Here is a 129,746-nt window from a genome sequence, read left to right on the forward strand (position 1 = left end):
CTCCAACTGAGTACACATGATTTCTGACTATTCTACATATGCTTAAACTGAGAAGTAAACTTCAGTGAGGTCACTTATCTCTAGTAAATATGTATAAAAATTGGTGGCTCTGCAGCTTAATCCTACACAAGTTTACTTGGAATTATCGAGCAAATAGTTTGAGTCGAGATTGTCTGGAGATACATCCCTGACCAGGGATTGAAATGTTGGTTAAGGACAGGGGTGACCCAGGTTTGAATCTCCAGTCAGAATTTCACAGGGTTACCTTACGCCAGTCACTATTTCTCAGTCTCACCTGCCTTATGGAGTTGATACGAAGATAAAATGGGACCACAGAAGAATAGTGTAGGCTGCCCTGAGCTTTCTGGAGGAAAAGCAGGATAAAAATATGCTAAATAAATACAGCTCTCCAATATAATGCCATGGAATTTTTATTAGCTAATACCTCAGTATATTACAAAACGCGCAATTAAGCTCTATACAGAGTGAGAGTAAATAAGAGTTAACTGTGCTGATAATAGTTGCTTTGAGGCACTTGTAATGAATTTATTTTCTTTATATTCAGGGCTTTTTTTCTGGGAAAAGAGGTGGTGGAACTCAGTGGGTTGTCCTCGGAGAAAATGGTCACATGGCTGATGGCCCCGCCCCCTGATCTCCAGACAGATGGGAGTTTACATTGCCCTCTGCGACTCACCTCTGGAGATCAGGGGGCGGGGACACCAGCCATGTGACCATTTTCAAGAGGTTCCGGAACTCCCTTCCACCAGCTGAAAAAAAGCCCTGTTTATATCCCATTGTCCTAGCAATTGGGAAAAACAAAGCACCTGGAATAGATGGGATACCCATACCAAATCTGTAGCTATTTCAAGCTACAGAAACTGAGTCCATCAAAATCTTAACAAGAATCTGTTATGGAAAGGAAAACGATGGCCCATAGACTACAAATCCTCAATCTACATTCCAGTTCCAAAAAAGGGATACTAAAGAGTGCAGTAACTATACGACTATCACGTTAATTTCTCATGCAAGCAAAGTAATGCTCAAAATTCTACAGCAAAGACTCTTAGCATTTATAGAGCGAGAAATGCCAGATGTTCAAGCTGAATTCAGAAAAGGACAAGGCATTGTGGAGACACCATTGCAATTTTACAATGGCTAATAGAACATACCCAGGGATTTCAGAAGAAAGACTATGATTTATAGATTACAGCAAAGCTTTTCAGTTTATGGAGCATGAGAAGCTCTGGATAGCATTAAAAGAAATAGGATGCCGCAACGTCTGATTGTTTTGATGTACAACCTAATCTGGACAAGAGGCTACTGTTAGAACAGAATATGGGAAAACAGAATGGTTTCCAGTTGGCAAAGGTGTCAGACGATGCATATCATCTTCCCACCTGTTCAACTTCTATGCAGAGCATATCATAAGGAAAGCTGGATTAGACTTAGATGAAGGTGGAGCGAAAATTGGTGGAAGGAATATTAACAGTTTGAGATATGCAGATGATGCTACATTACTGGCAGAAAATAATGAAGACTTGAAATGACTACTGATGAAGGTTAAAGGAGAAAGCACCAAAGCAGGATTACAGTGGAACATCAAGAAGACAAAAGTAATGATTACTGAGGAATTACACAGTTTTAAAGTTGACAGTGAGGAAACTGACAATGCTGAAATTGTTCAGGATTTTCTATTCCTTGGCTAAATCACCAACCAAGGAATCAGAAGAAGATTGAGTAGTACAGAGCACTAATTATATTTCACTCCATACTTCTGGCATTTTATGGCTTCTTGACAGCACTGTTTTTCTTCATCATTTTACTTAAAATGTTTGCTAGTGAGGATGCAGACTCAGAGTTTAGCTGATGAAAAGGGTTCTAGGCTGCAAAATTTTATACTGGAATGAAAAAAAAAGTTAGACTTTAAGGTGCTGCAGAACTGCATTTATTTTTGTTAAGAATTATAATCCTGGTTCATCTGAACTGTAGAAAAATACAGACTATTGGTAGAATAAATCTGAGGCTATGAATTCACTTAACCCTATTACATTGTCATACATTGTGTCAGAACTGTGGCTAGATAAAATCCTTACTCCAGTCTGCCTTCTGCAATTAGACAAAAGTCCATTGTTTCCAAAAAGCATTTAATGAAGAAAAAGATTATTATAGTCCACTGGCCTGAATGCAATATCCAGGTTGGTACATATGCATTGTTACCAATGCCAGGCAAAGCAAGAGATACATATTAAATATCATAGCTGACCCATCCTCCCCCCACAGTTCTCATAATATTCCCTTTGAAGCTGCAAAAGCGAAAGCTTCCCCAAGGCCGGTTCTTGGTGGAACGTCGGTAGCCAAAACAATGTGGGTCTGTGAGATAGCTGCCTGGGAACCTCTGCACCTGGGAAAGAAAGCACTGAACACTGAAATGATTAAATATGGAGTCGGTTAAGCATAGGTATACAAAAGAGAGTTCTGATCCTGACATTCTGCCCCCCCTAAGAAGCCCCCCCCCCGGTTTATGTGGATAGCGAGAGTGGAATGCTTTTACTAGTCTAGGGGCATGAACATGTACAGCACTGACCCACTCATCAAACCCAGAATCAAAGTCCTTCCACCTAATTAGGTAAAACAGCTGGTTTCGTTTAATTTTTGAGTCCAGTATTTGTTGTACTTCATAGTGGGTCTGGTCATCGATTAACGTTGGAATAGGGGGGCCTTTGATGTGCCACTGGTTATCTGTTGGAGCCCTTTTTAGGAGGCTGACATGGAAAGTATCATGCACGTAGCGTAGGTTCTTTGGCAAATCTAAAGCAACAGTCACTTTGTTGATTACTTTACGCACTGGGAAAGGTCCTAAGAACTTCAGAGCTAGTTTTCTGCTGGTTTGGGATAATTTTAGGTTTTTTGTGGATAGATAGACAAGATCGCCAGGTTGTAAATCCCATTCCGCCGCACGGTGGCGGTCTGCATATTTCTTGTAGTCCTGTTTGGCTTTGTCGAGGTGTTTTTTGATTTGAGCCCATTGCTGAGCTGCTTCCCCCCACCACTCGGTAACGTCTTGAGAAGCTGTAATAGGAGGGGGAAGCGCTTCAAACGGGAACGGCTTGAAGTGGAAGCCATAAATTACTTTGAAAGGGGTTTCTCCGGTAGACGCGTGTACACTGTTATTATAGGAGAACTCTGCTAACGGGAGCAAATCAACCCAATTGTCTTGTTGGAAGTTGATGTAGCATCTTAGAAATTGTTCTAATATCTGGTTAGTTTTTTCGGATTGTCCGTCTGTTTCTGGGTGGTGGCTTGAGCTGAGCCCTTGTTCAATTCCCAGTAGTTGCAAAAGCTCCCGCCAGAAGTTGGCAACGAATTGCCCGCCGCGATCCGAAATCACCTTGGATGGAAAAGAATGTATTTTCACAATGTTTTTCATAAAGATATCAGCTAGTTTTCTAGCGGAGGGAATGGTGGTACACGGTATAAAGTGTGCTTGCTTGGAAAACAAATCGACCACGACCAAAATACAATTATGTCCTTTAGAGGGAGGTAGGTCAGTAATAAAGTCCATAGAAATAATCTCCCACGGTCGACTTGGCGTTTCTAAGGGTTGTAAAAGCCCCGGCGGTTTGCCTTTTCGGGATTTGGCGCTGAGACAGATGGGGCAAGAGGCTACGTATTGGGAAATGTCTTTGCGCATGCCTGGCCACCAGAATTGGCGTTGCACCAAGTGCAGCGTTTTTAGGTAACCGTAGTGTCCCGCTGTGGGGGCATCGTGACATCGTTGTAAAACATCCTTTCTCAGACATTTAGGCACATAAAAATGGTTTCCCCAAAGCCATTCCCCCGTGGCGGATTGTTGTAGTTTGTCTTTGGGCGCCTCCCCCCCCTCCTTCTCCACTTCGGCTTTCAGCTTTTCTCTCCACCCCTGATCGGGTGACGGGGAGGGCTTAGCACGGCTGCGCGTAGTCATCACACCCCCTAATTGCGTAGGCGAAAACACCGTGTCGACTGTCTCCTCCCTTTTGCTTTTATGTTGGGGCATGCGTGATAAAGCGTCAGCGAGGAAGTTAGTTTTGCCTGGTAGGAAGTTTAATGTAAAATTGAACTTCGAGAAGAATTCCGCCCATCGCAATTGTTTGGCGTTTAGTCTGCGAAGGCTGCGCAGGGCCTCTAAATTTTTGTGATCCGTCCAGACTTCGAACGGATGTCGGGCTCCTTCTAGCCAATGTCTCCAATTTGTGAGCGCCGCTTTAACAGCGAAGGCTTCCTTCTCCCACACATTCCAATTTCTCTCTGCTTCAGAAAACTTTCTAGAAAGGAAGGCGCAAGGTTTAAGATTCCCGTCCTCTCCTCGTTGCAATAACACACCCCCAATTGCCATATCGCTGGCATCGACCTGTACTATGAAGGGGCGGTTTTCATCGGGGTGTTGTAGGACGGGTTCTGAGACAAATTGCTCTTTTAACTGATTGAATGCTGCCTCGCATTCGGGTGTCCATGAAAGCTTTGCACCAGGTTTCTTTGCTTGCTCCCCCTTGTCTTTCGTTTTTAACAGTTCAGTTAAGGGGAGCGTGGTCTGGGCGAAATTAGCAATGAATTCTCTATAGAAATTGGCAAACCCTAGAAACGACTGCAATTCTTTTCTGGTGGAGGGGACTTGCCAATTTAATACCGCTTGTATTTTTTCTGGGTCCATTTTCAAGCCCTCTGACGATATACAATAGCCCAGATAATTGAGTTTTGTTTTGTGGAACTCACATTTGGAAAGTTTAATAGGCAGTTTGTTATTCATGAGTGTAGTTAGGACCTTTTGTACAAGTTCCACATGTTCCTCCTCCGTTTGCGAGTAAATCAACACATCATCAAGATACACCACTACACCCTGGTACAGAAATTCATGTAGGACTTCATTGATCATGGACATGAAAACTGACGGGGCGCCAGTCAAGCCGAAAGGCATTACTAAATATTCATATTGTCCGAGTGGGGTATTAAACGCGGTTTTCCATTCATCCCCTTCTCGGATACGGACATGGAAGTAAGCATCTTTTAAATCCAATTTAGTAAAGATCTTACCTTGGGCCACGACGTTGAGTAGATCTTTGATGAGTGGAATGGGGTAGGCGTTGCTAGCGGACACAGCGTTCAGTCCCCGAAAATCAGTACACAGTCTCAAGCCCCCATCCTTCTTTTTCACGAACAAAACTGGGGCTGCATGGGGACTATTAGCTGGGCGGATGAACCCCCTTTGCAAATTGAGATCAATGAACTTCCGAAGTTCGTCTCTTTCATTGGGGCTCATAGGGTATAACCGACCCTTTGGTAGTGAAGCCCCTGGTAAAATTTCCACAGCACAGTCTGTCCTCCTATGCGGAGGGAGAGTATTGGCCTCTTCTTCTGTGAAGGCTTGAGTGAATGCCCTATATTGTTTAGGTATTTGGTTAATTTCTTCTTGGGTGAGTAGAGCTGAATCAGATATAGTGGGATTCCTTCCCCAGTTTTGATCCCAACGATGATTTTTGCAAGATTCATGGGTGAAAGTAATACTCCCTTCTGCCCAATCGATGTGGGGGTTGTGATCACACAACCATCGGCTTCCCAGTATCAGGGGATATTTAGCTGTGGCACTAATGACAAAGGATCTGATTTCCCAATGTGATCCCATGCCGGTTATGATCGGAGCAGTCTCTGTGGTAACCGGATTCATGTTAGTGCCATCCATTTGTTCAAAAATGACAGGTATATCCAAATCTTTCACTGGAAGTACTAGTCCATTAACTAAGGCAGGTGCAATAATATCTCTAGAACAGCCCGAATCAATAAGGGCTTGCACACGGATGTGCATCTTCTTGTCCGCATTTACTAACGTTACAGGAATGAACAGTATGGACCCCGGGGGTCGGTTTAACACCGGACCAGACTTACGTGGGATCTGCCGTTTGGGTCCTTTTACGACAGATCCATTTCGTTTCCCGACTCCGGGCTCTCGGGATTTCCTTCCCCGATCAGGGCTGTTTGATCGTCTTCGGTGATCTCCTCCAACTCCAGTCCTCTATCTGGGAAACTTTTTCTGGGCGCTCCCCTACTCCTCGGGGCAGCTCTGGGTACCGGAGAAGGACGCGGCAGCGCCGGGCTGGTTAGGGCAGCTGGGCGTCGTAATTGGAGCGGAGGTCTTTGGACAGGCCGATATGGGCATTGCGCTGCGAAATGGCCACCCTGGCCGCACTGTAAGCACAATCCCTGTTGCCATCTAGCATCTCGCGCTCCCCGGGTGGCATATCCAGTTCCCCGGCTCCCTCTCAGAGACAAAGGTGTGGAGGAGCGTCTTTGACTCGGGGGTTGCTGATGTTGTTCCGCTAGGCGAACTTCCAAGAGTCTATTTTCCACTTCGCAAGTCAACTGTATCCATCCTAAGAGTGTAGGCGGATTGTCTTGCATGAGCACTCGGTCTAGTAATTTTGGATTCAATCCTTGTTTATACAAGATGATCTTGGTGGACTCCTCGCACCTCGGGCATTTGGCAGCGAGCTGTCGGAATTGTGTGGCATAGTCTCTAGCCGACATGCTGCCTTGCCTAATTGCTTGCAACTCCGTTCTAGCCCGAGTTTCCTCCAAGGGATCTTCATATTGCGCCCGAATAGCATCCACTAGCCCTTGGAGAGTTTCTAACTCGGGGGCCCCCACATTATATAGTCCCACATACCAGTCAGCCGCTTTACCTTGGAGACGCGATCCCAGATGCTCTATCTGGCTGGCTTCGCTTCCAAACAGGTGTCCCCAACGATTAAAAAATTGCACCACTTGTACCAGGAAAAATCCCAATTTGGAAGGGTCTCCATCAAAAGTAGCGTCCAGTTTGACCCATCCCATGGGTAAATCTTGTCTGGGGGTTTGGTCTGGCATGGGATAAACGTCCATTGGCCCCAGTTGCAGCGGAGGCTGGCGCGGGTGGGAATGCGGTTGAGGTTGGGGGACCGGTTGCCTTGGCGTTGGCTGCGGGTGCAGAGGTTGTAGAGGCGGAGGGGCCACCGGCCCCGTTAGCGGTATCGACCCCGGAGATGGCAGGGGTCCCCTGGGTGTCGGCTGGCGCGGCGTCGGTCGGGTTGGCGCTGGTCGGGTGGGGCGAGGTCCCCTCGGCGAGGTCTGTGTTCCTTGAACCACCTGCGGCGTAATCGGTTGACTTGCTTGAGTTGTCGGTGGGTAAACTATAGGGGAGGTCGGCCCGCGTGGTTGTGCCGGCAAAGTTCCTGGAACCACCGTCGGTGTGGTGGGCTGACTCGCTTGGGTGGTTGGTGGAGGAATTATAGGGGAAGCCGGTCTGCGCGGCGGTTCTTCCTCCTCCTCCTCCGTCTCCTCGCTGCTGCTGGTATCAGTGGTTGCGGGCTGGTCTGGGTACCGGTCGTCCGGACACGGTTCACCACCTTCTCCCGTCAAGAGGGATCCCCCTCCAGTGGCCCCAATCTCCTCACCCGTTTCCGACGGTTGCTGCGGCCATATCTGTTCTTGCAAGTTAGCCAGACTCTGGCTAATGCCAGACAGGCCCGTTGGCGGGGCCCGGTCTCTGTCTCCCGCCACTAAAACTGAAAGCAGATGTCCAGCGTTGGCTAGACTCTCTTCCATATTCTGTAGTCTATTCTCCAATCTCTGTACTCTGTCTGTGGACTGCTGCGGATCCCCCGTATCCCCAGTAGTTGGAGGGGTTGTCGGGTGGTCTGTGCTCAGCGTCTGTTGCCACGGCAGGGGTGCTTCCACCCCTTGTTCCTCCTGCGACCGCGCAGCAAGTACACCTTTGGTTAATCCAGTGATTGCTGAAATCCCAGAATCAATGGCAATGGTTCTACTCTGGAGCTGTGCCCATTGATGCTCTCCAACATCTGGCTCCCCCGCTCTCGGGGTGACTTCGGCATAGTCCCAGCTCAGAGCACTTCGTTGGGAAGTATCCCCTTCCGTTCGCTCGGCCGTCCGGTTCCAGAACAGCCATGGACGGCCCTCAGCTTGCTCCGGTATAGACCCCAGGCTACGCCGGCTATCCAACTGTATTTGGGTAAACATCGCGCTGATCCTCCGCTCCCTCGTCTCTCTGGGCCGGGCGCCCCACTGCGTCGGGGTCGGCACGCTGAACAATGGAACGGCTGATGCGCTGGGCCTCGTTCTCTCCGTACTGGGAGCGAGGGTAAAAATAGTTGTAACCGTGGACCCTTGTCTCCTTGGCACAACTTGAGAAGATTCCGAGCCTCGAGGACCGGGAGAGACATACGGATCGAACAAAGGGTCCCGAGGTGGGACAGCTTTGGAGTCCGTTTGATCCGGTTGAGGCATTGGAAAGAGGATTGGTAACAAAATGTCAGAACTGTGGCTAGATAAAATCCTTACTCCAGTCTGCCTTCTGCAATTAGACAAAAGTCCATTGTTTCCAAAAAGCATTTAATGAAGAAAAAGATTATTATAGTCCACTGGCCTGAATGCAATATCCAGGTTGGTACATATGCATTGTTACCAATGCCAGGCAAAGCAAGAGATACATATTAAATATCATAGCTGACCCATCCTCCCCCCACAGTTCTCATAATATTCCCTTTGAAGCTGCAAAAGCGAAAGCTTCCCCAAGGCCGGTTCTTGGTGGAACGTCGGTAGCCAAAACAATGCGGGTCTGTGAGATAGCTGCCTGGGAACCTCTGCACCTGGGGAAGAAAGCACTGAACGCTGAAAGGATTAAATATGGAGTCGGTTAAGCATAGGTATACAAAAGAGCGTTCTGATCCTGACACATTGTACCTACAGTAGATGTCTCTATCATTCTCCAGTCCAAACACAAACCTGATGCGGGAACAAAGAATGACATGTCATTCCTAAGAATTGTTGTCTGGGAATAAACCTCATTGAATAAATCTGAGTAGGATTCTGTTTAGGATTGCTCTCTTAGGTCTCTTTCACATAGGAATGGGATTTGGGGGTTTCTCCATTGCTGAATCAGCTGCAGATAAAGTGCAGCAGCAACAGGGCTTCTGCATGGCTGGTCTCCCTACAGTTTTCTTGCCCCCGTCTCCTGGGGGTGGCCACCCCTTTCTCCTGGGCCACCAGGTCTTTTGCAATTATTAAAAAGAGATTGGCACAAGTATATTGTTATATTGGTATGCCATTGTAACAATAGGTGTAGCATGTCACCTGAATTACCATCTTTCCTTTTTAATAGTAAGTCTCTAGGTCCTTCCCTTGCAAATTTATACCATTTTTGTAAGATTTCCCCAAAGGAAGGATCTAGAGATTTACTCTCTTTTAAAAACAAAATCTGGGAATTCAGAGAACACACTACGTCTTTTGTTAGAATGGCACATCAATATAATGATATTCTAGTGCTGATTTTAAAAAAAAAACAGACCCCGGGGGTAAGAAATGGCTGCCGCAGAGACAGGATCAGGGAAAATGGCTGTCATGTGGGCCAGAAGATCCAAATTTACTGACCTACACAGCAGCCTTCCAAGCTTTACTGCAACCTTTCCCAAAACTTCAGAGCAAAATAGGTGTGAGAAAGATCAGAGAAAGGCCAAGAAAACCCCAGAGGAGCATGAATGCACCACGATGTTGTGAGGAAACGGGTAGGAAAAACCACTTCCCCAAAATATTGAACTTTGGGCAGATAACCTGTGTCAAAGGGCCCTTGGTTTGCAACAGCCAAAATAACAACAGAGTTTTGTGCCTTCACGACTAACAATTTTATGGTGACATAAACTTTTGAAAGCCAGATCCCACTTTGTCAGAGGAACTTGACTGCCCACTTCATCCAGGCCCACCATACAGAAGTTGACATAAAATTTACTATACTAGAAGTGGTCAGAAATAGGGAAGGTATATTCACGGGGACTCAGTAGTTACAGAGAGAAATGTTTGGGATATTCCACCTGGACACTTTAATTCCAAAAGGCTTGAATAGTGAGCTTGATTTGTCTTGTTTCCTTTAAGACCAGAATTGTTAGCATATAATATGGTAATTAGCTGTGATATAAAGAGGAGAGGTACTATAGGGATGTACGGACATTGTAGCCGTCGCGTTCCTTCCATGCACGTCCAAAACCTAGATGTGTGAAATGGATTGTAAGTATACCTTATGCATTTGGTAATGAAGGAGAGTGGGGTTTTATAGAACAACTGAACAACTATGTATATTGTTTATTCATACAGAATTATGGCCCCTGAGAAAGCTTGGAATAAGGAAACAATTCCTGCTGGCGTTTTGTTGTGCTAATTAAACGTCTTGGATATGATATAAAGTAGGATATTTTCCACACCGACCTTATACAGCATCGTTGAATTGAGGATTACATTCTTTGAGACTTGGAAAACGTATCACTCATCTTACTGTGAACACCACGGACCTTGGAAAGGGACTTGCATTCTGCAGAGACTCACACAGCCTTATCCTTCCGGGCGTGTTATGATTAGATGATACTGGTTATGTGCAATTCTTTACTATAACAGCCGATGGGAGTATGTGTATATATTAATGCTTTGCATTATTTGTATGTAATTTGAGAAAATATATTTATTGCTACTTAGAATGTTAGCACTTTGCACTTTGCATGAAATTGATTTACAGCTTAATATATGTACTTGCTGAATTGTTGACTGTTGTTCATGTTTTGAGAAGAGGGACCTTTGTATTTAGTACGTGTGCCAGTCCTTCCTGTTGCCTTTTTGTTGTTGTTAGGTCTCCTTACCCTCCCAACGAGAGGGGGAGAACCCAGCAGTCACCTGGGTGGTGCGATGACATCACTTCCATTGTCACTGCTCAGGGGAGGTAGGCCAGGTCCATCAAGCTGCCTAGGGCTTCCCAGGGGCATGTCGGCAAGATGGGAGGCGCATGCACCCTTTAGGGCCTGTCTCAGACTTTGGAGCTCCTCTCTGAGTGTGTGGAGCAGTTCGGAGCCTCCGGGCCTGGTCTGGCAGCAGCTGCCCCAGCAAGCCCAGTTTCCTCATTCTGGGGATCCCCTTAAGGGATCTGAGGAGTGAGGCATGGCAGGTGTATGCTCAGCTCAGGTACTGTTGGGACATCCTCGCTTCCTGGTGGCAAGGGATTAACACAGAGGTGTGTGCCCATGTAGCATTCCACTGTCATCCCACAGTTCCCCCCTCAGCAGGCGGGCTGAAGGATGGGGGTTCATTGGCTGACAGGTGAGTCAATCAATGCTCATATCCATGCCCCATGCTGCACCAGTGATCTCTAAACTGTGAACCAATAAAGTTGTGGCCTTTCTTAACTCCAGCCTGATGTCTGGTGTTCTCTGTCATCTCTTCCCGCCTGTCCACTCTCACTGTCAGCTGGGTCCACAAAGTAACTATTACAATGACACAAATATACAAAAAGTTAAAGAGCTCTTATTGACACTAATTTATAAATCTAATATCTGTGAATTACTGTGATCCCTGCACATCTGTGTGAAGAATTTGGTCTCTACATGAGTGCTACAGCATGTTTGCAGCATATGATCAGGTAAGAGGCTCTAGATTATATATCCTCAGTCTCCACATAGCAGAGGCAAGAGAGATTTTTCTGCCTGAGAGCAGAATAAATATAAGGTAGGTTCCCAAATCAATTTTTCCCCTCTCTAAATAAAAATTCTAACAAATGCAAAATTATCAGAACGCAGACTCTTTTGCCAGGCTTTCAACTGTTTCTCAACCTCATTCTCCAGCGCACAGAGTTCAGAAAAAGATCCAGCTGAACCTACAAACGGCTCATTAAATCCTAGAAGAGCCCCACTAATCTTGGTCTCTGAACTGGTATAAGTCAATACCTGTATTATGGAGGCTGAGTGACAGTATTATTAATTCAACAACTAACTAGAATGGAGCTTTTCACAAATACGACATTTCAAGTTTGGCTCTACCCTGCAGTTTCTGGAAGGGATATTGTCAAGGTTGCTAGGAGAAAAATTAAGAAGCCATGAGTTGTGGAATAGAAGGAATCCTTCCCCTTGAGAGAAAGAAGGAATTTGCCCCCAAAGGAAAAGATAGTAAAGTTAAGTGGTTGACTTAACTTTAGATGTATGCAATATGCCAGCCAAGGTCCCTAGCGCCACAGTGCACCTTTTATAAATGAATCAGAGCAGTATTGTCTGATGGGGTATATTTCCAGTTCCTGGTTTCAAAACACCATTTCAGATTACTCTTGGGTACTGAATCACATTCCAAACAACAAAAAATTAAACACTTTTAAATAAAGCATCATTATGTAGTTAAAATCAGTAAGTGTAAGTTTGGCCCGTGAGACTCATGGGGGAGGGAAATCCCCCAATTCTGTTCCCAATTCTTTCCCCCATTTCTTTCTCCCATCCCCTTTCAACTTTCTCTTTCTAGCCCTTTCTTCTCTTTGTTTCCCTCTACCCCATTTTCCACTTTTTCTCCCCAGCCCTTTCTTCTCTTTCCTTCCCCATTGCAGTTGCTGCTTTTTCTCCCAAACCTGCTCTCAGGTCAGAATTGCCTAAACCCAGGCTCCACTACTTTGGTTGCTGAGCATCCCACAAATGCTGACTGTGGTCTTGTGAGATTTCTTGAGTTCTCAGTCAGCATTCTCCGTTGGGGGCAGGAGAATATAGTGGGGATAATAAAAACATACTTTGTAAACCTCTCTGAGTGGGCGTTAAGTTGTCCTGAAGGGCGGTATGTAAATCGAATGTTGTTATGTTGTTGTTATGAAATAAGCTAGGCAGATGTTCAACCAGAAAAAAATTTATTGAAGAGAAATAAAAAGGCAAAAGTAAAGAAATCACACACAGCACAATACAAGGCTAAGAAAATCAGAGAGGAAAGGAGGGAAAAGCAGTTTTGGGGAAGGCGATAGTTACCAGTCTTGAAGACAGAGGTTCACGAAGGCAGCAGCAAAATGACCAGCATTCCACGAGGAGAATAAGGCCCAAATGGATTTGGGGATGCGTAGATGAATCCAGAACACACACACACACATACTGGTAGCTAGGGAATCCAATTATAGGGCAAAATGCTCCCTAGGGCAAGCTGATGTCTTTGCCCCCCCAAAATGACTTGATGGCTGCTTCTAGAGGCAAACAAGAGAGCTGAGAGCCTTAATGGCAATTCCCGAGGAGGGCTATAGGTGTGAATGCTGCTTGATGACCCCTTGAGTACCGGATGGGAAAAGCTACCAGGTTTGTTAAATAGCTTTAATTAGGGTAGATGGGTGAGGGGAAGTCAGGTTGGGCATTGACGGGGTGAGTCAGGAGCTTCCTGAGAACCTCATTGTCCTAAGTCATGCAACTCTCCAGGACAAGGAGGGGGCTCCCGGTTAGTCAGCCGCTCTGACTCACATTCTGGTAATTTTCCAGACTCCTGCCCGGCTGGCACCTATTTTGTTTTACTTCAGGCCTGGCAGTGTGTTGCACTTACGCTATATGAAGAAGGGTGTTTTTAATTTCATATCCATAAACTGCCCTTGAGCAGGAGGAGGGGTCTGACTGCTAACAATAATAGTAATTGTTCTGCTATTGTTTTCTTCCCCCCCCCTTCCCTGGTAGCTGCAAAGGAGATTCACCTATGGCCACTCTGAAGATTCTCTTTTGAGCTGGATTAAAACAGGTTTATTTTAATCTGGTTTAAAAGGGGAAGTCACCAGAATGGCATGAGTTGTGCTTGTAATGAGCACAATGTTGTGGACACGCCCTTTAATGTGGGGGCTTCCTGCTTTCCATGCAAGGAAAATTCCCAAGTGGAAACAGTAATTTTTTTCCAGCATGCCCCAGACTGAAAGTTTCTCACACTGAAATGCCAAGACAGATAAAGCTGTATACCAACTGCACTGACTCCAGTACTTTTCATTAGACAAAGATTAGGCTGATCACAAGCCATTAAGGATAAATAAGAAAACTTCTATTGCTTATCATCAATTAACCAGCTATTCAAGAATCTAGGATGAACAGTAAACCATCTTTTCACTTGGCACAGGAATACCATGTTCCATATATTTTATTTTATTTTTTTAATTTTATTACACTTCTAGACCGCCCTTCCCATCAGACAGGCTCAGGGCGGTGTAACAACATACGATTTTTACATAAAGATTAAAAGCAATAAAAACATTATAAAAACATTAAAACATTATTCCATATACAATTAAAATTGGCGGATATAAATATTAAAATACAGCATTTTAGACGCAGGGCTTGGTTCTTGCATCATGCCCTGCGTCACACTTTATGAGCTCCTGCATGGGTGGTGGATGGTCTTCAGTGGTATGGCCGGCGAGAGGACAGCCTAGCCCCCACCAAATGCCTGGTGGAACATCTCCGTCTTGCAGGCCCGGCGGAAAGATAACAAATCCTGCTGGGCCCTAGTTTCCTCAGACAGAGAGTTCCACCAGGTCAGAGCCAGGACCAAAAAGGCCCTGGCTCTGTTAGAGGCCAGGCAGACCTCCCTGGGGCTTTAAAAAAAAACTGTTCATACAATTTAAGTGGAACATTTTCTGGAAAAACAAACTAGCGGCTTTGCGTGGCTGCCTGCATCTGGCAAGTAAAAGCAAAGGTGTGACTAACCTGACATAAACCTCGTTCCCTGCCCTCAAGTAAGGGTTGCGGTAATTCAGCAAACAAGTTGATTCAACTCAAAGCATGCTCTGACCAGAAAGGACTGGTAGTATCTCCTCATGAAGGATATCGGGTTTCTGAATGAACACGTGCCAAGAGGAAGGCCACTTTACAGCTCCAGTTTACTTTTTCCAGAGACATCACATAAAAGACCTTGGCTGCCTGTCTGTCGTGTACTGATAAGAAACTGGATAAAGCTGTGAATTTATAATCTGAGGAGTGCCATTTTTCTATTATCTTCAGTCCTCATCTGTGTAATTTCCCTTTTTTCCAATTAGCTTAAAGCAGCATATATGGTTCTCCCTGCCTTTATTTTCATAAGCCCGCTACGATGCAGGTTAGGCTGAGCAGAAACAAGTTCTACATTCTAGCAGACTAGTGATACTGGCAAGTCAAGAATCACTTTCTCTCTCCTCTTTAGCAGCTGGTATGTTCAGATCTAGGATTTCTTAGAACTTGCATCTTGCTGACTTCTAATACTAATATACAACTTCATCACATTTAAAATTTCATTATTTTATTATTTATTCCTCCCCCGTTATTACTATTAGGTTATTCACATTGTAGGTATTTGCACTTACATTCAATTCAATCTTATATTTAATATTGATCAATCGAAATTGTGACAAATCTATAGGGCTTGGTTTAACTCTTTAGCATAAAAAATAAGCCTTGGTGAGGAAGCATCTGTGTGGTGTTTATAGGCAAAGAGAAGTCCTACTTGCCAATCTTTTAGAGTGTGAATCACCATGTAAATTATCCAATAGACATTGTTGTCACATTGTCATTGTACATCACTGCAACTCGTGGCATTCTAGGGATGCTGTGGGCATAGCTATCGGTGTTACTACATTAGCTCATGATGACTATATTATGTTGGCTGCCTGATTCAACAGAACCATAAGAATATTCTATCAGGTAAATTTTTATACTACATACAATAATTTGATCATTCACAAATAATTTATGATGTACATTTAGATTTTGTTGGAACTCCAATTACCAAAACGGCAAAAGACAATCCCTATAGATGCTTATGAAACACCAACCTCAAAGCTGGTGACAATGAGGACCAAGGAGAACAGCTGAGGTTAGCTTCTGCTCCCTTTATTGTGATGCTACTGACCTCTGTATCCCACAATACTTTCATCCCTTGGCATTCAACCTGGACAATTACGTTATAGCAATAATTTGCCTACTCATCAGCTTAGGAAGTTGTCCATCCCTGTTTTAAACTTTATCACGAACATTTTTGCTAAAATGTCCTAAGATTTTTTCCATCAATTTATGCTACAAGATTATAATGTATACATCCTCCGGGAAATGAATTATAAGAGTTTAAACAATTTCTCTTAATACTTTTGTAGGAGAAATGTTAACATGCTCATCTATTGTAAGATAAAAATATCAGTAGACACTATCTGTATAATGACTCTGTAGTGATTTGTTTATAGATCCCCCCATTAAGTTCTCCTGATCCAAATGTTATTACTTTCCCACCAAGGAGAGGGTTGTAACATTTTTTTAGTTTCATTTTTCTTAAGGGCGACATTCCCATAGCCCTTCTTTTTTTTATATAACCCAGTTCCTCTCTCACTTTGTCACTATAATAAGAACTGATCTCATGTACAATATAATTTTAGCTAAATCAACATTCTGACCATCCTCCATTTCCTCCAAGCAGCAAAAACTTTTAAAAAGTATGCTAGCAATAGTCCTTACAAAGAACAAAAGCTTCTCTTTTAAGAAAGGCTTGTTATTTTTTTCCTCTGTAATAATTTTGGGTAGATTTTTTTTTACTGATCTTATTAAAAGATTTCATTATTTAGGGCTTTTGAGTAACCAACTTTCCATTGATCTTTTATTTGCTTTTTGTTGCATTAATACACAGTGCCAAGTCTTTTGTCTTCATAGGCTGCATCCTCAAGCAACAAAACTGATGTGGCATTAAACATTCATTGCAGCAGATATTATTATGACTAGTTAACTAACTACATATATTAGAAACATATTTGAAAATATATAAAAATTATTATTACAATGTTACTTACACATTAGCTCTTCACTTTACCTGTCTAGTTACATGACTTTTATGTACATGTAATGTGCTTTTATAAACCCATTCATTCTAATTAAATTCAATTAATTAAACCAGCATTTTTGGCAGAGCTTTCATATGCTAATTTAGGGCCAAACTAAACAAGACATTGGAGATCCAAAACTGGTTCTCTCTTTTCTTAAGCATCTGTAAATAGCAGTTGTGGTATGGAGGAAGAATAAATTGGCTTAGGACTACAGCATTGAGGGAAGGAGTGACAGTGTAATCCTAAATACAATTATACTTACGATTGCCACGTTGCCTAGCCTGGCAACCAGTAGGAGACTCGGGCGGATGGGGGACATGGAGGTATGGCTGACAGTGACGGCATGACATCACTTTTGGGGAAACATGAAAGTGATGTCATGCCCTTGCTGACAGCATTTTTCCCCACTTGCCACTGAAGTGCCAGTAGGCGTATGGCAACCCTAGTTACACCCGTTCTAAGTCCATTGGAATCAGTGGATTTAGAAAGGTGTAACTATATTTAGGAGACTGAAGCTTCTCCCTGCCCAATTTTTCCATTATAAATTGGCTCCTATAACAGCTATTGGCGCTAACAGGAAAAAATATAGGCACTGAACTCCTATGTCCCCTAGAGGGGATAGGTTTACTCCATTAACTGGCATGTGAAACAGAGCCAAACATTCCATTAGTTATGTTTGTAGATAATGAACTCTGAACATTTGGACTGTGCACTTTGTTGCGTCTCAAGAATCTACAGCCACTCTGCTGAACATAGAATTAGAAATTCCAGCAGATGCACAAGCCTCCATGGAAACAATTTATACAAACACTAATTATTGATACAGGTGTGTTTGGAATGGAGCATCTTGTGATAAATCATCTGATCCTGTCTATAAAATAGTTATAAAGAATGTCAACCTTTCCTTTTCAACACTCCTATGATCAAATGATCTTGAGCAATGACTAATAGAATAATAAATAGTGTCAATTAGCAAACTATAGGCTAATGGAAGCTGGCCAAAGTTTACCAGGATAAGGTTTTTTTGGAGGGTGGGGGGACTAGGAAAGATGAGACCCAATTCTTCCTCTTGCTCACATGCATGTCTCTTCCCCCTTGGAGCAGTAAAACAGAACTCCTCCAAGCCCTTTTGATTGACACACCCAAGGTTAAAAGAAACAAGGCTGTTTCCCTGGTACTCCTCCCAGTGGCTCCTGTGAGATATCCCAAAAGGGGAGGGGATGACAGCCCACTGCTGTGGCATCAGGTAGAGATTGGCAACAGTGTTCTCTTGGGGCCATGGCAGCTGGAAGATAATGTAAAACCTGACATGATCTCTGTATTTTACAGATTCATGTATGGATATTGTTCAACAAAGTGATTGGAAAAGAAAAGTTATAACTAGGTACTGAGGGGACATGTTACCTTGCCACAGAATTGTAGTACTAAAACAGAAAGCAGATAAGTAGAAGAGAATGTCAAAGATTGCAAATCCTGTATTTGCCAATTGCCATAATATATAAACATGCTTTCCTTCTCTTGGCATTATGGGCTCCTTCAGGAGGAGGTTGTTTTAAACATTGCAGGATATGGGTGGGGGTGACAATGTCTTCTCATGGAACTGGAATGTTCCCAAGAATATAATAAGTAAAAGACAGCCCTTACATCTCTTTTAAAGATACTATAGAAGAAATTAGTTTAGTGAATGAATGAATGAATGAATGAATGAATGAATGAATGAATGAATGAATGAATGAATGAATGTGCACAAACACAGATTTCTGAAATTATTAAAGCTTACCTTCCCCTCCTCCCACACAGTCATGAAGCATGAAGTCATAAGGCACTCCCATGCATACAAACTGAACTAACACTGTTATTCTGAAGACTAAAGAACAATCAAGAAGAAATCTATATGGCAAATCTGTTAAATGGTGAATGATAATATCTGTTTCTGGATTAACAACTGGACAGAAGCTATCTTTCAGTGTAAATTTAACAAATATGCAGTTTCCATTTCCATATTCCAGTTTTTCTCTGTATCTTGTTATGCTCTTACACCTCTAAATATAATTTTGGGAACAGAACATGGCTGAGGCTCTTCCTCTAAGTGTTTCAGTTAGACCAAATTGATATGGCTTTTACTGCTGTGTTAGAGAATGAAATCTCAAAAGTCTGTGGATAAAGGAATTTGGCTGAAGAATTTGGTTATAAAATTTTGATTCTTCAACCTTCTAATAATTATAGAGAGTTGACTGTTTCACAAAACATATTTTTTATGCTGATAAGTAACAGTTATAAAAATATCTCTTTAAATTGCAGCAGGGAGGTGAATCATCTTGTTTAAAAGCAAAGTTAACATCAGCCTTGACACAAAAATGTCCTGATGTGCTCTTATTACCAGAAACTCCTCTCGAATGCAATTTATCCAGTCTTGAAATCTAAAAGATTTGACAAGCAATTTTACAGCTCCAGGCTTATCAAAAGCTAGATGAATGGCATTCCACTAATCAGAGATAGAAAATTCTGACATAGAAGTTTAGCCTTTGGGCAGATATATCTTTATTAAAGGGGGAAAGGAATACAATTGTTATTAACAATTGTTACAATTATTGCCCCCCTGTATCGATTAGAACTCTCATCTATTGTACTAAAACTTCTGGATGACTTTTCAAAGGGGAAGGGTGGGGGGGGGTGATTTTAATAATCAGCCAAAGAAAATTCAAAATTATTCCCCTTACAAAAATTAGTGAAACAATCAGATCTCCAGGGTATTTTAAGAAATCTCCATCCTCACAAAAAAGATTATACCTATTGCTCACATGTACACAACAGCTATTCTTGTTGAGATTATATTCTAACTTCCTTAAACTAATCTTCAAATATTTCATAGGCAGAAATAGGTTTTTTGTCAGACCACACATGGAACTCTTTCTTGTTGAAATTCAAAGAGGATGACTGTTCAGGATCTAACTAGAAATCAGAATCATAGAATCATAGACCTGGAAGGTACCCCAAGGATCATCTAGTCCAGCCCCCTGCACAATGAAGGAAATTCACAGCAACCCCTCAGTCTCCCAGTGACCCCTGCTCAATGCCCAGAGAAAAGTAAAAAACTTTCAGGATCCTTGGTCAATCTGGAGTAAAATTCCTTCCTGACCCCAAAATGGTGATTGACATTACCCTGGGCACTGCTGTCAAATGGCCTCCAAAGAAGGAGGATAAAAACCTCCAAAGAAGGAGAATCTACCATCTCTGGAGGAAGATTGTTCCACTGAGAAACTGCTCTATCTGTCAGGAAGTCCTTCCTAATGTTTAGCTGGAAACTCTTTTGGTTTAATTTTAACCTCTTGGTTCTAGTCCAACCTTCTGGGGCAATGGAAAACAACTGTCCTCCATCCTCTGTGACAGCCCTTCAAATACTTGAAGATGGCTATCACATCATCTTTCAGTCGTCTTGTCTCCAGGCTAAACATACCCAACTCCTTCCAGACACCATCATTATCATTGTAGCCCTCCTTTGAACACATTCCAGCTTGCTAATATCCTTCTTAAATGGCAGTGACCAAAATGGAACACAGTACTCCAAATGAAGTCTAACCAGAGCAGAGCAAAGAGATACCATCACTTCATGTGATCTTCACTGTACTTTGGTTGATGCAGACCCAAATCACATTTTCCCTTTTCAGCTGTGGCTAAATAAAGTTGTTCACTGATGTAATATCTGATACACTTGCCATAGAATTTAAAGATTATTTTAAAGTACCAATAGTCTGGAATGCTGTTAAAAAAAAACAGGGAGGGGGATTCAATGCCCAGTAATTTTGCTCAGAGTGAAATACAAAACAATCAACAATTTTTAAAAATGCACTACAAAAAGAGAATGTAATAAGGCTACCGGGCTTATTGCATGCTCCCAGACCTGTGCAATGACATCAACCCAACCTGTGCCCCTCGTTGCTGCTATTTGGTACTGGTGCCCACTCACTGTTCTCAAAAATCCAAAAAGTCTCAACAAGGTTGGATCCCCAAAGGATGTTATACTGACCAATATACTTTAGAAAAAAAATTCTCAATACAAAATAAACAACAGCCCAAAGACAGATCTAATGATCCCTTTATAAATGTCAATCTCAAACTATGGGATAGATGGAGGGGGAAATTAGGCAATCCCCTACTCAAAGTTCCTTAGGTCAAGAATGTTTTCCTTCAGGCAGAGACTAAGGAACTTTTTCTATCTGAAATAAATATAACCTATAGAAAAAGATACGAAGTGGACCAAAAGGAGAGGTGGGGCAATAATGTCAAAGCAAACTTGCTGTAAAAATCTCCCCATTTCAGTTATCTTCAAATCTAACATTTTAAAAATACTCCAGATATTGAAAAACCCAAATATTTGAGAAAGTGAACACAATTTGAGCATATTGTTGGCACATAATGCACAACAATAAAGAGATTGGATCTCAAAATATGGTCCTATATAACCCACACATCGCCTCTGCTTCTATCAATATATGGTATTTTTATGTGATAATATTTGACTTCAGAAAGGCTGCAATGTATTCATAAAGGATATTAATCTCTGTGTTGAAGGAAATGCGCAAATACACTTTTAATCCTACCTGGTGGCTTTATCCTAAATGTTAGCCAGGAAGCATAGTTGAAAAAGACAGAGCCAAAGGCTCAATTTCACCTTTCTACTTGAGGGTAGCCTGCGGAGATCATTCCTCAGAGGGTTTGTTAATTTCATCTTCTCCTCCCCAAAGGCTCTGTCAATTTTACCTCCCCTTAGGGAGGCGAAGATGAAATTAACAAACATAGACTGTCTGTCTATGTACTTTAAGCAATAATCTTATTGATTATTAGATAATAATATTTACTATAATCACTTTATTCTTATAATTGTCTTTTATAAACTGTGAAACTCTATTTGGCCTCTTCTGTTCGGGGTAAAATCCAATCCATTTTTCCCAACTTGAAATGGCCATAACTGACAGGCTACATAAAAGTTTCCTCAAACTGAGATACGATACTAACAAAAATACACAAAAATATGTTGCATTTGCACATGCATTTATGATAGGGTGGGGATCAAATTCATATGTTAGCCAAGGCATGAAAAAGCATGTGCAGCTCTAATAACAGCTGCAATTATAGATTACTATTATTTCTGCATTCTAATTTGGGGCATTCCATCTCTGCTATGTGTTACTAAACTAATTAGAATGTTTAAAGCATGCCATGAAAGTATTCTTTGTTTTATTGATGGCTTGTAAACTGATCCTTTTTCACAATGTATGCAACATACACTTACAAACTATCATTACATTGAATGGTCAGCTGAATGAATAGCGTGTGAAGGTCACATCCTTGAAATAAAGGTTATTTTATAAGTAAATTACTTATATTTAGTTCACCTCCTCCCTTCAAACAGATGTTTTCTTTCTGTGTTTTCAGGGCCTATCTACATCACAGCTTATAGATCTGTCTCCTGTTTATCCCCGATCCTGTCAATCAAGATGTGCACTGGGAGTTTTGTGTGGAAAATTAATTTCCAGCCCCCTATGGGCCTCCCCTTCTGCCATTTTTTTGATCTGAAACAGCCCCAAGGAGCTACTACTGACCAGGGAAGAAACTTAATTGTAGCCCATCATTATTTTTAAGATTCCCCAACTGAATAAATAGTAGCTCCTCACAGCTGCGTCAGGTCACAAATATGGCACAGGGAAAAGAGGGCTGCAGCTTGAGCTACTGTCCTGATATGAATCAAGCTGCTGTGTGCCTAGAAATTGTTTCAACAGAGAACTCCCAGCACATATCTGGTTAGACGGAATCTGGAGTGGACTCATATAACATACAGTTAGACACTCCATTTTCCTTCGTGAGATGGTATGCCAATCTTATGGTCCAGCTATGCTGGCAGCTTCTATGCCTGATCTAATGCCCAAGTAATTTGGTCAGAATACTCTGCATTCCCAACAGACAAGTAGAGAGCACAAGAATATGATAGTACTGGGCAGGGCCGGATCTAGGGTTGATGGCACCCACGGCAACCCAAGTCCAGCCCCTCGTGCTGCGAGTTGGCAGAAGCAGCGCGGGGCTAGGCTTGGGCCAGCCACCCCCTGTCCTGCGGGCCAGGCGAATGACACGGGCGGCCTCCCAGCCCCCCGCACTGCCTTTTGCCTGCCCCACAGGACAGGGGGTGCGCGGCAAGCCGACTGCCCCCTGTCCTGCGGGCCAGGCAAATGGTGTGGGCGACCTCCCAGCCCCCCACGCTGCCTTTTGCCTGTCCCGCAGGACAGGGGGAGCACAGCAAGCCAGCCGCCCCCTGTCCTACGGGGCAGGTGAAAGGCAGCACGGGGGGCTGGGAGGCCACCCGCGCGCTCCCGCCGGCTGGCAGCTGCACCCGGCGCCCCCTCCTTGGCGGTGCCAGGGGCAGACTACCCCCCTGCCCCCTTCAATCCGGCCCTGGTACTGGATCTGGGAGATGCAGGTTCGAATTCCGAGTCTGCCATGGAAGCTTGCTGTGTAACCTTGGGCCAGTCAGACATAGGGTTGCCAGGCCCCCTCAAACTCCCAGCAGGAGATTGGAGGCCTGGCACTTACCTTGCTGGTGGGTGTCCCAGCAAGCGTGATGGTATCACTTCCAGGAAATGATATCATCATGCAGCCGCTCTAGGAGCGCACCCAAGGATTGGGCCACTGTGGAGCAGGGAGCGCTCCCGCACTACGCAGCAGACAGATTTGGCCTACATCCAGCCCAGACTGGGCCAAATTGGGCCTGATTCTGCTTGAATCAGGATGCTGCAGAGCAGGGGAGCACTCCTGTGCTCTGCAGCAGCCCAATTTGGCCTGATACAGCCCAGATCTGGTCTGTTTCACTCCCTCGCTTTGCAGCAGCCTGATCTGGGACAAAATTGGCCTGAATCGGGTGGCTGTAGCACGTGGGAGCATGCCACACAGCCCGGAAGTGCACCCTGGGTGGCGCACTCCCCCCTTCCAGCCGGGTAGGGGGTGGAGGGGGGCAGAGGATCCCTGCCCAAGTGGGGGACTGGCAACCCTAGTCCCACACTACCTTACAGGGTGTTTGTTAGATAGGGTTGCCAGGCCCCCTCAACCTCTGGGTGGGGGGTAGGGGCCTAGCACTTACCTTGGGGGAGAGGGGGTGTGTGCACGCAAAGCGCGTGTGTGTGCCCCCCCCGCACAGGCACGATGACATCACTTCAGAAGTGACGTCATCGTACAGCCCCTGGGAGCACGTCCAGGCTCCGCAGGGGCTCAAAAAGGGCCTGATCCATGCTGAAATGGGCCCGTTTTTGAAGCGCTGCAGAGCACAGGAGCGCTCCTGCATGCCTCAGCGCCTCAAAACAGGCCCAATTTGCACTGAAACAGGCCCATTTGGGGGCTCTGTGGAGCACAGGAGCTCTCCTGCACTCCACAGCACCTGAAAACAAGCCCGTTTTGCCACAGTTCGGGCCCGTTTTCAAGCGCTGCGGAGTGCAGCACTCCCGTGCTCTGCAGTGGCCCCGATCCGGGCCAAAACAGGCCCGATCACGGTGGATGCTGTGCATGGGAGCGCGCAGTGCTGCAGGGGAGCCTGCAGGGAAGGTGCACGCCCCCTGTCGGTTAGGTAATTGGGGGCGGGGTGGGAAGAGCGGGGGCAGGGGATCCCCCATCCCCACCAGGGGTCTGGGATCCCTATTGTGAGATAAATTATGTAAGCCTCCTAGTGTCCCCATTAGAGAAAAAAGTGCAATATAAATGAAATAAATAAGCTCTAAGAGATGCTCCCGAAGCATCCCATTGTGCACTGATGGTATTCCTACACAAGTTATGCAAAGAAGACTCCAGTTAACACAGGGCAAAATCCACTAGGAATAGATGTACCTAATGATATTATACAACCACTCCTTCATCCTGAGCTAGGTGCTTTTATTCCTAGTGGCTAAGATGGCAGCAACTATTGCCTGCATCTGCAGCGTTTTAGGCCCATCCTTAATAATAGGTTTAAATCACTGGTAGCCCAAACACTGCCAGTGATGGAATTAGAGTTGATCCTCCCCACCCCCTGGTGGGAGTGGGGGAATCACCTGATGGAGGTTTACATCCCCCCTGGCATTTCTCACTGTCAACAATGTGATGTCATTTCTACAAAAACAAATGAGCAATGTCAGTCCTTTGTAAGAATTGCTTTACCATAGAGTTTTGGCCAATTCTTAGAGAGGTGTGAAGTCACTTCTGTGAGCCAAGCTACAAGTGATGAATTACACTTGTCTGGCAAGTGAACAGACTCACGTGTATTCCTCCCTGTTCACTTGCCATTCACTTGCTCTCTACTTGATCAAGTGGAGAGCAAGTGAATGGCAAGTGAACAGGGAGGAATACACGTGAGTCTGTTCGCTTGCAAGGCAAGTGTAATTCATCACTTGTAGCTTGGATCTGGGTTTGCCAGAAAATAACATCACACTTTAAGCCAACAGCCCCCATATCCCCTTGCTGGGTCTCCTGCTGGTTGCTAGGCCAGGCCTGGCCACCCTAGACTAAACAGTAGGAAAAATTATCAGAAACCTACAATAGGGTTGCCAGGCCAGACATGCCAGCTGGAGGGCTGGGAGCAGGGACAAGAGGGGATCCATGTGACATCGGCAACGTCACTATGCCACTTCTGGAAATGACTAAGTATACATAAAAAAATAGCTGGAAAATGTATGGTAAAACCATACCCAGAAACTATAGAGTTCCCAGTTGTTCTAGTGAAGTTGGTGACATTGCTGTTTTTTATTTTTTTATTTTTCTTGCTGGCGGCAATGGGGCTTACTAGCAGGAGGTCTTCTACTATAGAGGGAGCCTAGCAAGAAAAGCCTAGCCTATAACCATATTCCATGGAAAGATTCAGGGCCAGATAGGCCCCACAAGGCTGCTATTCTAGTCACAACATTCACAACTCCAGCTAGCTCTATAACCCAGTGGATGGGAAGAACCCACAAGAATTGTGAGAAGCTGAAACTGAGTCCTGTTGCAGGCTCAACTGTCCAACATATCCAATGTTCAGGATACCATATACAATGACTCCTGTTGTGGCAGTAGGAGGGTCTTCCTGGGTAGCCTGAAGAACAAAAACTAGAGCACAAGAGCTTGAAATGGTTGACCCAGCAAGATTTCTTTCTTAGCCAGAATCTTAAATAGTCTGAGAGGCCCCACCTGCTCTAGAGTCAGCACCTGGGGCTCATCTTGTCAAGGCTTAATGGTCTGAGCCAAGAACTAGAGCGTGGGCTGCAAGGTGGGCATTGCACCTTCACTGGGTCTGCAGTCTCCGCTGCTCCTGCCAGTTGATGGCAGAGCCTGGAGGACTCTGAACTGACCCAGCTCAGCTGCAGGACAGTTGTCACTATTTCTGGAATATCTGCTGTATCTCCTAGAGGCCAGGTCTCAACTGCAGGCACTTGGCACATGGCCTTGGGAGATGTGAGCTCTGATGATTCTAGCAGTGAGGTTTTGACTGCACTTCTGGGGCATGGCTTCATGGCTGTGGGGTGTGTGTGTGGTGCTGGAGATTCCATGAGCCTCCTGATCTGCCCTCCTCTGATGAGTCTGAGCTTGGCTCAGCAGGGGTTGTGTGACATACAACACTTTCTTATTAGAGTTTATGTGAGGAGAGTAAACTTTCTCGAAGTAGGAAGGTGAGGTCACATAGAGAAGGAACAAAGTGAATGACAACAACAGTCTATCTTGTTCATTTTTATTCTTCCCTCCCTAAAACTCAGAGTGGTATACATGATCCTTCCTTCCTCATTTTATCTTCCTAACAACCCTGCGAGGTAAATCATTCCAAGAGAAACTAACTGACCCATGATCATTCAGTAAGCTTCATGGCAGAGTGGGAATTTGAACTTTCCTCAGTCCTATTCCAGCACTCTAAACAGTACACACACACACACCTTCGAACACCTCACCGGGAAAGAACAAGGCAGTGTAACATGGAAGGTGTGTATTTGAGTCCCACTTCTAGGAGACAGTGAAATGACCTCCATTGGGAAAAGCATACCTTCTGGGCATCCAGCCAGCAACAAGAAGTTTGGATGGAGAAGGGAGGGCTGGTCAAATTAGCACCCAGGATTCCCAAAGGAGACAACTGCACCTTAACCAAGTGGTCAAAAGAGCACATAGAAGAAAGACCTCATGACGGGGTCCTTGTAAGCTTCCAGGGACCTAGCCACATAACAGCCACATAGACTGGAGCTGAGACAGCTCGATACAGTGCCATAGTTCAGTGGGACATAACCAGATTGATCCCTTGCTATGACTATGACTGAGAAGAAAAGACTTGCAAACTGAGACACTACAGTATCATAGCCAGAATGAATGGTGCAAAGACCAGCTTCTCATCCAGGCAACTGTCAGCTCCAGAATGCCTGTCATTTTGCCTATCCCATCTAGGCGCACACACCCCACGTGCATGTGGTTTCTTGCAAGTAGCTGCTAGTTATTTCATCAGCAAACCATATCATCCCTTTCCTTTCCCTCAACTTCATGTTGCCCAACTACCTGGTTTGACACAGCAGCATCACCCAGATTATCAGAGGGGCAATGAGTTGGAACCTGCCCCATTACCCAGATACACCCATGATCAGACCATCTGTGTTCAAGATGTAGATACACACACACTGGTGAATTGCTGTGCTGGAGAAGCCTCTACCCCTCCTCCCACTGGGAGTCCTATTATGAAGACAGCTGAGGAGAAGAACACGGGAATGAGGCCACCAACTCACTTTCAGAATACAGACACAGCAGAGACTCTCTCAGCTTTTATTGAATAATGGCAGGGCTTTTTTTCAGCTGGAACACGGTGGAACGGAGTTCCGGAACCTCTTGAAAATGGTCACATGGCTGGTGGCCCTGCCCCCTGATCTCCAGACAAGAGGGGAGTTTAGATTGCCCTCCACACCGCTGCGGGGAGGACAATCTAAGCTCCCCTCTGTCTGGAGATCAGGGGGCGGGGCCACCAGCCACGTGACCATTTTCTCCGAGGGCAACCCACTGAGTTCCACCACCTCTTTTCCCAGAAAAAAAGCCCTGAATAATGGCATTTGAGAACTAACGGTAGAAAACATGGGATTGCCAGAGATGCCCCTGTATCTTTGAAAGCTACACGACAGAGGAGTAACAGCCAGTTTTTCTCATCACTGCATCCGTGTGCTGGGTGCAATTGTACTAGTTTTATTTCCATCTGTCACGTGTTCTGAAAAGGATTAGCAGCCTTATGAGAACAAATCTGCTACTTCACACTGGAATATCTGGCTTCCTTGTCGTCACTGCTGTAGGCCTCACTTGTGTTATGCAGGTCAGTAGGGATGGTAACACGCTTGCTGCTGTGTGTGTTGGATGGCTAACTGATACCCTTAGAGAGATGAGAAAGCTGTGGGGATAATGTTGAATAACGGACAACAGTTATAATCAGGGCTTTTTTTCTGGGACAAGAGGTGGTGGAACTCAGTGGGTTGCCCTCAGGGAAAATGGTCACATGGCTGGTGGCCCCGCCCCCTGATCTCCAGATAGAGGGGAGTTGAGATTGCCCTCTGCGAGGGCAATCTCAACTCCCCTCTGTCTGGAGATCAGGGGGACGGGGCCACCAGCCATGTGACCATTTTCAAGAGGTTCCGGAACTCTGTTCCACCACATTCCTGCTGAAAAAAAGCCCTGGTTATAATAGACGGTTCCAGGGACTAAATGTTCATCCAGGAAAGTGACAAATTAACCACCAAAGGTGCTTTGATATTTCTTATGTATAAGACCCATTTCTCACTTTTCAAAAGATTCCTCACCATATCCCTGATTTCTGCATTTTGAGATTTACCTGTCTGGGAAGATAATGTAGTTACTGTGATAATACTCAACCATGCGCTGGAGGGAGTTGCATTAGAACTCCATCTATAATTAAATTTTTACCCTTTCCATATTCCCTAGTTTAAATCCTGTAAGGCAAAATGGCATATAGGCCAGCAGTGATAAAAGGTGGAGAGGAGGGCTTGGAAATCACCAAAATGAAGTACAGCATCCAGGCTTGCAGTGGGATAACTGGAGTATAGCAACAGAGATACTTTACCTGGCACAACCAGGACAAGGGTATAAAATGGGCTCAAAGTTCATTTACAGTGCATTCCTAAGCAAAATTACACCCTTCTAAGTCTACTGAAGTCAATGGCTTTAGAAGGGTGCAGCTGTAACCCCTTCTGCACGGGCCAATTTCGCTGGTTCAGTTCATACTGCATCATTCTTTTCGTGACCATCGGCACCCAATGTGATGCCATGAGTAGTCACTCTGGCTACTATGCAACTTTTCTGTGACTTTCCTGGGAGCACTTATACCGTAACTTTTTAAAAAGTTTGCTTTACCCCTGCATACTGTTCATCCCACTTTTAGTGTTCCACCCTCTTCTGCCAACCTCCCACCCTCTGCCAACCCACCTCATTGTGATTGGCCACTGTTGTCTATCCAGCCAGTCCCTCCTCCTTTCAATTCTTCCCCTTCCTGTCTTTCCTCTCCATTTTCTTTTCCACTTTTTTAAAAAATCCAGCATAGGATTGATGCACCAATCGGTTGAGAGGGAGAAAACCAGGAAATAATTGTTCTAGTGATGCATCGCTTGTACAAAAGAAAAGAAAAAAGAAAAGAAGGGCTGGTGCTGTGATGTCATCAGTGACGGCATCGGTGATGAAAATGCCGGCACTCATCAATCTCGATGCATTTTGACACCATTTTGAGACCAAAAAGAATGGCACCACACTGACGCAACATGAGAGGTGTGAAAGGGCCCAGACAAGGCACTTCCATGCCTTCTGGCTTGACTTCTGGGATAGTAAGGTGTTATGTTTCTGGTGCAGAAAGGGCTTGTTCTGGATTGCACTCTTAATGCCTTTGCAGATATTGAAACAATACATAATGTAATACTATATCTTTAGTTAGAAATATGCTAGAGTTATGCTCAGGGTTAGTAGATGAAAAACCAAATATCACCTTATCAGGTGGCTTATGCCCCATCCTCAACAGCAGTGAGTGGCAGAGGAACCCTTCAATGTGACATGATCTCACTTACCAAATTAAGCAGCCACGTGTCAGGCTCTGTATGACAGGATATGGCAGACATCCCTGGATCATTAAAGCAAGACACAGGTCCTTGGTTAAATGACTTTATTCAGAAATCAGATCTTTTCCATATTCAGGTCCAAAGGTCTACTTAGGAGTAAGGTAGGCATCTAAACAGCTCAAGTAGAAGTTTGACAAGAATGGCAACATGGGAAAATTACATCTCTTTTTCTACCCTGCTTTTCTTTCCCTTCCCAATTCCCAAACAATTCCTTGCCGCTTTTTCGGTGTGAGAACATTTTGCATATTTGTGCTATCCTGCTGCGCCACTAAGAAGAGAGACATATCATAGTCTGAGGGAATGTCCAAGGTCGTAAATAGTTGAGCTCAACAGATAGCCACCTGTGAAAGCCTGAGAAACAGTCAGAATACTAGCAACAGGAAATTGGGTTACACTAGGATTATGTTTACAATAACTGGCATTAGAACATAAGCATCAGAATTAACATTGGCATGGATGAATGGGTACAGTCATACATGGTACCACTTGAGCGGAGACAACTGTATGACCCTTTCCCTACTTAACAAAGTGGACTGTCCCATCCATGTGCTCTCTGACAATGGTGAAAATGGCAAAGGAGATAAATACTGACACTAGACATGATGTTCAGTGAATTAAACCAGATGCTGGCACAATTTGCATTGTAGATAAATTTCAAAGTATGAATGTATCTATATTAGGTACGACATGTGGTTTATGTAGGAGGGAAAGTTGCAGATTGCCATTGGCAGGGCAAAGTGTTATGAACAAGCAGAAGTCCTTTTCATAGCCAGTAATGGGGAAGTGCCCATCACACATATATAATCAACTGAGATTCAATGAACCTTTGTCCTGTTCAGCCAATGAAAACTTTTAACCCAGAGATTTCTCTTCTTCTATCTGTTGTCTCCTACACAGCATAACATCATTCTCTGATGAGTGCTGGGACATCACCTTTTAAACATACTTGATGTTATCTGATACTACCTGATGTGTGTACTAGGATAAAGTATAGACTTGTTACTTAGCCACTTATTTAACAAAAAAGCAGCTGAGTATGTTGCGCAAGAAACTCATTGCTTTACCTACCTCTTCTGTTTATCTGAACTTTTAAAAATTAATGCCATGAAACGCAACATCTTAGAGGGTCTTGTTTTAGTCTCAAGTAGCAGAAAGTAACAAAAGTTTTCCTAGATAATACAATGTATAATACAGGAACTTCTTTAAATGGCAAGTTTTCCTAAATCATCATAGGAAATAATTAGCCTATAACTTACTGCAAAGGAGGCATTTATCTTATCCTTTGTTTCATTCATTCGTTTACTCTGGCATACATTGTTTAAGGATTCCTTTTAGGTTGCTACTATGGTATGGCATTCAAAGGGATTAAATAGATTTACATCCAGTTTCACTGGGTTATCAGTGTAAGATCTAGAAAATGCTAGGCTTAAACTACAAAGCAACCAAGTCACAGACACAGTATAAACTATTTCTGTGGTATGCTCCAACTAAACCAAAGGCACTTACAAGTTTCACACTTATCTCTTTCACCAAAGCAATAGGACTTAAAAGGTGTTTAACTTCTGCCTTAATCGTGCCCTTATTTTATAAACCCAGAAAGCACCCCCTCCTAAATTAAACAAAGCACCTGCGGAAGTATATTCTCAGCATTTTTGGTCAAAAATATTATGGCAATGAGTAGTTAAGCTTGTAATGCATTCCTCTAAATGAGGCGAACATAATAGGCAGAACTACAAGAAAAGAATACAAAGAAATGGATTTGAGAAATGCTCCTGAACTGAAAATTTAAAAACAAAATATTTTGTGTGATTTCATAACAGCAGACAAGATATATGGTACAGGAAATGCAGGAAATGTGTCTGAGAGCCAAGCTACAAGTGACTCCTGACACAGGTTGGACACTTGTCAGCTTCCCTCAAGTTTTGATGGGAAATGTAGGCATCCTGCTCTTGCAGCTGTAATGGAGAGCCAATCTGTAAGACCAGGATGCTTACATTTCCCATCAAAACTTGAGGGAAGCTGACAAGTGTCCAACCTGTGTAAGGTGTCACTTGTAGCTTGGCTCTGTAACATCTGAATTGTTTTAAGGAGGATCTTTTAAAAATATTTTACTTAAGCCTATTTCATAAAAAAAGGAATAGACAGACTGCAGTCCTGAAACTTGTGAACAGCACATACTTGAGACATGTAAGGGTTCTGTCTGTGTACTAGAATTACTAAGGACCAAATGGGGCCTGGAGATCTCCCAGAATTACAACTGATTTCCATACTATAGAGATCAGTTTCTCTGAAGAAAATAACTGCTTTGGAGAGTGGATTTTATGACATACTATCCTGCTAAGGTCCCTCCCCTCTCCATCCTCCCCAGGTTCTACCCCCAAGTCTCCAGGAATTTCCCAACTCAGAACTGGAAACTCTACTGTGTACTGTGAGGACAAAAACTTTTACCATGTCTTTCTTGGCAGCAATTCTTCCGAGTATACCAGTGTAGCACAACAAACTGTGATGTATTCTCTTCTCCAGCACTCTAAAACGGATTAATTTAGGAATGGTGGTTGTTAAAATTCAGTTCATCAGTTTATGTAATTCACAGCCAGTGTAGGCTAAATTGCACACACACACACACCTTCTCTAGAAGACTTCAGCTAGTTCCACAAGGAACTTTCCATGCCACTTGTTTGGCAATTTAGCCTTCATCTGGAAGCGCAGGAAGTGGGAAATGGAAAACAAGGGAGCATGCAGGGCCTAAACATGGTGGTGAGGTGGAAAGATAAACTTTACTTGGGCCTAGAAACAACGCAAACCATTTATCATAATATGATCTCTTTATATCCTTTTAGAAATGTTTTTCTTTTCACATTAGACTGTATGTATGAGATGGGATGGGATAGACTTAGATGACCCTTGGGATATCTTCCAGCTCTATGTTTCTACGTGTTACAGGGTTGCTCCAGGCCCAGAGAAATTATGGGCCCTCACAGCATGTTCTGTGCATTTCTGATAAACACAATCCTGATCTTGAAATAATCCAACCGTTCCTCTACTCTGCCGTATCAATCCTGCCGAATCTGTGGTGAAGTTAGCACACTTGCCATAAGGCTTGCTAGGACTGTATTCAATTGATTAACACATCCAAGCTCTAACTGCATGCATAAATCTGCACATGCAAATCTCGAACCTCAAGATTTTAGTCATATGAAACATACAGCAATACACAAACACAACTTTTCAGAGAGCCAGTTTGATGTAGTGGTTAAGAGCATGGGACTCTAATCTGGAGAACCAGGTTTGATTCCCCACTCCTCCACTTGAAGCCAGCTGGGTGACCTTGGGTCAGTCACAGCTTCTTGGAGCTCTCTCAGCCCCACCCACCTCACAGGGTGTTTGTTGTTGTGGGAATAATAATAATAACATACTTTGTAAACTGTTCTGAGTGGGCATTAAGTTGTCCTGAAGGGCAGGATATAAATTGAATGTTGTTGTTATTATTATTATTAGATTCAATGTGTTCTGTTTGGCAGGTACCTGGTATAAGCAACTTGCTTTTTTCTAAATCCTGCCATCCTCTTTTCTAAATCCAATGTTAGGATTGCCAAAGCACTGCAAAGGTTCAGTCATGCCCTCTCACTTTCCTAGTATATTTTCTATACTGATGGGAAGAAATATGTGCCAATGTATTAGAAATGCACCATCTGAATACTTGCTTGAGTAACAATCAATCAGTTGGTAAATCATCAAATTGAAGCCCATAAAGTTTTCAAGGTTGAGCTCAGAAAATCTGTTTTGTTACCTTAGCTCTTTGCTGATTTCTAAACATTTTGGAGGAATTTTGCCTTCATAACAGGTGATGACCAGGAAATCTGCTTTCCTGGGCACAAGAAGATCCATACTGTTAGGAGCGTCACACATGAATCAGTTTTCATTGTCATGGTGACAGTGGCTCTTACTATTGATTCTTTTTATTAAAAAAAACTGGTGAAGTGTGCTTCTTATATACAAACATACTTAGAAGGTCAGAAGCCTTTAGACTTCTATAATCTAGCTTTCCTCCACATTGTAAAAACTCAAAACCTTCCCTAGGAGCATCCTCTGTTTCTGTGTTTGTCCAAGAAGATTCAGCTTCTGTATTTCTCACACTTTTAGCAAGCTGATCTAGAAATATCCTACCTGGGGGATAGGGAGCAATGTAGCACCAACCTTCTGTTTAGTAGGTCTGTGTATGAAGATCTCCATAGGGTTGCTAACTTCAGTTTGAAAAACTCCTGGAGATTCATGGGTGGGGCCTGGGAGGGCAAAGAGGGAGGAGGAGAAGGGAGGAGTTAAGTGAGAATTTGATGTCAGAGAATCCATTATCTGAAGCTGCTATAGAAATAGGGTTACCAGGTCCCCCTAGCCTCCCAGTGAGAGGCAGGGGATTTGGTGCTTACTTTTCCAGCCTTCCCATGATTCTCATGCATGCGCAAAACACTTCTGCATCCTGCACCTGCGTGATAATGTCACTTCTGGGAAGTGACATCATTGTCCAGGTGTGGGGGCGCACATGTGCTTTGCTGTGGGCTGATTTTGGTTAAAATTGACCTGTGGCAAAGTATGGGAGTGTTCTCGGGGTGGCACGCTGACATCACTCTTGAGAGTGATGTTGTTGTGCTGCCCCTGGAGTGTGCTTGGGAGTGTGCCCTGGAAGTGACATTGTCTTGCCACCTGTTCCAGGACCTCCCCCCCCCGCTGGTCAGGTGAATGGTGGTGAGGGGTGGAGGGTGAAAGCAAGGGATCCGCCACCCGCACTGGGAGAATGAGATCCCTGCATAGAAACCATTGTCCAAAGCGGCCATTTCCTCCAGGCAAACTGATCTCTATAATCTGGAGATCATGTAATTCCAGGAGGACTCCAGGCCCCACCTAGACGTTGGCAACCTTATGTCTGTGCAGCCTGCCTACTGTTGTGTACTTGGCCAACATGCAAGTGTGCTGTCTTCCCACTCACCTTCACCTCTACTGTGAAATGCGTTTAAATTATCTCAGTTTGAATGGTGCCTATTAGTCATATTACCCCTCCTTTAACCAATTTCACAATCTCAATGGGAAAATGAAACTCCTCAAGCGATTAGTCTATATTTAGTAGCATTACATTATTTTCCTGAACCAAAATTTACGAATTCTGCATGTATGTCCCAGGGCTCTAAGCTTTTGTGACAAGGCAACTGGAGAATGATTTAACTACCTTATGTGAATGCACATAAATATAAGTATGTTTGCTTGCCTTAACTTGTCACTGCGTGGCATAATAGTGATCCTTTTTTTTTCCTTCCAGTACCGGGTATTTTCAATAGCCAGTCTTCATGGTGTCCTAGCGGTAGCAATATAAAAGGTAATTTTCCATTGCTGGAAATGAAGAGGTTCCACTTCCATCACAATGTTATCAATGTCAGTCTTTCTGATCTTGACTGCAACTCTTGTTGGAGTTATTTGTCATTGTCCTTTGCTGATCTTTGTGTGTTTCTCATACAAAAGGAATTTATAATGAGCTTTTCCTCTTGTAACTCTACAGGGAATGAATGAAAGCAACCTCTTTCCTAAGTATGCTGGGGACATTTATTGGGTTAATCCAAAACGGGGCCTACATGCTCAAATTTAAAATTGTCATTTTACTGTTGATCATGTGATCCCATGTTTGGAATCAGGGTTGATGCAGACTGTACCGCTTGGCTAACTAGTTTGTTATTCAAACTGATGATGGAGAATCAGTGAGACAGATTTACAAGAAGAAAAGTGGAGTTGGTTTGTTTTTATATCTTCATGGAACACTTACCCTTCCTTTCCTCTTCAACTGCTGGAACTGCTGAAGAGACAAGTAAATTTTCACCTTCATATTTAATATCATGTTAAGCATGGCACTAAAACCTGAGTGAATCAGGGGAAATATTGAACATCCATACGTTTCTTAGAGGGTTTCACCATGTACTGAAAAGTCAAAGATTTGTAGTCTCGACTCTCACTCATTACTACTATTGTGAATAAATCAAGCAATGGAGGTTGATAAATGTGGTAAGACACTGAATAAAATTGAGTATTCAAGTAGAAAAGGAGAAAAATAGCATTTATGTTTTTGGGTGCAGAGAAAGCTTTTGATAAAGTGTCTTGATTATTTTTAATTAAAGTACTACAAAATCTGAACTGTGTAACCAAATTTTTTAATTGCATGCAAAGTATTTATACAGACCAACAAGCTAGAATCTTAGCAAATGGCTCTTTAACAGGGAAAATCGAAACAGAAAAGGAAATCCACAAGGTTGTCCAATATCACCACTATTATTTATTTTGGCAATGGAAATATTGGTTATAAAAATTAGACAAGACATCAGAATTGCTGGAATAAAAGAAGATAAAGAAGAATACAAGAAGCAAAACTATGTGGATGATGTTGCTATATTAGTAATAAAACCAAACATTTCTTTGAAATACATAATGGAACAAATTTGACATTAATTCTGGATATAAATAGAATAAAAAGAAAAACAAGATAATGTCATTAGTGGCAACCAAAGCAGAACAAGAAGAAACAGAAAAAATAACAGAATGTGAAGTCACCAAAAAAAACAAATTATTTGGGTATATATACCGATGACTGTGTTTATTTAATATGTATGACTTAGATTATTGTAGACAATGGCATATTTGGTTTAGATGATTGTACAATTGCAGCTCATGTTTTATGTTTATGAGTTTATTAACTGAAATAAAAAATTATAATAAAAAAGATAAATGTGGTAAGACCTGCTGGTACAATAGCAAGTAGTGAATGTAGTTTCAGGGGGGTAGCCATGTTGGTCTGCAGTCAAAGAGCAAGATTCGAGTCCAATAGCTCCTTAAAGACCAACTAGATTTCCAAAAGCTCCCTTCACAGGACAGGTGTGGCTGAATGGGACTGGGCAAAAAATGAAATTTATCTCAGCACAATGCTTAAAAGAAATCCCTCTTAATGGGGGTACAATCCCACAAATCAATCACTTCAGAAGGGCACGGCACTATTTTGCTGTGCCTGTGTACACATCCCTCTTTCAAGTCATAGGGAAACAACCACGTCTAGGGACTGAACCTGAGACTTCTACACCAGCCTATGTTTTCTCACCAAAATAAAACTCTACATATAACACCCTCAATATACTGTATATGGTAGAGCCCATATGGTGGGTGATATAATCAATCCAAAATGGGACTTAACCGCCACAACATACACACAATTGGCTCCTCCTGCAATGCTCAGTTCCATTAAACTACTTGGTGGTTCCTATGAGAGCTTGCTGTTTTAGTGTCCTTTCCCCCTTGTTCATAGGGCCTTATCCACAGATGTGCCTGCCCACTACCCAACAGGCTATGGAGGGGGTGCCTGTTGTGAACACAATGGTATTCCTTACTTCCTTGTCTAGCCCTGGCTGTTTATGTGACAAAAAGGTGAATGCAAGGCTTAATAGGAGATCCGAACCCTTGTCTGAGGTGAGTTCTGGACCTTGTGGCTGCAAGTATCTGCTGTTGTCCTCTTGTCCACTTTATCAGGGAGTTTGTGAATGAGGAGTGCTATGGTTTCTCCCTGCCTGTTTTTTCGTACATTATGGGATTGTATTGAGTTCTGTGACATCTGTTATTATCTCTACGGGGCATATTTGTTATATTGCGCTACCCCCGCTCCATTTTCTATGTTTCAGCACTGCTTAAATTCTTCTAGGTGGATCTATTAGCGACTGAACAGGCCCTCTTGTTTGTCACCATGCATTGATTAATTGCTCCTAGGGAGAACAGTAGTTCCTGTTTAGACTAGTTCTTTTATGAGAGCCAAAAGGTCTGGCTTTGCATTGTCTTTCCCTCTCAGCCATACTTTTATTTCTTCTCATCATTATACCCTCAACAGCTTAATTTTCTGTTTGTAAGTTGTATCAAGTCAACATTAAAAATGGTTTACAAGAAACTGTAGGACTGAATGTACATGTCGCTGCCTAGAGAGAGTGTGTGTAAGGCCAACATCATGTGAGTACAACATGGTGATTGGCGGGCAACCGCGGAACAGTGATTTTTTTGGTGCTGAGCGTCAGCTTGGCCACGTAGTGTTGCTCATTCAGGACTGGAAAATTCCTGGAGATTTGGGGGTGGCAACTGGGGAAGGAAGGGTTTGGAATGGGGAGGGGCTTTGGCATGGATGGGATACCATACAGTCCACCCTTCAAAGCAGTCACTCCCTTTAGGGGAACTGATATGTGTAGTCTGGAAATTAGCTGAAATTACAGATCTCCAGGCCCCACCTGGAGGTTACCAACCCCATTGCCATGCTATCTTGTTTCTACTGGTTTTGCTTTGCTGCTTACAACTACGAGTAGAACCACAAGTGACGCCTGACACAGGTTGGACACTTGTCTGCTTCCCTCAAGTTTTGATGGGAAATGTAGGCATCCTGGTCTCGCAGCTTGACTCTCTGACTGCTGTCCAATGGACTTTTCAACTGTCACTTGTCCAACATTCCGCCAAGCTGCCTACATTTCCCATCAAAACTTGAGGGGAGCTGACAAGTGTCCAATCTGTGCCTTTTGTCACTTGTGGTTCTGCTCTACATCACACCAGTATTATGCTGTGTCATTCATGGTCAATAGCCACCAGTATAGAAAAGGTCATAGCATGACCCTATCTGCTAGTTGCTTTCCTCATTCTCACCCTGTCACTCTCTTCTTATACAGCGCCTCAGAGATATGTTTGCAAGCTTAATGTAAACAAGATGGAGGTGCAGTTAGCTTGAGGTTCAGCAGATTAGTGAGATGACACACAGCTTCTTCTAGTCTGTAGTTTAGGGGTGTTCCTGGATTTGGTATTTTTCCTGGATAGTCAGGTAGTAGCTGTGGCCAAGAGTGCCTTGATCAGTTCTGGCTTGTATAACAATTGTGACTTTTTCTGGAACAGTCTGACCTAGGGGCCATGCTTCACTTAATAACAAATTTAATTTTACAGGGGGCTGCCTTTAAAAAGTTCTTGGAAACTTTAGCTGGTTCTATCTAGGGTTACTGTCTAGGGTGAATCACTTTTATCATGTTATATGAACTCAAAGGCTTCCTGTGGATTTGGGGGCCTGATTCAGAGTGTTGGCTGGGGACCAGGATATCTGAAAGACTGCCTTCTTCAATAAGAACTGATGCAGACCCCGAGATCACTGGGTGAGACCCTGCTTCGTGTACTGCCATCACTGGAGGTCAGGCAGAGAGTGACTTGCAGAGTTTTCCAGTGGTGACACAAAGACTCTGGAATTTCCTCTCCCATGAGACGTGTGCGGCACCCTCACTTTTGAGTTTTAGGAAGACAAATAAAAATATTTCGTTGGGCCTTTGGCCGGCTGATGTTTTGCTGGGTGAGCCTGACTGGATTTTGTTCCCTCTGCTAATGAGTCTTTGTTTTTCTAGTTTGCCAGATTGTTGTTGCCATAATTTTATTGTTGCTATATTTTAATATTTTTATACTCTGTGCTTTAATATTTTATGACATATGCTACTTTCTGTAACAAGAAGCTATACATATTTTAATAATAAATACATAACTAACTTTCAGGCTAGTGTAAATTTCTTGGGTTTGTTAATTTCATAAATTGGTAATATCTAATTTCTTGGATATTAACACAGTATTTCTTAACCTCAGGGAGGGTCACATATTAGGGCAAAACATCTGATGTTATAAATGCGTTCTTCTTGTGTTATATATACCTTAGAAAGAAGTGACAGAGAGATCATCTGATAACTTGTATAAGCAAATGCCTTTGTGTGCACATTTTATAAGGACCTTTCGTTTGAGATGTGTGGGAATGCAGATAAATTCTTAATTCTAGTCCTCTTTCTAAAATGCAATTTGCACCTATTCTATATGATTAATAGAATACAACTATACATCCTTTTTGTCTGCTGATAAGCTTATGATAAATATAGGCTCTCAAATGCCAAAAACTTGGTTCTTTAATTTCTAAGTACATCCCCCTTCCTCCATCAAAAACAGTTTTCTTTTAAATATCTATATCCTATTTCAGCCCATAGGATACTGAAACTGAGAGGGGGATTATAAAATCAAAAATGTGTTAGAGTGGAAATCCTGAAATCAATGAAATGTACCAGCTAGGGACAGTTTGAGGAACATTTTGTAAGTTCTCTGAAGGGGTTGGAGTTGGTAGGGCTTCTGAGAGCTACCAAGGCCTTTAGACAAAGATCTCTCCTTGCCCACCGCCAACATCACCCAGAAACAACCTGAACATTATATTAGGACAGATCTCATGATTTGACCAGCTGCATGGCCCCCAGAGTGACCGGGGTCCCAGAATTCTGTACCCATAGTTTCTCTCAGCAACTTTGGCGGTTGGTTGGGCGCATGTGGCCAACTGCTACTCCCAGATTCATAATGGGAGCTTCCATGCAAATGATTCAAAGGCTGTGGGGGGAGGTCAATGAGCTCACTCCACCCTCCAACCAACCATCAAGATCTTCCACACCTTCCTCCAAGCCAGCTAGCCCCACACTTTGTGTGCCAGCACCTTCGGATAGTTAGACCGTTTTGAAAAAATAATGCTGATTAGTCCCATTTCGCAGAAGGCAAAATTGAAGTAGCAGCTGCTGGAAACGTATTCTTTCCACGTCTTCTTTCTTGTGTTTGAATTTTGACTAGTGCATTTTTCCCCTTTTCCCTTTTACAGAATGGGTATGATGAAGGGATAACAACACGGGTTCTCGCCGCCCCTGGTTTCAAACGTGCATGGTAACTCGAGGGCTGTTTTGAAGCGTTCGGTGCAACGATAATCGCATCCTTCGCGCTTCCTAGTTACAGTTTCGCACTCGAAGGGCCGGGGGTGGGTGAGATTCCTGCCGCCGGTTACAGCGCTTGACCGTCTCCCGCTCCTGCCCTTGCGCTGCTCCTGGGGCCGCCCGGCCGGCCGCCCGCGCCAGTGGCCCCTCTTTCCCCGTGGGCGGGTCCCCCCTCGCTGGACTGGACGGCTCCCGTGTCACTCATCCAACCAGGTTCACAGGCTCGTGCGGAGAGATTGGCGCGGCGCCCTTTAACGAGCTCCTCGCACTCCTGGAGGCAGAGCGGCGCGCGCTGCGAGGATTCCAGTCAGAGCTCTCGGGCAAGCGGCTGAGGTGAGGCTGGGTGCGAAGGCGCAAGAGGCGCGTGACGCGGGGCGAGGCGAGGCTCGCGCCTTCCCGCGGCATAACTTGGGAGAGCCCTGCGCCCTGCAAGTTAGTCAACGGCGCCCTGTTTTGCTGTTAGTCTTTTACTGTGGAAAGAGAGAAGGAGAGGAGGAGGGAGGCTCGGTGTCGCTCGGGGCTTTGCTCGTTCGCGCTATTAACTGGTTCTGTTTCTTCCCTAGAAGATGGACCTCCTTCGCCTTGTACTTTCGCTTCCTTTGGTGGCCGGGTTGGACTTCAGCTACCACCACACTGCGGAGCTGGAAGCTTTTCTGAGGGAGGTGCATAGGAATCATTCGTCCATCACTCACTTGTATAGCATTGGCAAGTCCGTGGAAGGTAGGGCTGGTCTCTTCATGCGCTCTGTTGTAGATACAGAACTTAAGTTGGGGAAATATTGCATGGGGTAGCTGTGACTCTACTGTAGCCAAAATAAAGAGGAGTCTTATGGCACCTCAAAGACTAAAGTTTTATTCCACCACCATATGTTTTCATGGACTAGGGCTCACGTCTCCTGATGCAATGAGTGGTACCTCACAGCAAACATTATATATGTACACTTTGTTAGTCTTTACAACTCCTGTTCATTTTTGGGAACTGTCGTTAAGCAATGTATTATTAGTCCAATGTACATCAAGTAGAATTGCCACTGAAACCAATGGCATTTACAATGCAATCTTGCACAGTTACTCCAGCCTAAGCCAATAGGTTGGAATAACTCTGTACAGGATTGTACTACCACATTCACATAATGGCCCCAATTTAGAGGAATAGATCCAGAGGAGTTAGCCGTGTTAGTCTGTAGTAGCAAAATAGAAAAGAGTCCAGTAGCACCTTTAAGAATAACCAACTTTACTGTAGAATAAGCTTTTGAGAATCACAGTTCTCTTCGTCAGATGCATGGAGGGTAAGAAGAAACTGGTCAGATATATAGATGGAAGGAGGAGGGGGGAGTAGATGCAATTGGAATTCATATGTAAATTTGACTCAGTCAGGCTTGGATTGAATAGGGACTATGAATGGTTATCTCATTATTAGAAGTAACTGATTTCATTATCAGAAGCTGCTGATTGCATCTACTCCCCCCTCCTCTCTCCACCTATATATCTGACCAGTTTCTTCTTACCCTCCATGCATCTGACGAAGAGAACTGTGATTCTCGAAAGCTTATGCTACAGTAAAGTTGGTTAGTCTTAAAGGTGCTACTGGACTCTTTTCAATTCAGAGGAAGATGGTGATGCCAGAATCTGGATGAAATAATTAATTTCAATAGATTTGAGGCACATGGTTTCTTCTGTATCAGATTCACATATGTTTAGAACAGGAGTGTAGACATATATTGACAGAATCTCATTTATTTGAATGAGCAAATGACAGCCAAAACATTTTGAGGTAGGTTGATGATGTTTCATTTTTAAAGTGCCTAGAGTGACAGACTAGGATCTGGCAAACCAGGTTTGATCCCTGCTCTGACATAGAAGCTTGCTAGGTGACCTTGGGCCAGTTACAAACTGTTAACCAAAAAATGGAGGAGAGAAGAGTGATGTAAGCTGATTTGTATACTATTGGCAAGAAAGACAGAGTATAAATGAAGTACTATAAACTTTAAAAAGTATTTTTAATTGCTGTGCTTTTAACTGGATTATCTCCCTAGTTTACAGGTCTATTGAAGGTTGAAGTACTGCATGGAGTTTGAGTATAATGGCATCTTTTGGCTAGTGCCTGTGATTTTATTGGTGGCACATGATGTCTTCCTTCCTTATGCCATTGTATTAATTCTGGATGAGGAGGGCTTCCATTTTATCTAGATGTTTGGTTGGAAGACCTTATTGCTCCCTCACCCATATACACACAATGAAAACAATATCTATGCTGCTTTGCTCAAGAAACCCTTGCTAGGGGAAGAAATACTGTCTTCCATCCACCACCCTCTGCTTCTCCAGACAATGACAGCTCTTAGTTGCTGCATTAAAAAAAAAGAAAAGAAATCAGCAATTGAGGATTTCCCTGGGTAAGATGTGGTTTATTTAAATGCAGAAAACTATTAATGATAATTTCCCTATAACATTCAAACTAGAATTGACTTTTAAACAACCTAGTTTACTGACTGCCAGTCAGTCTTATGTATTTATTCTTTGGCTTAGAAAATAATTGCTGTGTCTATACCACAGTGGTAGTTAAGGCACATTTTCATACTTCAAGGTAGCTATCTAATGGCTTCTGTGTAAACAGCTAAGTTTTGGTTGAGCAAGCTGCTATAAACTGAAGCTGTGTTAGGCCCAGGTTTACCCTGTGTTATGTTCTATCAAATATAGTAGTGAAATTAAGGCCAAGTAGCTTTTCTTTAGTAAATGATGCAGGTTTTCTAAGAATATAGTGTAAAGATTCATTCTTGAGAAGTACATCATTTGTGTGTATAATCCTGTTTCATTTGGTTTTGCTAAAGCATAATCTGTAACTGCACAGATGTAGACATGTCAAAGCAGGGAACTAGCTACAGTGGCTTTGTCATTGCGACTCATTAATCTTCAAATATCACTACATTATTCAATGTCTAGAACTAATCCAGAATACAAATTAAAACATTTTCATTCTTGGATCAATGTGAAGACCTGCATCATACCCTGAAGGTCAGAAGTGCCATTCCACTTCTGTAAAGTCTTGGTAACAGCCCTTTGCTTATGTACGGATTAATGTATTTGTTTATGCATGTTAGCTGATAGTACATTGTGAGTAACCAAGCCTAGTACCATCAAACATTTCCAGAATGCTATTGTCAACCACAACTGAAACTGAACAAAAAGACAGCCTGAAGTCAGAGAGATTAAATAAAGAAATACAATTCCAGATGGGTAGCTGTTTCAGTATGTAGTAGCAAAATTAGAGGTCCAGTGGCACCTTAAAGATGAACAAAATTATACACTTTTAGGAGTCAGAGCTCACATCATCTGATACATGCAGTGTACATTGGTTAGGCAGGTTTATTTATACTAAAAGCTGCAAACTACAGAAAGGCAGAGAAGCTAAAATTACAAAACACATCCAGCTTAGAAACACTTCATGCATTCAGAGAAGTAAACTCTGACTCACAAAAGTTTATGTTGGAATAAATTTTGCTAGCCCATATTGCATTTATAAACCTGGCTTCTGTAGGTTGGTCACAATGTGCTTCCAGTGCAGAGACCCGCTTGTTCCCTAGAGGTTGCATTCAAATGGCTGCTTTACTTTTTCCCTATTGAAGTGAATGCACTTTCTCTGTTTCTGCTATTCACTTGTGTGGTACAAACCAAACTTGTCTTCAACACTGGGCAGTACAGTATCCATTGACATAGACTCACTGTTGCACTCCCACTGCAGCTGCCTTCTGTCTATCATAATGGAACTCTTTGGTATGTGCATGTATGTGTGTGCTATAATAAACTTTAATAACTATAATGAGGAAAATGTAAACAAATGACAGTTCCTGAAAGTTCATGTTGACTGATTTTAACACTTTCTCCATTTTGATTTTACATCTTAATCTTAACAGCATTTTCTTGGAAGTATGGCTGCTTCCACATGGGGACAATTCCCAATTTTGCTTTCCTTAGTAGTTATAGAGCATTCACACAGGAATATTTTCTATGGTCCCCCCCCCACATCTGCCATCCCTTCCCATCCTATACTGCAGTGCTTTTGCTGGTTTGAAAAAATTGTAGTGGGTATATTGCTATGATGGTGTGATATTATAGCGATATACTTACTACTGATATTTTAAAATTTGGCAAAAAGCCTACCAATGAGGAAAAAATAACAGAAAATGGTACCAGATTTGGATGTGGAGGTACAGAAACCCACACCTTCTCATACACATGATGACCAATCCTACTTTGAGTACAATAATCCCAGATCACATCAGAGTAGTTTGGTGAATATGCCTTCTGAGACAGGGCAAAACCCAATGATTGCAGGAGTTAATGCCAAAGCTGGAAAAAAACCTGCTGCATTTTTTTGGGTTTTTTTGTAGGGCGGGGAGAGGCAGGAGTCCAGGGTAAAGGTCCCTGTGGAATTGCCCTAACTCTCGTTGCTTTGAATAAATAGGGCTACAGTTGTCTAGGCAAGACTCCAACGTCTATGTAAGCCAACATGCAAACCTCGCAGGATCATGAAATAAGATAGAAATAAGTGGTGACCCTGTGCCCTTTGGTGCAGAGTGGTAAGCTGCAGTGTTGCAGCCCAAGCTCTGCTCACGACCACCTGAGTTCGATCCTGGTGGAAGCCGGGTTCAGGTAGGTGGCTCAAGGTTGACTCAGCCTTCCATCCTTCTGAGGTCGATAAAATGAGTACCCAGTTTTCTGGAGGTAAAGTGTAGATGACTGGGGAAGGCAATGGCAAACCACCCTGTAACAAAAAGTCTGCCAAGAAAACGTCGTGATGCGACATCCCCCCATGGGTCAGTAATGACTTGGTGCTTGCACAGGGGATTACCTTTACCTTTAAGTGGAGACCCATAAGGACATGTGAGGGACATCTCATTTCCCCTTCCCCCACCTGTCCTCTTTTCCTTCCTTGCCCCCCATAGCATCTCCCCCTTTTCCTGCTTTCTTCTCTCATTCTTTCCCACCATTGTCTGCCCCCTGTCTTCACCTTTTCCCCTTCTCCCCTGGCAGCCTCTCCTCTATAGCCCAGTTGTATGGTGCCGGCTAGTTGCATAGTGGGGACCCTGCAAGGACTTGTGTGGGATGCTTCACTTTTTCCTGTATACCCTTCCCCACACTATTTCCTCCTCCTGGCATATGCTCCATGTGCTTACCTTTCCCTATGTCCTTCTTTCAAACCCACTAAACAATTTACCTGTTATCTGCTCCCATCTTCATCAATATTTCTTCATTTATATACTGCCTTTCTCCATGGTGGGAACCCAGAGCAGCTGACATCATTCTCCTTGCCTCCATATTATCCTCACAACAACCTTGAGAGGTAAATTAGGCTGCTTCCACAGCAGAGTGCATATTCAAGCCTAGGTCTCCTGGATTCTTCTCTGAAACTCTAACCACTACACTACACTGACTTTTGTTGGGGGGGATGCTGTTGAACAGAAACAAGCAGGCAGGCGTGGGTGAGTCATGCAAGTTATGTGGTGTCAAGTTGCTACTAGGCCTGGCTCCAATGAATCCTCCTGCAAAGACCAAAACAGCCCTGGCAAGGATCTTGCCCCTCCCTCTGGCTTTTACTGACAAAAACCAAGCCTGGAATATTGGTTATGGTTGCTTAGCAACAGCCACTGAGAGCTTCTGGTTAAAGCTGCAGGCACCCCTTTTATCATTTTGGGATTTATTTAATTTTTTTTAGATTTCAGATTTTTCTGCAAACCTCAGGCATTTTTCAGGTTTGTAGGAAGATCTATCTTGTCTGTACATGGCTCCAATTTCCAGATATAGTTATCATCAGATCAGGGCTATTAGTGTATAAGATTATGCCATCTAGATGAGATGGCAAGGAGCCTTTGCCAACGAGCAATACTTCACTAAAGGGATGAGATTTAAAGATTTGCCTTTGCTATACTTTTGAGCCTTTGAAACAAACCATGCTATGTATTCTGAATGTTCAGAGTTACATCCTTCTTTGAAGTCATTGTGTTTAGAAGGGTATAACTGTGCTTAGGATGGCTCTGTAAATCATTCAGAACTTTCAGATACCTGTGTGGACAGATTAAGCTATCTTGAAAGAGAGTGAGACCAATCTACTAGAGGGTGACATCTGTGCAGCGGTAGGTTTCCGTATTGAGTTCTCCACTACGCATGCAAAAAGCAACAACAGGAGAAGAAACTGCATAGAGAGGAAAAGAAATTAGGTGCCACGCATTCAGCAGTATTTTTTGTATTCATAGTGGGAGCTCTGATCCCTTTCTCTTTGTTGAGACTGCAGGGATACTTTTGTCATTAATCATCTATGATCAGTATTATTTGGATTAACTAAATTAACTATAGGAGATTACTCATATTATTTTAGTAGGTAAAGGTAGTTCCCTGTGCAAGCACTGAGTCATTACTGACCCACGGGTGATGTCGCATCACGATGTTTTCTTGGGAGACTTTTGTTATGGGGTGGTTTGCCATTGCCTTCCCCAGTCATCTACACTTTACCCCCAGGAAACTGGGGTACTCATTTTACCAACCTTGGAAGGATGGAAGGCTGAGTCAGCCTTGAGCCGGCTACCTGAACCCGGATTCCACCAGGATCGAACTCAAGTGGTCGTGAGCAGAGCTTGGGCTGCAGTACTGCAGCTTACCACTCTGCGCCATGAGTAGTACTTGAAGGTTTAAACCTGCTTCTTTTTGGTGTCTATAAAAATTAGCTGTACCTTTTTGTTTAAGATACAGTACATTGCTTCCAGGCCTTACATCAGATTAAGCAACAGTTATAATTTGACCCAGATAACTTTTGAAGTTCTGTCTCTCTGCAAAGTATAGGGTGTTGTAGGCTTCATTAACTATTTCACTATGGGAAGCCTTTCTAGCTTCTCTTTTGTTACAACAGCATCTACATGCATGATTTATGAGGACTGTATTTTAATTCTACTGTTCCTTGTTGAGGCAGAGTGAGCTGATGAGAAGGCATGCCTGATATTATTTGGAGAGATCTTAATATATCAAGCTTGGCTTTCTTCCTTCAATGAGAATGTGGGGAAGGCTAAATCTACGTACCCACTTTTCAGTGTCAGCTTCTGATTAAAAAGAATTAGGCTGAGATCCTAAACACATTTCCTTTCATTAGTTTTCAGGGAATTTTCTTCCAGGTTCCAGTGTTGAGCACTGAAGGGCCTCTTTCACACTGGGTCTTTAAAGAGTTTTCAGTACCTGTTTCGCTTCTCATGTTTGTAGGGGTTTCACACTTGCAAGATAGTCATGTGATGCAGCACCGGACTTTGTCCAAGGCATCTCCCTGTGGACATGCCTTGACTTTTATTTTGAATCAGCTGCTGAGTCGCTGCTGCCCTGATTAATGTCAGTGTGAAAGCTTTTGCTTCTCTTTTCCCCATCTCCTTTTCCTCGTTAGTTGATTGGTCAGTGGGCATCTAACCACACCCACTCTCCACAGCATCCCGACCACTTTTTCAGCAATTTTTTTTTGTATTTCCAAAGGATAGTAACATTTCCGCCTCACGTGGCAGCGCTTAATTTCATTTGTTGTTTGTTAATAGTAAGCTGTCTCTTCTCACCCCCTCTTCCCCCCCCCTTGCTCTGATTTGTCTGTATGGATCTAATAACACCCACCCTCCTCTGCATCCCGACCACTTTTTCAGCAATTTTTTTTTTTTGCATTTATAAAGGACAGTAACGTTTTGGTGCTTAATTTCATAAAGATTTATTAATGGTAAGCATTTTGCTTATATTCACCCTCCCTCCCTTTCCCCCCTTGCACTGATTTGCCTGTGAGCCAAAACAGACGAGACGCCTGATGAGTGGAGGACAGTCATCAGGGTCCACAGGAAGTGTAGCGAGAAAGAAACTCTGCCAGGGAGATTCCCTCTTCTCCCTGGCAGAGGGTCTTTCTCTAGGCATCTTGCCTAGTTCACTCAGCTCCCTCTTGCCACCGCCAGCTCCCCTTGCTTTCCTAAAAGCACTCTGCAGCTTCGTTGCCTGCAAGGAGCAGCCAAGCCCCTCCGGGGCGGCCTCAGCTGCTCAAGGCAGAGAAAGGGAAGCTACAGCAGCTGCAGCTCAGCTGGGCTCAGAGACAGCACGTGCTGCTTCCAGTTGTGCCCCAGCAGCAGGAGCGCCTCAGCCAGGCATGTGTGACATGAGTCCCACGCTGGCTTCCTGTGCTCGTGCGATCCATCCCCCCCCCCCCGCCTGCAGCCCCAGAAGAGCTAGGATGGGGTGGGTGCACTCAGCTTTTCCCCCGCTTGACTCCAAGCTCCTCAGTGCAAGGGTGTACCCCAGACACTGCCAGCGTGCTTTGCTCCCTCTGGCTGCTGAGTGCATTTAGGGGAGCAAGGGGAGTTGGCAGCAGTGAGAGGGAGCTGAGTGGACGAGCCGAGATGGTAGAGAAAGAACCCTGTCAGAGGTTTGAATTTGAATTTATTTATTTGCGGTCAGAGACCATAACAATGGCAAGGCAGAGGTTCTTTCTCACAACACCTTTTTGCAGATGAAGGGGTGGGTTTTCTTAGTCAGACAAAGTGGTAATGTAATAATGTTACAACACATGCGCAAACGTTAAAAAAAAAAGGTAACATAAATTCTGAAGCAGATAAAGCCCGTAACTGAACTGGGGCTTCGAACTGAGTATGAAACAAAAGACAGGATGCCAAATCGAAACTATTGCAGTGTAAAATGCGCGAGTGCAAAGCCGAAGCCATTGTGATCTTGGCAACTGCTCAGAAATGGCGCTTTAACCCGTGTGAAAGGGGCCAAGGATTGGGAGGAGTTTTATATGACCAGTTTTGAGCCCAGAACATCACCACAAGGTGATTCTATCTTTCCATTTCCTTATAAAGGTTACTGACACATTAACAAGGAGTCCTGAGACACCTTCAGTTGGTTTCCACCTGTTCTTTACCTTTTGAATCAATTGAAATTTATGTACAATATTATTAATGTGCAGGGCTGGATCGACGGTGGGGGGGGAAGGAGAGTAGTCTGCCCCTGGTACTGCCAAAGAGGGAGCGCCAGGCACAGCTGCCGGCAGCGCACCGGCGGCAGCACGGGCAGCTGAGTGGAGGGGGGGAGGCCGCCTGCACCATTCACCTGCCCCGCAGGACAGGGAGTGCGGGGCAAACCGGCCACCCGCTCAGCAGGGCAGGTGAATGGCATGGGCGGCCTCCCAGCCGCCCGCGCTGCCGCCGCCAGCTCCACAGCACACTGTGCGCCAGGGTAGCCAGCTTGCTGTGCTGGCGGCACGCTCCGCCCTGTGGGATAACATCACAGAAATGACATCATCATGCAGTGCCAGGAGCATGTGTGCACTGCGTGCGCGCGGGAAGCCAGGCTTGGGGTGCCCTGGGCACTGGCAACCCTAGATCCGGCCCTGTTAATGCGACATAATGGCTACCACATCTCCCCTTGTGATCAGCCTCTTAGGGGACCTGTGCATTGGTGCTAGGGAAATATTTGATCAACTGGTGGTTTCTGTATTTTCAATGGATGCTTCCAGGTTTTGAGGGGGGGTTGTTTTACCTGGAAGGCCAAGTGTGCAACCTGACACTGGCCATTTCCCCATGTCTTAAACACTCATGGAATGCTGGCAGCCTTGTGGCGCGATTTCTGATGTCACAGTTTCCAAAACAGAGGCAGGCAGTTATGATTCCGTTTTCCTTGGTTTGGGATTTTGCTTTGGACCATTGCAGCTAACTGAACTCTCTGCCTACTTAAATACTAGCACAGTTATTTGAGGCATAGTTTTTGTGAGCCATAGCCCATTTTGTCGAATGCCTGATGAATGTAACATTTCCAGCATTTGGTTAAATGAACTCTGTTTCATGAAAGGTTATTCCAAAATAACTTCGGGTGTTGCAACATTTTCTGTTATTTGGACTGCAGCGGACCAACATAGCTACCCCTCAGGAATTTGTTACTGACCCATGGTAACAATAGCAACTCTCTGATGTAACAAAGGACACATTCACTTGGAAGTAATTTTGGGTTCATAATATTCGTTGGAGTTGTGTGTGTGACTTGTAGTTGATTTTTACTTAGAGTTCTTCCATGGTTACTCACTTTTAAAATAAATGCACACCTGCTCAGTGGCATTGCAAATCAACCAGGTGAAATGTAATGATGAAAAACTTACTGTGTGCATGTATGTTGGCAATCTCAAAGGCTGCCAAAAGTTGCTTCTGTAAATCAGAAATCTTGGGAAAGAACTTAAGCCCAAAGGAAGCTTGGAGGAAACATCTGAACCCAACAGGACAACCAGTTATGAGGGGCTCTTGCTTTAAGTCTTGAGTTGCTGTGTTAGTATCATGGCTATGTGGTTATTTTTTTCACATAGTCAGGGTGCAACTGGTTGCTGCAAACGGCTTTGCCCCAAAGTTCTGGAAAAGATTGCACCAAAGCCTGGATGACTGCCATGTGGGCAGGAAAGCTCAGATTTTCTAGACAATGCCCACACAGCAGCCATTAACCATTTCTTCCCCCAGTTAAAAAAAATCAGCAACTGAATATCATTAGATTGATATCATAATAACAATATAGGTGACAGGTTCTCTGAATTACCATCTTTTATTTTAAAATAAGTCTTTATTTCTCATTGCAGAGGTTTAAGAGAAAAGGTATATATCTCTGAAATTCATTACTTTAAAAAAAGGAAAGCTGGGAATTCACATATTGTTAGAACATCATATTAATATAGTAATATTTAGATGCTGATTTTAAACAACTCTGAAAAAGCCCTGAGACTTATGGAGTGGTACTGGTGAGGTGACCGCTGTTCTTTTGGCAGCCACAACAGCAATAGAGAAACTACGCATGCATGTCCCTAAGTGAAAAACACCACAAAGGCAGACCATTTTCCCTTGCCAAATTACATGGTGAATTTTTAAATCCCTGGCCTAGTTCATACTAACGCACAATACAGTATAACATTAAATTGCTAATTTTTAAACAGCTGAAATCAAACTATGTTTTTCTTTTAAAATCTTGATTGTGAAAAGTATGTCATTCTAAATATAGTATTTTCATATATTTTTTTTAAAAAAAAAACAGATTCATGCTGGCGTGGGAGACTCATGTCAGACTGTCCCTATAATTGCTGCATTGTTTGAAAGTAAACAGGATGCATAGGCTCAAGAATCCTCAGTTCTATTCACAGGATACTGTCTACTGTGGTGCAGACTCAGCAGGCTGAATACAGAGTTCGCACTGTTTTTACTCTTGAGCAAGATTTTGACTTTGCCTAGGAGTCTTGTAAAAGTCAGAGGAAGCATATGTTAGCTTTTAACGTATCTTTACTTCTGCACAACCATAACCCACCTTGGGTCCTGAATTGCTCAGGAGAAAGGTGGACATATAAATATTTTAAATACATAAAACAAATGAATAAACCCCATTGCAAGGGATTACCACCTTCATCCAAGGCCTATATATAGTTTCCAATAGTTAAAGACTTTTTTAAAAAGTCCCTGAACAATGTATCATTCTTCCTTTTTACAGCTAGCTATTTGTCTTTCCAGACTGACAGCTTTCTACAAATTATAGGAAAACAAAAGCATGAATGCTCTACTTATCCCAGTTATGCTATAACATGCAAATTGATGGTGAGGTGTTTCTAGAGGTCTAGGATCTCTGCATAGCTCCCTATTACACATGTAATATAGCATAAGAGACAGTGAAAGTGACTTATACTTAAATGCTCCCTATTTCCTGTCACATGTAAACAAATTCTCATTCTTGGTATAAAATGAGGTATCTAATCTATTGACTGTTTTATCACATGGAACATATTAAATGGTACTCTCCCTAGTAGTTCCAGTCTACTGCATGTTTCTGATGGTAACTTAGAAATGCATGTAGGAAAAGAGCCTGTAACCAATTAGCTCTTCCACATATGCTCTGTTTTGTCTCTGGTACGTTCCAGACATAAACTAAAGGAGCTTTCACAAGTAATTCTAAGAACTTTTCCAACATAGTTAATGTGAGAGGAAGCAGAAGAGAACAAGTTTAAAAACCAAAGGTACATTTTGTTCAAGGTTGTTTTCTTTCAATTCACTTCTCAGGATATTCAGATATTTGAAGACTCGCTTGTGAAAATGTGTTTTAAAAGATTAACACATGCACATTTTATAAGGAATCAATTTAATTGGTGGCATTTTAATGACAATGTATGCAAAACATCAACCAAAACATCATACAAAGTTACTAAAATGCTCAGTTACCGAGATAATTTATAAATTATTATTAAAGCACTTGTCAATACGCATCAGCTTAACACAAATCTCTGTATAGTAAACAAAAGCAATATAGAAGTATGTTTCTTGATATAAATATGGGATTAAGAATTTTCCTATGCTCAGCCTTGAATTAATTTATCAGAAAAGCTTTACACAGGCCACATATTTAAGAGGCTGACAGTACTTTAAAGAGGAAATAACATATCTCATTTCCCCTTTCTTTTTAAAGAATAGAGTGTAAGAGCAACTGTCTGTAGTAACTACTTTAATAACCAAACCAAAAATAGTGTTTCTGTGCCTGATTGTCTTACAATCAGTGAAAAATGATTCGTGCTAAACTTTCTTTTACTATGTATACATTTCCATCTTTCTTCACTCTCTTTTCTTTGCAATTGAACATGATTTCTAGAGTGTCCGACATATGGTTATGTATGCAACCCAGAAGTTTATTGCCAGTGATTTCATAATGACATTGAAGGCTGATCTAGATATGTAATTTTTGTAACATTTTTGAATGTAGTTCATATTATCTAACACACCACACAGTTTGTCTGACATACAGGCATATGTACACAAAAGTTAACTTCTGCACACATGCCCCAGCTAGGTGTATTCTTGCATATGCAATCTGATACTGCACATTAGATTCCTTGGTCCAATCTAATGTTTTATGTGACTAGCCCTTTTAAAATAAACTGGAATGATGAAGAATGTGGATTCTAGTGGTGCACTAAGATGGGGTGTAGAGAATGTGGAACCCGGGGCTCTGTGTACAGAATTCTCAGGCTTCTCCATTGAAGTGACTCGGGAGAGGCAAGAAGACTTGGTTCATTGAGGCTGGAAACCCTCTGGCTCTGATTCTAGCTGGTATCTTGGAGTGAGAGACCCAGTTTGCTTTTAGGAAAGAAAGACAGGAATTTTTTTCTTCTCATACTTGAGCAGCACATGACATTACTCGGTATGGGACATGCATTAGGGCACCTACACAAAACTTTCGTTAGGCATGTCAGTGTCTTAACTAAAAAAAGGTCAAGGTAGTTCCCTGTGCAAGCACCGAGTCATTACTAATTCATAGGGGGACATCGCATCACGACTAGAGGTGGGCACGTTCCAAAAAAAATTAATGATCAAGCTAATCGTGGATTGGCGCCGGCGACGATCCCGAATTAACGATCCACACCGATCATCTCCTGTTTTTGATCCGTGGATTGTGGATCGTGGAGGCCAAAGTGGGGCGCACTGCTATTCCCAACTATGTGGGAAGGTGGGTGGTGGCGGTGGCCACCGGGCCTGGTGGGCACGGGGAGACGGCGATGAGCCGCCTCCCCTCAGGGGGCAGGTGGTCTGGCCACTCACCGGCAGCACCCCCCATGTGCCTGCCCGCCAGGCCAAAAAAGAGTGTGCTGGTATTCCCACCACAGGCCGGAAGGTGTGGGGAATAGATTGCTGACGTCTGAGTGTCTGGATCCCTGATCCAAGCCCGATTGTCCCAATCTGGGCCCTTCCCGATCGCTGGATCGTTGGCTGTGGACGATCACGATCCGCCGGGTCATGATCGCGCAATCGCCATTATCGTGGTTTTTTTCCGATCGTGATGCGGATCGTGCCCATCTCTAATCACAACCTTTTCTTGGCAGACTTTCTTACAGGGTGATTTGCCAATGCCTTCCCCAGTCATCTACACTTTACCCCAGGAAACTGGGTACTCATTTTACTGACCTTGGAAGGATGGAAGGCTGAGTCAACCTTGAGCCGGCTACCAGAATCCAGCTTCTGCCAGGATCAAACTCAGGTGGTCGTGAGCAGAGCTTGGGCTGCAGTACTGCAGCTTTTACCACTCTGTGCCATGGGATATTTTGCTGCAGGTTCCTGTACCAAATCAAGAAATGCTAAGGCTGAAGTCCTCTGCATTCCAATGCAATGCAATGGGATCTATCTCTAAGTAAATGTACAGAGAATCAGGCTGAAGTCTTAACAAAATTGCTCTTGAATAAAAGTGAAGGCTATTTGGAGATATATTTTATGGATTAGCAATTTTTAAAATTTTTCATTTCTTCTGGCCTAAATGTGAACTTCAACAGCTGGAGTAACAAATCCTGCAGTTGTGTATATTTGGAAAAATAATGACACAATCCTCTTGATTTTTATTACTTCCTAGTACATGTATTTTTCTATAAGTTACCTAGCAGCTTATATCATTAAGCAAGGATGGCTCAGCAGTTTTTGGCCGCTTGTCTCTTCACTGATACCTTAATTTCTTTCACAGTGACAGCTTGTGCGTAGTTTTTGTATGATGCTTTGAAACCTTATTATTAAGGTTACTATGGCTGAATCCACACACCCGCGGAGCATCCCAGCGTTGTGCTAAATGTTTGCTAAACACCCGGAAGTGTAGCATTTTTCTAGCGCGATTTATGAATCGTGCTAGAAAGACGCTACACTTCCGGGTGTTTAGTGAACATTTAGCGCAATGCTGGGACGCTCCGCAGGTGTGTGGATTCAGCCTAATTTAAGTAAAATGGCATAACTAAAACCAAATCAAATTAGTAAATGATAATCCACTACTCTTTATTTCATTTTGGCAAGCTTCCAATAGTGATATAAATGGCTGTGAATCGTCAATATCCTTTCTAAAAGCATCTCAGATTTCAGGAGACTGTGGTGGTTTTACATACAGAAACAATTTAACTGTATCTCTATGAACACCTTTAAGTGTCCGTTTCCTTGGCACAAAAAATTCCTGAGACTGTATTTTATTTGTTTTTTGGATAAGCATTACATAAATATTGAAACAAGTAATTATCCGAAAACTGTCATAAAGGGCTCTGGAGTTTCTAATAGTTGTTTTCTTTGGGACTTAAATAACTGAATATTAGGAACATTCTATCTCTGCCAATACATCAATGAAACACTATTTCTGGACAAACAACCATCTATAGTTATTTTCAGTTCTAGACAGAACTAGATTAACATACTGCTGTATCCCTGCTTTCATTCCTCCAGGAATGAAAGCAAAGTTTGTCCTGATGTCTGAAAGGTCTTCGTGTTTCAAGTTTTGCATCCCTTCTAGCCTCTATGTGAACTTGGGCAGCTGGGCTTATAATCATGTGAGTGTGTGTGTGTGTGTGTGTGTAATTGGAAAAACAACTATACAGTACTACATTCAAGAAGGTCCTGGATCCTAGCGGGATGCCATCAATTGCAAACATTTAAATTTGCCTAAGTGGCTGACATAATAGAAAGAGGTTTAAAATGATTAAATCGTCTTTGCAATCACAGAGTCGAATTTTAAAGCATAGATTGGAAACTAAAGAGAAAATTATAAGAATGTTCATGATGGAAAGAATAGAAAAATGACATCTGTTATATAAGCACTAGAAAGAAGGAATGTGATAGAGTGTGAGGACTATCTCGTTCTCTGATTATTGCTTTCTTTCTCTCTTCTCTCCCATTGTTTTCTCTCCTTCTCTGTTGCTGTTTTATCTCTCTCCCCTATTGCTCCAAGCCTCTTGCCACTACTTTGAGCTAGTTCTGTTGGTATATGTGTCTGAGGTTGCTACAACCCCATCAGCTGGCCTGTACCATAGCTATAGGCTTGGATAAGAGAGCATGCAAGATGTGCTTTCTGTTCCAAGTATCCTGAATGCTGGGCGTGGGAAATGTGCATGCCCACACTGTGCTCCAAGCTACTACCAGCCAGCTGTTTGGTTTTTTAAAAACCCCTCATTTTCTTTTTTAAATTTTTCTGTACATTTGTACAAAAATCCCCCCTATCATAAATGGTCCCATTGTGCAGATTTTTTGATCAGCACTCTGGGGCCATGTTCAGAATTCGATATAAAGATAATAAGTAGACATTTATATATTGTCCTCTAAAGTTAAGGCAGTGAGATGTTCAATCTGTATATCCAGAAGTTGTTTCTGGATCCTAACGTTACAGGATTGGATGATTTTTCTATTGGACAAGGTTCCCAAGTTTGACAGGTTGTGGATAAATTAAAAGTGTCTTTAACAGCTGGTTCAAATTTTGTTTCATTATGATAAATTTGAACATCCTGTTGAAAGATAAAGCCTCATTTTTGGCTATATTTAAAAGACCTGTTTAACAAAAGAATTGACTGTCCATATCATAGTAGATTATCCCTGTATCATAAAAATTCTTGTCTCTGTGATGTACTTTCTAGATAATCTGGTATGACGTTCTTTGTCAGAACCATGTATGCTGTAATAAGGGATGCAACAATGCTAGATCTGTGTTGCAGTTCAGTCCCAATGTAAGCGAGAGAGGGATTGCTATAACCTATTCTTCCTTTGGCAGAGCATATCTTTGCTCTACCTAGCATGGGGAGGAATAAAGGAGACGAAAGGGTCAATCTCATTTTATCTCCACAAAAGCAAAATGTAATTGCTTAACATTCTAGGCTAGGAAACTCATGGATGCCTTGATCAGTCATGTTTGATCCATCATATTTTTGCTGTGTGTATCTATGAGTCATACTCAAATGTTTTATCAACCCAAACCTTGTGCATGTTAAATTATATGGATCTTCAGTTCTTTCGCACTTTCTGTTTAGAATATCCCCAAATCCTTTTGCACTTGGCATCTTAGACTGTCCAGAAGATCCTGTTTTAGGGGTTGCTGCTTGCTGTTTCTGTCCCCGGTGGGAAAACACTGATACAGCCGTAGTGATGGCTACTACTGTACTAAAGTTGGGTTAGGCTAGCCTCTGCCTAGGGCAAGGGGAAAAAAATATGAGCCAGGATATCCTACTTGATCCTATGGACTGCTATTTCACAGTGGCTCATAGGACTAGTATATAATTTTGGCACCTATTTCATTAGAAAGTCTCTAATACGCATTCTTCATACCTACAGCAAAGACTTTTGTTCATGTATAGATCAGGGATGAGCAGAAGTTAGATAATGATTTCCTGGTAGATCCCAGTTTGGGACACTGAAGATTTCCTAAAGCTTCACACATAGAAGCCACAGGGAGACTTTCTTGTTTAGTTTGGATATAACTCTCAAGATACAGTTAATCCTCGCCACCCCCCCACCCCCAATTTTCAGAAAGTTCTTACGCTTGTGATGGCTCGTCTCCGTTGCTACAGCAACCAGGTCTAGTTGACCATACTGTATCAACTCTTGTCTAATAGACTCATATATAAGGTGACACAAGTCACTGTTTTAAATTTGCAAATAAGAAAAAAATATCTTCAACTCAGTGTTTCACACCTATAAGATTATTGCTATAATCACATCTATAATTGGCTGCTTATGATCAGATCTTTGTGTAGCAATTTATAGAGCTGTTTGTTGGAATCTATGTGTGAATTTGTACTTGTACACACAGATGCACCAGTTTATGTGGTGGAGCATGTAACTGTGAGCCGCTTCCCCCACTGCAGGTCTCCTTTTTGTAATTTTCTCAGCCCCTGGGAGAAGCCTATTTGTAACTGGCTGTGGGACCCCAAAGCTCTGGTAAACGAAAAGAAAAGATTTGTTCTCTCAAATCTGAATCCTGACACAATCCAGTTTACATCAGTTGCTGGCTACTAAGCACTGTTATTTGGCTGCCATCTCTGGATATTAGTTATTTTCTTCTGTACATCTGTTTTTTAAATTTCATTTTTGATTATGCAACTTAATTTTCTGAAACTGAAAAAAGCCATTCTTGATCACTTTTGCCTTGTGTATTAGCTAGCGTTTTAGTTCAAATCAGCTGAAACATAGAGCGGGACCACAAGTGACGCCTGACACAGGTTGGACACTTGTCAGCTTCAAGTTTTGATGGGAAATGTAGGCAGCTTGGCGGAATGTTGGACAAGTGACAGTTGAAAAGTCCATTGGACAGCAGTCAGAGAGCGAAGCTGCGAGACCAGGATGCCTACATTTCCCATCAAAACTTGAGGGAAGCTGACTAGTGTCCAACCTGTGTCAGGCGTCACTTGTGGTCCCGCTCATAGTTGGCTCTAACCTGAGGTAAGGTGAGGCAGGTGCCTCAAGACGGGGATTTGGGGTCCCACTAAGGGCAGCATAACGGCAACGAGGCGGTGGCACAGCTAACTAGGAAGTATTCTGGAATCAGCCCTGTTGTAACAGTTGAAATTGTGCCTTTAATCGGGGGCAGGGGAGATGGAGTGGAGAGTGCCAGTTGAAGATTCTATTTCAGGTAACAAATGTCTTGGACTGTCTTTAATGTGAAATCAGTCATAAGTTTTTAGTTGTTTTTAATGTTAAATATTTATCCCAGCTGGTCTTAGATTTGGTTTTACACTTATTCTCCGTGACTCCAAATGCCTGACCAACAATTGTTTATTGATGCTTGCGCCTTACAAGATACTTTGCTGCTGTTTGTTGCCTTTATCTGTTATTATGTGGGAGATTTCCTGTTGGCCTCTTTTCTTTTGAAGTTGTCTTCTATTAGTAGAAGTAGTAGTAGAATTGAATTTAGCTTGAACACTGGGTAAACATTCCTAGCGTTTTCTTCTTTTTAAAAAGTTACTCTGTGAAATGTTATTTTTAGCAACTTTGGAAAAAAATTGTGACTGCAATTCTGTACTCCCCAGGATTAACCCATCCTTAGTCCTTGTTGATTTCAGAGTGACTTGCTTGTAGCATAATTATATGGCAGTTTGCAGCCCTGTTGTTTATCAATGAGAAAATGTAATTGAGCCAATATTTTATTTTTGTAGCAAAAAAGTAGCATGGGGGATTGATTAAGCCAAAAATAACTACAGTTTGTTCCAACCCTTCATTGTTTTACTTTGTATTATTTCACCATTGTATATAAAAATTTCTTTTCCACTTAAAGGTAGACACCTGTGGGTTCTTGCTCTGGGAAGGTTCCCAACCCAACATAAGATTGGCATACCAGAGTTCAAGTATGTTGCTAATATGCATGGGGATGAGGTACGTCTACTACTTCAATTGTTGCAGTTTTCTTTACAGCCATATTTACCAGGTACCTCGGAAGCAGACCAGTTTGTTTATATGTATATAAATATATGGAATATTTCACTTAAAGAATGGTAAGTCCTACCGAAATGTTAGAGGTGGATTAATAGGGTTTTTTAAACCTAAAATGGCTTGCATGATTGTTGTTTGTTTAGGACTGCAGTGTTTGTGTGGGTGGGGTGGCAGTGAAAGAGATGTACTAAAGCTGTTATCTATGATCTTTTGTACATTAAAGTCATGGGATATATCTTTTAGGATCATTTAATATACATTGGGCCTTCCTTATTTCAATCATTACAAATTAAAAAGGGCAATAATAAAGAAAGCTCTACACATTTCCTGAAGAATTCTCCAGGGCTGCTATCACATTGGCACTTAATCACAGAGATCGGCATGCTTCAGCAGCTTTCTTGTGAGACGGCAACAATTGAATGGTGTGCCAAAGCTCATTTTTCCCGGGAGTCATAATTGAAAGCTGGATATGGTTGCAAAAGTATCTGAGACAGTTCATTATTAAAAAAATTATTTAATTGTTCTTACAAAATTGTGTGGCCAATATGTGTTAGCACTGTGAGTAATACCAGTTATTCTTTGTGCTTACAGATGCAGAGGAGTTAGCCGTGTTAGTCTGTGGTAGCAAAATCAAAAAGAGTCCACTAGCACCTTAAAGACTAACCAATTTTATTGTAGCAGAAGCTTTCGAGAATCAAGTTCTCTTCGTCAGATGCATGATACAGAGACTGGTCAAATACAGAAGAGCAGGAGAGAGAAGAGAGGCGGCAATTAGGGGGGGAGGGGGAGGGAGCAATCAAAACATTCCTTTGCTAGTATATGTATATACTATGCAAATTTGACTCTGTCAAGCTGGGACTGAATAGGGACTATGAATGGTTATCACATTACCACAGGTAACAGATTTCCTTTACAGAGGTGGGGTCTGGGGGAGCTCAGTGGCACCTGGCGTGGGCTTTCGGGAACCACAGATCTCTTTGTCAGATGCATCTGGCAGGGAGAGCTGTGGTTATCGAAGGCTCATACTGCATTGGAATTGGATGGTCTAGCTGTTTGGCTGCTACAAACTAACAGGGCAAACTCCTTTGAAGCCAACTGATACACACACTAAAAGGAGATGTTTACATATACTAGCAAAGGAATGTTTTGATTGCACCCTCCCCCTTCCCCCCCCTAATTGCCTCTTCTCTCTCCTCCCCTTCTCTCCCTCCTCTTCTGTATTTGACCAGTCTCTGTATCATGCATCTGACAAAGAGAACTTGATTCTCAAAAGCTTATGCTACAATAAAATTGGTTAGTCTTAAAGGTGCTACTGGACTCTTTTTGTTTGTGCTTACAGGTGTCTCTAACTGGAGTGGCCTGGGGCTTTTCTTTTCTCATTCTTATTTCTCCTCTTTTATTCTCAGATACACTACCGTTTTCTTTAACTCTTCCAAATTTTCTTTAGAAACAAATGCTATCAACACATTTTATCTACATGTTTAGTGTATTCAGTTTTATAATGAGACTAGCTAAATGGAAGCATATTCCCAACATAAGACAGACCGACATATGTTCTACCTTTTGTAATTTTTTCAAAATGAAGTTGTTCGGTATATGTTACAGAGATTTTACAGGTAAAAATTTCTTTTTCTACTCTACTCGTTCCCAATTTCTGCAAATTTGCATACCCTAGTGCATTGTTTATTGAATGTCCCAGCTGTTGATCATATTGACTTACATAGTGTAATCTGCCTAGAGTCCCAATGAGAAAGGCAGACTATAAAAACAACATAAATTTTAAAAAATCAAAATAATAATGACAAGCATTGACTAGCTATTAACACTCCTAATAAACATAACTTTTCCAGGGAAGTGCAGAATGTATTCCATATACTATAGATACAAGTAGTAGACGTACCTCATTACTACATTCTAGGGATACTAAAGTTACTCATTTATTAACAACCTTGGCTGTCAAGTGTTAACTAATGAAACATTGTAATGCAATGACCCTTGACATGGCACTCATTGGCATTATGGTGCCCATATTTCTTGGCAACCACTTGCTCTCCAAAAGCAAAGAGCCTGTCCGGGCAACCCTCTACCTCATTGGAGCAGGAGGTTTCAGAAGACCCTGGGAGGCATCACCTTTGGTTTTTTATGGCGTGTCCATTTGGAAATAGTAGCTCCTATCATTTGTCTTGGTAATCTTGTAATTGTCTCACTGGCAGCCATTTTGTTATTGGTCCAGCTTCCCAAGACATCCATAGTATTATGGTTCCTACTACACTTTCTCAGAACGTTAGAAATGCCCATTGGCTCAGCAAATTTGAAGGCCGTACTAGAGTATCTACACAGGTTTATTCACTCTCTGAAGGCCACCTGATTGGTTTTCTCCTGCCTTCAGATAGGCAACAACTTTGCTAATAATGTTACCTTCCTATTCTTGTGCAAATAGTGAGATGCACATAAATTCTTACAAGTCTTTCACAGGAAATGCTTTTGTGAAGGTACTATACTATAAGAAAGCATAGCTGTCTGGGACAATGTTGGGAAGGTTTCCTATTGCAAAGTCATTCTTGCTGTGTGCTTTATGAATAGATAGACATTTTTTTCTTTGCACTTGGTTTTAACTTTCTGGCCACAAATGGATTTTGGCTTAGAGGAAGGGATTTTTGCCTGAGATTTTAATGGGGTCTAAATTGTCGGCATCTTGTAGGGAGGAGGTGTCTCTGGGGTTTTAATCTGTTGATTTTAAATTATAACATTGATGTGCTGTCTTGAGCCACAAAGAAAGGTAGGATATAAATATTATTATTCCGCCTTGAGTCTCAGTGAGAAAGGCTGACTATAAATGACATAAATAAATAAATTAAATAAATCATTGAATTTCTCTAGGCAATTAACAATTCAATGCTGTGAAGAGTTGCCTTACTCTAAACCGATACATTCTCTGGAGAGGTGGTAGAGAATTTTCTAAATAAATAAAAACTTGTGCTATAATTCACCTTTCATTTAACCAGCCAGTTAAAAGTATATAACCTCTTCCTTGAGGAAGAAGGAAAAAATAACCAGTGCTTTCTTTTTGTAAAGAAAGAAAGAAAGAAAAAGAAAGAAAAAAGAAGTGCTGGTACTCATATATACGGTTATACTGATTTCTACAATCCTTCCCTCAGGATTTGGGAGAGCCTCCCCCTCAATACCACCACAAAAAAAAACATCAGACAGTAACATTCCATGATGAATCATTAACTGTCAGTATAAGTGTGATAATAGAGATGTGATAATAGAGATAAAATACAGCTACTTCTACTTTTTCTTGGAATGTCATTTATTTCCATGCATTGTTCATTTTTCTAAAGGGACTAATGATTTGTGACTGTTGCTTGTATCTGTAATGTGGAAAACCTAACTCCCAGGGTTTTTGGAAAGTTGCCTAGTATCAGGGCTTTTTTTCTGGGAAAAGGGGTGGTGGAACTCAGTGGGTTGCCCTTGGAGAAAAGGGTCACATGGCTGGTGGCCCCGCCCCCTGATCTCCAGACAGAGGGGAGTTTAGATTGCCCTCCGCACCACTCAGCGGCACGGAGGGCAATCTCAACTCCCCTCTGTCTGGAGATCAGGGGGCGGGGCCACCAGCCATGTGACCCTTTTCAAGAGGTTCCGGAACTCCGTTCTCCCGCATTCCCCCTGAAAAAAAGCTCTGCCTAATATACTAATGACATCTTAATGAACTTGCAACCCTTTTTAAAAAGAGGGTTAGAAGACATCTAATGCTGTTTTTAGGAAAGATTAAATTATTGTATGTAAGACCAAATACTCCCTGTTATCTTTTGCATACAGAAAACAAGGAAAATGCATTTGTTCTAAATTTATGTTCTACTAGAACGAAAATCAATTCAGGGTTTGTCTGCGTGCAGAATGAAGGCATGGAAGTGATGCCTTGGTTCTCATTTGTAAAATCTCTTTCAATAAAATCAAAGCAACTGAGGTAGGCCAGCTACCACACATGATCACTAAAATATTTAGATCAAATTCACATGTGCCGCTTAAAGCGCTTGTGCACCTGTTACCATGGGTGTGCATGAGAGAAGAGAAATCCAGTTTTAAATGTACTTTTATCAAGTTTTTTTAATTGGTGGCCATGCAGAAAGGTGGATTTACACTGCATTTCAACTTCCCTTTTTTGATATCTGTGAAAACGTACTTAACCTGAAGTGAATTTTTGATACTCCATCCACTTTTTCCCATACACTTTTGGAATTATTCTTACATTTTAACTTTGTAGAGAAATATCACTTCGGTAACTAATAGCAATCATGGCGTTGCTCTCTACCCAATTTCTCCTTCCTTCTCATGACTGTTAGTATCTGTGGCCCACCCATTTCCTTCACTACCTCCCATCATTGGTATAGAATCATAGAATCACAGAGCTGGAAGGGGCCTTACAGACCATCTAGTCCAACCTCCTGCCCTATGCAGGAACAGCCTGAAGCATCCCTGACAAGTATTTGTCCAGCTGCTTCTTGAAGACTGCCAATGAGGGGGAACTCACCACATCCATAGGCAGCTGAATCCGTTGTTGAATTGTTCTTAACATGAAGATGTTTTTCCCAGTATCCAGCTGGTACCTTCTCTCTTGTAGTTTAAACCCATTATTTCGACTCCTATCCTCTGTTGCCAACAGGAACAGCTCCCTTCCCTCCCCTAAGTGACATCCTTTTAAAGAGAGCACTCATGTCTCCCCTCAGCCTCCTCTTCTCCAAACTGAACATTCCCACGTCTCTCATTCTTTCCTCGTAGGGCTTGGTCTCCAGGCCCCTGATCATCCTGGTTGCTCTCCTCTGCACCCATTTCAATTTGTCTACATCGTTTTTGAATTGAGCCCTCTAAAACTGCACACAATACTCCAGGTGGGGCCTGACCAATGTGACATATAGTGGGACAATGACATCCTGTGATTTCAGCCTAAAGTAATGCACGGTGTGGTTATAAGAACAAAAGGAAGGGGTTGTGGAACATTTATTGCACCCTGAGCTTCTTGGGAGAAGAGCAAATAAAAATGTATACATAATGTTCTGAGAAAAATCCCACATTTTGCTGAAACCAACTGCTTATACCTCAGATTCTGGGGCAATTTAGAAACAGCAATCATATCTGTAAATGGATTGAAAAAAAGTTGATGTTTGCTGTAATACACTGCTTTACTATTATTTTATTTACCTTCTGTGTGGGGGAATGCAATTTGGATAGTAGTTGCATGGATGTCACAAGCATGGGATAGCCAGTGTCAGTGATGCATGACAGAGCATTGCATCCCTTCATCGAGAAAGAGGCAACATATGTGAACTAATTGATTCTTGGGATGCCTTGTCAATCTGCAGTTCTGCCTCTAAGTTATTTCTTGTCTCTTCTTCCCCTGTAATGTATGCTACAGTTTCCAGTTCTTCTACTATCAATAGGTACATCAGGACAAAGGACGAAGAGATCTGTCCTTTGTTCCCCCATCATATCCTCACCAGAACAGTGTGCAGACATGTACACACGTAAGCAGGAAATCTAACCTAGGTAGTATTCTCTCTTCTGCTTCTCTACTCTTTGTTGTTACAATACAGACCTGAGATTAGTTTGAACTGAGTTAAACAAAATCGCTTTATTTCTTAAGATACTATTCAAGTTCTAGTTTGTTCTTCCAAACTCTGTTTAATTGAGCACATGGGTTAGAGATATATTATACAGAGAGAAAATGGATTAGATGTATATACATCACATACATCATTATCAGCATTTGTTTTACAGAGGTAAATTTTTTTCAACTAGTTAGATTATTTTGTTTTGTCTTTTGCACTGGAGTTTCCTATGCTTTACTCTCATTATGTAATAATATGCTTATAAAGTGCCATATTTACTCTGTAAAAAGAATGCTTAAACTAAATCATATCTATTCATTTAATCAGTGGAAATTTCTCTTATAGCATCATAATAATCATAGTATCATGATCATCTGGACATCAGAAATAAATTTAATTTGGCTTATTTTTCTAGCATTCTAAAGAATGTTTTTTGGAGAGGGTAAAACTTTTAAAATTCCTATCTGTGCTGCCGTGTGTATGTATTTGGCAGTGGAGTAAAAGATGAATGTCCAAAAAAGAAACCTGCAGTTCTGGCAACACAATGAGCTCTTTCTCCATTCTGGACTTGCTCTCAAGTTTCAACCTAAAGTCAAATTACCTGGCTGAAGTCATGAATTTTGTTGGTGAAATCTGAAAATTAATAGCACAAAAATGATGCTGGAAAAGCAGGCAGAACTTTTTACACTCAGGGTCAGTTCACATACAGACATGGACTGAAATGCTGTATATACGTTGTAGCAATGGGCTCCCTTGGTACTGTGGCAAGTACAGAAGAATAGAAGGCAATGGATTAGATGGGTGTTAGGAAAAAAATGGGAGAATGTTGGGAATCAAACTGACACTAATAAATTCAGTAAACCTGGAGTTCTGTCCAGTCCTCCTCTCTTGCTGAGCTTTTACCTGATATGAACCAAGATTTTGCAAGAGACTGAAACAAGCTAAGCTTTCCTGATGTCTACAGAGCACAAAATCCTCTTGTATTTTTTAAGCAGTGTTCCATTTCCAGCTGTAGAACTTTGCATGTGTAGACTTCAGCAGCTGCATTTATGCTTTTGACTTTGCATGTGTAGACTTCAGCAGCTGCATTTATGCTTTTGACTTCCTCTGTTGTAGAGACAGAAGCCATCCACAATTTTTTGGGTACACTTAAAGTGTTTTCTCCTTTAAAATGATGAAGGACACCCATGAGTGTAATAGCTTCATGTGCACAGCAAAAACACGGGAAAGTCTAGATTGGTGCTGACATGGCTTGGGGATTCTCTCTGCCACACTAAAGATTAGAAAAAGGAATTTAAAATTCTCCAAATGCAGAATACTAGAATTATGACATGGGAATGACAATTTGATACTGCTGTTTGGGAAAACTTGTTTATAGGGCTCTAGCAGGTTGGGGAATTTGGAAGTTAGAGAAGTTAGAATGCCAGCAGCCGTAGCCACCTTGTTCCAGCCAGGTGGAGGAGATGCTGGGTACGTATGGCCGGAATATAGGAAGCAGAAGATTTAGGATTATTTTCAGTGGCAGACTCAGAGAAAGGGGATTGAGGAGATGGTTTACACAGGTAGGTGGCACAATTAATAAAATACTATTGCAGCACAACAAGAGGGCGGGATTGTGAAGAAAAGACTGTGAATAAGAAGAAAACTGATGAGTTTTCTCCTTTCATTCCATGCTATTAAAAAAGGAAGACCAATACGTAACCGTTGCCTGTTGGAAAGTATCTTAGTACTCCGCCAGGCTATAGCACTGTTCTAAGCTGTTCTTAATTGGCAGGCTCTGCCTTTCTGACAAAGAAGCATTCTTTATGGCAGCACCTGATAGGGATAGTGTGAGCACATTTTTTTGCACGTACTGAGACTCATTCCAGGAAAACAAATAACAAACCAATTTAGAATTGTTTGCATCTCTCCTGTGAGGGAGGCAGTTAAGACAATTTTTCAATTTGTATTAGTTAAATAAATATTACTAAAGGATTTTCAAACAGTTAGCATTAGCCATCATATAATTTTTTACTCCACTGGAGTGATGCCTGTGTAAAGCTTTGATCAAGCTCTAAGTAAATTGAAGTAGGTTCATATAAGGAGTTCTCTTCTGCATATTTTTAATATTAAAATGGGAAGGAGACAAAGATATTGGCATGTATCCATCCATGAATTTAGCAGTGGGACATTCCCACTTCTCCCTCCATTGAAGCCCCTTGAATAACTTGATATTTTGTTCTGGAAGACTCTTCCACATGCTCAACTTATTCCTGATTTTCTTAGCAGTTGTTCAAGTAGCATTAAAATCAGTTTGGGCATGGTTCTTCCATATATCGACCATCCCTCTGCAATGTTACAGTTTCAGAGTTTGTTTCTTTTCTTCCACATGTGCCTTAAATCAGAATTTTGAAGCAAGGGTTCTGTCACCAGTAGCGTCATTGGTGATGTCACAGTACCTCCCTTTTTATTTTTTGTGCATGCTCATATCACCGTATTGATAAAAGGGCTGATTTTTTAAAAAATAGATTGGAAACGAACACATTGCTAGTCTTTGCATGAGGAGGCTTGAAAAGGGGAGCAGCTGTGCTACCCATACCCAAGTCCTCCCCACGCAGTCCAAACCAGAGCTGTCCACCCAGGCTGACCCTGAGCCAGGAGGCGGAGACTGGCACCAGGTGGGGAAACTTGACCTCTGTTAAGATGGAGCCTGGAGCAGCAGCAGCTATTTACTTTTCAAATCACATTGTTTTTCTGGTGCCAGAAGTGGCTGCCACTCTATCACCTGGGCTACCAGGGCTTTTGCAATTTTTTTAAAGCCATCAATTTCATATTGCTGTACCAATCTACTGTTGTAATAATAGGTGCAGCAGGTTCTCTGAATTCCCAGTTTTCATTTTTAAAAAACTAACAATGCAATCCTATACAGTGTTATCCCAGTCTGAGCCCATTGAAATCAATTGGCTTAGACTGGATTAAGTCTTTTTTAGGATTGCACTTGCAAGTCTCTACTCCCTTCCCTTTTGGAGATACAAGAAAAAAAGCATCTCTCTGCCATGGAAGGAGCTAAAGACCTTTTGTAAAAAAAATTAAGCTGGGAATTCAGAGAACCTGCTGCACCTATTATTACAATGGTAGGTTGGTATATTGATAAGAAATCAATTATTTTTAAAAACCGTTAAAAACAAAACCAAGAGGGTGGAAAAGGAAGATGGGGGGAGGAGTAGGTTGACAATGATGACTGTTCAATCATTGAAAAGTGAGTGGGGATAAACAAAAGCAAAAGAAACATTTCACATGAAGAAAAAATTGACTCAAAATTAGCTTTCAAAAAAAGATTGAGTAAAAGTAGTCTCAAAAGAACCAGACAAAAACCAGTAAGTTGCTCCCCCACCCCAATAAAGCTAAAACTAAAGGCAAAAAAGTGTGTAGAAATGTGAAAAAAACAAAGCAGTATGGGGCCAGAACCAACAAAATAGCCCTGTGTGGAAAACCCCTGTGGGCAGGAACAGAATAGCAGGCAAAATGGGCAGAAATCATCACCCCATTCTTCTGCAAACGGAAACGTTATTCTCTGCAAAGAATTGCTTGATTCTTCTGAACATACTGTTCGAAATAGGACTTGAGCAGTTTTTGTTCCAGACACCTATCCCAAGGCAGCTCAATTCCCACCCCCAGAGCATTCCATGCCATCTGCACCACACTGCCAGAAACAAAGAGAAGGAACAATACAGAACTAATAACAATAGATTACTGATGCAATTGCACTGCCATTTAATATATACGTTTTATATATTCACTTTCATGTTGTTTACATTGTATCATACACAAGGCAATGCTAATGCTATCTTCCTGTTCCTGCTTTCTTACTTTTCTTAATAGTATTTCCAAATCATTTGCAGGTATTTAAGTTTGGAAATCAGATCATTATGCAGAAGAGAATCTATTCCATTTCCCCGTAAACATTCTCTTTTCACTAGGCAACATCACTCAAGTGTTTTCAGCAAGTTGAGATCTTGACATTGTCTTTGATCTTTCCTTCTGGTTTTTGGAACGTTTTCCTGCCCTCTGTAATGTGTCTTTTCCTATTAACTTCACTAACACCCTTGTTCAGAATGTCGTTCTTTCTCATTTCAGTTACTGTAATAATATTAATAACATTCGATTTATATACCGCCCTTCAGGACAACTTAATGCCCACTCAGAGCGGTTTACAAAGTGTTATTATTACCCCACAACAATCACCCTGTGAGGTGGGTGGGGCTAAGAGAGCTCAAGAGAACTGTGACTCGCCCAAGGTCACCCAGCTGGCTTTGTGGAGGAGTGGGGAATCAAACCCGGCTCTCCAGATTAGAGTCCCGTGTTCTTAACCACTACACCAAACTGGCTCAATGTAATGTTTTAACCAGCAGTCTTCTCGTCTCTCTGCTTAAATATATCTCCCCTCTCAATGGTTTTGCTTATTTTTTCCTCTCTTGTCATGTTTCTCATCACTAGCTCTCTTTATTGATTCACATTAAGTTCAAATGTTTTTTCCTCTAACTTTTTATTTCTCTTCTTGGTTTTCTCCCTTCTTGAATCAGCATTGAAATCTGTGATTGGTGTTCCTACACACTGAAACTCTTACAAATAGCAGTGCTGGGCCCCCCAATTTGGCTGATTCTCTGCATTGTGGAATGTGATTGGACCTAAGCTGCAGGGCAATACTGACATTTATAAGAGGGTAAGGTAGCTTGATGCCAACCCTAAGATGGAGATTTTACAACATCACTTTATGACATGGCTTATCCTATCTATAAAACATATGAAAGCATATTCTAACCTACATATTCTGCTCCCAAAGACGTACTTCCTGACTGACATGTTCAGTGATCACAGCACTATCACCAGAGGCAGAAGGAACAAGAAAAGCATTGCAATGCTAGAGATAGTTTCTACTGCGCCCTAAAGAAAACAGAAGAAATGGCATTAACGTATTGGTTTATACACTTTTGACCCTTCTTTAAAAAACAACAACAACTCTGCCGTTCCATTTACTGTTTGCTGTTCTACTTCCTTCTCTTAACCTAATATAGACTACTTACAAACCTAGGATAGAGACAGGGGCCATTTATTTACCAAGTGGTAAGCGTTCATAAAGTTTGTATCTACTTGGTGAACTGAATATCTTACTACTCTGCTGGTCAGTAAAGATGTTACTGAACATTGACTGCAGATGTGCAGGGAAATTGTCAAATGTATGTATCGTAGATACACAGTCAGTGTTCAATCAGAAAAATGTCCTCTAGCACATTGATACTGAATGGCTTGAGAGCCGTGCTTCAGAAATGTAGAGATACCATTATGACTGCATGTTTCTTTCTCTCTCAGTTGTTTTGTGTGCTGCAGCAGTTAGTAGCATGATGGAACTTCTTGAGGCGTTTAGGTGGCAACAGCACACAGTGGACTCCTCCTCTTTGCTTTACAAAGCAAGCTGGGAGCACCTGAGTCTCCTGCCTTCATGCTTCACTGGAGGAAAGAACTTTGACAGCCTTAGAAGACCTGACAGTTGGCCTCACCTGCTCTAGACTCTTTCACTTCACCAATTTTGAACTTTATGGCTCCAGTACTGACTGCCAACATTCTTGATTTGCAGTTCCGTAGACCCTGAAAAGAGCCTCTCTTTGGAACCAAGCAATAAGAAATATAAATGACATAAGTTTCTTTGACATTCGGACCTGAAACCATGTCAACAAGCTGTGGTTCCAAACTCTCATCCTGTTGCAATGGACCCTGGAGTTCATTGCAATTACATTCCCAGTCCCCAAAACTTACCCTATGGAGGGATGTTGCCTCTTTCCCATATGCTGCTTTGTCAGAGAGCTTCTTGAAGACTCACCCTGATTTAAACCTCTGCAGCCTCAGTTTCAAACTCACTTGGGACCTCACTCTCAATACTAACAGCCCTCCAGGTGTTCTTGGGACACAACAGGCCAACAACATTCTTAGTACTCTTAATACACTACTTTCACCCTCTCTCTCTCTGAAGCACTCCCCATACTGTTTGGGAGTCTAGAGTTTCTATTATTGGGAAGGAGATCAGTATGGGCCTTATTATAGAGACTGGCATGAGCGTCCCCCACTCAGTGCTGAGGACTCCCTTTGTCATTTATTCACTGACCTATGCCCTTAGCACAGGTCAGGTTCTGCTATAACCATCTTCAGGTTCTGCTATAACCATCTTCATTGGATATAATGCCACCTCCATTGGCACCAATGGGGATTTATTCCCCCACTTAGTCTTCCACTACTGTTGAACTTTCTGTTAAGCTTCTGTTGTTCAGCCAATGGTACAAGTAGAAGAACCAGTCATTGTTGGATCCTCACCTTGATCCCAACACACATCTTCTGCATTTTGAACTGGTGACCTTGAACTTGGAGTTTGCAGGGTTGATTCCTCAGAACTTTCATCCTGTGACCCATTTGGAGGATAAAACTTAGTCCCTCCATTGAGAACACATCAATGCAACCAGGTTTGAGGTGTTTCGTTCATACCTCCTGCCCCGCATTTCATTCTTACCATGGATACTTGTCTGTGGAAGTGGGGCCCCATTATGCCATGGACACAAATTAGCTGACCCTAATCATCTCAGGAAAGGAAGTTGCACACCAACCACCTGCTGTTCCTGTCAAGTGATTTGTGGTTTCATTTGTTCCTCTGAAAGTCAGAGCAGTACAAGTAGCCACAGAAAATGCAGCTACCGTGTACTACATCAGGGAACAGGACAGTACAGTGACTTTAAACAACCAGCCTGTTACTTGTTGGACAAATGCTTCAAGTACAACATCACTCTGAGGGCAATCCACATCACAGGAAATCACAAAACTCTAGCAAACATCCTTAGTTGCAAAGGGACTGTGGCTCACAAATTGACTTTGAATGACAAATACTTGCAACTATTTTTGCACCATTGAATGCACATTGAAAATAGATCTGTTTGCCACCTCAGTCAATTGCCCAGAGTTCTTCTCCAAAGATCATTCATCACTCTCTAGCAGATGCCTTTTGTCTTTGTTGGTGGCTATGCCAGTTCTGTGCCTTCCTTCCTATATCTCTCATCACCAAGGTAATTGGGAAGATTAACTGCATCCTCATCCATTCTTACTGGCCACATCAACTGTGTTTCACCAAGGTATTCCCAGAGTTCCAGATTCCTGTCTCCACAATGGGGCATGATTTTACATCCAGACTTACTGAACCTGGTGAGTTGGCATATTCTGCTCCCAGATGCTTTGAAAGAGGACCTCCTAAATTCCAGGAAGCTTTCCACAGGTTAGGCTTTGAGTGAAAGTGGAAGCAATTTACTATCTTTATTGATGGGGAAAATGGGTTAAAATAGTTTAAAATCAGAGGTGCAATGGATCTTGAATCAATAGAGAGTCAAATGTCTGTTTGCTTTTTAAAAACATTTACTTCTAAAGGAAAAGGTATACAGGATTGCTACAAAATAAGAAAATCTATGAGCTACATCTTGCTGCTACATGCTACAAACTTAGACCACGAGAGCAATGGAGATTCTTCCTCCTTGTTAACCCCTAGAGAAATCACCTGACCTATTGACCAATAACAGTTTACAAACACATCTCAGTTTCCAGGGCTTCCAGTCAGATAAGGCTATTGGCTGTGCCAGGTTCTCTTCCAGGTCAACACAAACAATAGAGGCACTAGGTAAACATATTAATCCCATAATGACTGTCAGACCTTGCAACACATATTCCAACATTTACTTCCCAGCAGTGATGGGCTCCATCAGTTGGCCTGCTGACTTCCATTCTAGAGTACATACTCCTCCTCTGTTCTCTAAGATTAGTACATTAATCTCTTAGAGTCCATCTGGCTGTTATCTCTACTTCCTGACTACTTCATTTTCACTCAGCCTCTGGTGAAGCAGTTTAAGGGCTACATTCTGCTACTTCCTTCAATCAACCCATCCACACTGGCTTGGGATTTACAGCTTGTCCTGACATAGCTGATGGGCAAACCATTTGAATCTTTAGGCAAATGCTGCCTATGGCCGCTTCCTTAATGGGGCCGCCTGCCAAAGGAACTCTGGCGGATTATCTCAATCATTACACATGTCGTCATTTCCCATGCACAAGCAGGTCATGATTATCCCAGTTTTTAAATGTGTGTGTTTTTTTTGTGAGACCTGTTTTGGTCCATGTTTATTTTTTATGCAGGTTTTCTGCGTGATTATCCTATCATATCAATGCACACAGAGGCTTTTTTGCGCTTCAGAAGAGCCCTCCTACAAATCTCCAACCCCTCCTCTCGCCATTACCCCTCCTTCAGACATTACACATGCGTCTGGCTTGCGTGCATGATCGTATAATTCCTCCCCTTTTTAAAATGGTCCTTGTGTTATTACGATATCTATGTATGCAAAGGGAATCATACTGCAGTGCTTGCTACATTGGATCACTCAGCAATCAGGCTATCAGTCTAGGAACAACACTGAGAATGGAATGCCATTTCTGATTTTATTTTAAACTAGCAATAAGGCCTATTGTTTGGGAAAATACAATGGGCCCTAGCAGCACTTCCCCTCCCCGTGTCTCCCCCCCGACATCAGTCGAGGGGGGATCAGGGAAGAGATCGGGGCTTCCTCCTCCTCCAGCCCCTCAGCCACCACTCAGCTTGTGCATGGCCCTCCCAAGGCCCTGCGGAGGCGGCACGGAGCCTCGCCCCCCCAGCCACTGTGGGACCTTAGAAGGGCCTCACCACCAGTTCTGAGCCTTTCTGGGTTTCTGGAAGCCGAAGGAGGCAGTGAGGAGGCAAACCGTTTTGCCCCCAACTTGCTTCTTATCCCTGCATTCTGCACCTGCATGGGGATAAGGAGTGAGTGGTTGGGAACATGGTTTGCCTTTTATATAGTAAGATATGGAATCGTGTGATTGCACTACTCTACTGTCTGCATATTTATGAAACACTTCTGTATTTAAAACTTTGAGTGGGAAATCAGTGGTAGAGAACGGAATACTACACATGCCCAGTTTCTACAGAAGCTGAAAGACAGGACAATGGTACAGCGATTCCTACATGCACTCAAAAAAACCCCATGGAACATGTGGACACAGCCTATGATTCCTTATCCTGAAGGTGCCACCAGGAACAACAATCTCTTCAGGTAGGAGGTCTGGTGAATTGTATTCTATGATCAATCTCATCTTACTTTCAAATTAATAAGGACAAGTTGATCATGTGTCCAGACATCAATTTTCTGCCTTATGTTGGGCCTGGCTTTCCTCTCCCTGTCCTCTTCCCAACTCCAGCTTCTGAAGCAGAGAGGGCCTTGCATTCTTTCGATGTTAAGAGAGTGTTCTCCTTTTGCCTGGGAAGAACTTCCTCCTTCAGACTTCTTTCTTTGCTATTCAGAACTAAAGAAGAGTTGTCTCACAATGAGTCAATTACTGGGTTACAGACACCATCAAGCTCTATTACAAAATGGCCCAAGAACTTCTTTCTAGGACACTCAGCGCTTATTCTCCCAAAGCTGTTGCTGTGTCCTCTGTCTTGAGCAGGGAGGTTCTTCTGAACCCACCTGGGTTCAACTTTCCTATCTTTTGGGGGCACTGTGCCCTAGATACTAGAGCCAAGTGGATGCATCCTTTGGTAGAGCTATGCTCAACTTCCTTTTATCTTAAAAGCACATGTACACCACCTCCAGGTAGGTCTGCTTGCCTCTTGTTTTCGTTTTTAGTCTTACTGCTGTCACTGTGATGCACAGATATCATAAAGTAGTACTTTACCAGGTTACTTACTGGTAACTGTTGTTGTTTGAGTAGATGTCTATGCATTCACATAACCTTTCCCACAATAGGTGCCTTAACTTGCTGTCGCATGCGCTTACATTTTGGAAGGAACTGAACAGCAAGGCATGATCCTTCCATATGGGCATGTGTCTCTAAGGGGAGAGCATTTTTTCACCTAACAGAAGTTTCTGGATTGTGACTCTGTGCAGGTATAAAGCAAATCCGTGTGAATGAAGAGATGATAAGATGAAGAACAGTTATAGTTAAGCAACCTGTTTTTCCTGTGACCAATTTTGCATTAAGAAAAACAATATATTTTCCTAGTTCAGTAAGTCTTTGATTTTTATTCCAGAAGCCAAATCATGTCCTGTGGCAGCTGAAGCACAGAATTTGTAGAATAAGTACAGAATTCCAATCGCAGAAATTTTGGTTCTGAGCAGTACATTGTCCAGGATAGCTGTGTGATGTAGAATATAACAAAATAGTAGATGCAATGTATAGCTAATATACGTAACATACCTGCTTTAGAAAAGGTTCAGATACTTTAATCACACATTGTGAGGTGACCACTCTTATCTGTTACTCCTCTCCCCAAGTAAACAAAGGGATGTTCTTACAGACATTGTAGAAATCTAATAATCTAATGCACTGGTACGTTATGCCTGCTGAAAGATACACTAACTAAAAGAGCTAGTTTTCACTGTGAATGCTGTCTCTGTACAATGTATTTAGGCCATCTGCTGCTGTAGATGTGTGTGCCCATTATCATCGGGTGAGTGTAACATGTAAACCAGTCTGGCCACAAATATAGCTACAGTAGTATCAATGGTACTTCTCCCCCACCCCCCACTTCACTACAGCACTTTTTATAATAATTTTAAAAATCACTGCTAGGTATTTGTTTCTATGGGCAAATTTGTTCACTTTTCATGTAAATGGTACAATTGGGCACTTTGGCTGGAGTTGTCTTTCATTGTGAATCAGATACAGGCACAGTTAAGCTTAAAACCATCAAAAACGTGGTCTCTCACCACGGGCGGTCTTAGTGATTTTGAAGTCCTAGACAAAAGTCCAAGATCAGTGCCATGCCTTTACACACACACCTTCCACTGGGAGCCACGGCTGTCCCAGTTGTGGCAGATGCAAGTGGTGGCAGGAGCCTGCCACCACTTATCCTTCTTTCCTTATCCCTTGGGTGGTGGGGCTGTGGGTGGCTGCCCCCCCCCCCAAGAGTAGAACCTGGGACAGCTGCCCCTATTGCCCATAGGTTAAGACTGCCCATGTCTCTGACAGTCCTATTTTTTCCTGACCAGACCAGTAACACGGTGCATCATATTTGTGGGTTTGTTTTGAGACCATAAAGCTTTGCAATATATGTACATAATTACATCATGTATGATCTCTGCACCTCAGGCCAGTTGAAACCTATGTTCCTTATTGTCATTTGCATTTAAAAACACAACAACCATTTGCTTCTTAACACAGGTAGTCGGACGGGAGCTGCTGCTCCATTTGATTGCCTTTCTGGTGACCAGTTATCAGCATGACCCAGTCATTACAAAGCTAATTAACAGCACCCGGATACACATCATGCCTTCAATGAACCCTGATGGATTTGAAGCAGCAAAGCATCCTGGCTGTTACCCCTTAGAGGGCAGGTAGGAGTGGAAGCTAGGATGGAATGGAAAAAGTAGGGGAGTATTTTGGGGAGTGCTTTTAATATACTTTTGAGCCCTGTATCACATGCATCCAGAGGAGCTAGTAGTTAGCTACACTGGCTCCCTTCTGTTCCTGGGGCCTTGAACCTCCAGAAGTCTTGAAATGTCATCCTTCTAAAAGATGGTCTGTCTGTCTTCTTCTTCTTTGCAGCCGGGGTGCCTCTCTGACCCAATCAGCCTCGTTAGCCTTAGTTTGACTCCCCCCCCCCATTATTGGTCACTTCTCACTTTTGTTTCATTTAACACTGAGCTAGTAGGTAGTGAATAGGGCTAATCAGTTTAATTTACAGCCTTGATTCGCTCCCAGTTTCAAGTCCCACTTTGCAGAAAGAAAACAAACTCCCCTTTTGCCCAGGCACCTCCTTTTGGACATCAAGGGAAATTAAATCTTGATACAAAGCTTCCAAAAACAGGAATCCTTCAAAAAGAGTCCAGTAGCACCTTTAAGACTAACCAATTTTATTGTAGCATAAGCTTTCGAGAATCAAGTTCTCTTCGTCAGATGCATGGTACAGAAACTGGTTTCTGTACCATGTTCTGTACCAGTTTCTGTACCATGCATCTGACGAAGAGAACTGTGATTCTCGAAAGCTTACGCTACAATAAAATTGGTTAGTCTTAAAGGTGCTACTGGACTCTTTTCGATTTTGCTACCACAGACTAACACGGCTAACTCCTCTGCATCTAGGAATCCTTCAGTTATGCTGTGTGTATGAGAGAGACAGGAAAGAGGGAGAGTACAACTATGACAACAAAGTTTCAGCCATGTTTCACCCATGGAGAAAATAGTATCCCTGTGGAAGAGGCAATGGAAGTTTCATATAGTGCAAGGGAGAGGAAGGGTTAAAACTTTCCTTCCCTGTGGTATGACCCCAATTGAAACTAAGAAGACTACCCACAGATGCTATTTTTTTTAAATTTATTATTTATTATTATTACAGCACTTAGCCAGTATGTTAACCATAAAATTTAAGTGCACATTTTATTTAAAGTTAAAATCCAATGAGACATCTATACATGGATCTCTAATTGTCACGCCTCTTAACTCTCATTTATTTGGAGGAAATGGTGTGCTTCTCAATTTCACAATTTTCTTTCATTCATAACACTTCCATGATTACATCTCCCTATAGCAGACAAAGCAAACTTGTGAAATATACTTTGGGACATAACATGTCTAGGGAAATCATTTTTTAATCACAGATGTTGGTCTAAATATTCCCATTTTCCTGTTGATGTAACCATGTTATAAAACCACTACTTAAAGCTCCTGTTACACTGGCCAAATTGTTAAGAGAAATTAATATACCTCAAAAATAAGGAACAATGTTTGAGTTGCCAGTAGAATGCTAGAGGTATTGTGAAAGAGTCAAGACTAGACATGGGCATGACGGGGGAAAAAAACCTGAACAAGCTGTTCGTTGTTCGTTGCCATCCATGAACAATGAACAACGAACAGTAACGAACACGACCCTCTTCACAAACACGTTCGTTGTTTGTTGTTCGTGGCCCTTTAAAGATGCCATTAAACTATCAGCTGGCAGATGGCAGGGGGGATTTCCCCCTGCCGCCTGCCAGCTGATAGTTTAAAGGGCCCTTTCCTGCCACGTGAAAGGAGCAGGGCCCTTTAAACACCCCACAAACTGACCTTCCCAATGTCCAATACCCACCAAATTTGCAGGGGACATAGTCCTCACTATCCTCTGAAGACCCCCCACATTTCAGAGAGATTGCACCCCCGGAAAGGCATAATGCATGGGTCCCCCCTTTGTTGTCATTTTCTCTTCCAAGTGGCAAAAATGGGACTCTCTGCTGGAAGCTACTTTGAGGGGTTACAAACTGACCTTCTCAATGTCCAGTACCCACCAAATTTGCAGGGGACATAATCCTCACTGTCCTTTAAAGACCCCCCCCAAGTTTCAGAGAGATTGCACCCCAGGAAAGGCATGGTGCATGGGTTCCCCCTTTGTTGTCATTTTCTCTTTACAGTGGCAAAAATGGGACTCTCTGCTGGAAGCTACTTTGAGGCATTACAAACTGACCTTCCCAATGTCCAATATTTGCAGGGGGACAGCGTCCTCACTGTTCTCCGAAGGACCCCCCCCCCAAGTTTCAGAGAGATTGCACCCCAAGAAAGGCATGATGCATGGGTCTCCCCCTTTGCTGTCATTTTCTCTTCACAGCGGCAAAAAAAGCCCGAAGGAAAGCCAGAAGGAGTTCAGACAGACTTCAGTCCCTGCCTCCGTTGCCAGGGGAATTGATTGAAAGGCGCCAGACCGTCTGGCTTGATGAAGGGCTGAGGAAGGCAACGAATGAGGCTTGCAACAACCACTTGTTCATTTAGAATGGGGCCTCACAAACTGCTTGTTTGCAAACAGATGAACGGGCTGTTCGTGAGTTTTTTCCATTCGTAATGCTGTTCATGCCCATGTCTAGTCAAGACCTCTAAATATACAGAACTTTGGCCCTAAATTGATTAATTGAATGTAAATGTCTCAGAGAAGTTTAAATAATAATGATAATTGTCTCTCTTTAAGGTACAATAGCAATGGGGCAGATTTGAACAGGAATTTTCCTGATGGCTTCATCAGTAATTCTCACAAAATCGAACCAGAGACTCAAGCAGTGATGGACTGGATAAAGACCGAGACATTTGTTCTGTCTGCCAATCTGCATGGTGGATCGCTAGTTGCTAGTTATCCTTTCGATAATGGCAATTCCGGTAAGTTATAGTCCGGTAAGTTATAGTCTGGTAAGTTAGTTATAGTCTAAGTCTATAACTGAAAGTATTTGAAGGCTTTTGGGCTTCTTACACACATACCGCTTCGTCTGCTAACGTAGGCTTTAATGATTTATTGTTTCACACATTAATTGACATAGATATTAAGGTCGTGCTTCAACAGAGAGACTAGAAAAGTACTAAACTTTGTTTACCTCTTCTAGATATTACAATATGAAATCTTCTTTATGTCAGCAGCCCAAACTCCAGGAGTCAACAAGGCATGCTACAACACCAGTAGATTTCAGGGTGGTAGGACTTTTCTATTCATGCATCTCAGTGGTTTTTGGATGCTGAAGGGGAATTTTCAGAGGCAGCCAGAAATGTAAATGTGACAAGCTACACGTTCAACCAAAAGGAATATTCTTCCTTCACTCGCTAACAATCCTTACGCTGAATTCCTTATTTATGCTTGCATAGTGCATATTTAGTACTGTTTAAATATGCATGCACACAATGTATAAATACTAACAAGGTGTGAACTGTGGTCATCTTTCTACAGTTACTATTACTTCAGACGGCATTAGCAAAACTCTGGATAATGATGTTTTCGTGCACCTTGCACAAACGTACTCTAGTAGCCATGCTACAATGCATAATGAGAAAGTATGTGTTGTTGGAGATTACTTTACAGATGGCATTACAAATGGTTTTGCATGGTACCAGGTGGAAGGTAAGAATTACATCTCTTCTTCTACAGTGCCTAAATCCTCACACCTGCTTTTTTTTTTTGCATGCTATGAGAAAAGTCTGACATACGGCTGCATTTTTAAAAAAATGTTGGGATTCTGTTGGCACACAGAGAGAGCTCATCTGTGTGTGTAGATTTATCTCTTTAATACCTTAGATGCAGAGTCGATCAGTAGGATAACTTTTATTTGACCAGCTTTTGGGTAAAAATGCAGAAATGGCTTTGAGTCTAAAATGCAATACTGGGGGTGGGGGGTGGGATTGTACAGTACTAGGTGACAAATTCAAATTAGTATTTCAAAGCTCCTGCCATAGCGTCAGTTTGTCTTAAGATAATTCACCTGTGTGTGTGGCTTTGAAAGTACAGTATACATTTGTACTTTGAAATTTGATCAGCAGTGTTAAGTGCATGTGGAACAGTATGACAGAATGCTTCAAGAAATATATTGAGTGCTCAAATGGGTTAGTAATTTGTGAATTTAAAACCTACAGTTGGCTGAAATACACATTCAACTTCATTTCTGTATTCTGTTCCACAGTAACAATATGCTATCAGCAGTCACTCATACCAGCTTCATTGCCCGGAAGTGGCTGCTGCAGCCACGGACCAAACAATGATCTAGTAGCCTTAAAGGTTCCTATATGTGGCCCTCCTGTTGCTGTCTTCCCTCTCCGATGCCAGTTCCATCAGGATTCCAACTTCCTCACACTGTCTGTCTTCTTACCTTCAGAGTTTTGTTTCAGTAGAAATCTAAATCTCCCTCTTTGTTTACACAGTGGAGAATTATTTTGATACTCACCTAAATATTTTATCTTCACATACCAACCTTTAAATGCCGCTATAACAAATATCTTTTGTTTAACCGTATACCCTAAAACATCCCTTCTGTACCATTGACTCCCACTGAAATGAACAGCACTTGAAGGAACTACACACTTGTAGTTTATATTAATGGAGCTCAGAATAAATTCTGTGTGCCTTGAATCTCTTGTGTGCAAATCGGATCACTAAGGAAAGTAACTGTACGTTGTGGTTGCTAATCAGAATTAAAATGACGTGACCGTAGCCAGACGTTTTGTAGTGGGGTCAGGGAGGGAAGTGTAAGGATATGATGTATGAGTTATTGGGATATTGGTGGAAACAGGGAAGGTCCATAACTTGGATCAGCTGCTTTGCATGCAGAAGTCCCCTAGAATTGCATCTTGGAACTCAGGTTCCAATGTTGGGCAAGACCTTTGCCAGAGGCCCTGGAAACCTGCTACCAGTCAGAAATGACAAAATAAATAGATGGCGCAGAGTCTGACTTTGTATACTCAATGAAGAGCTACCATCCCCAATTGGTTTTCCATTTTCATAACCTCGTCGTGACTAGTTGCTAGAAATGTGGAAGGAAATGGGAGGAGGGTCCCTTCAAATTTGTTTCACTTTTTTAATTCTGTAAAGGCAGCCCTGTTGCAGGGGAGGGGCTGTCCATTGTCAGGAAATACTGACAGCCTAGTGTTTGCTTCATAAAGGCCTGGTATTCTTTTTAAAGAACCTGCCCACCATCACACTCTCCAAGCCAGCCTGACTGCAAGGATGGGAAACAGTTGATAGTAGCATCTGAGGAGTGGAGTGAGCTGCAGGCCAAAGTGGCAGTAGTGGGAAGGATTAAACCAAAGTTGACTTTTCCTGCAGGTGTGCCACTGGGCTACTCTTTTGCACAAGATGTGCTTGCTCACGAGAAAAGCCACTGGGCCCAGTATAGATGAATCCGGGAGCTAGGGAATAACTAGGAAAGTAATTTAAAAAGTTAATTCTTGCTGGTATTTCAACTACATAATGAAACAATTCACTTTTAGGTGGGATGCAGGATTACAATTACATATGGGGACAGTGTTTTGAAATTACATTGGAACTATCATGCTGTAAATATCCACCAAAAGAAGAACTTTCATCCTTCTGGAATGAAAACAAAATGGCTTTGGTTGAATACATTAAACAAGTTCATTTAGGTAAGTGGACGTTAGTGACTTTCACTTGATCCTCGATCTTATTTTGATACATCTTATAGAACTGCTTCTGTTCTGTTGAGTCCATAGATCGCATCTATACATCATTAGATATTGGGCTATCATTGCATTGCAGCAATCATATGCAGCTGAAATGGCTTGTCTACATAGGATGATCTAGTGGCAAATTATTGCTATAGCGCAACAATAGTGACACATCCATTGAAGTGTGGATGTAGCTCAACAAGTCTGAAAGTGTTAAATCTGCATATGAATTCTAGTTTACAAGTAGTAGAGAAAGCAAGTGTCCCCCTTACAAGTTTATTCATACTGTTCTTTTTTTCTTTTTGCCAGTTCATCAGCTGTTGGGAACTGGCCAACACACATGCTGATCGCTTGTTTACTCTACTGACTCCTCTTTTCATCTATGTTCTGAAATAACACAACTATGTTTTGGGATGCTCATTTTCTCATAACTCCTCAGCCCCTCTTCTGTTTGCACGTTGGTGCATATATACTTCTCTTTGGCATCTGAGAGTTTTGATTCTCGAAACCTTATACCTTGAAAATCTTGTTGGTCTCTAAGCTGCCACAGGGCTCAGGTTCTGCATTTCTGCTCTCTGAGTATCTTAACAAAGTGAGCTCAGACTCCCAAAACCGTATGCCACAGTAATTTGTCAGGTCTTCATGGTGCTACAAGACCCTCTGTTGTTTTGGCACCAGCACCCTAACCTCTCTGGGGTTTGCTGTTGAAAAGTATCTGGAAAGTTTACACTTGATTTTTGGAAATTAAAGTAATTTTGCCCAGAAAAAGACATACGAAAACTGACAGTATCTGGTAGTGTCAAAAGGCTCTCTTGGAAGGGCTTTTGCAGCTGCCCTTCTCCAGCCCTCCCCAACAGAACACTGTTTTGACCCACAGACCCACTATTTCCTGGCTGTTCCATTTGACCAGGGTGAGGGGAGGTGCAGCAATGAAGTTTTTGTTTCTGTGATTCCCAATAAACTATGAGATATTCAGATAAAGCTATCAAAGCTAGAATTTTCTCAAGGCGCTAATCCAATTAATCTGACATCTGAGCCATTACAAAAACAATATACAGAGCATAAGCAAAGAGTTGGAGAAGAATTACTTCATCTTTGGTTCTTTCTATACTATATTGAGGCCTTTCTTGTATACAATCACCTGGCAGTGGATTTCCCACTATGTCTACATAGCACAATATATTTTCCATTAAAATCCAGCAATCCCCCTTTATTTTTAATTTCCTATGAAGTTAAGCAGTGGTTTCATAATGCATCACTTCTGTCAACCTCAGTATTCAGAAAAAAATCCATTTCTTCTTTCCACAAAAATAAATTTCTAGATATTAACTGAATTATTTGCTTGCAATATTAGGATCTGGCAGTGCATATTCATTCCCCCACTCTTCCAGGTTGTCTCCTAGGCAAGAAAGGTGATGTTTACCTGTCATTATTTTTAAAAGTTAGAGAGAGAGCTTTATATCTCACGATATATTTTTAGGCCAGTCTTTAAAACTTTGCTTTTCAGCCACACCCATCCACTCATGATGGACTCCCCCACCTCAGTGCTCCATCCAAAACTGATTTCTATGCCCTGACTTCTGTGCAGTGCTACATTGGAATTGTATAGTTACAGGCTACAGTACAAAGCATGCTACAGCCTCCATACAAATCGGAGGCTTTCTGCCTGCTGTACCTGAGAAGGTACTCTTCTTTCTGTGCTTGCATCCTGAGGGCATGGGCAGGATCTTAGCACACACTCTTCAAATCCATTACTCTACTTGGAACACTGGAGGTGAATTTCCAATCACCCCTTCTTCTCCATCCCTAAAAACTGGCCAAACATTTCTTTTCTTGGTGAAAGTGCATTTAACATTTTATAACAAGTTTTTCAACATTCACTGTAGTCTAGGCTTAAAAGACAAGTAACATCTGTCAGACATGGTTAGAAAAGATGTATTGAAAAGATCCCCCCCTCATTAGATTTCCTTTGCAGAAAGAGTCACTTTTTTGTCTACCTAAGCTGAAAAGAAAAAGAAATGGGTCTCTCTCTCTCTCTCTCCCCCCTCTTTATCTTGTCCATAGGTGTAAAAGGGCGTGTTTTGGATCAGGATGGAGAACCTATTGCAGATGTAATAGTAGAGGCTAGAGGAAGAAGGCACATATGTCCTTACAAGACCAATAGAGATGGAGAATATTATCTTCTGCTCTTGCCTGGGATCTATGTACTTAATGTAAGTATACTTCTCTGGCCCTATAAACTGCTGTCCCAGTCAATTTTGCCATCATCCATAAAGATTTGTGTGCGTGCTCTAAAGCACTTTTGCACATATGTGGGGGTGGACTGCTATTTTCTCCCCTTCCAATTGCAACCCCTTGTGGGGACTATTGTTGTTTGAAATATGTATGTGTTTAGCATGAGATGCAACTGCTGTGTTGATCAAACATCCTCGTCTATGACTGAGTTTGAGTCACTTCCCAAAAGTGCTTGTCTCAGCTATTAACATTAAAATCCTGGATTCTAAGATGATTTTTTAAAGTAATGTCCGAAGGTCAACTTATGAATGAAGATTTTTCCATTTACATTAAATGTTTGAGGGAGTCTGTCTCTTAGTTATTACAGGCTTATTCAGAAGGGCTTTTTTGCTCAGGTAATAGGGCTGTGCTATAAGAACCGGCTCAGAGAGATGCTTTGGTAAAGGGACAGGAACTGTAGATTTACTGGATACTGTCTGTTGATGTAGATTTGTTCCTACTGGGTAGTTTCCATGTGGTTTAATATGTCTTATCAAACTACTTATGTTTTGTTTCAGCAATAGTTCATCTCTGTATTCAGCACTGTGCATGTTTTCAAATTTCTACAATCCTTGCTGCATCCTTGTCTCAGCCATTGATCATAAGATTTTATACTGTGTGAGCCACCTTGAGTCTCAATGAGAAAGGCAGGCTATAAATAACATATAAATAAATAAGGCTTTTACTGCACTGATCATGTCTTCTAGTGGCAATTTAGTTATTTATACCCGCGCCATTTGCCTGCCCCGCAGGACGAGGGGTGCACGGCAAGTCGGCCGCCCCGTCCTGCGGGGCAGGCGAATGGCACGGGCGGCCTCCCAGCTACTCACACTGCTGCCGCCAGCTCCGCAGCACGCCGGGACAGCCGGCTTGCCGTGGGGTGGCACGCACTGCTCTGCGTAATGATATCACAGAAGTGATGTCATCACGCAGCGCTGGGAGCGTGCGCGCTATGTGTGCGCGCGAGTGGCCGATCTTCGGTTGCCCTGGGCACCAGCAACCATAGATCCGGCCCTGCAGGAAATAAGAGGTCACCAAGAGAGGAGGACTAAGGGCACAAAATTCCTGGGGCCTAGGAATCTGGACAAGATACCTCTGGGTGATAGTAACCATATACTAGTCTAATTGCGTGTCTTGGATGGATTCTTGTAAATGTATGTATGAGTAAATGTAATGTAAGCGGTGGCAGAGGGAATCTTTGTCAGAGGGGCTGTGGCAACTGACCAAAGCCCTGTTCATTAGCACAGGTGACCCCCCCATCAGAATGTCACATTAATGTAGCAAATGACTCTTGATATGATAATGCGCCTGTATCTACTTTATGGGATAAACCATTAAATGAAATGCTTTGGGAATAAGAGTACGAACTCTGATTATAATTGCACAATACATGTAACCCTGCCTCCCTACTATGCTGGGGATTACCTTTCATCAAATGTACGAGACCAACTTTAGTAAAATCTCTCTTACCATATTTCCACCATTACCATCCCAGCAGTAAATGCACTGTTCAGCCTTGTGTCTATAGATGGCATTTCCTTAGCTTCGTAATGTGTGCACTATGCATTAGGCAATCTGAAGAAACCATGACGTGCCTGCTAAAGTTCCCAGGCAGCATGTCTTGGGAAGACTGCTGCCTGAGATCTGGAGAGCCACTACGTTTTGAAGCAGGAAGCACTGGCCTATGTAGACCAAAGGTCTAACTTGGCAGAAGGTAGCTTGGTTTGCATAATATCCGTTAAGAGACTGAGGCATGACTTTACAAAAACTCTCCCCTCCCCACATTGTTGGTCTTGTAGGCAACAGCACCTGGATACAAGTCAGTGCTACAGATAATGAATGTACCAGATGGCACAGAAGACTTCAGTGCCCTGACGTATGACTTCATTTTGCCTGATGTATCTGCTGCACCAAAGCTTGCATCATGCCCTACAACACCTCGTTACACTGAAAGTGCATTAAGTACATCAAAAAAACTGAATCCCACTATTAACATATTGATTTTAATTAATACTTTTGTATGCAGTTTTCAGATAACTTATGTGTGCTTTTGAAAGTATTTGAATTTGACTTTACCAGAATATATAAAAGATTTTAAATGAACTGGCCAATATTTCCTGGACAATCAATAAATTTTGGCTTTTCACAATGCAATCTTATTTTACCTCATTATTTGACATACATTGTAAATATATGATGTACTTTGGGCAAAGTTTCTGTTAAAAATATCTTACAGAATATTAAACTTAGGGCATGCTAGCTTTTCACTAGCTATCATGTGAATTTAAGATAGTCAAAGAGAATATTTTTATAAACCAGTACCTACTTCTGAGTACAGAAACTGCCAAGAAGAAGGTTATAAGTACCAATGAAGAGGCTGGACTAAACAGCCTTTTACCTGTTCAGTTGGTATTTTTCTTGCACCAAAGAGGTTGAGGTTACAAGATCACGAGCGTGCTATCTTTGGTTTAGAACAAGAGTACTGGTAATACTGGTTTGTAGGGGACGAGACAATCTCAGAGAGTAAGTACACTTGATTTAAGTGCTAATTACATCTCTCCCTTTTTGTAGTACCTGTGAGACACATGCACATACACGAAAGAGACAGCACTAAAACTTTGTATGTGCACACAGTGGAGGGATATGCTTCCTTACTCAGGAAATTAAGCTACAACTCATTGGCAACTTGCAAAAACTGATCATCAATTAAATTACACTTTTGTTCAAAATCCTCCTAATAATTTACTTCCTGACAATTCTTAAAAACTGCAATTAATTAGTATGCTAAAAGATCACTCTGGAAGCCAATTTCTCTAATCAAACCCACTTCATCGTTCACTTTTTTAAGTGTAAAAATGTAATTTTCCGATACTGAATCATTACATTCTGCTACCATTATTTAGATCAGCGTATTATCTTAATTCAGTAGTGGTCAGAGTAAAGATGGCAATCTTCCAATAAACAAATAAGAATATGTTTGAAATTTTCTGATCTCTGCCTGCAACTAAATCTCTGCTAGGATTCCATCACTAGTTTTATGATGCACAGCTAATGCACACTGGCTGTCTGAGGAAAGCTGCAGTATTTTGACAACATTGGATTCTGACTGTAATTTATTAGATTACAGAACATTTATAGACATACCAAGGAAGAAGTGCTGGTTTTCCTGCTGCAGTGTGAGCTCTGCTTTCTCTCAAATAGTCCACAGTACCCAGTTGAAACTGTGCTTCTTCCTCTTCCCTCCTTTCTCTTTCAGGCAAATAGAGTACTTTGTTTTGGGCGCTCCTCCCCATTTTCTTACAAGGTTATCTGAGCAAACATTTCTTTGGCACTTTATAAGCCTATTATCCTATAGCTCTGTTGTTGTTGGTTCTTTTACCCTTGAAAAAGGGTGACTGTCAGAGCTATGCAAGCCTTGCTCAGCAGGCTTTGTGATTGACACAAGAGCTGGTCAATCAGTGCTGGGAAACAGAACAGGGAGGTCAGCATAGGCTTCTGCTGCAAATTAGGAGAGTAGATTTCCCTGAGCTTAATCCAGGGGAGAAAGAGACATGTCTGTCCAGTCCAGAATATAGTGAAACAGTAGATCTAAGTCCACAATGGGCAAAAACAATGCACATCTGTACATGCTCATAAAACTCAGTCTTGTACTGAGTGCTGCTGTTCAAGAATATCTGCATAGCTGCACTTGCCTTAAAAGGGGAGAAAGTCACGAGTGAGGGAAATGGTAACCTGATGAGACTTCTCAATTGAACAAGGGAGAGGGGCAGGCACAGAGGCAACTCTGACGGACAGACAGTTAAGCTTTGGAGGAACGTGAATGGATGTCCCTGGAAAACAAAGACAACTGGCAGAATCAACCTGGAAGCATGCAAAGAGCAGGCCACCCTATTTTCTATGAGACTCCAGCATGGTGCTTTTGACTGGTGACAAAACAAACCGGTCAGTGTGAAAAGGCAGCGCTCTCTCCTGATCACTCCTGTGAGGGGTGCATGCACACACAGCATATACAATGCAATCCACCAGCAATTTTTACTTCATTTGGTTTCAACAGTATTTGTCAGTTTTTTCATATGAAATGCTACTGAACATACTGGAGTGTGATAGTGTGTATTTAGAGGCAGTAACTAAAGCCCTAAGCCTCCCTCTCTCCACCCTCAAGTCTCAGTGACGAAGTCTGGTTATAAATGAAAGGAACATTTTGTTGCCTGCTTCTGGGTTGGGCACCTGATTCTATAATTTAGCTATACAGCCAAAACTCAGACAGCCCCAACCCAAGTTCTAATAAATCTCACTCTGTGATTAGAAGGAACTTTATGTTGGAGTTAGCAAGACTTTTTCTTACTGGCTGATTTTTAGCTAGACGCTGGGCCAGGTAGGAGCCTGGAAAAACTTTCACAGCTGCTCATAAGAATTTTTTTAAAAGGCTTCTGTCATTCAACTGAAAATTGCTATTGGCTATATGCAGAATGTTATATGTAGTGTGGTATCTATCTCTATGGAAAATCATGGGGAAACAGTGAAGGTCAGTTTTGTAAACTATTTTAGGACTGGATCTTTTGCTACTGCTCAGCCAAATAATCTTCAAGGACCAGTTGTTTTTTCTCAGATGTGATCAGAAAACTGGGTGCTTTAGTTTGCTGATGGTGGTGCTACAAGCTCTCATCTTCAGTCTCTGCAAAAAGTAGCAAATAAAAATGGGAAAGGAGGTTCTGTTCCCTGAATCCCTGCCCTCATACCAAGGCAATCCATAGGGTTCCAGTTCAGCTAGATGGTCATGAGAGGGTCCAACCTCTGTCCTTACAGACCTTCAGTATCCTTGTGGACCCCGAGGGGTTCCCAGGACCCAGCTTGAGAAACTGCCCTTCAAGAGATGGAGCAGATATATAGAAACCCCTCAAACCCTACTCTTCCCAGGCTCCCCCCCAAAATGTTCAGGAATGTCCCAAGCCAGGGTTGGCAACCCTATCTGAAAGGGGGAATTACTTGTTGATCTCAGACAATCAGTATCTAGGGACGTAGTAAAATGACTGACATTGCTTATCAGAATCTCCTACCTTAAGGTACACAGATACCAGTGACTAGAGCTGAAGAACTGCCTTCAAACATGTCAGTTCCATTTGCTAACATGACTAATACTTATTAAGTTGACCTTGTCTGTGTGTATTTGTGTAACTTTTTGTAAAGCTATCTCATTTCATTACATGTTGACAGTGCTGTCCTAAGGAGAGTTACACACTTCTAAGTTAATTGAAGTAACTTTCCTTAGGTTTGTACTGTGAGTGTATTTCTGGAACCATTCACTTCCAGAATCTGCCAATCAGTTTCAACGAGTGACCTCTACATTCCCCATTTCTGCAGGAGAAAAACACTTGTCTCCTCTCTCGATGTTACAGAACAGCATCCTTCTGAAGATGGACTTTAAAGTTTAAATTAAGAGCTTCAGACATCACTTGATTTTTTTGTCCTTTTCTGTATATTCTCAAGCTTCATGAGATAGATGTGTGACCAGAACTCTCCCGTCCATTACTTTATATATATTATGAAACTAGAGACTTAATTCTAGTCTTTCGTAATGGTTCTTGACACGTTTCCTTTTTCACTGCTTTTGTGTATTTAAAATGACCTGCTCTGTGTGCTTCCCATCATAATTAAGATTAACATTCGATTTATATACCGTCCTTCAGGACAATTTAACATCCACTCAGAGCAGTTTACAAACTATGTTATTATTATCCCCACAACAATAATCACCCTGGGAGGTGGGTGGGGCTCAGAAAGCTCCTAGAAGCTGTGACTGACCCAAGGTCACCCAGCTGGCTTCAAGTGGAGGAGTGGGGGATCAAACCTGGCTCTCCAGATTAGAATCCCATGCTCTTAACCACTACACCAAACTGGCTCTCCAAGGCCTCATTCTTGAGTGGGCACAGCTAATTCAGATATCATTGCTGAAAACGTACTCTTTTTGTACTTTTTAAAGCAAATATAACTCTTGAACAGGCAAGATCAGAAGACCAACACTTAAAGGCATCAGGTGCCAGCTTTGACTAGAAAGCAATTATCACTATCAATGGCTGGGCCATCTTGAGTGCAGTCTGTGCCAAGCAAGCACCATGCAACTCACATACCTGCGCAAGCAGTTTCTTTTCACATGGGCCAGAAGGGATTTTCAACTCCAACTGCTGCTTGAAGAGTTGGCCTGCTTCCACCTTCCTTGCAGAGATGAGAGTGCAATGGACAGAGATTAATTAACCTCTCAGATATCAATTTTATATTTCAGCAATTAAACTGATATGGCTGAAAGCTGGCTATTTTTCACCAATTGTTCAAGGATTAAGGGTTTTTTTTGGTTTTGATTGGCTACGCAGCCTCCAGAGTGATCCAATCTTTTTCTTCCCTTTTCTTAGAAAGTCTCTCTCATATTGGCCTCAACTTTATCAAGCCAGCATGTTCAAGTCTCTCATTTCCATGCTTCCAGCCTTATAAAAACAGGGAATTACATTCTGGGTAATATAGGCAAGCAATTCTGAGTGGCAGGTTGACGGTGAGGCTGTTGTATACACTCCATTCAAGTCTGATTCCTGTGTGTTGAGGCAAGGGCTTCTGTCAGGCATGATGCTTCACCCCATTGCATTTCAATACCTGTGCTCTACGTATGGGTGGTGGACTGGCAGGCAAGCCAATCTTTTGGCCCTAGTTGCAAAAAAAAATGTTATTAGTGCTGATTCCTGACAAAAAATATACACTGGATACTTATGAAAAAGAAGAGTGTCAGGGAATGGACACACCAAGAGTATTGACAAATGACAATCTTTGATGACCCAGCCATCAGAAAGTCCTGCTAGAAAGGTTTAAATGAGATAAAGAATTATGGGGCTTTGACTACAAGAAGACAGAATTTGAAAAAGAGCTTTGTACAAATGATGAACATGTTATCTTCAAAATTTGAAACGGAAGAATAGGCTAAAAATTTTGGGTATAATAGGCAAATAGACCAGTGGGAAAATATATGGGTAAAGGGGCATAAATTCACTTTGAATTCCATACTGAAAGAAAATTTTTACAAAACGATGTATTGCTGGTATGTCTCATGATAAATTAGCAAAAAGGTATGTTTAACTAATGTTGGAAATGTGAGCAACATGAAGAAATATTTTATCATCTTTGGTAGACTTGTCTTACACCAAAAAAAAAATTGGTAACAAAGGCTAGGATTGCCAAGTTTCCACTGGGGATAGGGAATCCCCCATCTCCAGAGAGCTCTTTTGCCACTGCTCAGTGGGTGGCAGGAGAAAAATGGGGGTATTGGGGGAGGTGATAATCAGCTTCCCAATGTGCTGACATTACTGCCAGCACAACCGGAAGTGATGTCAGCATGTCACCGGAAACACCTCCCTGCCGTGAGTGTCCCACCAGTTGCCAGCCTCATGCTGACAACTCTAAGTTGGGCAGTCAGGGAGCAAACATGTTACACCTCTCTTCCAACCCTAGAGATGCCTTCAGAAGAAACACTGAAAGATGAGGCTTGGTTCCTAATTAGAGAGTAAAATCCAGAAATAGTTCATTTGCCTGACCACAGCTTTTAAAGATACAGTTTCCACTTCTTACTATGTGGAAAGATGCAGAATGATGAATTTTTCATCATTAAGTCTAGAATCAACACTTTAAAAGCCCCCAGGCATGTAACACTACATTAAGATGTTATGCCAATATAGATTAAAATCATATGCCAATAATCAATACTGAACAATACTAGGCCTAGCTTCTGTACTCTCTAGATGAACTTTTAAACTTTGCATGAACTTTCAGTGTATTTTTTCTATGTGTAAGGTAATTCAGCAGGTGTGCTCTCATCCTTTGACAATTAATTAAAATAGTGGACTCTACTGAGATTGGTGTTCTTCTATCAGAGGTTCAACCAATGGTGATCGCCCAACTTAACTTTTCTTGACACTTGTCAGAGATTAATAGTATTCTCTTGCAGATCAGACAATGACAATTTTTTAACTAATTGGAAGGCTGTACTATGAAATTATGAATGTTCAGTGAAGTGTCAAACCAATCAATATTTGTTTGTGCTATCATGTGAATAGACCCTACATATTTGCATATGATTAGGTATATAATTGCAAACACAGAAAGAATAAGCAGGGTACTGATGGAAGAGATCTCTTGAGAGAATCTAGGTGAGAACCTATTTCTACCTATGTATTTCATAGAAACTTTGAGCAATGTTAAACTTAGGATTTATTGAGAAATGTTAGTGAACTTATTTCTTATTGCCTTTCTATGTTTCTGTTGTTATAGGATTCATATTAATAGCCATTTATATTTTGATTACTTGCTTCATTAAAAAACTAGGGTATATTTTCAATAAAGTAAAATAAACTCTAGATTGGTGTCTGTGTGTTTGATGAGGAGTTGCAAAGCAATATTGAACTCTATATAAATAAATGTACTGATAAACGGTTGAAAGAGCTTATCTGTTTGACAGGTCTAAAGACTAACTGCTTTCGGCTTCCCCGGAGAGAGATCCATCTTTCTCGTGGCAAGTTGAAGCGTGGTTTTAGACACGGGCAACCATCTCGTTACAAAGATTTTCATACAATATTTGAAGGCAAAACAAACAGTTGTCGTCAATTTAATTAATTCTCCATAATTTCACCACAAAAATGCAAGTATGGTGGCTACAATGCAAAGGTGCAACTCAAGGTTATTCTTTCTTCTTATGGTACCAAAGCTCAATTCTGAACTGCTCTTTAGTTTTGGGGATGGTCTGCGAGAATAAAGGGAGTCTATGCTTTTCAAAGAGGGCCAAGTGTAGATGTAGCAAGGAGAACATTTTAAGTATTAGGATTAGGCCAGATGCTCTGCCCCTTCCCTAAATACTTTAAACATGGGAGCTGCAAAGCTTACCAGCTAGAGACTACTGCTTTGTAGAAGGCCAGCAAAGTAAGATATGGTTGGAGCTAGGTCCCACCCCTTTCATTAACCATCAGCTAACCAAATCTGCACATGTGCTCAACCACCTTCTTGCACAGATGTCACAGGCAGTAGCTGTAACTCATGAGATAGAAGATGACAGTCTTTCACCAGGATGAGAGGACAGAGAGAGACCCCTCCTCTCCAGAGGGTGCTAAATTCCTCTCTCCTCCATATCAGGTCTTACAGCTGCCTGATTTTAAATTAGGACTGAAAAAGGATGTAATGGAAGCAAATCAACTTTTCTTAAGAAAAACCCCCTGAAGTCTAGTTTGTATCCTCTTAAAATAAATATAATTTACAAAAAACATTTGATTTGCAATTTTGATCTGCAATAACAAGAACTGATAAAAAGTAATCTCTTGACAAACACTACATTAACTTTCTTGTTAACAAGTTTTTATGTATAGAACTATGTAACTGCAGAGGATAATCTGTACCAATTCACCAAAAATTGTTCAGTGTTTTCAACGGCCAATGAATTTTAGTGCAAATAGTTAATCTTCCAAAGGGAAAAAAATAAGATAAAAACTCTTCCATATACAAAATATCTTTTTCTTTTACATAAATTTCCTCTTAATTATCAGTCTATAGAAATTCATAATAAGGGTGCCTAGTTTTGCCTGTTCTTTGGCTAGCAAAAGTAAGTCCTTAGAATCATCTCTATTGGCTGCCTGCAGACTGGACAGGGCTTATTGCGCTTCTTCAGTTTCTTTGCACATGCATAACATGACATAAGATGTCCTGTCCTTCCATGTACAATGCAACCATTTTTAGGCTGACTTTGACATATGACACAAGGCTCTATACTGGAGAGAGGAAGGTTTGACTCTGTGCCTCCATCTTTATCTTCAGCCTCTTCTTTCTCAGGCTCTTTCAAGTCTTCTTGGCTGCTGCAAAGCATACTGCTAGATGTAGATGGTTGGGAGTATTCTTCACTTTCCTGAGATTCACAAGTCTGTTCTGCTTCATCCACCTCTTTACTTTCGTCCGTCTTTCCTTTCTTACAGTCTGGAACATCAAAGCCCTCCTCAGGATCCATTGGCATAGCATCTTCACACTTGCTCCCTTGAGGCTTTTCGCTCTTCTTATCAGGGAGCCAGTTCTCCCGAAGAGCCCAGCATCTGGGGCAATGGCGAGGAAGGGGTGGGTTCATTTCATTGCATTTTGAGCATTTCCAATAATCCTTGTGAATCAGAAGAGAAAACAGTTGTGATTAGCATTTATTGAAACTTGCTTATATAGTATATAAAGACGATGGGGCATAATCCTAATCATTGCGCTGATACCAGATGAGGCAGTTAAGAGGGACACCACCCACTTTGTGGTGGGGGAAGTATCAAGGGGTGCCTGCAGTGTCCCAACAAGCTTTATCCTGTCATTATGCTTGTGCTGGCTGTAAGGCAGAAGTGGAGGAAGGGTCTTTCATCAGTCCGTGGCCTCTCACTTTCTGGATGTTCAATATTCAAAATTAGATGCTACATCCATACACACACCGGTCCTGTGAAGGGGGCAAAAATTCCATCCTTGCTAGAGCCTCCTCCTCACTGGCTCCAATTTCCCTCTCCCAGTTCACCCATCTGTCTCCTTCCCTTTCTCGGCCTAATTTTCCTTCCTCTGCCCATCGACACGGCCATCTAGTTTCCTCCTCACTTGTTCCACTTCCTCAGTTCCTGCTTCCCCTCCCTTAAGCCAACTGGCCAATGACTTCCTCTGCTGGCTTGCCTTCCTCCTTCCCCTTTGCTTACAGGCAACCCAAGACTGGATCCTGGCTTTCACATACGAAGCTTATTTACTAGAAAAGGAACAGAAGAAGTTTTGCTGAAGAGACTTTAGTAGGGGATGATGTGTGGCAGGATCTCAGGTCTAGGAGCATGGGCTGAAGTTATTTAATGTCAACCGAACGCCCTGTGCAGTCAGAGATACCTGTCCTCATATTTCTTATGTAATGGATTGATAGCTTACTTTGTTATGAACTGGAAAAATCTGAGGGGATACTCAAGAGTTGTCCAGGACACAGCACTGCAAGTGTGGGTTTGTATAATACTTTGATTATAGAATCAATATGATAAATGTTATTTATATATTTTTTTAATTTAATGGCAAATGAAATTGATGGTTTGGTGTTAAATTGATACATATCAGGGGGAGATTACAGATTGTAACTAGCTCCTGGCAACGGTCAGTGTAAATAATTTGGCGCTCCAACCCATTTAACACCATGCTCCATTAAATAATTAACCTACTTGTACAATCTAACACTCCCAACTTTTCTAATAGGTTGTTAGACATGTTATGACTTGTTCTTTCAAATTAAAACACTTGAAACTAGCACAGCCCTAGTCTGCAATGCTTTTTATACTCCAGTGTCCGTTTATTTCAAAGTCAAGAATTCACTTACAGCTAGTGAAATTTCAGGATCATCATCAAATGAATCCATATCGCTCTCTTCAGTCTGATATATAGTTACTTGATATATCTGATGGAAGACAAAGTTTAGCTTCTAATTAAATTTTTAGATTTATACAACATACAAAATGTTACAATTCTAAAGAGAAGCAAAACATACTTCTATACTTGTTTTAAGCCTCTTTCCTCAGTTACTAAATAGTGTGACGTAACTGCACTTAAAAAAAAAAAAAACAAATCGCAAGGTTCTAAACTTGCTTGACTCACGAACGGCTTCAAAGTGAACCTTCGCATCCAAACTCCAAACAAGATTAGGGCTTTTCAGAATGAATATTGACAATTCTGTGCCAATGGAATGATACATACTTCCAGCAAAGGAACTATTATCCCCCCTGGCAGAGTTGTATCCTGCATGATTTACCCAGCCTACTTTCATATTATGCTATTTTTGGTATCAACTGGAGGGGGGGGGGTTAGTTTGTAGAGATGAAGTGGAGCAGCAGAGTGGGGTCAGGGAGCCCAGAAGCAACAGGCGCAAATGATGACGTACAGGAACCTGTACAGGGCATGCAAGTCAGCCCTCCCCTCCTTTGACTCTTTATCAGATGAACTATTTTCATGTTTCCAAAGCAATTTTAGAAACTATTAAGATTAGAAAAAAAATTCCAAGAAGTCAAAGATATACACAATTATCAGTTCTGTTCTGAAACACTAAAGCTAAAGACTACACACAGATCTGAGTTTAATTTACCCCATTTGTATCCCACCCTTCTTCCAGGAATATCAGGCTGTTATGTACATGGGGGGCAAAAAAAATTCCTGAGGGGGACAACCAGTGTACCCTAAAAAGTATACCAAAGAAAAGATGACAAGAAGCAGATCAGCTGATTATGCAAGAAGGAAAAATAGTACATAACATCACAACTGAACACAGAAATTCAGAAAGTGCCCCGAAGATAGAATCTTCCACAATCTGGTTGTTATCATGAGTCTCTATCCAGCAGGCAGTCGTACATAAATTTAACTAGAGCTTGACAAGAGTTTTCAGGGAGTCCACAAGCTTAATGTGGGGTTAGTTTATGTTATTATCACAAGCACACTATAATGAGCAAAGTGCGTTTTCAACTAGGATAAGACCACTCAGTGAGCCTGAATGCTGGTCTCCCTGGGCCAAATGAAACACTATCCAAACAACTCTTAAAATTTGGCCCATTTTGGGGAGAACAGATGCTCTGCATGCAGAAGATCCCAAGGTAAATCCCTGGCATTTCTGGTAGCAAGGCTGGGAAAGAGCACTGCCAGTCCAAGTGGCTAGGTGAACCAATGGCCTGAATCAGCTTCTTAAAGTATGTGCGCATATGAAATTCTCACACAAGGGCAGTACTTTCCCTAACAACAGTCCAATGAACTTTGTTTTAAATGCACCTACTTCATCATCCTCATCTGTAAGTTCTTGTACATCTTCATCAGGGCTGTAGTCTTCTGAATAGATGGATTCAACTTCAAACTCAACACTGAACTGATCTGAAAGTGAATCCTGGTCTAACCAATCTGAATTTCCACTTAGAGAATTGGCATTATTATCCTAAAAGAGACAAAATGCACATGCCCTTTTAATCAGCTTGTAAACAGAAAAACAGTAAACAAAATTAACAGTTTTAGAATCCATATGGAGATGAACATAAATTTCTGTAGGATTCAATATGCACAGAAATGAGAAGAACCACTTGTAACAACAGGAATAAACCTGTTTTTTAAAAGGAATCTCTTAATCTATTATAATGTATGTCTATATCCAGAAGCTATATTTGGACCAATACCAACATGCAAAAATATGCAATTAACACTCAGGGAAAGCTTACAGCATAAGAAAAGCCTATCCATGGAGAAAACCCACTTCATGCGGGTAGAACAGTGTAGGCCATTCACATCCACTATGCAATAGCTATCTCTGCCACAAACCCAACGAAGGATCATGGGAAAAGAGTAAAAACTTTGACAACTGGTCACATGCGGTTAGGACTCCTGACATCCTTTGTGAGGCTGCATCAAATTCAAGCTGTTACTCAAGCAATGACTGAATGTTACTCTATGGAAAAAATATCCAACACACAGAAGTCCTGCATATCAGGGAGAAAACTAGGCTAAAACTATTTCCTCTGACATTAAGCATTCTTTGTGTAAACAGTATGGTTTTATGGGGGCGGGGAATCAATCTTGTTATTCCCCATCTTTTTAGGCACAATTTTAAACACACAGTCTATTTAAAGAACCTCTACAACATGGGAGATTTCTTTTAAAAAATCCCCATTAAAGCCATTTGTTACTTACAGGGCTTGATACAGAGCCAGATGAACTGCTGCCGTTGCTTCCATCGCAATACAAACCACTTACTACACACCAAGAGAGGCTTTCATCAAATGTAAGGGAAATGCTGTCTGATTTATGCCGTTTTCTCTGTCTTTCATCATTAGGCTCTTCTAAAGCATTTTCTTCTGCAAAACAAAACACATTGTAATTAAGAAAATGTTAAAACGTGCCTACCAAGTAATTCAATATAGACAGAAGGACTCTTCCTGAAGAAAAAAAGTTGATGGGTCAAAGTGCTTGTGGAAAAGACACCGAGAAGTCAAGGAACAAGGAACTCCTTGCACACTAGCATGTACATAAATTCAAGGAGCTATGAAAGGAAGACAAGCCTCATATCACACATGGCGAAGCAGCGGTGCCTTCCCTCTCAGTCATACAACATTTTCTATTATCTGTCAGTGACTTGAGCTCTGCTCTGGGAGAACTACTATTAGTACTGAAAGCCAGGCAAAGGAGCTTTCTCTTACCTGTTTCACTACGTGCTCTCCTTCTAGAAGTAGTTGCTTCACTTGACTCTTGCACTGATTCCTGCTTAAGAAAAACACTAAATAAGCAAAACTCCTAATGAAGATTAAGCATAACTGTCCCAGATATTATACTTGAAAGAGGAATAATATAGAAATACTATGTGCTTGAAATTACCTTTATAGCATTTCCATTTTCTAGCGGGGACCTGGACTGATTCACAGATGTGTTAACATTACTAGAGTCTTCAAAAAAAATACATATTGGAAATCACTGAAGAGGAACAGCAGGCAACTCAAATATACATTTCCGAGTAAATGAATTAACACATTGATTTTCTACAAATGAGTTCCTCAGAGTCCTAAAATATTGTGACAAGTTTACACAGACATGTGAAAAGCTAAAATACAGTACCTTATACAAGAGAATAATTAATCAAGTTTACATAATCTACCATCTGTTGTCATGCATGTTAGAACAAGCCCTAAAGTTTAGGATAAATCAGCTTTCACAAATGAAACACAAAGAACTAAGACTGAGAGGTCATTTAGCAACTAGCCTTTGAGGAAGGAAAAGGTTCCAAATAGCAGGTGGATCTGGCATACATTTGTATGTGTAATCATCTAACTCATACTTGGCATAGTTTGCCTGGTGGACTATAGACACATGCTGGAGCTTTGGTTCCACTCTCATCACAGATGTTTTCCTAGCAGCTTACCACACAATCTTGAGCATATTGACACAGTTCTGTATAAGCTCCACTAAATGCAGAGAGACTTACTCCAAGGTAACTGTGCACAGGATTGCTCTTTAAGCATCCAAATCAGAGTCTTGTTTTTGCTGTTTTAATTAACAGGATCCTAGCTGGGTCTCTTGTCCACATCTGAACATTTGTCTTGTTTCTTAGTCGCCACATACCAAGCACTTACTTGCTTTATTGACAATTTGGAGAAGGACAACTCAGACAGCTACTTAATAATCTACTTTAGGTAAGGCAGTACAAATCTTAACTATTCTATCATCAGTTACAAAGGATAAGGTAATTAACACTAGCTGGCATAGGTAACAGATAAATGGATTATGTCTGATTCCAACATCTGGCATCTTACCTCCCGCATACCACCAATGCTTACCGATATAAACTAAATTCTAAGTAAATAATTAAGAGAGATTCAGATTCACCTAAGATTTTTTGGTGCTTGCTCTAAAGTTTGCTGCCAAGTATACTAAAGAAAGTCAAACTCTTTCTGCAAGAAACTTTTTGAAAAACCCTTTTAAAAAGTATAGCAAAGTAGTTTACCTTGATGATTGACTGTTGTCAGGTTTTTGGAAATCATCAAATATAACTGCCTGGAAAAAGATATTTTTTTTTTAGTTTCAAGGATATAAATTATATATTACTATTACAAAGTGACCATAATGAGGACTGGATGGTAAGGTCGCCACTTTTTTTTTTTTAAAGCTGGCCCTGCTCCTAATATATACATTTTAAGGTCAAAGTTTTTCTCCCCACTTATCTGAGTTTTGGAAAAATAAAAAAAACCTGCATAATTTCTAGGCATCAGATTACTCATTACAGGCCAGCAAGAAAGGTGACAATTCAACTAAAGGCAATTTAGTTCCAATCCCTGAGCTGACATATAAAACCCACTATATCCAGACATAGCCAACATATTGGATCACAGAATTCCACAAACAGAAAGCAAGACTGCACAGGAACCACTGAGGAACAAAATTTGCAAATACAGACTCAAGCAGCTCGCATCACAGGGAAATTGGCCTACTTTACCACATTAATACTAAACACACACACACATGACTGTTTGGTCTTTCTGATCATCACTTATGGAAGTATCCTTATATCCTTGTAAGTCATCCAGAATGAATCTGTCTGTTAGGAGAAAACCTGACAAAATGTTTGGAAAACAAGACCTTTCATTTAAATTTTATTACAAGCTGTCTCTTCTTTGTTACAAGACGGATTCTTTTACTGAAAATGTCTTACACTGCAAGTTTCTGTGCTTTATGTTTTAAATAATAAACCCAACTTCTTGCTTTATTACCAAGTATATCTAGCTGTTTTGATGCAGGGGAACATTCTAATATTCACCACTTTTTCATTTTAATGTTTTTATTCTTTTGTTTAGACTGTTAAGAAAAAAGTACTGTATTAAGAAAACATACTTCCAAAAGTTGTTATGGTTAGAGACTGGAAATTTTTAGAACTGCGTGTTAACTCACTAAAATTCAATGTAACCTTGCCCAACAGTCACCATTTAGTATTTGGTGGTGGCGCTAAATATATTTAGCCTCACCACCAGTAAAAGTAGAATAACTAAACCTCTCTTTCAGATCTGCTTTACCAGTGGCCCCTGGGATACCAAGTTGAAGGGGGTGGAGTAGAAATCCCAATGTATTTCTGATATGTCACAATGGGGCTCTCTCATTCATTGCGAAGCTGGGAGGCATTCAATAAGTGCAATAGGAATGCAAGAACAGAGTGGACCTACATACAGCAGTGCACAGGAAAATTACTGGATGTGTTGTAATTGTATGTGCATTGTTAAGCTTATACTTACACACTCAGAAGCTACCAATGCACCAAGGTGAAGTCAGCATAATAAAAAGCTGCATCTTGTAGCCCACATACAATGTATTCTTAATGAATACATTTTATTACAGACATCAGATGTATGTACACTATCAAATTACACCACTTCCAAAAAATAAAGGCAGAGAATATTTTCATTAGTAGGTAATAGCTGTATAATCTACTTTACAGAAATCATGAGATCAGGCAATTACAAAAAGCAAAAGCAGACTATGCTGATGTATTGTCAAAGGCTTTCACGGCCGGAGAACGATGGTTGCTGTGGGTTTTCCGGGCTGTATTGCCGTGGTCTTGACACTGTAGTACTGTGACACTGAGAGATCTCTGTCTTTCGGTGCTACACCTCGGAAGATGCCAGCCACAGCTGCTGGCGAAACGTCAGGAACTACAATGCCAAGACCACGGCAATACAGCCCAGAAAACCCACAACAACCAGACTATGCTGATGTTCACTAACACAAACACACAGCTCAGTTTTCCACCATACATATATCTAGCACACAAGAATGTGCCAGGAAAGCTGTAAGTTAACACACACGCTAAGCATTTGCTAGAAAGTCACAAGAAACAGTAGTACCTGTGTTCTTTTACGGAAAAACTCTGTACTCCAAAGAGATCACCAAGAAGATCATTTGCACAATGGACAATATGTTGTTGCTTTTCATCATATAGATGTTTAGACATAATATACTGACCAATATAGAATATTACCTGTAATAGCAGTCAAACATCAGAAGTGTCAGCTTGTACAGTATAGGATCAATGCAGAAGAATTTGTAGTATATTTTATAATGACTGCTCTCAGTATTGCCATAAACTAAAAACCCGTTTATAACATTCCACTGCACTGTAACATGACCAAGAAACAAAACTCAGGATAAGACTATGCAGATGAAGGGCAGGGCTATGCAGACAGGAGTAGGCATGATTTTCAAGAACACAGAAGCAGGGAGCATGTTTAGCGATCACTCTGATAATATCTCTGCATCTCTGAGCACTCGCTCATATAAGCAAATGGCTGCATTTAGGAACACGGTCACAACGAAGCTAGGACTTCTGTGTATGCCAAACTATTACCAACTACAGCCTTCTGGAGCAATTTTGATATAGACAGCCAGACATATGCATACTCCATCCACCATAATCCTGTTAACTCTGCTACTCTATAAGATTTACAAATGTTTACTATTATGTCCATTCTGAAGTTACGAGAAGCCAACCATTTAATTGTTGCTAAATTATTTCCTCCCATTATATAGGAAGACAAAAGCCAATATGAAGGCAAAACTCAGCTTTAAAGTTTTTATCATTCTTGAACAGTATGACGACACAGAAATCTGATCCTCTTGATAAAGAAAAAAAGTAGTAGATATCTACTCACGTACTTATTACAAAGAATATGACTTACCTCCTTCATAGTAAAAGTATCTTTTTGTGCACCAGCAAACTTTAAAAGTTTTAACAATAGTGGCTTGGGTTTAACCTGAAAATAGAGATACAGATACAAGTTACTTAAATAGCCATGTTCTTGTTCAAAAAGGACAGACGTTTAAGATCTAGTACTGCTGAGTTTCTAACATGCCTACTCATACTGCTATGACAGTAGCAAATCCTCCAAGGTCACACACAAATATGTATTATATTCAGGGCTTTTTTTCTGGGAAAAGAGGTGGTGGAAATCAGGACTGCACAATGACATCACTTTGGGTCAGCTGGAACAAGGGGGGAACGAGCGGCATGGAGGGCAATCTAAACTCCCCTCTGGCTGGAGATCAGGGGGCAGGGACACCGGACGTGACCATTTTTAAGAGGTGCCGGAACTCCGTTCCACCACGTTCCTGCTGAAAAAAAGCCCTGATTATATTGAATATACAGCAGAAAAAGACTTCATATTTAGTTTTAAAAACTGCGGATGTGTTCTCAGAATTCATACTTATTACCTAAACACCAGTTTTAAAAGGAAGTTTCACAACTGTAAACCTGGCCACACACACTCTCAGACAGGCATCCTATGCATGTGACAGAGAAATAGGTGTGTATATATGTCATCCTGCACATACAAAGTAATGAGCAGATGTAAGCACTGCATACATATATATGTACATTCACGTTATGCAACTTTCTGGCCTCTAAGGGGAACGACATATGTATATATGTGTGTGTGCGCACACGTGCGCACGCACACACACACACACACAGAGAACATTTATAGCCTAACGGTGGCAGGCTATTCCTTGTTCAGATCTAATAACCATTATACTATGTATGGTCTCAAGCCCTTTCCAGATGATACATCCAGGGAGAGTAAGTAGAGAGCAGGGGAAGTGGGAAAATCTACACACATTCAGATGAACACTTACACAGAGCCTATACATGTATAACTCTATACACACAGGGCTGTCTCCATGCAGGATCATATGGGGAGACATACACACTTATACATAGAGACTCCATGCAGGCATTCAACTGAATCCTAGTAACAACAACAAGAAGTGTGCTTATATACCACACTTCTATTCAGGTTAGTGCCCAACTCAAGAGTGGTGAACAAAGTATTTTTATTACTGCACAATACAGCTGGGGAGTTGGGGCTGGGAGGAGAGGCTGCCCAAGGCCACCTGGTAAGCTCATGGCAGTCATGGGAGTGGAAAGTCCAACCACTCCGCTACAGCAGCTCTTAGGTAGGAAGCAGAGCCTGCTGCAGCAGCATCACCCTGGCTTTTCTGAACAGGGCTATAAGCAGTCACTGTGAAGTTGTGCAAGGAAAGTTGGGGGATGAGGGGCAGTGGGCTGGATCTGGGCATGCAGCATAGGTTCTGATCAACCTTTTGACAGGTTCCTATCTTGTGAAGCTCTACGCATATCAGCTAAAGGCACACAGCGCAGGCCGAGGGATGCAACGCTAATTCCCACCGCACACATTTACTCTGCCTCTAGTATCTTTCAAAAGCGAAGCGAAAGCGTTTCAAGATCTTTAGCTCCTGTAAAGAAGCATCTGCGTGATCGGAGCGTGTAAATGCAACCTAACATGCGGGTCGCATCGTGCCACAAGCGGCCCTCGTAATACTGACCAGCGCTTCGTGATCCGTTTGGTTGATGCCGGATGTGCCCGCAGTGGGGTCGTCAGCGGAAGAAGCCATCTTAGTATTGCACATTTGCCTGGTAGAGAAAAAACCCAACAAACCCACGTAAAAAAGACGATTAATTCCCAGTAGGCCGCAGAAACGGGCGCCCCCGCCGAGCCGAGCGACGGAATTCCCCTGCCCGCCTCCCACTGCGTCCTGCTCCCGGATGCCTTACCCGACATAACCGCCGGGACTCGGGAGCCAGAAGACCGACACTCTCCCAGAGCCCCCTCAACAAGAAGGACGGGCCGCGTTTAAATAGCGCCGCCTGTTTACTCGTCCACGGGCAAGTCCGGGCTTAACGCCTCTGCCGGCCACGGCCCGACAAGTCCGAACATGATCCCGAGAGATGCGGAAGCCGACGCAGAGTGAGTCACAGGGAGGGAGCAGGGAGCCAGCGAGGCCGCCGACGGAGCCGTCCCCTCTCCGGGCACACGCCTCGGCCTTCCCCCGCCATACTGAAGGCTCCCCGCGTGCACCTGAGGAGCCCAGAAAAGGGCCCTTCCCTTCCCGCCTCCCGCGGCTGTTCTCTCGCCAAGCCCTCCCCACGCACTCTCATTGCCTCCTTTTAGGGAGCAGCTCCGTTCCTCCTCACGGACGGCGCCAAATCGACGCCACGTCCCGCCGCCATTTCGGGCCCGCCAAACGGCCGCAGCCAGGCCCTGAGCATTTCCAGCCGCAGAAAGGGTGGTTGCGCACTCGCGCCTCTTTGGCGCCCCACCGCGACGCACTCAGGCCGGGCTTTCCTGTGCCTGCGGGCCAGCGGCGTGAGAAGCGTAGAACGGAGCTTTAATTCCACCAACCTAGCTAGGATTACTTGGAAGTAAAGTAACAAGCAGTTAATTCTGTCGCTTTTCCCCCATCACGCTTGGCATGTGTGTCTACTCCGTATGCGAACATACAGATTTAATCTTCACCTGCTGTCGTTACCAGAAAACGATTATATATTACTTACTTTAAATATATCATTTGCGAAATACTTCCCTTCATATTATTCGGATGTATGACAGGAGGGTCTATATATTGCAGTGTCCCTGTGTTCTAGATACCTTACACCATCACCTCTCTCAGCTCCATGCGGACAGGTATCACTCACTGCCTTCCATGTGTAATATTTAAATTTTCCTAATGTTAATGAATTGGCAGCCATTCCTTTACAGGGGGAAAACTACATGGATGCATTTGGGGAAAGTATAAGCATCAAATGCTGGAGCTGCCCCCTCCCCAGATGTACATGTTATCAGAAGTCAGTGGCTAAAAATCAGTTGGGATAACTCCCACAGATCATAGCATATACATAAAAAAATTGATCCAGAGGAGTTAGCAGTGTTAGTCTGTAGTAGCAAAATTGAAAAGAGTCCAGTAGCACCAAGACTAACCAACTTTACTGTAGCATAAGCTTTCGAGAATCACAGTTCTCTTCGCCATTTGACACATCTGACTAAGAGAACTGTGATTCTCGAAAGCTTATGCTACAGTAAAGTTGGTTAGTCTTAAAGGTGCTACTGGACTCTTTTCGATAAAAAATTGACACACCCACATGATTTGTATCCCTACATATATTCATTTACTCACATACACAATGAGATTTGAGTCCAGCGGCACCTTAGAGAACAAGATTTCCAGACAGTAAGCTTTTGAGATTCAGTGACCGTTATAACTACATACCATGTGGATCGCTACTGGGAACCTAGGAGTCTTTTCTACCAGTGGACATATGTAAGCAGAGGGCTGGCGATACCCATGTATGGAGTAAGGATTGCCAGAGGAGGCAATTTTCTATGGCCTGTCCATGGCAAATGAGGGGGGAGGGGAAGCATGGGGAGAAACAGGAAAGGACCATCTTTCTCTCCCTACTCAGCTACTGCTGCCGGCCGGATTAATTCTTAGATTTTCTGGGCTTATTGAAAGGACAGGAACAAGCCAAATGCTTGGCGTGTGAACAGCAAAGTCATGCAGACAACTGAGGAGGCTAATACATAATGAAATAGAGTTCATGCAGGTCAGACAGTATAGAAGTTCCTGGAGAGCATTTTGTGTTTGTATGAGGCTTCTTTTGCTTTGGGATCAGTCATAACTCAAGAGGCTGGTTGCTGCCTAGGCTTGTCTTCTGTCCCAATAACAGAAGGAAACCTTCCACCGTTCACTTCAACAAGGTATCTATACAATCACCCTGAAAGGATTGTCCAGACAAGCCTGTTAAGCATAAAACAAAGTCCAGGCACACAGCTCAAAACATTTAAGTGCCAGAACGTGGAAAAAATGTTGACTTGCTTATCTCCAGAATGTCTAAATGCTGAAATGCTTCCTAGGTTAGAGCTAACAGAACAAGATTCTTCAGAGCAATCTTTGCTCCTCTCCTACAGGAACATTCTTAGATAATGCCTTCAAAATATATAATGATTAAAATGCCAGACATTCAGTTGGTTGGACTTTAGTGTTCTTGGATTAAGAAACAAGTTGACAAAAAACATTGTGTTGTAAACTTTGGCAGACCACATCCACTGTATAAAATGGGCTATTCATTATGGGTTATAAATTATAGCGGTTCATCATTCAATTCATTTGCAGTTGGATTAAGCTGAATACACTGAAATAAATTTGCATAATTTTAAATTTCAGGGTTTTTTTCTTTTTCATATATTATGTGAGGGTGTTTACAATTTAAGGACCACAGATTACCTTGTTAGACAAAAGGTTATCATTATTTTCTCTTTTATTAACCACAGTAATGCTTCACAACCAAAATAGAAAATAATAATAATAAACTGCTCTCTTTCAGACTGTAGCTGCCTGGCCTTGTCTAAAACTTAAAAGCTGTAAATATATGCTTGTCTGAATACATAGTGAACAAGTAGATGGGGCCTAGATCTGAAGAAACCAATAGCAGATCCATTACACTAACTGAAAGTTTTAATATATCTTTAAATACTAGTTTTAATTATCCATCTCCAGCTTAAGAAAGAAATAATTCCACTTTGACATTCCAGTGATCAACCAACATCTATGTGGACCGAGGGTTACAGTGTTGGCCTAGCAACAGGGAGCCCCAGATTCAAATCTTTCCCTCTGCCATGAAGCTCATAGATGATCTTGGGCCTAACCTATGCCACTAGGTTGGTGCAAGGATAAAGTGAAGGACAGAAAAATATGGTGCCCTGAGCTCTCTGAAGGAAGGGCTTGACAAAAATTCAACAAATGCATTTTTCAAGCAGCTTGGGCGTGGTAGAGGTGGAAAGAATCTTGCAGAAGGATGAAGCTAGTCTCTTAACAGAGGACCTAGTTTTTGCAGCGAGTACTCATTCTTCTATTCCACTTTTGGACCTTTTTAATGTTCCGCTTCTGCATGAGTGTCTAATACCAAGGCAAAGAAGGATACACATTAAATAACTAAAATAATGAACTGGCCTCCTGTCTGGTTTCCTTTAACCTTTATCTGTTTTAACTGACTACTGATTCCATCATATAGGAGGGGAGCTGTGTTACCAACACCAGTGTAAGAGCCACTGCACTGCAGTTGCTGCTATGCAGCTCTCCACAGTGTTTGAAGGGATTCGAGTAGGGAGAGTGATTTTTATTTTTATTTTTGTGTGCCCTTTCCCCCACTTGATATGAGTAAACAGTACAGTCATTGCTGCTGACTGCGGGCTAGTCACACTTTCCATTATTCATGCTTTGATGAAGCACAAGGGTGAAGGCCACTTCTCTTTTAAGTGGGACAATTCCCCAACCAAATGGTCCTTTATGGCAAGCTATAGTTGTTCTCTCACCGTTGTGACTGTGAAGGCCCAGAATATTTGGACAGCCCCCAAGAGAATGGCTGAGACCCACCACACACACACAGCTGGCTCTAGTTCATCTAGCTATCTTAAGAGAACATGGTTCTCAAACCAGGTATGCTTTGAGAAAACAGATAACTGTGCCAAGCCATACATTTTAATAAAGATTTCTGAGATTAGATTCACTGCACGACATCAAAAAAAGTGCACTGCCTCTGAAAATGGAATTCTTCTAACGCAGTCTCTTTAAGGTAAATTATAAACATGCCAGATTTTCATTTGGCTGTAAAAACTTGTTCACTTTTGAAATAGGATTATACAGGAGAATGTTAAGATGGGCAATTTGTAATATTTCTTTTGGGAAACAAAGTGAAAGGTTGTACATTGTGAAAGAGGTCACAGGGCCTTGAAAAACATTCTGCTTCTGGCTTAGTGATTACTCAGGATAACCTGCATTTCAGAATGTTTTAAGGACCCTTTGTTGAAGGGCTAGCACAAGCTTCATACTGCTAGTTAAATAACAGTTTTCCAGAAATAATGACCTTTTCTAGAAACAAGACACAAAAAATAAAGGCTTTTGAGACAAATTGAGACTTCTTTTTTTTAAATAAAGGAAAAACTACCTGAGCAGAGCGTTTCACAAATTTTGTTAATGACTTAAGACAAACTACAACCACTTCCAATTCCATCTATACTTCCCTTAATTGCAATTTCTAATTTGTTAAGTACTTAAAGCTGTATCATTTGACCTCTGGTCTGAATGTTCTGTTAATCCATAATGGAGATAGCACGTTTAGCTTTCAGTACAGATGAAGGAATTGGGAGTAAAGATACTTTTACTGATGTAAGGGCAACCAAGTGTTGCAGATCAAAACATGTTATAGGTGCAGAGCGAGGGAATATAAAATGGAACTCAACATATTGCCACAAGGCTAAGAGGCTGAACAGCAAGAGGGAATCTACGCAATGTCAGAGAAATTTCTCTGACAAGTTGAAGGCATAAATACTTAATGATCAGGTTCTTCAACTGTTTCACCAGATAAGGTAAAAGGATGAAGATGAGCTGGAAAATAGTATTTCAATCATGTGACAACTTATCTGTTAAACCTTTACCTCAGGATTCCATTAGGCATTTTTAAAAATCCTTTAACATCTAGTGTCGCTATTTTGATTCCCATCTACTAACAGACTGCCCAATTACCACATTGCTTCATGCTTAGTAACTTTAAATCTCACAATATTGTCCTCCATGTCCCCTCTCTCAATTGTATGAACTGACAGAGGTGGATCTTACCTCCTCCCCAATATTTTACATATGATCCCTAAATTACCTATACAAGAGTTTACTCTGAATGTGTGCTTTTGTTGCAAGGTGATACTGACTTAATGTAATACTTAAAACATTTACCAAGAAAAAATGGCTCAGAATAAACAGAAAATGAATACACTGTGGTACTGTATTAAAATTTTATCCTCTGAACCCAGCCACACTACCACTGGACACCAAACAGCAACATGGCAGAGGAATTAACATCTTATATACTAATAGCCAAGTGGCCCTGATCTGTGGATTCTTAAATTTGGAGACAGGGGCCATGAATGGACAAGACAGACCTTCTTGCACACCTGAAAAATGCTCCAGGTTTGCAGAATATGAAATCTAGTAATAAAATTGGAGCTAAAAAAACCCAGTGATAAAAGTAGAGCTGTAGCTTGAACCAGATGCCCTCAGTGGCTGATGCTAGGGAACTGTAACAGTTGGTATTCCAGGCTTGATTTCTGTCAGGGCCCTTTCTGGGGCTGCTTTGGACTTTTAGGGAGGACTCGTCAGGCAAGGCCAGGCAGCAACCACCAGAACTTGATACCATATGACCTGCATGACTCACCCAGGCCTGGCTGCTTGCTATGTTCCACAGCAGCCCACCCCCAAAGCCAGCGTAGTTTAATGGTTAGAGTTTCAGAGTAGGATCTGGGAGACCCAGGTTCAAATCCTCACTCTGCCGAGGAAGTTCATTGGGTGACTTTGATCCAGTTACACACACTCAGCCTAACCTACCTCTCAGGGTTATTGTGAGGATAATATGAAGCGAAATAGAATGATGTCAGCTGCTTTGGGTCCCCACTTTGGAGAATATAAAGTAAATTAAGAAATATAGGTGAAGGTGGGGTTAGATAAAAGGTAAGCTGTTTACTGGGTTTGAAGGAGAGAAAGATGTGAGCCTATGGAGACTGCCAGGAGAAGGGAATGAGGAAATGGGGGGGGGAATGGGGGATACAGGGAAAAGTGAAGTGCCCCTGCAAGTCCTTGCAGGTTCCCCACTATGCAATTGGGTATGGCTCAGCCAGCGCCACACAACTGGGCCATAGGGGAGAGGCTGCTTGGGGGGAGGGGAGGAAGACAATGTTGGGTAGGAGAGAAGGAGAGGCTATGGGAGGCAGGGAAGGGAAAGAGGACATGGTGGGGGAGAGGAAAATGAGATCCCTCCTGCAAGTCCTTGTGGGTCCCCCACTTGTAATTCTCCTGTTGCAGGAATGGAACAAGTGCCCATATGCTAGCCCCATCACAAAGTCCTATCCTTTAAGGTCTAATTACAGATCTCACTAGATGTTACATTTTTTAAAGCTCCATATCCTGTTAATCGACAAGGTTTGGGAGTTCCAGGCTTGGAAGTCACTCCCTAGATATGGGCCTCATTCAGATTGCAGAAACTTACCTGCAGTACACGTATCACCATAACAGTACATTAGGTTTCCTCAGTAAGCTCCACAAGACCACTCAACATTGGGAAAATGGTTGGTTTGTGTTGTATGAGGTATGTGTGTGTGTGGGGGGGGGGGTTAAGCCCATTCATCTTGAACACGGCAGCCCCAGTCTGCATCAGGCCCACACACATCTGAGATTTGAGTTCCAAACATGGAACTTCCAAACCTCTTCTACTGACCAGACTCAGAGATGAACCCAGGAAGAGTATAACGAGTAGTTGTTTATTTCCTTCATTTGTAGACCACCTTTCTCACTGAAACTCAAGGCATATTACACATTCAAAACAGTGCAATGACAGTATACTACGATTTTAAAAATGCCAATAAGCACAACACATACAATGAAACCAGACTTAAAATTGAGAACAATGCACCCTAAACAGTATAGCATATAAAAGGAATAATGCAACAAACTGCCTGATATTTCACAGACATTATAGTACCCCTATTATTTACAAAAAATTCTTCCCGAACAATTCTTTATTCATTCTGCTCTCAGATTAGCATTTCATGGTGTACATCGGGCATGAAATATTGTAACTGGGATTAAATGCAGAGATTCAGCACATCTTTTGATCTGTATGTTGGAAACATTCTCCAGGAAGTCAGATTTGGGCGTAATTCTTTACTTAAAGTGAGTCCACTGACAAATGTAGTGGTACTGCAGCATGCATAGTTAGATACACAACTCAAAGCAAAGAACAGAAGTTTCTCTGTCCATTTTTATAAAGGCTTGGGAGATCAAAGTTTTGTCTTTTCAAATCTACAGAAACCTTAGCACCAAATTTCTAGTGACCTTCTGTGAACAAAGAATGAAGGCTTTTATTCTGTTCTTGCTCTTCTGCATCACTCTGTTGCTATAACTACCTTATATTCTCTTCCTTGGGCTTTTCATGCCTCCACTGTAAACATACGAAATTCCATTCTGGTTCAGACCAATGGTCTGTCTAAGACAGCATCCTGCTGCCCAGTGACTAAACAAATACCAAAAGGCCCAGAAACACACAGAGACAGGACTTTTACTTGTTGCCACCCCAATAACTGGCTTTCAGAGGCAGTTCCATTTAGCTGTCATGGCTAATAGCTATAGACAGACCTGTCCCCTACTGATTTGTCTAATCCTTTTTGAATTGCTGGAAAGGCAATTTGCTTTATTAAAAGGCATGCACTACTTACTTTGTTCATTGTTTATTTATTTCAGGAATGTTTAGCCTTCTCTTCCAAGGCATCATACAAAATAAGAGCATAAAACACAAACATTAAAAGTTATAAATTAAAACCCTGCCTTAAATAAACAAAAACTCAGCCAGATAATAAAAACACAGCAACAAACTACTGAGCAGCAGTATAAACAGTTTATTGAATAAAACAGCATTTTCTGTCCTGACAAAGTAGTATGGTCAGTGGCAGTGGCTGCTTTGGCCCTAAAAGAGTATGCAAACGCAGATCAAACTATAGCGTTAAATATACTGCCATACATCCAAAGGTCACTTACAGAATTATAGAAGCGATTCAGCTTTCATCTTGTTCCATAATGTCTTCCCAACATTAACAATACCATGTTCTTAAAGAGAAGAATAAAGAATAAAGCAGCTGCTTACACTTTTTTGAGCTGAAACTTTTTCCAACTTGCCAGCCATACAAATAAGCGTGCTGCCTCAAAGACAGAAGTCATAGTCAAGGCTGATGTCAAGAACCAGTTTATTCACAGTAAGCAAAAAACACACACAAAACAGACTTCCCATAAAGAAAGGAATCCTATCTTCATTCTATTTACTACAGGATGCATATATTGCATATATATTTTAGCACATCGTTAATTTACATTTTTGCCACCAAGTACCAACTCCAGTCCTGCCATTTGTACCCCATACATTCGTATAGTACACTGTATTTACAATAATGTTATCTTACAACTGCAAATGATAACAGTGTAAAGGGATGAAGAACCACAAATCTCTCCTGTGTCTATATTTCAGGGGGAAGACATACACACACCCCTACACACCTAGTCTGAAGAAAAGACACTATTGGTATAGTTAGCATTTTTATAAACACATCTGCAGACACAGGATTGACTTACAAGAATATTATAGCTCTTTAATCCACACCGTGGTTAGATGCTATTTTGTGACCTTTATATAGGTACCTGTTTTTGACTAAACAGATCCCTGTGGTATATTTACATTCCAGAAAATCTTGTGCACAGCACAAGCTTAAGTGCAAATTACTATATCTGTGCATACATTGAAACACTATGCACTTGAAGACCAAACACTGCAGCCTATTTTTAATGTGAAATACAGGTACATGAGCATGTAATTTTTTTAAAAAAACCCTTCAGTTTGTCATGAGATGGAACGGTTTGGCTATCATAACACTGGAAAAATCAATCCAAAACTGTATCAATTACTTAAGAAATTACAAAACACTTGACAAACTCATCTTTTGTTTTTATTGCACAAGGACACCCTGTGGGATATCATAAGCATCCAGTCACTTCTAAAAGGATGCTGCAGAATTCAGTTATTTGTTCCAGTTCATATCAAGTTTCCTTTTGAAATGAAAGGAACCAAGACAAAATGCAATACAGGCAGTGCAACAAGTTATCGCTTTTAAATGTGAGTTTTTTTAAAAAACCCAAATGGCATTTTAATGTCATTGTTCTTATAGATTTAGTGTAAAATGGAGTTTGCAAGTTCTGAGGCAAAACCTATGTACTCCCTAAACATGTGGTAGCAGTCTTCTGTCAGAATGGGAATCTGTTTGTAACTGTGGAGCAAAGGCACACAGTCCTCAGTAACGTCAGGGCTTGTCCCCTCTATAGAAGAGAAAAATGCCAGGACAATTGAAGAACCAAAAGCTCCAAAGCCTTTATGAAACACAAATGGGTAAATTTAAAAAGAAAGTCTCATATTTTATTTCTGATAGAACAGAAGTTTAAATATAAAGTACCCTGTGAGCATTTCCAAGAATATTAGTAACTGTTTACAGTCACATTGCTGTTTAAGATGGTTACTTTTTAAAGTTAGTGCTGCCTGTCTGAACCCTATGTAAGATATAAATCCTGTCATGTAAGCCAGCTACCACCTTCAACCTTAGCAATAGTAGTCCACCTGTCAGTTTATCCCAGATTTTCACTTCTCCACTCTGACATACTATAAATTGTCCAATTCCCATAAAGGATGTTAGATTTCTAAAGTTTTTTAGTACTAAATTGGTATGATACACTTCTTTTAAAGAAATAAATGCATTTAATTTAGAAAAAAACCTAATTACTACGGATATTTCAGTTCCTCCTAGAAGTCCCTCCCCCAGTTTAATATTTTACAGATATGAGACATTTCTCGCCATGTCATCTTATTAAAGCATTCCATCTTCTGGTTCAAGCTTCTGCATTTCAATTACAAGGCATCGGTCCCAATGCAGCTGTCCTGATTGCTTACTGATTTTAAGGGGGAGGCTTTAGAACACGTGCTTCCCCCCACCAACTATTCCCCACTCCCATGCAGATCCCACCCCTCTCAGGGTAACTTAGTCGTAGTTGGGTTTATGTCAACACCAATGTTAATACAAAGTATTGTTCATGTTTAACCAGGATTTGAAAAAAACAGACTGAGTAAAAAATTCTTGTAAAGAGCAAACTCTTCATAGTATTAATTTCTGCAGACCCAACATTTAAGCATAGTTAAGGCCAAGAAGAAGTTCTACACAAGATGGGAGGATATAAGTAAATTCTTTAAGGAAACATAAGCTCTACATCTGCACAGGCTCTAGATGATGGGACATAAGAAATCTACCCTCTTACGTTGGCCATTTTTGGGCTATAAACATATTTCAGATTATAGGAGCCTGCCCAGCCCTGCACTGAGCTTCAAAATGTTTCCTAGTTTCAGAAACAAAATAACACTATGAAGGATCAGACTGTTCCAATGTCTTAAAAATGGAATACTAGAATTTGGTGCAGTTAGACTCCAAACCTCCAGAATTATTGCTTCTATTGGATCTTCAGCATGGAAAAGTTAAAGGTATCCACACATGTTAGAAACAAAGACTACATTCAACAGTGCATTTTAAAAAAGCTACAAAAATTGATTTTACCATCAAGTCAAGAAGAAACAACATTCATTTGATTTCACAACATCAGCATACAGAATCTTCTCTAAACTTTCTAACAGATGTAATACTGACATGATCAGAAGGAAAAATTAATTCCTTTGGCATTTAAGCTCCCATCTGTTCTAATGAGTTCATTTGGTATAAACAGGAGAGTTTTCTTAGAATTGCCACTGTAATTCAACACGAACAGCCCATTACATGAACTATTTACATGTTATTAAATCAAACCATAGATTGTGATTATAAAAGATGAATTTCACGTAATGCCTGACTTTTTCAAAGAACATAATTACAGTTCCCTCATTAGTAACAGGAGGCAGCTATTGTCTAATCCAGCTATTCTGCTTGTTTTAAAATCAGTACATGTTCCAAACATCTCTTCCCACATCAATCCTTGATCTATGGACGCTGAACCAATTTGCTCTTACTTCCATCTTGTTCACTGAGTTTGAAGTGGGTGTAAGCTAAAATGCCAAACAATGTGCATGCAATCCCAAGACCTTGATTGATGGACAAAGGGTCCTTAAATAGGAGGTACCCTCCCAGGAGGGTAATGCAGAATTTGAAGTGTCCAAACATATTGTACCTTTACATTTCTGTTAAGGAGCATCTTTACCAAAACAATGGTTACTTAGAAAATAACAGTCTGAATTTATTTAGCATTTATTTATTCCCAAAGGCTGCAAACCTCTGCAGAGTTAAGCTGATTAAATCCAAATTAAATCAAATGGGTTTCAGTTCAGCCTAACTGTGCAAAGGATTGTATCCTGGGTTTCGCTAGCCCGATGACTCCCCATCATTCTGTCAATTAAGATTTTGATTTCTGAGTAGCACTTTCTACTATAAAGCAGTATATCTGCTTTCATGTTTTAGATAATAATATTTATGTAATGTGACTTGTAAATGTATTCTACATGAAGTGGAATTCCAACAGTATTTTGGCTCAATAAAGCAATAAAAAGATATTCAGTAACACCAGCAAAATTCAGTACAATGGGTTGATATTTTTTCCAGCCCTTGATAAAGTTTAAATAATTGAAGTAATAATAAAATATAATCATCATATTAGGATGATTATATCATTATCTAAATATTTATAATGACACATAATTATACTTTTAACTGATTAAATGCTGAAATATATCAAGGTTACTGCCAAGATGGCTAGCTGAGAGTAGGTTTGCTAGCTGAGCAATGGCAACCACTCGGAATTCTGGGAGATTGGGAACATACAAATAGGCATTGTTCCAATGCTGTGGTACCATTTCTGGTGTAACTCTGGTAATGACACATCATCAATGTGATGATGTCACCTCTGGGGCTGTGCGAGAGGTGACATCACAATGTTGAAACAACATCTATCCCTCTTGCTACTCTACCAAGTGGCAGTAAACAACCAAGGCTGCCAGTGGGAGTCTACTGCCATACTGGGAAATCTGACAGCCACATAATTTTAATTAAATAATTTACCATTTCCAAAATGGTTTCTACATTTATTTTTCTTATCAACAGTATTCACCAGCACAACCTTGCTTTTGTTGGCCGCTTATCTGCAGTTTCCAATTCCTAAAGCGATAAAAATTTCTCATCCACTCATTCTATGTTCTCTTTGGCCTGGTCTATATATGCATCAAAATGAAAGGATAGAATCTTGAGCTTGTAGAATGGACCATACCACTTAAAACTGTCACAGGGGATGCTATTTCTGTATCCCCCCCAAATATAAAAGCATACCAGGAAGATTCAAGTCCAGCCTGCTCCTACTGTGCTAATCTTTTATTTGCAGGGATTTGTTCAAATAGGGAACATTTATAAATGTGGTCCCTCCATCTGCAGTCTGAACTAATAAAGTATATTCTATCACCTCAGAAGAACTCTTTTACATCTTGTTCTCCTGCACGTTAAGACCCAGACACTCACTGCCGTTACCCCATCAAGACACAAAATTTTCCACAGATCTGTTTCAACCCCTCATCTGGAAATGAGCTTACTGAAGTAATTAAATTTGAACTTTACTTTGTGAGAGATTGTAGTTAAAGTATAAGAAAGAAAAGGTTGGAAAAATACAACAGCTTAAATTCAAAGGTCACACTGAATGAATGAAAGGCATTTCCATTTATGCAGTAGATGTTGCTCTTACTCAGGTGAAAGCTTCTAACTAGGTAAGTCAGGGAAGAAAAACACATCAAAAGAAGAAATGTTTTCTGTTCTCACAGAAGGATCTTCGGAGCCAAGCCACTGTATTTTTCAAATTTTATATTCACTCTAAACAATGTAAGTAATCAACATACCAATATATTTGTTTTATATTTATTATTTAATACTTTAAGCCCCTTTGAGTCCAAGGAGATAAGGCAAGACATTTTAAATAAATAATTTTTTACCTCAAATAACTATACCAGACTGAGTAATACAAAAATATTTCTCAACTGAAATCAAGAGAAATGACAAATAAGGAAAAGGATACGTGACTGGTGAAGTATTCCCAATGATCCAGTAAATAGACAGGTTCACCATAAAGGCTATTATTCCAGACAGCAGCACCATAAACTGTGGATAAATAAATGCACACACACAAACACATGACACCACATCAATACATTTCAAAGAACAGCTACTTTAAAAACAGAGAATAGATGTGAGACTATACAATAGAACAGAGCAAGATGAGAATCATATAGACAAATACGGGACATAAATCTCAAACAAGCGGCATGAACAACTCCGCAGGGAGGTATGGCTATTTCTGATCCTTCCCAATTCTGTGTGTGTTCTTGACTTGGTCAGAACAGGCTGCTACCTTAGATACAAATACTTGTGTATAGAAGCAATTATAATGACCCCTAGATTCATGAGGTTTTCTCATTTTCTATAGGCCTACACTCCAAAAGTAACAAGATTTTCTCATTTTCTATAGGCTTTGGTCAGTCTCTTACAACCTAATTCCAGGATGATTATAATCTTCACATTAGGCGACAGCATGCTGCCCATCCTCTGTGTATTTATTCAGAAGTAAGCTATATTCAAAAAGATTACGAGTTTATTCCTAGATAAGTAGGGATGCTGGGGAAGAGGAGCAAAATTCCAAGGGCCCAGGGCCGCCTGGGGTCCCATGGAGCTGAGCAAGTAATAAGATGTTGGGACTAGGCAGTGTGTCAAGGGGAAAGGTGGAGAGATTTTTAGAGTCAGAAGCCCTGCATGTAAGTATGAATAGAATTACAGATCTAGCCTATTTTTAACAACGGAAAATGGGCGTCAGCCAGTTCTCTTTCCACTCTAGCATTTGTTTTTGAGGAACTGAACAGCTGGAATTGTCTGATGGGTGTCAAGAGCCACATACTCCATAACCATCAGTCAATGATCTAATTAAGCAAAGTACAGTCCAACAAGTGTGAGCTCTGGAGTCCGTAACTTGTTCAGAACATTGTCCATAAATTCCTACTAATGGGCATCTGCAAAACCTAATGCTCAATTTGAATAACAGATGTTAGAATCCACCAGCTTAGATCAAACCATTCTAACCAAAGCTTCCAAGGCCAGGCTCCTTTATTTTCCTACACTGGTGGTTGCTGTTCCAGAAATTATGTTTGGTTCAAATTGTGAGAGGATTCTCAACATTCCAAGTCCCACCACTTGAATAAGCCAAAATGCACATCAGAAACCTTTCTCAAAACCTTACCACGGCAGAAAGTGTCCATGGTCCAAAAATTCCACCTTCTCCAAACACTGGCTCAAAGAAGGGTACGATACACAGCAACATGCCACAAGACATCGGGGCTTGATAATACAGCAACTGCATTGAGTTCACTTGCAGCTCATGTTGCTTGGCTCCTACCCACTAAAACAAAAGAATATATAAAAATTAATAATGTGTAACATATGGTTGTTGGGGGTTTTCCGGGCTGTATTGCAGTGGTCTTGGCATTGTAGTTCCTGACGTTTCGCCAGCAGCTGTGGCTGGCATCTTCAGAGGTGTAGCACCAAAAGACAGAGATCTCTCAGTGTCACAGTGTGGAAAAGATGTAGGTCATTTGTATCTACTCAGGAGGGGTGGGGTTGAGCTGAGTCATTCTGTAAGAGTTTCCCAGGGTGTGGAATGCTAATGGCGGGAGGCTTCACTGTATCCTGAGGAGGTTCTTTTGCATACATGAAAGACACTGAAAGACACTGCAGACTTGGACAGCCTGAAAAATCAGCAGTGGCTGAACATAGCCTAACTCAAACAGGGCACAGTATCTTATTCCAGGACACCAAAATACTGGACAACACTTCCAACTACTTTGTCAGACTGCACAGGGAAGCCATTGAAATTCACAAGCATAAGCAAAACTTCAACAGGAAAGAAGAAACCTTAAGAATGAACAGAGCATGGGCTCCAGTTCTGAAAAACACCAGGCCAACAAAACACTCCACACCCGACAATAGCCCTGCAGAGAAGATTAGCACATCAAGCACCAATCCATATGCAAAAGAACCGCCTCAGGACACAGTGAAGCCTCCCGCCATTAGCATTCCACACCCTGGGAAACTCTTACAGAATGACTCAGCTCAACCCCACCCCTCCTGAGTAGATACAAATGACCTACATCTTTTCCACACTGTGACACTGAGAGATCTCTGTCTTTTGGTGCTACACCTCTGAAGATGCCAGCCACAGCTGCTGGCGAAACGTCAGGAACTACAATGCCAAGACCACGGCAATACAGCCCGGAAAACCCCCAACAACCATCGTTCTCCGGCCGTGAAAGCCTTCGACAATACAATGTGTAACATATCTAGCTCTAATAGAAAAGGACAGTTACAAACCTCTACTAAATAACCAGTTTGATACATTAACAATAAACAAAATATCCGCTCATTACATTTCATCTGCCCAAATTACTTGCGAGAATATCTTAAGCATTAGAAAGTTCAGATGCCTGGATAAATACAGCTTTTCTTTATGTTGGCCTATGCTGACAGGAAAACCACTGTGGTTAATATGGCAAAGACGGCTGGATCCAATGTGCAAGGTAGACTTATTTAAATCAAGCAATTTAAATCACCAAAATAAAACATAGTCCACATATTTAAATCAATTTCCTTTGGAAAATACATATATTTCTTGAACATGCACACTAGCAGGTTGCTTTACTATATAAAATATACATTGGTTTGCAACCCAATATGCACTGCACAATTATCAGCGCAATCCTCAAGGGGGTGGGGGGAAGCGCCCTGGAAGCCTACTAGGAGTTACAACGGCATATTCCAAACGTACAACAACCCCCCTATGAAGGTGCAGTGACCTGGTGCCGTTCTGCCTTGGTTTCCCGCCACTGCCTGGCTATGGTGGCTAGGTGCAGACGTAACCAGGGTGTACTCCTTGAGTGGGTATAACTGGGACGTAATCCTTGAGCTGGTGGGTGGGCCCGGGGGCAGGGTGTTAGTCCATTCCCTAAGCTGTCCCAAGCATGGAAATGCCCCCTGTGGCAGTGGAAAGTTATGTCACAAAAAATGATGATGTAGCCCCAAGGCTAAGTTGCCTCCCCCCAATGCTTGGCCTCGCCCAAGCAGCCCATCAAAGCATAGCATGACTACTACTGCAGTGACCAAATGCTTGTGCTCCTGCAGCGGCTGAGCCCCCTCCCTGGCAGCCAATCAGTCCCCTGCCCACCCTAGATAACCTCCAACCAATTTGCCCATGAACTCAGGTAAGTAGGGACGTGGCTGGAGCCTCTTTCTGACAGCCCTCTGCCATGGGGACTTAGTACACGAGCCAGGAGAGAGTGCACACAGTGGCAGGGCAAGAGTGTACAAGAGGAACTTGGCAAACATTGGGGTGTACCCTGCACTAACATCATCAATTTTTAATGCCATCCTAGGAAAGTCTAGGTTTCAACCTCTAGATAGGTTAGGGCAGATCTTTCCATCTCAGAGTTGGCTCCCATCTTAAATAACATTATTGTATACCCTTCTACGAGTGGGGGAAAACAGAACAAGCAAAGTGGGACAAAGTCCTTTGTCCCAAACAGATTATTCAGCCAAATGATCTTCTATTGTATTCCAGGGCAATGTTTTTGCTACAGGTCAAATCCCCATATGCTTAAGCAAACATAGTGGAGGTTCAGTGAGTTGGACCCTGCGAAAGATTTCTGCAGAGGGAAGGGAGCAATTTTCACCGATTTCTATTTCCAGCTGCAAACTTCCAACTACCTAGGAGTCCCTTGCCTATCAGGAGCACCATTTCAGGGGGCATTTAGGACTGCAGTGAGAAAGGGGAGAGGAGAAACTTGTGCTCTGCTAACAGGGATCCTTTTGTCAGTGGAAATGTTTGGCGAGACCCACACCTCTGGGATGGAGTACAAAAGAAAGGAAGGAAAGGAAATCAGCAACGGTACATCTTTGCAGTCTATTGCATAACAACTCTAAATTACTACAGTACTTCCGAAAAGGAAACAGAGCACATTTCACCCAAATGAAGAGACTGCAACACACAGGGTGGGATTCATGTCATAATACTGATATAAAATATAGGAATTGCCTTTTTCTTCCAAAGAAGAAACTGAATATTTTAATTTGGTCAAGAACTCTCTCTACCATACAAAATAAAGTCATGTCATAATACCTGCTCTGACCCCTCTCCACCAGAGATTATTAGGACAAAAAGAGGTGGTGGCGGTGGGCAGAACTTGGAACATTACATCAAAATAGCTGTTTTGTTTTTTTTTAAATCTTATACTGCATATGGTAAAAAGCCCTAATTTACTCACCACTTGATAAAGGGAAGTAACTAGAACACCAAGTGAAGCAAATACCATTCCAAGAAAGTTAAATTTCACATCATAATAGGAATTTAGGAAAACACCTAAGGTAATAGGAATCTGTGAGGAAGAGAAAAAAGATAAGCATTATCTGTAAAGACATGTTTTCTATACTTTGAAAGTACTAAAATCCCCACACCGTAATCATCAACTTAAGAGACACCCCAATATTGTATTCAATTATAATTTGACAGAGTACTAAATTTTTAGAAGACTAATACAACACACACCCGTTAGAGCCACTGTTAAGACAAATTTATTTACTTCATTGCTGCCCTGCCTTTCTCTCCAATGAGGACCCAAAGTGGCTTACATTCTCTTCACCTCCATTTATCCTCACAACAGTCCTGTGAGGTAGGTTAGGCTGAGAATGTGGGACTGGCCCACGGTCAGACAGTGAGCTTCCATGGCAGCATGGGGCTTCGTGTCTGGGTCTTGCAGATCCTATTACAATGCTTTAACCACTACTCCACATTGGACTGTACTAGGACCGTACTAGGACCTGGGATGACCGAACCTGAACCCCTCACTGAACCATGGAAGCCTGACAGGCGACCTTGGGCCTATCACAATCTCTGAGCCTAACCTAGCCTCACAAGGATGTTGTTGAAATGAGAGCAGCAACTAATAGTTGCGTCTAAACTTCCTCCAGATTTGTACCTCTTTAAGGAGCTGCAAGATCTTGTGTTCAACAATACCCAAGAGGAACAAATGACAGCCACTCATGGGGAGACTCTGGTCAGCATCCCACTCCTTGTCCAACTCTGTGTAGCAGCTCCCATGAAAAGCTGCTAGTCTGGAAGGACTCTAACACGAACAACCCTGTGTCATTACACATTTCTTCTAAAGGCACACTATGATCAACGGGATCCATGCTGCTTCACTTTTCAAAGACCAGGGATGTGCAGGAGTGCTGTGGCAACCACAATATGCGTCGCTCACATAAATCTGCACTGCATCCTGTCGAGGTTCCTTATAAGAGGAGTGCTTGATGCCACTGGTTTCTTGACAGGAAATCCACTAAGCAGCTTTCAAGGTTCACTGCATGATGCAAAGTGTGACTTTGCAGCTGGAGTCTATTCAAGAGTGGGAATCTAAGTACGAACTTTCAGTCAGCCACAATAGTCACCAAGTAGCCCTGGTTAAGGGATTATTTTGCACACAACCTATCTTACAGCATTACTATGGGGATTAATATGGTAAAAACTAAAACACACTGTAAATAGCAGTAACAGGTATTTATAATATGTTTCTGAAGCATCTGGATCTGACCAGTGCTCAACAAGATACCATATTTAATTACTGGGCTATAAATGACATAAAATAAATATATATAATGTACGCAAATTTAAGATGGGCCCTCTCTTATTCTTGACAGCATATGTGAGGGAAAACCCTAGGGTTTTTTCAGGTAAATGGAATTGAATGTGATGAGCCACTGGTATAACCTATGAGCTCCTCATTCCCCTTACTCAATGAGAAATTCCAGGGGCTTATTTTCCTTTGGATGAGAGCACACTGGAGACTTATACTGTAGTGAATCCTGTTGCTGGAAAAAGAATCGTTGGGACCTTTTCGGTGATCATGTGACCATCCCAATAAAATTGTGTCTCAAGAAAAGAGTCCTTTGCTAGCATCTCCTGCTTTGCACGTGCAAGCAAACTGGAATGCTGCCCCATGAATCTCTTAAAACTTATTGCAAGGAACACCTCTTCCTTCATCGCCAAATATCTCCATTACAGGGCAGGCTGCTGCCTGCTGTTCTTCCTCCTTCATCTCCCTCGTTCCTGGATAATTTCCTTCAGCTTTTGAGGAAGCCCCATCACTGGTGACAGGCGCCTACACAGACAGAGCCTCTTGATTCTCAACTACTGACTGAGAAACACCACAGTCCGACCTTGTCTGCTACTCATCCAAGTCACAGATTTCCTCAGCCATTCCCAAATGGATACTCTGAAGCTTGGCTTTTGTGTCAGTTTTGCCCCCTTGTGGTTGTTGATGAAACCAACTTGCCACCTCTTCTGGATCCCCCTTCCTAGATGTTTGAAGTAGTTCTGCCGTCATGGCTGCATTCTGAAACAATTACATCAGCTCACAGTTTCACTCCAAGTTAATGCCATCCAAATCCTGGTACCAGCATTGCCCGCTGTCTATTTCTTGACTCCAGTGAGAAAGGTGAACTATAAACCATGTCAATAAATATAGAAAGTGATTATCAATCCCACTGTAGGGCAGCACTACAGGATTAGCAATAGAATCCTAAGAACATTTTTGTGGGAATAAGCTCCATTAAAGAGACCCAAGTAGGATTCAGAGTAGACCTACTGGGCTTGCCCTCACCTTTGGGTGAGAAACAACTAGTGATTTCGCATCTTTATAACACTTGCTTTTGTTAGAAGTATACAACAAATATAGTCGTTCAACAGACTTACAGACTTGGAGAAATCTATGTGCACAACATGAACAAAACTGTTCTCAGGTCTTAAGTCTAAACAAGCCTCAGAATGAAGGAGCAATGAAGTGGCAAAATGCGGAGGTGGTAAAATGAACCAAGGATGAGAGATTACATTTCTCAGCATTCCTCTCTTTAATTATTCCTTGGAAGTGGAAAACTACACAGCAGATGAAGAGCCAGGATTGAACCTTTCATTCTGATACGCTAATTTTTATTTTTTGCAAAAAGTGTTTACAGTGTGTGTGTTTGTGTGTGTGTGTGTGGGAAAGCACCTACAACTTTAAGTGGTGCAGCCCATTCTACCACCTCATTCTGCACGTCTAAATCAGGCCTCAATTTCTGCCAGGCCTCTCTTTGTCTTGCAATACCTGTCCATTCAAACCGCAAAGTGCTTACCCTTTCTCACCCCTACCCCCACTTTAGCAGATTTCAAATCCCACCCTGGCCGGTGAATTGTTCATCTAGGGGACCTTCCATACTCACTAGGAAACATTAATATTCTTCTGTCAAGATCCTGGGCACTCTTTCACAGTGGTGAAGACAGCCAAACTGGAGGATTTTAATATTTGAATACACAGCAAGTCCAGATCATCCCTGATAAGTAAACTCATGAAGAATTTTTCAGGTCTCATCATTTTCACAGAACCGTTAAACGCTAAGAAATCTCAGCAGATTTTCCTTCTACATAGGAAAAGATGCATACCTGTAAAGTTATTAATTGCCAGATGGCATTCCTGCCTAATTATTGTTGCAAAAGGTGGGGGAAGCAAAAATGTGAGAAGCTGACATAGAGGAAGAGGAGAGAACGGAGAGCAATACAAGGGGCAGGGGTGGTCATTAGAGAGGGTTGTCCTGTGATCCCACTTTCAGAGGCTTTGTGACCCACAGGTTGGGAAACACTGATTTATAACACCCCAAAAAGTTAAAATCAACATCAGTAATTCTCTTCTAGAAATCTCAATACAAAACAGTGTGTGCAGAGCCAATAAACAAAAGCAGCAATGCCTCGGTTCTCAAGACCTCTTATTATTTTTCTTTTGAGATTTAGAATCTAGACACCTTCCCCAAAGCAGCTAACATGCATTAAACATCACATAAACCAGAGGCTGATCAGTGATTTCCTTCATATTCCACGCATGGTCTTTCACAGCAGCATTCACACCAATATAAGTATTTTAGTTTGAATGTCTCTAACACAGGACACTGCTGCATATTAACCTGGCCATATAATGTTATCCCAAGATTATCAGCACCCCCAGCTAACATTCATGACACAGTGGTAAGCGAAGAAAGAAAGAAGTCATATGCTGCACCTCAAAAACTAGGCAGACGGGGTTATAACTTTATTGGACTACAGCCCATTATCTGACTCAGCTAGCGGTTAATATTAGTAAACACCAGGACAGAAAGGAAAAGTGCAAACAGTATGATGCAAAGGCCCGAAAGGCCAGAAGTACAGTCTGATAGATGTCTATGCAAAGTTCAGATATAAAGAAGATAAGCAGAGCTATCCCCTCCCAACACCAGCAACTGGTGAGGCAACCCATTACTTAACCTTGCTTTGCTAAACTAATTTAATACTGGCAGTGAGCAAGAAAGTCTTTATCTTGATTCATGTCTAGATGAACATAATCAATGATTAGTTCTGCTCCGGTCTTCTCTCCTGCATTTCCTCACCTGGGCTCTCCTGGTTCTTCATTAGCTATGGAAGGCCTGTTCTGAAGGGGGGTGGGAGGAGAGAGACTGCTCTTACCTGACAGGGTTAAACCTTGGCATCACAAACTCTGCATTCTTTGAACTGATCGTGGGCAACATCTACTCCCAAAGGAGAACTGGGTCGGGAAACAAACTTGGAAACTGTTTCCAGTAGCAAACCTTAGCTCTGGGGTTTACACGGTAGAAGTCAAAAGTGCCTCTGGGCCTGTGCAGAGTGAATTGCCATTACCTGCCCTCGAACATTAGGGGAAAGGGCAGGGCAGCCACAGCCGGGAATGCCCGAGCCTGGCGCCTCTCAGGCGCTGAGTTCTCCTGGCCTGCCCTGCCTAGGGAATGGTTCCTGCCCCCTCGCCCCCGCCTGCTCACCAGGGTCAGCTTGATGCGGGTGGGGAAGGTCTTGCCGTAGGCCAGGCTCTGGATGAGCACGATGACCGGCGTGGTCATGGCCTTGGCCAGCTGGTAGGTGCCGATGGTGTTGTTCTGCAGGGACAGGTTGGTGAAGACGACGAAGCCGCAGAAGCTGAGCGCCAGGGGCAGCACCTGGCGGGCGCGCAAGCTCCTGGGGGCGAAGATGTCCAGCGCCTGGCAGGCGTACAGCCCCAGCCAGGTGACGGCGAAGTGCACCAGCGTCAGGCTCAGGTTGGGGAAGCCGGTGCGCACGTACAGCCACTTGTTCAAGAAGACGATGCAGATGGACGAGGCAAGGTTGGCCAGCAGCCCCGCCGCCAGCCGGCCCCGCTCCGGCACCCAGCCCATGCTGCAGCCGCGGCCCAGCTCTTCGTCCGCCACCACCTGCGGATCGGCGGGAGCAGCCACCGCTACGCTCCCGGGCAGGCGGCAGCGGCGGCACCACTAGCCGCCGCCGCCACTACCGCCTCCTCGCCCGCCCACGGCCCAGCCACGTGGCTGAAGGCGCAGGATCTTCCGGTGCCGCGAGCAGGCAGCTCCGCCTGGGCAGGACGCCGCCGGGAGCGCCGGGGACGAGCCCGCTCCGCTGTCGGCTCCCCGGTCGCGAACACGCGTCTCTCCGGACGCAGAGGAGGCGGGCCTGGGCAGGACCCCGGGTGGAAATAGCCGGCTCCGGAGCGTCCCGGGAGGGCTCCATTCGGCAAGGGGCAGCTCGCCTGGGCGTGCTGGAGCTTCGCTTACGTAGCCCAACACCTGGACAAGGGGCGGGGCGGGGCTTGGGCTTCTGCTCGCTCTCAGATACACACAACGCATTCTGCTGTTTAAAATCCGGACCCTGCCAAATGTTTAGGACGTCTCCCGGCTCCTACACGCGGCTATTGCACTCGATTGAGCCACGGGTTCGTTCTGCAGGGAACGGAAGCATTGAAAGCTACCGAATTTGAATGGAAGTCAGTTCGGACAGGCAAAGGAGCAGCACAGCCACTAAGCCATTAGCTAGACGGTATTTACGCTGAAACCCATTGTGCGGTTAGTTTGTGCATTTTACTGGATTGCGACGATACCATAATTCGTTTATCATAATACATGACATTTTCCTTCTTCCGAAAAAGGTACACAACTTGTCAAGTCATTAATGCAAAGTATTCCGTGAACATGTACTTCGTTGTTTACAAGTATAAAATAACGTGACTTATTGTTTAAACCCAATTTTTGAAATGCAAGATTACACTGCTGCTAAAACAGTAGGTTTCCATTTTGTATTAGGTGTTGGGTTACTTTTCTATTAAATGTGAAGGGTGTGGAACTTTACACTGCCCAGCCCCCTCCCTCCCAGGACTTCCTCTTCCTGACTTGCATTTGCTGTATTTTCTCCTGAACTTACCAGTTCTCCGTAGGTGACACAGAGCTCTCTGAATTTCAAGTAATCATTTGCTACTTGAAAATGCACACTAAAGTATGTAACTACGTTTGGAGGCCTATAAACTTCTCTTTGATACATTGTTGCAATGGGTTCTGAAGGAAAATAAGCCGGTTTACATATCATACATTGTTATGTAATCTGAATCAGATACCTAAAAAACAATTTAAAATACATGGCAGAAGTTTGCGATATGAATAGAAAGATTTTACTACAATGGCACATTTCAATATCCCATGTATTCTGCCCAATCTTCCTGACGTACCAGTCCACAGAATCATGCCTATTTGTACCTAGCAGATGTAACAACATTTCTGTGAAACTAACCAACCTGCTTGGCTTGTGAATTATTGATGCAATTTCACAGTAATTAGAAACATTCTCAAGAAAGTAGCAACATATGGTTGGAAATCTACAAACAGCCAATCCACTGGTTGAAATAGTTAAGAGGTAAGTGGTGTGGAAAGTGCAACCGAAGGCTCTACTCCTTAAGGCATCCAGTTACCCCCCCCTCCCCCGATAAAACCATGTTCCTCACTCTTATTTCAAGTCTTTGGGAAGTTTCAAGTAGAGAGATGAAGGCAGCTGATTCCAAACAGGTGACTTCTGAGGACACAAAGTGGATACTTCCTCAGTTCTTTGGAAAAGCTCCTGCTACAATGAGGTGCAGGAAAGCCAGGATTGGCTCTGCTTTAAGGATGAAGCAAGTGGGCATCAGGAAATATATTGGGAACCACATTGGCTATCAATGATCTAAGAGACTGGACTACTTTTATTGTGTTACAATATACAGTAAAAGCTGTATTACTCAGAGCTTTGGTATCTGGCCAACTTGGTTAACTGGCACCTGTCATGGCTAGCTGTGTGTCCGGAGCAGAGAACCTCTCCCTGCAATTACCGTCGCAATAGTGATGAAGAAAGATCTGCTGCCTGAGCAATTCACCACTGCTAATTCAGCCTCTTGGTGATTACCCAGGCCTTTTGCAGGCACTGCTCCTTGTGGCAAGGGCAGCTGCAAGCCCAGCAGTAGCAGAGATCTGTAGGACTGACTGGGCAGCAACTAAGCTACCCTCAGATGAGCTGCAAGCAGGGGCGGCGCAAGGGTTTGCGGCGCTCGTGGCCGGCTGGCCAGGTGCCCCCCCCACGCGCGTGCGAGCGCGCACACACCGGCCTGTGTGATGACATCACATGTGACATCATCACAGGAGCATGCGCGCCGCCACCAGCCTGATCGCTGCGGCGGGCAGCCTCTGAGCTCTCCCGCTCGGTTGCCTGCGCCGCCGCAGATGCCTGCCCGTGGCAGCTGCACCCGGCCGGGGGCTTGTGCTGGCGGCGGCGGCGTGGGGCGGGAGGGATAGGAGGCTGCTGCTTTGTGGGGCACACTCCTGCCCCTCCTCCAGCGCTCCCTCTGGCACCCCGCACCTGAGGCCACCACCTACCTGGCCTCAATGGGCACGCTGACCCTGGCTGCAAGCAAGGCTTGCTGGGCAGGATTGACCCACCCCAGGCACCTGCCCATTAAAGGAAAGGAAGATTTGTATTCACTTACCATGAAGCTTCTTTTCTTGGTGGTCCAGGAGTGGGGCAATCCATACTTTTGGGATATAGCTCCTC

The 129,746-nt window shown here is 42.2% G+C and overlaps 3 protein-coding genes across 8 annotated transcripts; 1 reads left to right on the forward strand and 2 right to left on the reverse strand.

Annotated features, from left to right (window-relative positions):
• Positions 1-40,877: 40,877 nt before the first annotated feature.
• CPM (carboxypeptidase M) lies at positions 40,878-86,823 on the forward strand. Of its 4 annotated transcripts, none has more exons than XM_054988958.1 (9): positions 40,878-40,943; positions 41,174-41,330; positions 59,675-59,772; positions 76,695-76,867; positions 79,465-79,649; positions 80,209-80,379; positions 82,239-82,391; positions 84,498-84,646; positions 86,507-86,823. In XM_054988958.1, exons 2-9 carry the CDS (start codon positions 41,177-41,179, stop codon positions 86,759-86,761), a joined length of 1,338 nt encoding a protein of 445 aa, XP_054844933.1. In that variant the 5' UTR covers positions 40,878-40,943; positions 41,174-41,176; the 3' UTR covers positions 86,762-86,823. The 4 variants fall into 4 exon arrangements, with proteins under 4 accessions (XP_054844933.1, XP_054844935.1, XP_054844932.1 ...); XM_054988960.1 differs by having other exon boundaries at positions 40,880-40,943; positions 41,177-41,330; XM_054988957.1 differs by lacking the exon at positions 40,878-40,943 and adding an exon at positions 40,991-41,068.
• A 6,494-nt stretch (positions 86,824-93,317) lies between these two features.
• MDM2 (MDM2 proto-oncogene) lies at positions 93,318-105,371 on the reverse strand. Of its 3 annotated transcripts, none has more exons than XM_054988379.1 (11): positions 105,223-105,371; positions 104,616-104,703; positions 102,953-103,027; positions 102,122-102,255; positions 100,234-100,283; positions 99,111-99,178; positions 98,936-98,996; positions 98,430-98,593; positions 97,528-97,683; positions 96,091-96,168; positions 93,318-94,875 (listed from the first exon to the last, which is right to left on the reverse strand). In XM_054988379.1, exons 2-11 carry the CDS (start codon positions 104,697-104,699, stop codon positions 94,324-94,326), a joined length of 1,422 nt encoding a protein of 473 aa, XP_054844354.1. In that variant the 5' UTR covers positions 104,700-104,703; positions 105,223-105,371; the 3' UTR covers positions 93,318-94,323. The 3 variants fall into 3 exon arrangements, with proteins under 3 accessions (XP_054844354.1, XP_054844352.1, XP_054844353.1); XM_054988377.1 differs by having other exon boundaries at positions 98,936-98,999; XM_054988378.1 differs by lacking the exon at positions 105,223-105,371 and adding an exon at positions 104,845-105,189 and having other exon boundaries at positions 98,936-98,999.
• Positions 105,372-112,547: 7,176 nt separating this feature from the next.
• On the reverse strand, positions 112,548-127,554 carry SLC35E3 (solute carrier family 35 member E3). Its single transcript, XM_054988926.1, has 5 exons — positions 126,671-127,554; positions 122,083-122,193; positions 119,010-119,168; positions 117,798-117,880; positions 112,548-115,916 (listed from the first exon to the last, which is right to left on the reverse strand). Exons 1-5 carry the CDS (start codon positions 127,058-127,060, stop codon positions 115,730-115,732), a joined length of 930 nt encoding a protein of 309 aa, XP_054844901.1. The 5' UTR covers positions 127,061-127,554; the 3' UTR covers positions 112,548-115,729.
• Positions 127,555-129,746: the final 2,192 nt, after the last annotated feature.

The sequence above is a fragment of the Eublepharis macularius genome, chromosome 9 (genome assembly GCF_028583425.1).
Source record: "Eublepharis macularius isolate TG4126 chromosome 9, MPM_Emac_v1.0, whole genome shotgun sequence".
NCBI lineage: Eukaryota > Metazoa > Chordata > Lepidosauria > Squamata > Eublepharidae > Eublepharis > Eublepharis macularius.

Excerpts from the sequence above, each read along its gene's own strand:
- SLC35E3 (XM_054988926.1), bottom strand. The coding sequence starts at position 127,060 with ATGGGCTGGGTGCCGGAGCGGGGCCGGCTGGCGGCGGGGCTGCTGGCC. Across the intron at positions 122,194-126,670 it reads CCCGCATCAAGCTGACCCTG|ATTCCTATTACCTTAGGTGT; the intron begins GTGAGCAGGCGG and ends TCTTCCTCACAG. Across the intron at positions 117,881-119,009 it reads CATGGACACTTTCTGCCGTG|TTTATGGTGCTGCTGTCTGG; the intron begins GTAAGGTTTTGA and ends ATTTATCCACAG.
- MDM2 (XM_054988377.1), bottom strand. The coding sequence starts at position 104,699 with ATGTGCAATACTAAGATGGCTTCTTCCGCTGACGACCCCACTGCGGGC. Across the intron at positions 100,284-102,121 it reads TTTTCCGTAAAAGAACACAG|GCAGTTATATTTGATGATTT; the intron begins GTACTACTGTTT and ends ATCTTTTTCCAG. Across the intron at positions 97,684-98,429 it reads CTGGCTCTGTATCAAGCCCT|GATAATAATGCCAATTCTCT; the intron begins GTAAGTAACAAA and ends TGTCTCTTTTAG.
- CPM (XM_054988958.1), top strand. The coding sequence starts at position 41,177 with ATGGACCTCCTTCGCCTTGTACTTTCGCTTCCTTTGGTGGCCGGGTTG. Across the intron at positions 59,773-76,694 it reads CTAATATGCATGGGGATGAG|GTAGTCGGACGGGAGCTGCT; the intron begins GTACGTCTACTA and ends TTCTTAACACAG. Across the intron at positions 76,868-79,464 it reads TGTTACCCCTTAGAGGGCAG|GTACAATAGCAATGGGGCAG; the intron begins GTAGGAGTGGAA and ends TCTCTCTTTAAG.